The sequence below is a fragment of the Acomys russatus genome, chromosome 13 (assembly GCF_903995435.1).
Source record: "Acomys russatus chromosome 13, mAcoRus1.1, whole genome shotgun sequence".
Classification (NCBI taxonomy): Eukaryota; Metazoa; Chordata; class Mammalia; order Rodentia; family Muridae; genus Acomys; species Acomys russatus.
This window is the reverse complement of record NC_067149.1, coordinates 52,073,815-52,217,993: the sequence shown is the minus strand read 5'-3', so window position 1 is coordinate 52,217,993 and position 144,179 is coordinate 52,073,815. Positions and strand designations below refer to the sequence as shown.

Sequence of the window (144,179 nt, the reverse complement as noted above, 5' to 3'; positions counted from 1 at the left end):
ATTCCAGTCCTTGGCACTGTAGCTATCCCAGTGGGTAGGAAATGAAAGCTCTCTATGTTTTGGATTCACAGTCCCTAAAGGCTAAGTGGTGTTGAAAACTTTCTGTATGCTGTCAACATATATATCTTCTTTGGAGGAATGACAAGTCGGACCATGGGCCAATATTTTGATTGAGTTACTCAGCTCTTTATTCCCACTATCCCTTTGGAATCAAAATAAAGGGATATGACATTTTTAGGAAAGGGCTCGTTATAATGATGAGGTCACAGCTCCAAGCTCGAGGGTCATGAAGAGGATGGTCCTGGAGCAAACTGTGGCTTTACCGTGAGATGAAGGCAGCAGAGGTCACCAGATAAGAGTGACTCTGAAGAGTCAAGGATGTGTCCCTGGAGAGACAGTGCTGCAAGAATTGGAAAGCAAGGCCAAGGAAAGTTAGCCCTTGAGCCACATAGCACAGTACTCTCACCGAAGCCTCTTATGTGACCTCAGCATTTTAGATTGCACCCCAAATCCCATCCGGCAAACTGGACTGGAGAAGGAAGCATTCGCTATTCTAGATCCACTGCTACAAGAGGACGCCATGGCTTGTAGCTTGCAGCCTTCAGCGCCTCAATCAATGAGGTTTCCACTGCCTTCCTGAACTAAGGAAAGGCAACAACATTTTGTCTCTTCAGACTTCTAACACAGAAATGCAGGGTGGCCTGAGGATACCTCTAAGTGTCTTGAAGCCATTTGAGAGCTTGGCCTTTCCAGTGTGGCTAACCCTCAGCTGACGTAGAGGACAAGCTCTGCAGGTCAAGTTCTAGGCTAAGGCCTGGACACATGTGCTTGTGCTATAGCAGGCCACTGGGAAAGCCTGGTCTCTGTCCTCAGGCAAGTTTCCACATTAAATGGGTTACATATTTCAAAGTTTCCGATGCGCAAGCACATTCTGCTTCTCATTAGATACTGACCAACATGGAGCCATGGGTGCCAGGAAGGAGAGAAAGGGAACGTCGGGGGAGTTAAAAATAGCAATTATTATAATTAATATTGACTTGGCATTGGAGAATCTGTCTTGAGATGGAACAGGATCCTTCCTAGACAGTGTCTTAGGTGCAAAGGGAGAAAGATCCACAATGTATATGTAAGTTCTGATCAGTCTGTAGACTGCCCCCAACTCTAAGCCCTGTTGGGCATTAGCTCAGTATGCGTGTTTGAAGTGGGCTTGCAGTGGGAAATCTTTCTTTGTGGTTTTCCCTCTACAATTACAGTATTAGAGAAAGGGTTAGGATCCAAAGCTACAACATGTGCAGTTCAGGCAGCTAAGCTGAAGAGGGGCAGCCTTGAAGATGAGGAGAAGGAAGGGTTGCCTGGAGTCTGGATATTCATCAGTGCCATCAAATGCTGTGCCCACATCTGCTCAGGTGGGGAGCTCAGAAGCATTCTGAGGGGAGACAAAAGGAGGATAAAGTCAGATAATTAAGAGAACAATGCATTTGGGAACAAAAAGGCTAAGCCCTACATTCTTCTTTTAATGTAAACACTCAGGAGGCAGACAGAGGCAGATCCCTTATGAGTCTAAAGCCAGTCTGATCTACACAGCAAGTTTCAGGAAAGACAAGGCCACACAATGAGATCCTCTTCTCAAAAGAAGAGGAAAAATAGGATGAGGAGAGAGCGTGAAGAAGACGAAGAAGAAGGAGGAGGAGGAGGAGAGAATAAAAGAAATTTAAACTGTCAATAGCACACACTGTTTTTGGAAGTTTAAAATTCTTCCTGGGATAAACAAGGAAGGAGCCAAAGGGGGATAGGGAAGCAGTAAGAGGGAGAAACAATAAAGCACGAGGGTCATTAAAGCCAAGGTAAAGACATGAGCGTGAAAACCTTACATCAGGTTGGGGAAGTAGATGGGGGAAATGGGGTTACAAAAACTAAGGGTTCATGAAAAAGCTGTAAAGGAACCCAGCACTTTACAAATGAAAAGGAAAATGCAACATGAAACATCAAATTCAAAAAGGAAAATGCAACATGAAACATCAAATTCAAAAATAAGAATAAAAAGGTGCTAGAAATGAAGGAACTCTCCTTGTGGAGATGATGTTATTCCCAGAAGTCATGGGCTTTTCACGAACCCCAGCAATACGTGCAGAATGCCTCCCTGTGAGTCCCTGACTGGAGAGGCCTCAGAGGTCCCCAAAGTATACAGGCTATTGTCATTGCTTGTTGTTACCCACTAAAGCTGGTTGGTAAGACCCTACTACTGAAAACACCATATTGTTTGGTTATGGGATGGAGAGAAATCAATAGAGAACCAAGTGGATAAATCCCATCATCCTAGCAAGTGTCCATAGTCACAATGGGTGTTACCCAGGCATTTGAGAGAGAAAAATTACCAACAGCCTCACCATCCATAGATAACGTGTACTACACTACCAATTTTCAAGGCAAGGTATGCCCACTGGTGATAATCAATTGCTTTTGTGATTGGATTTGAGGTCGACTACATAGGAGAGAATACACACCTGATACTATATATCTGGTCAAAAGCCTACAGCCATCAGAGTGCATAGGTCCAATGGTGAAACACAACACCCTAAATAAACATGTTGTGAACCTGCCTTCTACATACTTACATTTATACCCACAAACTCCCTGGGCGTGCAACCTAGGGCTGAGAATGTCAGGCAATGTAGAGAAACATATCGTGCCAAAGTGCTGAGAATAAGTGGGTAAAGACTGCTCAGTATTAAGTGGGATAAATATATTACCTCTTCTACCTCAAGATTCAAGGAGGATGACAGAAGAAAATGGTGGAAAGTATTAAGAGCCAGAGAACTGGAGAATGTTGGTTTTCTTTTTTTTTTTTTTTTTAACTCGTTTTATTTGGGGGTATTTACTGCCTCTACCTCGCTTCTCCAACCGGCTAACTATGAGTGTGAGAAAGAAAGTTAGTGGGAAGAGGACACACAGAGCCCTTTACTTCTCCCAGCTGTTTATGGTCAATTGGGTTCTTTTGGGGGCAATACCAATCTCCCTCAACAACACGCACAGCAAGCAGTTTCCTCTGAGCTGCTGCGCTGAAGCATCTCTCTCCATCTATCTCAAATTTGTCAAACCATCTGCCTCTGGGCTCTCTAAACTGCTACATGCCACATGCCATGACTGCACACCACACCTTCTCTCGCTGGGCATTCTTATTTTATCTTCCTCAGAGTCCTAGACCGTGTTGCACGAGGCAGGCCATTACTAGCTGGCAAAGACCACGCCCCACACAAGGCAGTTATCAGCTGTAGACAAACTAAAGCCCAAACTAAAATCCCACACTTGGGATTAAACCAAAAACATATTTACATAACAGAACTGAATTTTACAAAGAAACTGAAACTTCCATTGCAGGAGTGTTGTGAAATGCTACCTTAATGTAACACGAACACAACCGTGAACAGCCGCCATGAACGGACAGAGGCTATGGGAATCAGTAGGAAGTTGGTCTTCAACTTTCCACTATAGATAGAAGATGTGTTCATGAGGAAAATGACTAAAGCTAAAGCCAAAGGAACAAAGATCCATCCTTGGGGATCAGGAGGAACAAGAGTAAGGACTGAAGACTTGTGGGTAGCACTGCTATCACACTGCCACTGTGAATAGAGCATCTTCCTATGTGGGATGGCAGGGGGAATAAGGGGGTGGAGGCTGAGTCCTAGACGCACATGCTTACCTTTCAGTTTCAGTCAAGTCTTTCCTCAGCCCCTGCCTTCAGCCATCTCTTCCTTGTCCTTTAACCCAACCCACACCAACTCCTCAACACCTCCCGCATCATGTTACTTTCATCCTTCCATCACTGCTCGCCCTTGCTTTATGTCTGAATTCCTCATTTTCATTGCTGCCCTTCCCAAACTGCACCTCCATGTACTTCCCAGTACCCGGAACCTGAAGACACTCTTCATGGGATGCTGGGCGTCAGGGGATGATCATGGAATCTACAGCCTAGACCATTCCCACTGCTGTGTTGTGTTCGGTTTTCACACATATCTGTTGATCATCTTCTCTGTGGCTTCTATCCATCCTCTGAGCATAAGCCTCGACTCTTCCTTCCAACCCTGTCTGGCCCACCCAACCCCTCTGGGCTCTCTGGCTTGCTTTCCCAAATACAACTCATCACAGTTTAGCCTTAAAGGTCTGTGAACTTGGCATAGATTCTAGTCTGATCTCTGTACCTGAACTGTCATGTAGTATTGGGTATGATATAACCCTAAAGAGAAAGAATACTTTGTGTATTTCAGCATAATTGGACTGTTTTTCTTCTGTGATGAAATTTTAGGACTCATTGAGGCAGGGGCATGCTGTCAGAGCAGGTGTGTATATAACTCCTGGGTTGCTACTGACAGTTTTGCGTACTTATACCCAGAAAGTATTCTGATGGCATTTTATGGGGATTCTAGCATAGTAGAGTTTCTCTCATGTGGCCAAGTATTTATTATAAGTAAGTCTACATCAGGAAAAGAAAGCCGATAGGGTACTCAATGGTCAGCATTGTCTGAAAGCTAATTTAAGCCCAAGCATTAATGTTAACTACCCGACTTCCTTCTGTACCACATAGAGACCATTATATATATATATATAAACAGTTGGTCAAGATGGATCAATCTACAAAACATCTCCTGCACTTAAGGCTCAAGGAACAACATGGAAGAAGTGATGGAAATATTGTAAGAGTCAGAGGACTAAGAGATCTTCTGTGAGATTGTATTCCATAGAAGTGACAGTGAGGCTTCATCCATGATACCTTAACAATATGCTGCTTAACAAGATTTCACAAAGACAGCATCATTATACATGCTAACATGAAAAGAGTAATCTCCTTGGGAACCCACCCCTAGACAAAGAACTACAGGCAGCAAAGGAATGCTGACAATAAAAGAAACCAGTCTCCCCGGGGATGAGTTCCCTTAGTGGTTATTCAATAGCCAGTGGTCATTCCTGAAATCATATACATGCAAGAAACACTAAGTGAACTCAGTAGGTATTTATATATTTGTGCATTCTCTCTATTCTCTTCCTAAGTATCTCTCTGCCTCTCAGTCTCTGTCTTTCTCTCTCTGTCACTCTCCATCTCTCTGTCTTTGTCACTGTCTCTCCATCTCTCCTCTCTGTCTCTCTCTCTTCTCTTCTCTTCTCTCTCTCTCTCTCTCTCTCTCTCTCTCTCTCTCTCTCTCTCTCTCTCTCTCTCTCTGTGTGTGTGTGTGTGTGTGTTTGTGTGTTAACAAAGAAGGAGGCATGAATTTGAGAGGGGTCAGGGACATGGAAGGCCTTGGAGGGAAGAAAGGGCATAGGGGCAATGGAAACTGTATTTCAAGCAAATGGACCCAAGAAGCAAGAAGGAGTAGCCATTCTACTATCTAATAAAATAGGCTTTCAATCAAAACTAATCAAAAGAGATGGGGAAGGACACTTCACACTCATCAAAGGAAAACTATACCAAGATGATGTCTCAGTTCTGAACATCTATGCCCCAAATGCAGTAGCACCCACATTCATAAAAGAAACATTACTAAAGCTTAAATCACACATTGAACCCTACACATTAATAGTGGGAGACTTCAACACCCCACTCTCCCCAATAGACAGATCATCAAGACCGAAAGTAAAAGGAGAAACAAGGAAACTAGTAGACATCATGAAGCAAATGGACCTAACTGATATCTACAGAACATTTCACCCAAACACAAAAGAATATACCTTTTTCTCAGCGCCTCACGGAGCCTTCTCCAAAATTGAACATATACTTGGTCACAAAGCAAGCCTCAACAGATACAAGAAAATCAAAATAATCCCTTCCATCTTATCAGACCACCATGGATTAAAGCTCAAACTCAACAACAACAGAAACAACAGAAAGCCTACAAACTCATGGAAGCCGAACAATTCCCTACTCAATGACCTCTGGATAAAAGATGAAATAAAAGAGAAATTAAAAACTCCCAAGCTCCTTAAAGTGTCATACTATAGACTTATAAGAAAAATGTCACCAAATTATGAACTAGAAGAATTATGAACTTGTGAATATAGAACTTAACATTGTCATCTGACTACCCCATACCATCTACTCCAGATCTTTGTTTCTTTGACTGTTAAAAGAGTCCAAGATAACACATACATACATACATACATACATACATACATACATACTCTCAAATATGAATACACACTCACAGACTTATACTTTACAATTGCATTTTAGTATTTTTGAACGTATTTTTTTTAATTTTTTTCTTTTTTTTATTAATTTATTCTTGTTACATCTCAATGTTTATCCCATCCCTTGTATCCTCCCATTCCTCGCCCCCCCCCCATTTTCCCATTTTTTCCCCTCCCCTATGTCTGTTCCTGAGGGGGATTACCTCCCCCTATATATTCTCATAGGGTATCAAGTCTCTTCTTGGCTACCTGCTGTCCTTCCTCTGAGTGCCACCAGGTCTCCCCCTCCAGGGGACATGGTCAAATGTGAGGCACCATAGTACGTGAGAAAGTCATATCACACTCTCCACTCAACTGTGGAGAATATTCTGACCATTGGCTAGATCTGGGAAGGGGTTTAAAGTTTACCTCCTGTATTGTCCTTGGCTGGTGCCTTAGTTTGAGCGGGACCCCTGGGCCCAAATCTGCCTATCATATTGTTCTACTTGTAGATTTCTAGGACCCTCTGTATCCTTTTATTTTGCTATTCTCCCATGCGTCTCTCATTTAGAGTCCCAATAGGATGCCTTCCCCTCTGTCCCAGTTTCCTGGTAAGTGAAGGCTTTCGTGGGACATGCCCCTTGGGCTAGTATGCAGATATAAGTGAGTATATACCATTTGATTCTTTCTGCTTCTGGGTTAACTCACTCATTATGATCATTTCTAGCTCAATCCATTTATCCACAAATTTCAGGAATTCTTTGTTTTTAATAGCTGAGTAGTATTCCATAGTGTATATGTACCACAGTTTCTTTATCCACTCTTCTACTGAGGGACACTTAGGCTGTTTCCATGTTCTGGCTATTATGAATAAGGCTGCTATGAACATGGTTGAGCAAATTTTCTTGTTGTGTGCTGGAGCATCTTCTGGGTATTGAACGTATTTTTTAAAGACTTGTTTTTATTATTTGTTTGTGTGTGCATGAGTGCATGTGCATGCATGTGTATGTGTGTATTTGTGTGGATGTATGCCTCATATATACAGGTGCCTGTGGAAGTCAGAAGAGAACATTTACTTCCTTGGAACTGTAGTTATAGGCAGTTGTAACTACACCCCACCCCCACCCCCACCCACTTTCTTTCCCCAGACCCACCCTCTCCCCTACCCACCCTCCCCCCACCCACCTTCTCCCTCACCAAGAGTAGGTGCTAGGAACCAATGCCCTGTCCTCTGGAAAAACAACAAGCACTCTTCAGTACTGAGCCACCTCTCCAGCCCCTATCTCTGAAGTTTCCATTTGCAGCATTTTTTAATGGTGAGTTCTAGGCAGTTTGGGGAGCTCTGTCCTACCTGCCTACCTTCTAAAATATGAATGTGAAAGTTCCTTGTAAGATGTGGGGAAAAAAAACTAATAAAATAGGAGTCACTACCAGCCTTACTCAATGTCCAGTCTCAATTTCTAGCCTCTGATAAACTCTTCCTGAAATCCCCTAGCAATCTTCGTGAGAGACAGGGAGAGGATTAAAAGGGCATTAACCAGGCCAAGCAGATACTGGCATCCCAGGGCCACCTGGGACAAACCTTTGCTATTGATTAAAGGAATTAGTGATGTTGGAATGTACAAGCAGACAAAAAGCAGAGAAATGCAATCCCTTTCCACAAGCCCAGGCACAGGCCAGACATTCACTGGCTTCCTCTTTCCTGCTGGTACACACCTGCTGGTTTCATGGGCTGAATTTCTAGAAGGAGCCCCCTTTACGCTGAGCCCTCTGTCTATAGGGAATGCACTCTCCAGCAGAGCACCCCAGTATACATGCCAGCCCACAGTCTTCAACCACTCCAATAGTCAATGGCCAGGCAGACAATGCACAGGGACCAGGAAGAGCACTGCCAGTCTCTGCCCTGAGTCTGCTGTGGACTATGGCTGAAGTCACTAAACCACCCAGATTGCCTATATTTGGCCTCCAGCACCCACAGTTGTGAAAAGCAAACAAATACAGTAAGCATTTGGGGAGTAGGCAGGAGGTGATGGAATGAGCACCAGGGCTGTAACCAGGGTGAGGCAAGTTGAGTGCCTCGTGAGCAACAGAAGTGAAATTAACAGAGGAATACATTCATTACAGAGCAAAGTGTAGCCTCATAACTTAAATTCACCAGTGGACCCTTAAAAACCTTTGATAGACCTTTAAATACCCCTGAGCTTCAACACCTCCACACATATACAGTAAGGTTGCCTGTTGGATGAGAAAGCTTCTTGCACACTTAACTATGAATCTCTTTCATACATAAGTTATCATATGGTCTTATTAGCACTTATAGATTTGTTATGATAATATACTGTAAACCAAAGCCATATACAGCTAGACAGGTAACCTGATACAGAACACGCACTGGAATCCAACAGGGGACTAGCACCCAGAAATAACTTGCTGAGAAAGTTCGGGCTTTGTTTAATGCTTATTACCCATTTTAGTACATGGCACAAGTGTTGTTTTACTGCCTGCAATGGCCATGCAAATGCTAATGAGTAGTCATATGTCTCCAACCTATGGGCTGTTGATCTAACAAGGCATGGTTTAGAGACGTTAGCAGGGGCCCTTGGTTTTCAAGAGCTTTTTCATGGGAGAGTAGAGTGCACCGTGATGCCCTTGTTACTGGATCAGACTCAAAGTGGAAATGGAGGGGGAAAGTACTGCATTCCATGGGAGAGTCCACACACAGCATCTGCAGAACAAGACCCATCTGACCCTTCTCCACAAAGAGGAGAAACACTCTAAGACAGTGCTATGAGGACTCTGAAAAGGTGGGTCTCTAACAGAAACGTGGGTACTTTCAGAATCATGAAAAACCAACTTCTTACTTTAGAATTCATTAAAGGCTTGCAGTACCCAAGGACCATTTATTGATGGGAAGTGATGTTGTTTTCATCTGCCTTTCTCTACCTCTGTAGTAGTCTTGAAAAATCAACAGCTCATTTTGCCTGTGAAAATAACATACTAACAACTGTTGTTAAAAAGAAATGATTGGTCTTCAGGCTCCCTGGAAGCCCCAGTCCTAGAAGGTGATCTCTACTGGATGCAGCAGACATCTTCCTGGAAAAACCTCATTCACCAGACGAGCTATCCAGTACATCTACCGAAGGCATTTATGTTTAAATAAAGGGAAAATAGAGCTAATCTTGGTAAATGAAAGAGCAAGTTCATTATTGATGCACTACAAGAAATATGAAAGGAGCCCTTCGAGGCTGAAATGAAAGGCATGAAGGAGCAGTTGAACTCTAGATAAAGACCCTAACAGGCCTGGTAATGGCAACTTCATAAGCAAAGATCAAAGGATGCATAAATGTAAGCTTATAATTCCTTAGATCTATGCAATGAAAAGCAACTGCATAAAGAATTATAATAACAGCATCAAGGATGTAATTATAAGGGAGAATAGTTTTGTGTATGATTAAAATTAAGTTGACACTGATATGCTCTAAATTGTTGTAAGTTAAGATGTTGATTACAGTCCCCAAGGCAACTGCTAAGAATATATAGAGACAGAGATATAGAAACCAGAAGTAGATTGAAACAGTACACTAGAAAATATCTACTCAATACAAAATCAGGCAGCAGTAAGCAAAAAAACAAGACATTATAAGCCAAATAAATAAGGCAAATAACAAGATGACCCATTTAATCCTACCTTACTTATAATTATATGAAATGTAAGAGGTTGAACTACTCCATTCAAAGATTGAAGCTGGTGAAATATTTGTAATAGTCAAAGTATATGTTACTTACAGAACCACTTTAGATACAAAGACCCTTAGAGAAACCCTTTAGATGCAAAGACCCAAATACTTGAAAAGCCAAAGGGTGGGCAAAAATATATCATAGCATCAGTGTACAAAAGGGAATTATGATGGCCATATTGCTATAATTTAAGTAGACTTTTTGACAAAATGTTAATAAGGACAATGAAAGATATTTTATAACAATAACATTGTAACTAATCTGGAAGATATAGCAGTTATAAACGCATACACACCTAACAACAAGGCCCAAAACACATAAAACAAAATCTGTAAGACTCAAATGGAGAAAATTTCAATTCAATGAGGGTTTAATACAACATATTCTTGCTGCTAAGCATAAGTCAACCAAGAAAATAGAACACTTAAATAACAGTGTAAACTAATTAGATCTGTGAAATAAACACCCTACCTAACAACACCCCAATACAGTTGCTTCTCAAGTGTATATGGAACATTCTTTACTATAAACTATATGCCAAGCCATAAAATAAGTCTTAATAGATTTAAAAGTGTTGAAATTATTTTAACAAAATTGGAAATCAATGGGGAAGGAAATTTTAGAAATTCATTAATATGAACAAATTAAACAATATATTCCTAAATAACGGGTGTGCTAATGGACTGAGCTGTGTGCCTGGAGTTTTCAATTTTGCTGTTAATTTAGAGAAAGCATATCAAAGAGATAATAAAACTTAATTGACAATGTAACAGCAGGACCTGTAATTTTTCTTCTTTTTTTGGATTGTTTGTTTTATGATTTATTGTTATTTTATGTGAACTGATGTTTTGCTTCAGGTATGTCAGATAAAGGGTTAGAAAAAAGAGATCTAAGACCTGTATTAATGTAAAATAAAAGAGAAAATACTATCATGTGAGGAAAACTATTATCTCTAGATTAGGGGATGCTAAGTATCAAAAGAGGGTTCTTTTCCTTGGTTGGATGAAGCATGTTTCAGAGCTGAGCAAGAAGGAGAAGTTAGATAGAGCTGCAATTACAGAACTGGGGACTCAGGTGAAAGAAGATGTGTAAGGAAGCTGCTGGGGAGCAGGCTCCTGGAGAATAGGAGCCACATGTGTGTAAACTGAAAAGATGGAGACCCGTGTCCTCAAGTCTAGAGAAAAGGTAGTCAGGGTAGCTATGGGTAGTAAGAGATTTTGACAAAGGTTAAAAGGATGGAGACAGGGACGTGTAAGGTGATCTCTATGACTATCTTCATGACACTAAAATTAGCATTTCTTGTGAGGCTGATGGGTCAGGAGTATGTAGGATGCTTGGAGGAAATGGTGATGCATGGGCTGCCATCACTGAAAGAGGGTGTGGCAGTGATCAGCTAATACAGGGTGACTTTGAAAATTGTGTCAATGAGCAGGCAAGCCCTGACTTTCTGATGGGTCCAATTTTTAACTTTAAGATTGCTCCAGAAAGGTGAGTGATGATCAGAGGAAGAAGCCAGAGCCCTGAAATAGGATTGGATTGGCACTTATCCTCGCCAGCCACAACTTCTCATCTTTGGGCTCCTACCATCTGGCACAGAGCAGAACTGTTTCTCCTGATATTGTTTAACATGCGTATGAGGTTTCTCCACACTTGGAAGCTATGAAGTTCTATGCCACTGAAATATTGTGCAGCGTGTTCTTCAGTTCTGGACATAATCAATAAACACAACAGACTGAGTTTAAAGAGCATCTACAACCCAAGAAACAGACTCATGTTTACATCCCTCTGTACTTAAAGATGATCATGTATTTTAACTTTAAAATAACATAAATTGAGTAAACTAAACTAAACCAAAATTTGCAGTCTTGACCCACACCCTCACTGAGGGACTTGGGCAGTTAATAAGTTCTTGGGAAGGAAGTGAGATTTTTGTCAGTGGCGCAACCAAGGGTAAGTTGCCCTTGTTTCAATAAATAACATCCATTCACATTTGTTCAGGCAGCACAGTAAACTGAGTCACACACACGCACACATTCAAAAACAGAAACCAAAACCTTGCACACTCATGCCTGCACGCACAAAGTCAGAGGGGATTTGCTAAGAAAACATTTCAGCAAGAGAAAATGATGAGCTGAGTTAATGGGAGTAAAAACTATGGAATTCGATACAAATATGTATGAAACTGTCAAAGAAAAAGAATAGTTTTATAAGTAAAAACACGGGCATCTGGAGAAATGACTTAGAAATAAAAGCACTTGCTGCTCTTGTAGAGGACCTTGGTCCAGTTTCCAGCACCCATCTCACCACCATCTGGGAAATCCTTTACCCTTTTTCTGTCTGTAGGTACTTTGCACATCTGTATTGCACATACATACACACAGAGAAAACATTCATATGTATAAAATAAAATATCTTTCTTTTTATTGACTAAATTATTTATTCACTTTACATCCAGATCCACAATTTCCCCTCCCTCCTCGCCTTCCAATCCCTCTTTCTCACCTCACTGCCTCCAAGATCCCTCCTCTTTTTCTTCTCAGAAAAGGGGAGTCCTGCCATGGATGTCAACCAGCCTTGGCATATCAAGTTGCAGTAATACTAGGCACATCTTCTACTGAGGCTAGACCAGGCAGCCCAGTCAGAGGAAAGGGGTCCAAAGGCAGGCAATGTAGTCAGAGACAGCCCCTGCTCCTGCTGTTAGAGGTCCCACATGAAGACCCAGATGCACAAATCCCATGCATGCTCTCCATTTGGCAGTTCAGTCTCTGTGAGCCCCTGTGGACCCCAGTCAGTTGACTGTAGGTTTTCTTGTGATGTCCTTGACCCCTCGGGCTCCTTCAAGCCATCCTCCCTCTCTTCCACATGATTCCCCAAGTTCTACTTTGTGTTTGGCTATGGGCCTCTACCTCAGATTCCATCATTTGCTGTTTGAGGCCTCTCTGATGACAGTTATGCTAGGCTCTTGTCTGCATGTTTAACAGAATATCATTAATAGTGTCAGATGTGGGTTCCCTCTCATGGCATGGGTCTCAAACTAGGATAGTCATTGGTTGGCCCTTCCCTCAAGTTCTGCTCCATCTTTTACCCCTCCACATCTTGTAGGCAGGACAAATTTTGGGTCTAAAGTTTTATGGATGGGTTTGCATCCCAATCCTTCCATTGGAAGTCTTGCCTGGTTACAGAAGATGGCCAGTTCAGGATCCATATCCCCGTTGCTAGGAGTCTTAGTAAGGGTCACCCTCAAAGACTCCTGGGAGTTTCCATTGTCTTTGGTTTCTTGATTGTCCCAGAGATGCACCCCCTAATCCATTTGTCTTTCCCATTACTCTTCCCATCCATCTTCCCTCCACCTCATCCAGCCTAGAACTCAGTGGCACAGGAGACAACTTCCCTGAACAGAACACCAACAGCTCAGGCACTAACACCAACAGTTAATACATGAGACCTCATGAAACTAAAAAGCTTCTGTAAAGCACAGGGCACTGCCAAAAAGACAAAACGGTAGCCTGCAGAAGGCAAAATATTTCCACCATCTCCACATCTGACAAAGAGCTGACAAGCAAAATATACAAAGAACTCAAGAAACTAAACATCAATAAACCAAAAGCAAATTAAAAATGGCGTACAAATCTAAAGAGAAGAGACTTGATACCCTATGAGCATATACAGGGGGAGGTAATCCCCCTCAGGAACAGTCATAGGGGAGAGGAATAAGGGGAAAAGGGGAGGGAGGGAAGAATGGGAGGACACAAGGGATGGGATAACCATTGAGATATAACAAAAATAAATTAATAATAAAAAATTTAAAAAAATAAATAAATAAAAATAAAAAATGCTCACCATCCTTAGTCTTTAGGGAAAGGCAAATAAAAAACAACTCGGAGATTCTTACACCTATCAGAATGGCTAAGATCAAAAACTCAAGTAACAGTTCATGCTGGTGGGAGTGAAAACTTGTACAACCACTTTAGAAATCAATTTGGTGGTTTCTCAGAAAAGTGGGAATAAATCTATCTCAAGACCCATTCCTGGGCATATATCCAAAGGAAATTCCACCATACCACAAGGACACTTGCTCAACTATGTTCATAGCAGCTTTATTCATAATAACCAGAGACTGGAAACAACTTAGATGTCCCTCAACCAAAGAATGGATAAAGAAAATGTACATTTATACAGTAGAATACTATGCATCCATTAAAAACAATGACATAAAGAAATTTGCAGACAAATGGATGGAACTAAAGAGGATCATCCTGAGTGATGTAAGCCAGACCCAGAAAGGCACACATGGGATGTACTCACTTATAAGTGAATATTAGCCATAAAGTACAGAAAGCAATGCTACAATCCACAGACCCAAGGAAGCTAAAGTAACAAGGAGGACACAAGGGAGGATGCTCGAATCTCACTGACAAGGAGAAATAGAATAGACATCGGGTGGACAGAAGGTGGAAAATGGGTGGGGAGGAGGTGAGGATGAGTACAGAAATGATTTTTTTTTTATTTTTTAGATTTTAATATAATTACATAATTTCTCCCCTCCCTTTCTGCTCTCCAAATCCTACAGTATGACCTTCCTCACTGTCTTTTACTCGTTACTATACGCATAGATATGTATTCCCAAATCTAAACAGCTCAGTCTGCACAATGTCATTTATATGCACTTGCTTGGGGCTGATCGTTTGGCACTGGGTAGCCAACTGGTGTGCTCTTCCCTGGGGAAGACTATTTCTCCCACTCTCAGCATCCCTTAGTTTGCCTGCAGGCTTTTGCGTATGGTTGAGGCCTCATGGGCTTTTCTCCATCCACTTTGACATGTCCATTTTTGTTGTCCTTGTTCAGCGCATGTTTAGGCAGCCAAGTTGCTGAAACTAGAAAAATACACATTCAAAATATTAAGAACTAAAAGAGGTGGAAGGCATGACATGACATTTAAGGACAGCAAGATGTTGAAATGGCTTCTGAAGTCCCAGGGAGGATGGGGATGGGAGCAAGCCTGTGTTGACCAATCATGAAGTATTCTTTCAAGTAAAGATGACACTGTTAATGGTCTTTTAAATTCTCATCTTAAAGAGCAAATTGAATCGGACTCAATTCCCCTGGCTAGTTTTCTTCCTAACAACCATATATAATACGATAATATTATGAAAAAGTAAAGAAACTAGCTTTGGGAATATTTGAAGATTTCAAAGTAAGTTTCTTTTTATTAAAAAAAGCAAAGCACAAAAATACTGTGTATTAACAATGTGTGATGGGGTAGTTGGTTCCAAGTAATGACAAGATTTGAATTAGGTCCAGACACTAGACAGAAGCAGCCTGAGAACTCAATTCTGAAGAAGCAAGACCCTGAGAACTGTGTGTCCGTGTGAGATAGATAGCAGGGCAGAGTTTTCTGCTTCATGTCTTTATAACGTCAATTAGGGGCACAAGCTTCAAGCCAGTCCTCCAGGGTTGAAACCCTATGTGTCTTAGGACATAGATTGATGCTCTTGGGACTATTACGCCTTGAGGCTTCATTTTCCTCTTCCATCAAGTGAACATGATTACGCATGTGTGATTCTGTATATCTAAGCCCTGGTTAGGTTTTGGGGGGGGTTGTTTGTGTTTGTTTGTTTGCGGAGTTGTTTGTATCTGTTTGTTTTTGCCACTAGAAACAACCTGAAGTTATCTAGGGAAAGGGACATCAGATAGAAATGTTTTTACCGCATTGGCCTGTGGGAAAGTCTGTGATGCATTTTCTTGAGTAATGTTTGATTCAGGAGGATAGTCCAATGCACTGTGGGCAGTTACTACTACACGGGTATAAGACAGCATGCTGAGCAAACCTTGAGGGGCAAGCTAATAAACAGTGTCCTTCCACGGTCTCTGCTTCCGTTACGGACTGCATATTCTGGCTCTGATTTTGCTTTCATGGTAGGTCGACTGAAAGTTGTAAGCTAAAATAAGCCTTTTCTTCCCCAAGCTCTTTGGGTCATAGTCTCCACCACAGTAACAGAAAGCAAGTGGGACAGTCCGGGAGTAGCTTGAATGCATGATTGTAATTCATTTGTAGGTTTTTATTCATGTCTGGTGTTATCACTGTGAAAATCTCAGCCAATATTATTTCCATTTTACAGATCAACATTTCAATCACCTGGAAGGGCTTGTAAGGACTTACTGATTAAATTACAGCAACTCCACATTAGGATGGTTAGAGAGCCTAGAGACCCTGAATGCAGCCTAATGTTACAGCTGAGCATCAATCACCCTCCCCCTCTCCTCACCCGGAAGTCCTGGCGACGCTCTGCCCATCTCAGCATGCCTGGTATTTTAGAATCAATTGAAAAAAAATGTTCCATGAAGCAGGGTTCCAGTATCCCAGATCAGCAACTCTTGGGTTCTGCTTGTACCTGCTCCTCTCACCCTTGGCATTCCCCGTCCAACAGCCCCTCCAAACGATCACCCTGAGGGCCAGGCTCCCATCCATGGAGAATTACTGCAATTCTCTGCAAACCTCTTCTCTGGAGCAGGGCAATTTTCATAAGCTAGAATAAATCCTTCCTGTGACAATGAGTAATTTTTATGGTCTTTCTGCAGCCATCTAACTAATTGCACATCTCACATTTCATAATTGTCCCTCCCCCACCAGCACAAGAGTGGTGGTTAAGCAGTGACCTTGGCCTCTTCTCCCTCAGAACCTGTCCAAAATCATTAATGGGGGGGGGGGCATGTATAGATGCGGGTCTATGCAGCAAGCATAATTGTTCTCTTACCTGCTTTTTCTTTTTAAATATATTTTATTAATTTATTCATATTACATCTCAATCGTTATCCCATCCTTTGTATCCTCCCATTCCTCCCTCCCTCCCATTTTCCCCTCATTCCACTCCCCTATGTCTGTGACTGAGGGGGACCTCCTCCCCCTGTTTATGCTCATAGGGTATCAAGTCTCTTCTTGGTAGCCTACTATCCTTCCTCTAAGTGCCACCAGGCCTCCACATCCAGGGGACATGGTCAAATATGGGGCACCAGAGTTCGTGTGAAAGTCAGACCCCACTCTCCACTCAACTGTGAAGAATGTCCTGTCCATTGGGTAGATCTGGGTAGGGATTCGAAGTTTACTGCGCGTATTGTCCTTGGATGGTGCCATAGTTTGAACAGGACCCCTGGGCCCAGATCCACCCGTCATAATGTTCTTCTTGTAAGTTTCTAGGATCCTCTTGATCCTTCTATTTCCCCATTCTCCCATGCTTCTCTCACCTAGAGTCCTAATAGGATGTCCTCCCCTCTGTCCCTTACCTGCTTTTTCTATATCTTTCCAGCCCATGTGTTTGAACAAGCCAGTGGTTGTGGAAAGCTTAGGTATGATAGGAATTTATTTCACTTTTTTTATGCACAGCTACTCTTTCCCTCACCAACTCCAGCCCTCCTATTAAAATAGTAATTCTGTAAACTTCTGAGTGGGCTACTGCTTGAAGGCACAGAAAGGCACAGCCACAGGAGCAAGAGGAGAGACAACCAATATACGAATATCCAGCAGTGAGATAAATACACACTTCAGCTAGATCTTTGGGCTCAATGGGGACCCTAAAAAGGAAACCTTATTCTTTAAGGGATCAGGAGAGGTGGTGTGGGCGTTAGATCTTGAAACTGGAGTCAGAATTCTCCAAATAAGTAAAACAACATGTGTGAAGGCTTAGGACAGCGTTGCATGTTTGGGAAACTGAAAACATTACAAACCCTGTGGCTGACCAAAAGTGACCCGGGGAGGGGTTGGGTGCACACCCAGGCTCCTGGAGACCTTGTGGCTATTGAGGAAAGGGTGGTAGACTTTGACCAGCCATAATAGGCAAGGCTTTTTACTACCTTTATTTTAAAATGCTGAACCCATGTAGAGTTTTGGGTGGCTGATGCCAATAGTATGGAAGAAAAGCAAAATAGAGGGAAGAAAACTGTAGGAAGAGTCTGTGTCAAAGACTGAGGCATCAAGAACAGAAGTCAGCATTCTTTCCGGCCCCTCTTTTTCAATGTTCCTGGTCATTGGAGGGAGGGATAGAAATGCCTTGTTTAGGAGTGGCGTGTGATTATATTTCATTTCTCCACAAGCCTAATAAACGCATAAAATATAAAGTCTAAGAAAAATTGAAACACAAAAAATAGACCTGGCTTTTACATATACTTTTCCAATCCTTGTCTGAATAAATGAAAGTTTAGGCCAGGAATTTAGCTTGTGGCAAGCTGTTAGCATGTAAAGAACTCTCTTTAGCACTGTAGGATGTGACCTCTGATCCTGCAAAGTTACATCGGAGAGGAAAAAGGAAGAGTCTCAGAACACTGGATGTGGCCAGTGAAGAGATTTGATACCAACTTCACCACTTTAATAGCAGACAAGCTGAACTCTAAAGAAAAGAGACATTCATAGTTGTCTATTTGTTAGGGACAGGTAACAGGTGAATGAGGAGCAGTGACAGCATGTCCAGTGCGCAGGACACGAGTAACAGAAAGTGACAAATGTAATGCAATGCTAGCACGAAGATGCACACTGCCACGGAGACAGCAATGCCAAATAAGGCTGGTCTCCACCATCAGATTCAGGCTGTGAGTGGACTCACAAGCCGCTTCTCTGCCGAAGGTAGAGAAGAGCAGAAGTTAGATGCCTCAGTATTCCCTTCTCTCCTTGGGAGTGTAAAAAGATGTCTAGGCCAACTCCTGGGAAGTATGTCAGAAAATAGACGGGACTATTTCAGAGTCTGAGGGTCGGTGGGAAAAATTACAACCAGGCAGGTTTTCTATGTGTCAAACTAGTGCCAAAGTACTATTATTTGCACTCAACAAATAAGAGCACATCCTACCTCATGTCTTGGGGTAGAAATCCTGTTATATCCAACTCATGGATGTAGGGGGGCTCCTTCAAATACTGCATGACTTCATTTATTTTACGTCCTCTCCATCATGCACTATGGAAATGGCTCCCCTAGCCTTACATCTTTTATGTCAACATAATGAAAGCCCCCCTGTCCCCTGCAACTTAACCTGCTTCATCTTCCCTGGCCTCAGTGACTTGAGCCTCACACATATTTCCACCCATCTTGAGAGAGAAAGAGGCTTTATACACTTTTCTACTTGGCTTAAAGGAGTCTTAAAAAATCAGATATCTTATATCAAATGACAAGTAACAACTAGAAACTTGAAACCCAGTTGAGGGGGGGATATCCTTTTGATGAAAAATCTCTTCCGTATGTTTGGAAACCAATCTGCTCTCATGTTAATTGAACATAACGAACATACATAAAGCAAAACAACTTCTTAAGATCTTCTTTTTATGGCCCTGGGTTCAAAAGTGTTGGATTGCAAAGTGTTTCTGCCGAGGCTCAGACTGTTTTGCAGACGGTTGTGTGCTCCTAGCTCAATCTGGCTCAATATATTGGGCCAAGCTGCTCAATTCTGTGAGTCATGTGATGTCCTTTGACATTTGAAATGTGCTCCACATTGCTGTGCCACAGAGAGGCAGCAGGATCACAGAAGGAACATGTTGTGTGACCGTGGTCTGGAAATGAGCATGGAACCAGAGTTAGAGAGCAGATGTTCAGTTTCAAAGTCAGAATTATTGGGTCATGAGTCTAGTCCCCACTCCTGGTCAATTTTGTGACTCTGAAAGACATAAAATACATCATTATCAGGATGATTCTTTTTTTTGCATCCACCACTCTGGACCTTCTTTGTCACTCTTTCTGAATATTCAGGAGCTAAAGCAAGTGCCCCATTTTCTGGACAAAATACCTGTGAAGGTCCTATGTGCTTTCTCGGATACCAAGCCCATCAGATAATTCTCAAGGCCTCAGGAGACTGTGCTGCTCTTCTTTCTACAGCGACTTCACAGACAGTAGCTGTGACAAATGACATGGTGTCAAGTCAGTTACCATAGACGCATACCTTCACAGGGCACAGCCACAACGAATATGACCTGAGATGGTCAAGGAACAACTTAATATTGAAGCAACTGGCAATGACTCTGCATATTCACTATCTTCTTCCTGCTTTCCCACATCTTCTTGGTTTTCACCCTCCCCACCATAGGCTCTATCTCCAACCACACCAAGCTCCCGAGGTTCCAGGAATATGTGCTCTTGTACAGGAGGGTTCCCATGGCTCAGTGATCTGTCCATTTCTGTCCGTTCAACACACACGTACACACACACACACACATCCCTATGCATTCAAGCAAGCATTCCTCTTTCTCTTTCTGAATTCAATTTTAAATGCTCTCTATGAGGCCTTTCTGGTTACCTGGACGTAATCGCTTCCTTACAGAGTAAGTCCTTATTATGTTACTCCTTGTTTCATTATAGCTCATGTTGGTTGCCATTATCTGATAGCGTCCCTGTGAGCTTGGATTATGAGGCCATGAGAACAGAATGGTGTCTCTCTGTTTATAAGATCCCACAGGATACCTCTTTCTTACCTATTTGCTAACTATTAAATCAGACAGAGGTGTGACAGTGACAACATGTGTCAGTTTAGGAGACTTGTTGACCTCTTAGAATTTTTGTCATTCAACGTTAGAAATTATATGTAGTCTTTACAAACAAATAATATATTTAAACTTGATACCCTATGAACATATACAGGGGGAGGAGGTCCTCCTCACTCACAGTCTTAGGGGAGGGGAGTAAGGGAGAATTGGGAAGGAGGGAGGAATGAGAGGATACAAGGGATGGAATAACAATTGAGATATAATATGAATAAATTAATAAAATATATTAAAAAAAATAATATATTGAAAACAAAGCTAAATTTCCAAAACCTATCACTTTTTAATAGAGCTTCTTTTATTTGTTAGCTGTGCATTTGGATCATGTATGACCACTGTTGCCGCTGTCGGCCCTGTGACCTTGCAATCACACCTCTCTGCCCAACTCCTACCATAAGTAATATCACATCAATAGCTTGAAATTCATAGCTAAGGCAAGACTATTATACACAACCTGGCAAACGATGTAAGCCAGAGCTTGCTTTATTATTCTGTTGACTGTTTACACTTAAAACAACAAAAAGATTTACAGCATCTATAATCAATGTATTTTGAATAACACATTCACCTTTGAGTATTTGGAAAGTACCATTGCACTCAGCACTCTCTCATATGTCACTGAAAACAGACAGAAACATGACATACATCTTTGTAGTTTCTCTTGATTTTCATTGTTAGAATATCAATCGACCCTTATGTCAGAAAACAGGTTTTTTTTTTTTTTCATTTACCATTTACATATAGATATAAGAGCTGGTCAAAAACAATGGAAACATCTGACAAAAATCAATTGGCTTTGAGGAGCTCAGAATGAAAAGCACCAGGGCTGGGGAGGTGGCTCAGTTGATAAAGCTAGGTGGGCATGGCAGCTCACTTGTATGTAACCCCATGTCTCAGAAGGTAGAGACAGGGGCATGCTGCGTGACTTGACTAACCCCATTGGCTAGCTCTAGGTTTATCTAGAGACTCTATCTCCATAAATAAAGTGGAGGAGTGATGGTAAAGGACTCTCCATGATAATTGCTGATTTATACATGCAAACATGCATATGCACAACCACACATACACATGTTGATTTTATTAGTATTTATAAACTATGTACTACCTATCTTTTATGCCAATAAAATTTATAACGAATGTATGTATGCATATAGAATATATACTTTCTATCTTAGTAAGCCAATTATTTATCTTTAAAAAATCTACCACTGAGACAGTGGGTTCAGAAAAGAGAGACCTAGAGTGGACTTGAGTAGTCAGGAAGGGTCTGATGAGATTTGAATGTAAGCCCTAACACTCGAGAGTGGGAAACTTAAATCTTTAATGCAACAGTATTGAGAGGTGAGATTTTTACAGGAGATGATTATATCATGAGGACTCTGCCCTCATGTACAGACCAAAGCAGTTATCTCAGGAGTGTGTTCCTGATGGAAGGATGCATCCACTCCCTTCCCTCGTATGTGTACACATGCCTTCCCACCTTTCTGTTTCCCTCTATGAGCTGATGTAGCTAGAAGGCCCTCACAGAGTCAGCCCTCTTCACTATAAACCTTCCAGTCCCCAGAACTTTAAGAACTGTCTTTATCTGTTCCTATAAATTAGCCATTGTCGAATATTCTATTATAATAACATAAAACACACAAAGATGGGATTACATGTACAGAGAAGGTAAGAATTGATCTCGGCCTCATGGGTCAAGAAGGAGAGTTGATGGGTGAATGTGGGTACCAATACTCCATTGGGCAGAACAGCACCAAGGATGTAGAGATGGGAGAAGCTCAACCTGTGTTGAAAGAAGTAAGGCATCTGGAGTGCAGGCTATATAGGATGACACAGAATAAGCCAGGAAGGGCTGGATTTCAGAAGTCAATGCCAGTGAAAAGGAGGAGATTTTGGTTGAGCAGGTAACAAGGAGCCATCTTTGGCTCCTGAAAGCAGGAGGAATAATAGAGTAACAGTGATTTTTGGAGGACTAATGGGGCCACTGAGGTGCTTAAGGTAGATTGAAAGGAGAGATTCACCCCAGTCTCTACAAAAAGCGGAGGCCTGGAGCAGTTCTGGTGAGGCAGTGAGGTAACACGGCCCCCACCTGCATCTTCTATTCATCATCTTTTCTCCGTCAGCTTAGCCACATCCCCACCCTCAGTCATCACTACAGTAGCCCTTTTCTCTGGCACCTATGATTAATTTTGCCTTAAAAGTATGTGCTGATAGACCAGGGAGTGTTTCATAGATTCAGGATCGTTATGGTTTTAAATTTCCTTTTGTCTCAATCAATTATGTACTGATAAAATCTGACCTGAGCCAGATCACACATCTTCTCTTCATCTGAGATTCAGCCACGATCAGAAAAATCTAAAAATGATTCGATTCTGAATTCTAGGAGCCCAGACATAAGACGCTAACTCAGCATTAGCAAGCGCACATCAAAATTGACAGCATAAAATTTTCTCTGTTCATTTTATTATTTGTGAATCTCTCTCTCTTTCTCTCTCTCTCTCTCTCTTTCTCTCTCTCTCTCTCTCTCTCTCTCTCTCTCTCTCTCTCTCACTCTGACACACACACACACACACACACACACACACACACACACAGAGAGAGAGAGAGAGAGAGAGAGAGAGAGAGAGAGAGAGAGAGAGAGAGAGAGATGATGGGGGGTGGTGGTTCCTACTTATCCCAGGCTCCCAGTACACGACAGTATATCAGCTAGTTATCTCCAGCTTGACATGTCTACTTGCCTGAACTACTGACAAAGAAGAATACTCCTAAAGTAGTTGGTTTGGGTTTTGAAAAATCGTCTTTCAAGGATTCCAGTTGCTTTGAGGTCCACTGCTGCCACCCAAATAGTAGTCTGACATGAGAATTATGTTTACTTCATCACATTTAAATCATCTAATTCAGCCATTGCACCACTCCAGGTGCAAAGAATATTTCTAATTCCACAGTCGCCTGACCTTTCTGGTCAGGCATTAACTGAACGGCCTTTGGGTCACAGATGACTTGTCAGATCACACCCTGGTGGACTTGTAATGCAAGACATACCTGGTGACTTCAACTTGATTGTCTCCTGCTTCTATGATGACTGGTTCTTGGTTGCCCAGGCTCTTGGTGGATCACTGTATTAGTCAGTTTCTCATCACTGCAATGAGATACCAGAAATGGTCTACTGATGGGGTAAGAAAGTTTTGCTTGACCTCCAGGGATTGTGGCACATCATGATAGGAGTGAGTAGTGAGCAAGCCACTTACATCTTGAAGCAAGATGGGAGAAACAGAGATCAGCTTCTACAATCCCCTGTGAAGATACACCCTGTCCCCAATGACCTAAAGACCTCCCACAATCCTCTGTGAAGATATGCCCTGTCCCCAATGACCTAAAGACCCCCCACTGGCCTCTACTGTCTAAAGGTCTGCAGCCCTTCCCAACACTGCCATCCTAGGAACTGAGCTCTTATACAGAGAGTTGGAGGGGGAACAATTCATCATGTGTATGTATACAGATGTACACATGTGTGTGCACACATACATGTGTGTATATGCACACATAGTGTGGAAAATGAAATGATTCTTGGAAGAGGAAAAAAACAGTTGTTTTTGCTTCTTCAGAAATATGATACTATGACAAAACAAAGTATACAATCAGGCCTTTTCTTCTTCCCAAATTTAGTCATTTTTCTAGAAGCTACCAGGTCAGACCCTTGAACACATTCTCACATACACATTCACGAGCACGCATGGGGGCATTTCTATTCTGCCTTGGAAATGCCAAGCCTACCAACACGTCTTCCCAAATTGCTCAGACACTTTAACTGCTGCTTTCCTCCTAACGCCCTGTTGACAACCCACATGGACTTGGCTCCCTAATTTTTCTCCCTTCCAAGTATAAAAATAAAAGTACATAATAAATTCCAGAAATTTTTAGGGGCCTAGTCAGCTCCTTTTGATGGGTGATGTCTGTGCTGGGCTCTGTCAGCATTCTGTCAAACCTCTGGTACTCAGTTCTATCAAAGTCAAGGCAGGTTGGTGTCACCCATCAGAGTCAAAAAATACCTGTCCATCTATGGCATCAGTGGGGTCCTTTTCTTCTTTTCTTTGTCTTTTACATTGAATGTTGTGATTGAGACATTCAGGAATGAGATGTACCTTCTGCTTTCAAAGAGAAAGAAGCTAACATGTGCACAGCTATTTGAGAATAACTCAGCTCTAAATTGGGCAGCACCAACCCATGGGAGGCAGTGAAGTTGTCAGCAAGTGCTGCATTTCAAGTCAGAAGCGTGAGCGTGTCTACCCATTCCCTGACCCTTCACAGCACACAGACTGGCAGGCAGAATCTTTCACAGCACTCGGCCGTTTCCATGTCTAACCCAGTTCACCCCCATCCAGTTCCTGAATAAGATATGGGGCTCCCCTCTTCTGAGGACAAAGGAGGGGGGAGGGGGAAAGAGAGTAGGAAGGAAGGACCAGGAGGAAAGGTGAGAGGGGGGCTACAATCAGGATGTAATGTGAATATATAAATTTTGTAAGAAGATATTCCATTCCATTAGGGTCTCTGGAGATGGGGACATAGGTGCTACTTCGAGGGTATGAGGAAACGTAGTGCGAGATGTTTAGATGCAGTTCTGCTTGTCAGGACTTTGTTTCCTCTTACCAGTGAGTAAACTGAACACACACAGTAACTGACCTCCAGCAGGCACCCAAAGCTGGAGCCCAGGCTTGTCACTGGAACCGAACTAAGGCTGCGTTTGTTTTAATCAAGCCTCAGACTCTTAGTTTACTTCCATGAGAACATCCATCAACCTGTAGTTCTCCAGTGTTGAGGAGTCTTGTTGAATTTTAAGAATCTGGCAACATGAGGTTAGAAAGCTATTTATGTCTTTGCCCTGCTCGTCCTAGTTTTGTTCTATACAAGGAAAAAAGAGCGTGCTCTGTGGGTCCATCTCATCTGCAGTCTGCCATTGCTGGGTAACTGAAGGTCCTTTTGCTAGAGTGTCATCTTACTTTCTTCTAAGATACTTACAAAAGTATCATTCATTTTCGTCTGCCTAGCAAATACCTTATGAATGTTAACTCCACACTAGCACTGCAGAGCATAATCCTGCCCAGGCCCATGTCACCCACTGGGCTAAATCCCTTCCCGAGCCCAGAGAAGGGAGATAGGGTGAGGATAAGGAAACAACTCCTAGCTTCTCTTAAACAAGAACCATGATTCTTGCACAAAGGAATGATAATAAAGTGTTGTGGTAGGAATTGTATACATGTGTATGAGCATGTGCATGCACACACTCACACACACACACACACACACACACACACACACACACACACACACACACCATACCACATCACATCACATCACATGAGCTCTGCCTATTAACTCATAAATTAACTGTAGGGATAAACAGATTTCACTTACCAAATCCTTACTTGGTTTAGGCACCAATTATCCTAACAGCAAAACCATGAGGCAAGTGCTATATTATTTCCAATTTCCTGACAGGAAAACTAATGCTTTGAGGGGCTCAAGACAGGTCTGGTGACACCACACTCCTCCTCACTTATGTCCCTTGTGCTTCCACCTGCTGTCTTCCAGCAGTGACTATGGCAGGCCTAAAACATTGGCTGCCTCAACCCTTTGACAGCTGTGGTTTTCACATTCAATACGAATAAGATCACACATACTCTTTGCCTAGGCCTTTGATTTTCACACCCATGGAGGCCCCTGACAGTGATCTCTTGCTTCCATCATCCTACAAATGCGTTGTGTGATTTGGGAGTTGTCTGAAAGAAAGCCTGAAGGTGAATCAGGACAAAACAAGGACATCCCACCCACAGCCAGGTTTGGATGACCCATTAGGAAGAGCTCCTTACCTAGAAAGTCTTGCTACCTTCTGCAACATAGGGTGGAGAGGAATGGGGGTGGGTCTTGACAGCCAGTAGGCATTGTCCTGCCTATCCCTTGGCCTATGGCTGCAGGTGATCCTCGTGGGATTTGTAGGAAAGAAATACAGTGAACCAAAGAAACTTCCTGATGGAGTCCTGAAATTGTAAGAGAGACCCTTAAAGAGTCTATATAGATTGCAAGGCCAGGCTGATGTGAGCTCCAGATCACATTCTGTTCCTGACTAGTCACAGCTGCCCATTTATCAAGGAATTTTACGAATAATATAAGAAGTACACAATGGGCACCCTCACTTTCCATGACCTCCATTCAAGATTGTCCACCCTACATAGCCTAACACCTATACTACAATACCTGTAAATCACAGGAAAGTTCTTCAAGTATGTAAGACTGTAGCCATGACCATAGGATCAAGTAATTGTCTGAAGCTCTCTGAGCCACCATGTGAGTTCTGGGAACCAAACCCAGGGCATCTTCAAGAGCAATAAGTGCCCTTAATGACTGAGCCATCTCTCCAGCCCCACATCTTAATTAAAAAAAATATATAGCTTCAAAGCCCATGGGCAAAGCCACAAAGCAAAGTGTTTTCTTATTTAAAAGGAAATTTTTGAGTAGAAATAGTACTATCAGAGCGAGAAAAAAAGAAAGAAGAAATGGAGGGAGGAAGGGAAGGAAACAGGAAGGAAAGAAAGAGCTCTTGTACTTGAAAATCAAAGCAGCAATACTGATGCTAAGATTTGAATAGCAATGTTTCCCTCAGGTTAGATCCATGGTGCTTGGTCCCCAACTGGTGGTACTCTGTTGGAGGCTATGCGAATATGTATGGAGGTCTTCAGTCCTTCAGAGAGAGCCAACAATATAGCTGATTCTTAGTTTTTTCCCCATTTTTCTGCCTGTTGTCTGTCATGAGGTAAGCACTTCTGCCATAGATTCCCACTACCGTGATGCTCCACCTCACTACAGGCCCTGAAGGGATGCCTATAAGGACCTCTGAAACCATGAGGCCAAATCAATCTTTTTTCCCTTAACTTACGTCAGGTATTTCATCTGATGTAAACTATCCAAAGTCTTTTAACACCATATGACATGGGTGAAGTCCCAAGAACATCCCATCAAATACAGGAGAAAAAATGCAGTGCTAGGCAATGAACACATATACAGACATACACTCACACACATGCACACACACACATACACACATGCACACATACAGATACACACACACATAAATGCATGCACATAGACACACACAAGCAAACATATATAGACACACACACTCACAGATGCACATAAATGCACACATAGTCACACACAGATGCATACACACATAGACATAGACACACAAAGACATGCAGATGCACGCGTACACACACACACACAGGTTCACACACACATAGAAACACACACTCTCACACACAGAGACACACATGTGCACACACTCACAGATACACACAATCACAGACACACGCTCATAATTACACACTTTCTCGCTCACAAAACATACCACAAACCCATGACCTTAAGATAAAGAATGAGAAAAGGAGCCATCACTCAAATGGGAACGATTCTAACAGCTTAAGGATCCATATGTGTACCACTAGCACTGACACTGTCATTATGAATAAAACATCTTTTGTCACAGGTGCGCTGCAGCCAGCACCATCCTAGTACAACAACTAAAGATAGTTTTGTTTCTGCCTAAAAGTTCACTTTAAAATAGGCCCGGTATGGGGAGGATTGGATGCAAAGAAATGGAGGGCACACACCAAAAAAATGCCTGGGCTAATCTGAGAACAGACAGATAACACAGAACAGCAATCCATGCATTCTGCATGTGTGCAGGTGTCCCCCGGGTGTGAGACAACACCATCTGCTCTACAGATATACCTCTTACCCTTAGAGAGCTAGAGGGCAATTTTGTGGAAGCCATGTCTTACAGAGGAAGATACCAAGCCAGAACCAATGAGTAACATAAGGCCGTGGTGCTAATCAATGGTTAGAACTGGAATGGGTGTCATTCAAGCATCCACATTCCAGGACTGGGAAAATAACATGAACTCAAACAGCAACATAACATACCTGGGCTCCAGACTTGACTGTCACAAACTAGATGTGAAGAGACCATCGGCCTCCACCCTCCCAAGATCAAGTGCTATATGCAGTGAATCAGGTGAACAGGGCTGCCTTTGCCTGCAGACATCTGCTTCGTGAGCTCAGAAGTATTTCACAGCGATGTTGCCCCAGACAGGTTTATAGCTGGTCTTGGCTCAGTGCCTTGGAAACACTCACCACGTGATGAAGCAAGAATGTCATCCGGCACACCATCAATAAACCACCCTGGCCTCCCCACCACACCATCACTCCGCTCTCACAATTTCCCCTGCTTACAGCCAGCTCCCTCCCCACATCCCAAAGACAAACTCACCATCTCATTAGAAAGCAGCCTCCGACAGGATTTGCTGCTGAGGATGAGAAGCGGCCAGTGTCTGTCTGCAGCTTTCAGACACTTTACTGTACGGTGTTGAAAGCTGGATGACGAGCGCGTACAGTGCCAAAGCAAAGCAAGTCTGAGTTAGAAAAGCCGTGAAGCATCCATTAGAGGGCTATGCCAGATCCCAGAACAAGCCTTCAGTTCTTGCCTGCAGTGACATACTACAGACTTGAAAAGGGCTTGCCCTTTGGACTCCATCCCAGACTGAGCATCCCGGGCTTTCCCCGCCTGGGGCAAGAGTGGGTTTTCCTGAAGAAATGGCACCTTGGCTTGAGATCTCAGAGTGCAAGGGTGAAATGGATGCCACTATGCTAAAGCCTATCCATTCATAATCCTGGAGAGATGCTGGAGGGAACTAAAAGGTTCAGCAAAGACTCCAAGGAAGGTACCACAGGGCTTTCCCAGACTCTTAAAAAAAAACCGGCCTTGCCTGCAAACTTGTTGACCATTCACCTTGTCAAGGATGCGAGAGTTATTGGTAGCCTATGTCTAGAGAAGGAATTTTTGGGTTCTTAGAATCTTGTTCAAAGGATTGAAGACGCACACACAAAGAGTAAATCAGAAACAAAATGCACTTACAGGTGAGTGAGATGTCCTGCAAAGGTTCAGTGAGCTCCCAGCAGGAATGCCGCTGAGGAGCACCTCTCGTTGCCTAGGTTGTAGTCCTGTTGTAGTCCTGGAGGGGAAGATTGTTCATCGGCAGCAGTAAACAGTGATCTTTTGTTTGAGTGGCAAGCCTGTGCTATGCAGGCGTTGGTTCTCTGTATATGTCCTTTCCAAAGATGCCCCTGATTTTAATCATATGCACGCCCAATTATACATAGGCATAAGACAGTAAATGGGAGTTTTCCCCAACAAGCTCATTTTGAGGACACAATTTGTCTGTGCGTGCATCCAAAACTAGTCCAGGCTGGACTGGCGCAATACCCCTGGTTCCAGGATATGCTACAGAATGAGTTTGCTCTCAAAGTGAGAGTTACCAAGGACTACTTGGAAGCAGTGTGTAAGACTATCATGTTTGGGGAGTGGTGTGTGCAGCTCAATGCATGTAGTGGTCCCAGGTTGCTAAGAGGTGTAGCTTCGGATAGGAGCATGGTTCAAGCAAAGCAAGGCCCTGGCATGCTTAGCTTTCCCTGTGCCACCTGGCTCATAGGCCCTGGTATGTGTGTCTAGGTCACTCCCAAGGCATAGAGAGAGAGCTACCTTTCCCAAAGAAGTAGGAAGAGTCATAAGAAATCAAAGCTCATGGATAAACTATGTACCTTTAAATTAGGACAGACTATGAAAGTGCAGTGAGTAACAGGCTCAAAGAACAACCCAGCAAGGATACACCGACACCACTAAGCAACCAATACCATTTGGAAGTAAGACTCAATTAACCCACATTTTCTTTCAGCCCACCCAAAGAGAAGCACAACCTCCATAGACCACCCTAAATCCACTGGTGTCATGGCCAAGTATGAACTCGCTATTTCTCTGGAAAAAGGGCAACTGCTTCGCATGATGGCTCTGGGGTGGGGTGGGTAACTATGCCACTTCTTGGGATTCCTGGTGAAACAAATACAATGATCGTTATCGAGATGCAAAATCCTCACGGATTTAAGGCGTTTGAAATGGAGTTGAGTGGGCTTCTTTAGCCTGGCCTCAGACACTCTTACAGACCAGCGTCAGAAATGGATTATAGATGTATCCTTCATCCATGCAGGAAGACCTTCATACTGGACCAAATAGAGCTCCCTGAAACATTGTGTGCTGTCCTCTGATGACCAGTTCAGCAGACTCCTTCCACCAAACCACCCACAGACAATGACCACACCCAACCCCTTTACAAGGCACCGTTTTGTCAGCAGCCATCATAATTCCTGGCTAACAGGTGATACAACCTCCAACTTCCCTTGCTCTTCGTGACTATAAATACACCTGCCATTTTGTCAAACCTGAGAGCATATTTTCAGGACTGCATGAATCTGTGGTTCCCAGATTGCAATCCTAATTAGCCCCAAATACATGTAACTTTGCTTGTGTTCAATTAGATTGATTTTATTCTGACAAGATAGATTTAACAGAATCTTGAATAACTGCAAAGAACTGCCAGGATTTCAACAATTGATATTTATCTCCTATTTGTCACCTATCTGTTTATATCAGGATGATAAAACTAACCATTTAGGGTCTGTTCTCCATTTAGATTGTACGCTTTTTGATGCATGGACTCAAATTTACTTTTGTGCAACTTGTGCTCTATGGAGCTTTTAGAATATATTTACTTTTGTGAGGGAGGGGGTGCCATGGCAGCTATGTGCAAGTCAGAGGAATAGGTTCTTTTCCTTGGCCACCTGTGTCCAGGTGGAACTCAGGTGGCCAGACTTAGCAGCGAGCACCATGAGCCGCTGAGCCACCTCTCTGTTTCCCTTCATAGTGCTGTTGAAGACTGAGTAGGGAAGGGATGGACAGCTACACTTCACAGTCTTCTCTCTGCTGTACCAAGGGCATTGCTCTGTGTCTGTATCAACTCACACCTGGCTGCCCTGGGCCAGCTCTAAGATACCAATTGCACAGGGCTACACTGGGCTGGAGTCCAGCAGCCTCTCTGTTGCTCTGGCTGCCCATCTGTTCGGTGACCAAAGCCAGCACTAAACTTAGCTATAGTGACTCATGGACACAGGGCTGCCCCCAGGCCTCACAAGCCGCTCAGCAAGCCACCTGGATGTGGTCGGCACCCTCTCTCCCTTCTTCCCTTTGTTTCTCCCTGCCCCCATGTTCTTAGGGAAATGGTGCCACTTACCTTTCCCAAGCTTACTGGGCCAGTCAGGGCTGATACTAAGGGCCTGAAAGATCAAGCTCATGGAGATGCCCTCTTCTTCCATTTCACTGCACCTCAAGCTGTTGTGCAAAGAATAAGGTGCTGAGGAGCTATGGAGAGATGATAATGGTGGCCAGCATCTGGATTGTGGTGGGAACACTTACCGGGCATCTTTCTTATGCTTAGCCCACTTTTGAATTCTGCCCTCGGTGGCGTAACTGAGACTTCTCAGTGCTTCGCGGAGCCTGCAGAGTATTGGAGCGACTCCTCAAGGAGAAACCATTATTCCTTCATTTTTGTCAATCAGACACATGTGATGTAGCCCAGGTTCACTCACCACAAGGTGAACTGAGAAGGTACCGCATGCTACATTTCTACATGTTGCAGAAAAAAGGAGAGAGGAAGAAGTGCTCTCTCTGCAAATGGTGGGAAAATGCAGCAGAACCAGAGCAATTGGAAATTGGGATAAAACAGATTAGAAGTCAGTCTGGCTGTTATCACAGCTATGAACTACAAATTCTAGAAATGGAGAGCTGGGGGGTGGCGTGGCTCAACATCCCCTGAGCCCTTGCTTAAAAAAAAAAAAAAACCTCTCAGTGTGACAGTGACGGCCTGTGCTCCTAAAGCTGGGGAAGCAGAGACCGGGGGATGCCTGAGGGTTGCTGGCCAGCTAGTCTGGCAGAGTCAGTGAGCTACAGGTTCAGAGAGAGATGCTGTCTCCAAAAATAAAGTGGCTAGCAATTGAAGAAGACACCCAACATCCACCTCTGGACTCCACACATAGACACGTGAGTACCTACACGCATCTGTAAACACGTGAATATGTATGCATGTGTAAACACACATACACAAGAAATGAGTGAATTCGTCCCCAGTTCTTTATTCAATTTTGACATAATCCCGGACCACATGTTCCATTCACCCATTCATTCCTGAACTCAGCCAGCGAACACTTCTGCAGCATCTCTTAGGAGACAGACGTCAGTTGGACCTTGCTCTTCATGTTTCGCGCTGAGTTCCCCAAGTCACAACACACTGAACTGTTGCTACACCTCCATGAGGATGGGAAGAACAGAAGAGGATTACAACCCAGAAAAAGGTAACATCACTGTCAACAACCATAGCTGCTTTAGCACACTCTCCCTATTCTCCCTCCCCATACCCTGCAGAACACTCCTCCTCCGTGCTGCCATGGTTGGGCCACAATAGACCATGGGATAACTCCCACCTTTCCAGACACCTGTGCTGAGAAGCTCAGCTCCACATTCATAACTGACTCAATGTCCATCTTTTTGTGTTCATATAAAAAAATAAAACAAACATAACAACTGAAAGTATTTAGGCACACTCGGCTTTTGGTGGCATTTGTCGCACACTCATTCATGCTGTAGCAAGACAAGTGAAAGAGAGGCAGAGGAACTTTGTAAAGATTATAACCGAGGGGTTCCACAGCCATCTGGCATCTGCTTTATGTTGCATCTACACAGAAATGAACATAGATGGAACTCCAGACATCTTCCAGACCCTTTGTTTAAGGTCACAGTCAACTGCAGCCACAAGGTAACAGCATGCTGGGTTACTGATCCACATAGGTCCCTCTATGTGCTCAGCATAGATCCCTGAGAAATCCATGGAGCTGTTCAATACTTCTCAACTTCAGCACCTTACAGTGAGCTACCCAGGGAAGCTTGGCAAGATGGCAGCCCATCATTGTCTCTCAAAGAACAGCTGGGTTTGCTAGAAAAGTGATAAAGGTGGTATCAGGCAGGACGTGGGACGTGGGCTCTGCTGGCGTTATACTAGAAGAACGAGTAGGAAGGATGCTGGGGACTTCTCTCTCCTTCAGTACACGGGGCCAGTGCTTTCTTTCCCTTCACCCTCCGTTTCTGCTTTTCCTTGAGCTTCTTGCTTCTGAAACTAAGCATTGGCTTCATGCTCACACCCTTTCTCGTTTCTTTTGCTTCCCTATGTGCCTGCTACAGAATGTTTCTTCTAGATTCATCCACAGTGTGACATTTACTTTTAAAAATGAAAGAAAGGAAGGAAGGAAGAAGAAAGAAAGAGAGAGAGAGAGAGAGAGAGAGAGAGAGAGAGAGAGAGAAGAATTAATGTTGCATTAAGGGTTTATCTAAACATAATTAAAGTCTTTCCAGGGTTTTTCCCAGATATGGTTTTGAGAGCATTGGTGTACCCCAAGATTTGAGGTTCTCTTTTCTACCTGTATTTTTAAAAATTCTTCTCTCATACATTACATCCAAATGACAGTTTCCCCTCCCTCCCCTTCTCCCAGATCCACTGCCCCATGTTTCCCTTCAGAGAAGAGCAGGCCTTCCCAGAGACAGCAACTGAACAAGGCATAACAAGTTACAATAAGACTAGCCACAAACCCTCAAAACCCCATTACCACAGTAGACCACTGTCGCAGCCTGGTGAGGTCTATGAACAGAGCAGTCATCTCAAATGCATAAAATAAAATACACGGGGTTAAAAGCTAGTTTTATTGATATGCATTTGTGAATATAATAATAAAATAAATTAGTGATTCACTGACAGCTATGCTTTTTTTTTTTTTTTACAACATGTGAAATAGCTTGAGTTGCAGTAAGATTGAATTTCTTTAATTCTGAAGCAGTGACTGGAATACAGAACATTTCTTATCTTCAAAATGCATAGTACGTATAAAAATGTCTTACTGATGTCAATGTCAGTTACTGCTAATAGATTGTTGCCTATTAAATAATTGAAAGAAATGATGGCTTTGGCTTGGAGATTAATGAAAACAAGTGTGCCACTTTCACAAAATGAAGTTCACTGGTCTCCTGCATTAGCTGAGAGAATTTTACAGATTTTCCCTCACCGCACCAGGCACTGAATGCAGATAGCTTTTAGGATGACACTTGCTACAGTGTGAATGTGTTTCTGAGGCTTGCATGTTGGACACTCAATCCCCAGTGTGATCGTGTTAAGAGGTGGGACCTTTCTGTCTAAAGTGCTGAAAATAAGTGACAGTTGAGGGTTTAGCCCAACAATACAATTATGCAACTCCCTCTAAGGCTCAAGGGGCATCTCGTAAGAGGAAAAGATAAGCATGTAATTGTCCGAAGACCAGAAAGACTAAGAGATTCTATCTTCTGGGAATGAGGCAGCCATTATGATTAGGATCTCACAGCAGACATGGCTGCTAGACTGAGCCTGTCCAAGACTGGGCCTGTCAAAAGTCAAACAAGGATCAGGCAGGGCTCTCCGGGCCTCCCTCACCACTTCCAGATGAACTATTAGCTACTGATAAATTTTGAGGGAGGGGCAGTCATGGTTGTAACGGTACCCCATCTGGTTCCAATGAATAGTTGTAAACCCATGGTCACACAGAAAGGCCCAGTTAAACCCAATGGGTCAAAGCAACAAACAAAAAGTCATGAAGATGAAGAGAGTGTTATGAAAGGGAGGAAGGGAATAAGAGAAGGCTGGCAGTAGAGTAATCAATATGCATTATACTTAGATGAAATTGTCAAAGAACAAATTTAATTAACAAAAAAAGTTTGACCTTGAATAGGGGAGTAGCAAGTAATGGATGGATTATTGTAGTCACCTCTGGAGCCAGTCAATTATAAAAGTGGGTTCAGGGATAACAAGATGGCTCAGCAGGTAAAGGAGCTTGTCACTCAGGCCTGATGAACTGAGGATGATCCCAGGAGATCAGGTGACAGTAGAAGGAGAGAAAAGGCTCCAAAAAGCTGTCCACTGACCTCCACAACAAAACCTTAGCATGTGAGAGCCCCCTGCCACATATATCAGACACACACATGCATACACACGAACAATAGTGGATAAATATTAGTGATAATAAATCTATACTAAAAGTAAATTCAGTCTTCTCTTGGTCTCCTGCTCCCTGGCATAGATGCTATAGGAGGAAGACCCTAAGCAAACATGGGATCCTCAATCTTGGTGTTCTCCATCTCCAGAAATTTAGGAAGTAAGTCTCCTTTCTCTGTAAATGATCTATCTTTGAGCATTGTGTTCATAGAGGTACAAAGCAGACTAAGGTAGACTTCTTTGTTAGAAGCTGCTACTAGAAGCTCAGTAATGGAGGCAACATAAGGTGGTAGGTGCACCAACAGCCTCTGCTCCCTCCAGATCACTTCCTGACCTTTCAACCCCACAACAACCAGCCTCAAGTGTCATTTTCTTCCTGTCTGTTGGCCCCTGCCAGTGAAGGTCCTTGAGTATTCCTTGTCCAACAGTTGAGTGTCTCCAGGGCTGGGTGATTCTCAACAGACTGTGAGAACACCACCCACTAGAATTGACTAATGGATTTAGAGTGAGAAGGCTCAGGTGGAATTCCAGCCATGAAACATAGTCACTGTGAGCTTGAGAGATGAGCTCTGCACTAAGTCTCAAGTTCCTTGTCTGTTAAATGTTGATAACAACCACTGCTCTACCTGTGTGTAGGGCATTGTGAGGAGCCAACTATATTGCATAAATCTGCTCAAATGCAAATGGTAGTAGAAAGAAACTTGGCAAGTTAGTGGCAGTGGAGAGCCCTAGCCCTTGTTAACAGATGAGCCAGAGAGGGGAGAGAGAGAGAGAGAGAGAGAGAGAGAGAGAGAGAGAGAGAGAGAGAGAGAGAGAGAGAGAGAGAGAGAGAGACTGAGACAGAGAGAACAGCATCCTCAGACCAGCCCTTCTGCCTTCCCTGTGGTCTCCCATGGGGCTGCTTTACAGATGATAAGTTGAATAAGAAATCAAGCTGCAGGTCCTCCTTCAGCCCACTTCTGCACTCCACTGGCTCTGAGAACCAGAGGCAGAGAGGACCAAGGCTAAGCCCTCTCAGACTCAGTCTAGAGCCCTCAAAAGGAGAAGGACCCATTGAACCTCTAAGGAGACTAGGGAAAGGTGACACTGGTAAACCACTGTCACCAATGACTCTGAGCAGTTGGGAGAGGACAACAGTGAAGGGGGCAGGGAGCCAGTTCAGGGCCACGGGAATCAGGCAGGAAGGGGAGACCAGCTTTCTGAAATTACTTCCTGGGTAATTTCCTGATGCAATATTTGCTCAATATGAGGCATTCTACCAACTTTGATACGTAACTACCTTTCTATTGCCACTGAACTGGTCTGTTGGGTGTGACCTGTCCCAAGAGGCTTCACTTCATTCATTGAGAAGAGAAGAAACTGAGGTTTAGAGACGGGACTTGACGTATCTCCAGTCATGTGAGTGCTTAGGACAAAGAAGTCAGACTTTAGTTTAAGGTCAAGGTCCTTCAGCTGTTTCTGTCTTCCCTGCCCACTTAGCTCCACCCCTCCTAGACTCTAATTCCAGCTCTGCCATACTCTTTCCTGTCCCCCTCTTGACAATCTCACAGTTCTAACTGAAACTTCTACTCTGAGAACTCCTAGTTCAGGTCACTGTTCTTCCAGGCTGCACTAGCTTTTAGTCTGCTCTTCCTGTCTCTCACCCTTCACTTTATGCATTTGTGTGAGCACGAAGGAAATATTGTTCCGTCCCTATGCAGACTCGGTAACCCAGCAAACACAGTCCTCCCATTGATGCCAACACAGCCTCCCAAGCATAAAGTCCACTGCTCTCCATCACCTGCATTATTTAAACTTCATCCAACCTGTATGATTTGCCACCTGTACCATTCAGCTGCCAACAGTCCCTGCTGCTGCCCAAAGAATGTCATATCAAGACTCTCCAAGTTCTTCTAAGGGCTATCAGCCTGAAACTCTGCATCTTTTGAGGTCACTCCTCTCTGCATGTGCATTTCATCTGGTGACTCAGTTCCATCTTCATCATTGTGTGTGTCCGTAAGAGTGTCAAACAGGCTGAGTGAACAGACAACGTCTTTAGCTGTTGATTGAAGAACAAATACCCACACGTTAACCATTTGACTGTCATCTGTGTTAACTGCTATTTTCATTATGTAACAGAATACCCAACAGAAGCAACTAAGAGAAGACAGGCTCACTTTGTCTCATGGTTTAAGGGGATACAGTCTAGCCTGGTGGGGAAAGCGAGATGGTGGGAGTATGTGGCATCGCTTGTTCACATCACAGCCGTGGAAAAGGAAGCAGAGCTCTCAAGCTGTCCCAGCTGTAATGCTCTGTCCTTGATACATGATATTGTGCCTGCTTTCCAGATCCCAACCTCCCCAAACAGGCCATCACCTTGAGACCCATTGTTCAAACACCTGGGGCAAAGTGGCGGTAGAGTTCAAGTTCAAACCACAGTCCATTTTGTCTATTCTACTTTCACCTCTCCACACCTTCCACTGCTCAGACAAATGTTATATATTTTTAAAAATCAGGAGACAAATAAATGAACAGTTATTTTTTTTAAGCAGAAAAACCAAACCAGTAAAGAAAAGAAGGAAAGGTTGCCTATAAACAGCAATAAAAGGCAAGAAAGAATGGATTATATACATTGTCTTTTACTATTGGAAAGCTGTTTGCTTCTTTTAAAATAATTAAGTCTGTCCCTGAAAGGGGTCAAGTGCACCTTGACCCACACATCTCAGGGAACAGGAACCTCACACTCATAGCACGCGTCACACATGCTCTGTGCCAGCCTCGCCCACTTCTGTGAAATAGGGTCCTGCTGAAACAATCAGTGTTTTCAGAGACTCCTACACCCTTTCTGAAAGCAGTGTTCCTCCGGTTTTATTGACGACAGAGGGAAGGTTGTAAGTGACATGAATTGTACCTTGGGATGCATTGACACTGTGGGTATCTCAGTGTGGGGCGTTGCACCTGGGTCCCATGGACCATGGACCCAGATCTCTGCCCTTTGTCTTCATCTCCCAGACACTACAATCGCCAGTGTTGATGGTCATGTCATTTCCCGAGGACCAGCTTCATATTTGTGGTCAGCCTTGGAGCAGGGCGCTCCTTTGCACTGAGGCTCTATTCTCCCATGCCTGAGACAGCTACACACCTAAAGCAAGACTAGCACTTGGATAGTGAGAATGAATGAATAAGCTTCTTTTTCTTTCTTTTTTAAAAGCTTCTTTTTCTTAAAAATACCATTTTTGCTGTCTTTGTTCTGTTTTTTGGTTTCGTTTTGGTTCCTTATTTGTTTGTTTTTGAGACAAGATCATTCTGTGTAGAACTGAGATGCTTCAAATTTGCTATGCAACCAAGAACAGTGTCAAACTCCTGGCAACGCCCCTGCCTTAGGCCCAGAAATGTCAGGAATCCATGCATGAGCCTCCATGAGGACTCTGCTGCCCCCACAGCCTTGTCACACTATGCTGTTAAATCATGAATGAAGATGTACAATACGGCTTGATGAAGAGACTCAAAATCCCAAACATAAATAAGAACGTTGATGCATTATCAAATGTTGAAATGATGGAGATGATGATGGAGATGATGATGGAGATGAGGATGGAGATGAGGATGGAGATGGGTGGTACAGATGGGTGGCTGTACAAAGAGAGATAGGAGAGTCTTCTGTGATCACACTCAGCCACTCTGCCTTCCAGATACTCAAATTAGGTCTTTTGGGCAGCCTCTCCCACCCCCTGATCTTCCCCTATTGCCGGGATTATAGCCTGATTTTGAGATTCGATTGTCACTGGGTCTTATCTCCAGACTCCTTTTCTCTTTCCCTTATCATCCTTTCACTTCTATTTTTTTCCTGCTATTTCATGGTCTAATTGTTCTCTGGGGGAACCATCCATCTTGTTCACTAGCTATTCAATTAGAGCAAAAGTCAGCAGCCCATCTTCCTTCCCCCCAACTCCCACCCCCGCACATGTTACTGTTCAGGAAGCAATATATAACACCTTCTATCCACAGCAGCTTACTGGCCACCCGCCATTCCCACCCCAAGTCCCCATTAGCTTCACGGAGGCAACTGAACAAATAAATCTCTCAGAAGGAAAGGAGGAGGAGGAAGAGCTGGTTCAGAACTAATGAAGGTCACTTCCCAGCCAGACTTCCCACTCCCACTTCTATGAAATGGAGCCCGGGACTAAGGAGGCAACTTCCTCCTCATAGGAGCATCCGGCATGCATCCATCTGAGCATGTATGCCCTGGGCCTCTTCCAGGATTACAGCTTCCTACCATAGCTCTGCTCTGAAGGGCTTGGCTGAATTTGCCCTTCACCCACACGGAGAGCTTAGCAGTTGAAAGAAAGGCACACTGACTCAAATGCCTGCTCAGAGGATGCACCCACTGATGTGGCAGAAAGCAGTCAGCGCCAGCACGCCACTGTGGCCTGGGAGCTTAAATGGTACTATCATCATGACGGGGGTGGGGGGGAAGGAGAGGCATGTTCCCACTATGGCTGGAGATGATGAAAGCCAGATCGACTTACTTAGACTTATACACTGACATTTCTTAGAAAGGGAGCACACAGCTCTATGCATGTCTGGTTTTCTGCCAGAGCTAGGGGAGAGAACAGTGTTAATAAGACAGTGCTTGCATTGCCAGTTTTCTTTGATATAAATGCTGTGAGACAATTTGTTACTAATGATGTCAATATTCCTATATTATAGCTACATGTTTTGCAATAGGTCATAGATACATATAAAATAAGAAAAGTGGAGCTAGGGGGATGGCTCAGCAGTTGACAGTTCTGGCTTACTCTTCCAGAAGACCTGAGTTCTGTTCCTGGCACCCACACGGCAACCCACAATTGTCTGTAATCCAGTTCCAGAGCATTGAATGCCCTATTCAGGCCTCTTCAAGTACCAAGTGAATTTACATAGACATAAGCAGACACTCATACACATTAAGATACATACAACTTTAAAAGTAGGAAAATATTCATATCTATTTTTAGGATAAAAAAATAAGAGCATTTGCTAGCTGTTTCCTTTCTCTACAAAAGGATACAGCACAGATTTTCAGGGGATCCCTGGTCACTCTCCCAGGACTTACTGAGAGCAATCAGTCCTGAGCTGATGCAATGAAGTGAGTCAAAGCCAGGATCGTTCATTAGCAAATGAGCAGTGGTGTGTCTGTGAAGTGCTCTCCAGGAGCCTAATTCCTTTCCTTGGTCATCTTCAACCATGATAAGTCTTCACTAAGCCTATTTTGAGCATCACCTTTACTCACCCCCTTCCTCTGGTCCCTATCCCAAGCCTAAACCTCTAAACCACATCGCTTCTTGTCTGCATGATTACAACGACTACAACCAATTCCTAATTTTCCTCCTGAATCATGTTTGTTTCTTTCATCAATTCCTTTTCTTTAAAGTTTTAGTTGATATGTGTGTGTGTGTGTGTGTGTGTGTGTGTGTGTGTGTGTGTGTTTGCCTGCATCCGTATGTGCACCATGTGTGTGCCTGATTCCCACGGTGGTTGGAAGAGAGCATCAAATACCCTGGAGCTGGAGTCATGTGTGGTTGTGAGCTGCTACATGGGTTCTGGGAGTTGAACTCTGGTCTCCTCATTTGCACATGTGCAGTTGTTGTTATTGTTGTTTGGTTGTCCCACTGACAATATTTATCTCTCTTTGTACTGTAGAGGGTCCTTAAGGACACAGACTACATCTGTTTAGCTCAGCATTGAATATACTGCCTATAGTTAAGGCCCTGCCACTTAAAAGGTGTTCAGTGTTATTTTTTATGCATGAGGAATGAATGAATGAATGAATTGCCTGTGATTGCCATCTTGACTGTAGGGGTTTCATCAAGTAAAGTCATAATCCCAACACCTTTTAAACATGAAGTAGAAGTAGAAGCTGAGGAACAGCAGGGTGGTGGCCTAACTCATCTTCCTCAAAAGGAATAGTCAGTCTTTATTTCAAAATTTAAAGAAACTGATATGCCATAGGCCTTTGAGTCAGCTAGATTTGAGCACTAGTCCTATATTTGTCATCTAGCAATCCAAGCCTCAGTAAAAAATCAATCAAGTACCTAAGATGTGAGGTAATTATAACCATTAAATATTATAATACCCATAAAATACTCAGGCAAGTCTTTGGCTTTCAACATATAAACATATAACCTTCCTTATAAGGCTCAAAATAATAGTTTTTCAACTACTATGCTAGCATATGCCAACTTCCCAGCCACTTATTTTATTGTTTGTTTTAATAATAGAATCACCAGTACAACTTCCCCCCCACAATCTCACACACACACACACACACACACACACACACACACACACACACACACACACACTGAATACATAGATAGCCTTTCTGCACATAAGAAGACTAGCCAGTGACTCAAGTTCTTGCAAATGAAATGTGAGAAAGTGACCTCTGTGTTTCCATGCCACTTGACTAAAGGTATTTCTGGACTTTACTGACTTTCTGGAAAAGAGTTACAGCCAAGACTGGATCCCAGTTCCTAGCATGCAGGGGAGGAGTTTACCTTGGGGAACAACAGACCCCCAGCGGGAAAAGAATCTGGGTCCTTCTACTCCTGGAAGTCAAAGCCGCCCTCATCAACTGCTCAACACTGGGCTTTTGAGAGCAGGGAAGACACTTCTAGCTCATTGAAGAGATATCTCACTATGGCAAATAGGCTGACTTTATTGGGCTTCTCATTTTGAAAATGGCTGAGAACCAAGAACATTCATATTGAGAGACTCCCAAGTCTCTCAGTCTAACTCTGTCTCTCACACTGGGCTGTCAAGGTATGGGAGGTGTTAGTCATTCTCTTGATACAAACCCTGGACATTGAGTATGTGCCATTTGTTCTAATATCCACCCTGAGGCCACCAACAAGACTGACCCTCACTCTACCATAGAGCCATAAGACCTTGGTCGGGTCTCAGTAACTACTGCGCCTTAGCTGACACATTCACAAGAGTGAGTCAATTGTCCTTTCCAATCTGGAGGATCCATGAGTAGTCGCCTACAAGGGGACAGGGAGCAGGAAAGTGCCATGCACTGAGGCGTGTCAATGATGCCTTTCCATCCCATCCCTGGTCCCAATCCTCTGAAACCTCCGGGGAGGTGGACCCAACGGTTGGAGGGGAAGAAGGCATTTCTTTCAATACAAACAATTATCTGAGCTGTGCTCACTTGCCATTCTTCCAGCTATGTTAGTTCTTTCTAATGAGGATGCCACCCTGGAGCAGATCACAGGGGCTCCCGGAAGAGCATAGTTTCCAAGTTGGGAGCCAAGGTGAAAGACGTTCCCTGGGGGACACACCAGAATGGGAGGGTGACCAAAAAACACTTAGCCTCTGAAATCCCAGAACGCCACTGGGATGTTCTCCTGTGAATTTGTCCCATTTATGCTGTCTCCGAACTCTATTCTGGAAAGACACATAGATGAATCTGGTCATTTGGGAGGTTCTTTCCTAACTCTACAACTCTGTGTGGTTCTGGGGGCCACCGTGGAGGAAAGAATCTAGTGGGAAGCAGGCAGATGGGGAGGCATTCATTCATATGCTTGTTTACTCTTTCTCTAGCAGGATCTCACTGGACCCTACTGAATGGGGAGCATCAGGTGGGTGAGGAGGAAGGGACTAATGGATTCCTAGGGATCGAGGAGGAGTGGCCACTGGCAACCTGACACTAAAAGAAACACGAAAACTAAAGGTTTGTCACGGTGTAGTTAATTATATGCATGCAGGTAGCCAGACAGCACACTGGATGGCTGAGTCAACAGCTCCATTCATTCTTCTGTTTTCCAACATGACCCTGAAGCAATGATGGCTGAAATCAGAGAAATCACCAATGTTTAAAAATAAATAATGCCCACAAACCTCAGCACGCTGAATTGCAAAGGCCAGAGAATTTCCACGTAAGAGCCCAAACGATAAGGCGGCAACATGTGCGCGATGGAGTTTGAACTAGACGCCTGGGTTGCTGCCCACGATCTGTCACTAGTTCTGAGATCTATGTAACTCCGGCCAGAGCACTTTCCACCTCTGAGCCTCGGTTTCCTGTTCTTTAAAGTTTGGGTTGAACTCTATGGTCTCCAAGGATGCTTCAGGGTCTGATGTTACACGAGGCTTCCCCCGATGTTCTCCCAGAAGGCACTGCTCCCTTCTAATAACAGCAAAATGGAAGCTCCCTAAAGCCAAGTGCAACACTTGGGTTTCCTATGCATGCCTGATTAAATTAGTAAAAGCCAAGCGGGTCCTCGCTGGGGAGTCTAGGAAGTTGCTGGCTCTCCTGGGGAGATTTCTGAGGCTAATGTGCAGTTGCCCTTGGCTCACATGCGCAGCCCTCCAGCGTTTCCTTGCCATTGTGATAAAGTGTGATGAAGTGCAGCAATGCAGAAACGAGCCTGAGCTTTTTCCTCTGGCTAAGGAGCCCTTTACCGTGTGAAGCAAGGTAAGTGGGTTTATTCTGTGCGCCGGTTTCTTTTTTTCACTGTAGTCATATTTGTGTGTGTGTGTGTGTGTGTGTGTGTGTGTGTGTGTGTGTGTGTGTAGCCATTTACAAGCAAACCTGAAAAAATGTTTTGAATTTCATCTGACAGTTGTAGATTATTCATGTTGTACAGGAGACTACCTGAGAGCATCTGGCAATGGTGCCTGTATGTGTGTGTGTTCACGAGTGTGTGTGTGTGTGTGTGTGTGTGTGTGTGTGTGTGTGTGTGTGTGTGTACAGACATGCTCATGCGCTCATGCATTCTTGTTAAGAGAAGGACTGGCATGTGGGAATCTTTTTCTCTGAAATCCTCTGAGATGATGAGACACAGTGTAAGTGTGTCACAGGTTCACTCCCAGTATTTGGCTTTAACTGACCTGCAAGTCTACATAGAAGCCAGATAAAGCCAGGATGCCAGTCATAATACCAAGAAGGAAATGTGGAGTTGGTTCATTCACACTCAGGACTAAAATTGGGAGGATACATCAGCCATAGTCATAAGAAGCCTATTTATCCTCTACCTGCTGAAATAAGAACTTCTTAGGTCTTTTCTTTTCCTTCAGATTTAGTCTTATGATTTTTAACTAGGCTCCTGTGTTTGTGTCTGAGTGGGGGAATGCACACATGACTACAGCTGCCCTCAGAGACCAGAGGCGTTTTGCAGAACTGACCCAGTCACTAACACAAATGGCTTAGGGAAGGAAAGCTTTATTTTGCTCATATGCTCCATCTTTGCTTGGTCTCACGTGTTGTGCAGAACATCGTGGCTGTGATATGGAAGGTTTTTATTCACAACAAACAAAACACAGAGATAAAAAAGGAAAGGGCCACGGAGGAGATGCCCCATGGATCCACCCCCCAGTGATCTACTACCTCCATTTAAATGTCACCTTCTAAGGGTTCCAGCAGGCCCAAGCAGAGTCACCAAACAAAGACCAAGTCTTTCATACAGAAGGTTTTTGAAGGTATGCTTCCTGTGTAAATCATAACATCACATTTACACATATACTTGTTTATAGCTCCTCAAGTTAGGCATGATTACACCAATTTTATAGATAAGGAAAACAGAGCTAAGAGATATGAGTTAAAACTTGTTTTAAAAAAATGGAACTCATGCCTTACTGATTTGTAAGCCTGAGCTTTTCCACTAAATCAATTCATTATATAATGAATGTATGGGACAGAAATTTGAAGAAGCCATGGACATCACTGTATTGACACTGTAAAAGAATATCTGAGCTGTCTGAGACCATTAGAAAAACTAGAGAGAAAAGAAGACAAAAGTAGTATACTTTACTGCACGTGGCAGGCCCTCACCTAGAAAGGCTTCAGTTAAGAGGCCCATTTTTAATCTTGTCGCTCCAGTCTTATTTCTAAGCCCAGCAGACTTTGACTTCTCTATATTTCAAGGCTATGTCAGGGTCTTCTTGAGAAAATCAAAACAAAGGCGCTCGGTGAGTAAATAGACAGTGAACGAATGAATTACCATAAGCCATTCATTCTAGGGTCATTAATTAATGTCACCTCATTCATCAGCTGCGTTGCCTAATTTACTTTAGAGGGTCAGCTGTCATCAACTCCAGAGAGCTTGGATTCAGATAATTAGTCCCCGAGTCTGGGGGAATGTGGAGGCAATCTTGCTCCCTTAAGGAATTGCACCCTACAAAACTGGAAGGCAGCACCACAATGAGCTATTGCTTGAATATGGGTTGAGGGACTGATCCTTTATACAATTTAGAACTGTACAAATCTAAAAGAGGATATGTTTTGGAAGGACTTGAGATGAGATGTTCCCTTCACCATGCTGAAGAAGCAAATCTGTTCAGTCTTCTCTCCAAAGGCAGAAGAAAATTTGCAACAGGCTATCCACAGCCCAATATGTTAAACCCAGGCATGCCTAATATACAAGAAATGCCCCCAGTATAATCTAAGGAAACCCCTTCCCATTAAAATGCAATCCTTCCATTTGCCTGTGACAGTGGTTGGCTTGCCAGCGGTCAATTTATTTGAGCTAGAACAGGCACAGTGGATAGGATCCATTGAAATGAAATGGGGCTGATACAGATTTGCAGTTGAGAACATAAAGGCCTGTTTGAAGGGGTGTGTTGCAGAGACTCTACCAGCTCTCATGGGCAGCTGGATAGGAAGCTTCTCAGACTGCGCACATATTCTCTTTTCTCTCTGTGTCTCTCTCTGTCTCTGCCTCTCTCTCCCCCCCTCTCCCTCCCTCCACACAGAAGCATGCACACAAATAGTTATTCGTTCTCTAGTCTTCATGGGCTCACACATCACACTCTCACTTGCCTGGCAGAGCCTCTACAACATGTTCCCCAGCTGTATGTATGTGGAATCACATGAAAGCACATTACCCAGACCTCAGGAATTGGGGAAGCTAGCAAACCAGCCCTCCAAAACCAGGTAGGCATTAATGACTGGCAGGCAGAGCCCAGAACAGAACTGGAAGTTATGAGGTTTCTGCCTGGCTTTTTAAAATGGTAGTAAAGGGTCCATGCTCTCTGGCAGTATGTGGTGGCTGTTGGGGTTAGGTTCTTTTGGGGTTTTGTTTCGTTTTTTCATCTTGGCACAAGATAGGGTCATCTGAGAAGAGGAAACGTCAACTGAGAAAATACCTCTATCAGCCTGGGCTGTAAGCAGTCTGTGGGAAGTTCCTTGATTAATTGTTGGTGTGGGAGAGCCCACAGCCCTGTGGGCAGTTTCATCCCTGGGCAGGTGGTCTTAGGCTGTGTAAGGAAGCAAGTTGAATGGTTTCTGCTTCAGTTCCTGTGCCCAGGTTCCTGCCTTAAGCTCCTACTGTGACTTTCCTCAGTGACAGATGAATATAATGGAGAAGTCTAAACCAAATAAACCCTTTCCTTCCCAGGTTCCCTTGTGTCAGAATGTTTATCACGGCACCAGAACTATGACTGCCCTAGGAGTATCTCTGTTCAGTAGTTTCCATGGTGTCTTGAGGATACACATTGAACCAAGTAAAGCACTGAACTAGTGTGTACGCTGAACTAGGTTGTGTGTGTGTGTGTGTGTTTGTGTGTGTGTGTGTGTGTGTGTGTGTATACACAGACACAAATGCATAGTGTAGGTATATAAAAGAAAAGCGTAACAATTTCATTCTTTCATCCACACTCTTCACCTGTGGCCATTGGATACTATACTAAAGTGTCAACTTAAAAAAGTATCTGTAAGGTTGTTTTGAACATACTAATCTGTATAACTGGAGGAAGCTAGGAGGCTGCACAAGTGAACTCAGGGTTAAGGACATATATAAAAGAACATTATAGTAGGCAGGGTGAAATGGGAACCGCAATCCCAGAGCACATTCTGGACATGTTGTAGTTTGAGGAGGAAGAGAGGGAAAGGTCACTCTGGGCATAATTTGGCTTCAGCATCAATTTTTCTTCTAGTAGAAGTTGGCCAAGTGAAAAACAGAGTCCTCACTCTTCTCCTATAAATGGGCTGGGATCTTTCCCCCAAAGCACCATTATGCCTTCAAACATTCTTTTACTATATTTATGTGGGAAAGAAAGAAAATGATTCACAGCCTCCCCAGTTCTTTTTCTCGCTGCTCTCCATTTGTCTGTGTTGCTGGCATGTTATTTCACTGGAGAGGAATGTCCTATTTTAAGGGGTGGAAGGCAGTATGTGGGGTGGAGGTTATGCTAATAAATTTTGACATGGAAAGAAAAGAGTCCTTCTCTTGTTTCCTTATGATAAAGGGAAATGAAACCAAGAATCTTGAAATCCACTGTCATCACGAAATGATGTGTGAACCTTCTGGAAGGAGGACATGCGTCAGAGGGCAGGAGGGGACAGCAGTGCCTGGAGGTCCCCCATCATTTCATGAATGCCCCAGGCCCCCGGGGCTCTTCTAGAACTCCTCTGATATTTCCTTCTCCCCAGAATGTGATGCCCATATGCCATTCTCTGTGTCATTGCAATGGTGCCTTGATTGTGTCCAGTGTTCTAGGAAGCTTGAAGTATTCAAAGACTAACTAAGAGAAGTTTTCAGTTGTTTCAATGGATTGTGCTAGGTTACTGTAGAAAACCACAGAGCAGATGACTTAGGTAACAGCTTATATCCAACAACTCTGAAGGATGAGAATTAAAGATGAAAGTGTCAGCAGGTGTGATTCCATTGAGACTCCCCTCCTGGTCCTGCAGAAGACCCCCTTCTCTCTTCACACTCATGTCATCTTTCTTATAAGTGCATGCATCCCTGGTGTCCTCTATATACAAATCTCCTTGTCTTCTTATATGCTCCTGTATGTGTGCATGTGTGTGTGTGTGTGTGTGTGTGTGTGTGTGTGTGCGCGCGCGCGCGCGCATGCGTGTGTGCGTGTGTCTGTGTGGCTTAGTAGAGAACCAGGGCCTTGTGGGTCAGACAAGCAGAAAAGCACCGTACCACTGAGCTACATCTCTCCCTATTTTTAGAGTTATTACTGCTTTTCTTGAGACAATGACTTCTTACTTTTCCCAGGCTGGCTTTGAGTGGGCTGTAGAGCATTGCATATCCCTGATCTCACAGCTACTCATCCAGGAGCCTGATCATGAGGGATGTTCTGTTTGCCTAGCCCATATTTCCTCTTCTTATGAAGACCCAAGGCAGATTAGATAACGGCCATTCTAAGTCTCTCGTTTTAACTCAGCCATCCCTTTCAAATTGTCTTCTGCCAAACATGTCACATTCTGAACTCTAACATCAGGACTCCAGTATACAGGTTGAGAAAGGGCACTATTCTGCACAGTGACATCGAGGAAGCTCCCTACACTTGGAAAAAGTGGGCATCTTCAGCCACCTAACACAGAAAGGGAAACAAAAGCCAAAAGCCTCAATTCTGTGTGAAGAGGCAACACATGGAATGGATCTACTGGGCAGAAGTGGGTGCTTTGCACAAATTTGGGGACTTGGTATCTCCACAGGTCCAGACAGTTTCTAGATTTTTATTAGATGTTTAATGTGCAAAGACAATTCTGTTACAAGTCCTCAAACCAGACTTTGATGAGCACTTGTCTAAGATGTGGTCAGAATAGTCCTTACCTGCTAGATCAAAGAAGAGCCCTCTACTACTAGAAATAGACCCTGTCTTACAGGAATTTCTATGCTCCAAAACTGCCACATATTTCAGGGTTTTGCTTTGTTTTGTTTTGGATTGTTTCTCTTATTCCTTCACTTGACCTTTGTCAGGCATCTTGTATGTGTCAACAGCAATAGAACAATGATGACTCTATGACTTTTGGGGCCCTGACTTTGTGGTAGGAATCAGGCAGGTATTAATGGATGATATGTGTCTTGTAAAGAATGTCCTGCTGAACCTACCTACCAAAGGACCCAGAGGAAGAACCACATCTCTGAACAGTGACTGTCTTAAGGCAAAGGATGCCACCATGTCTGTGGAGGAGGTACCTGCCAAGATGCAAAGGCCAAAGAACTGTTGATTGACCTGGAACTTTAGTTCACCCATTTAAACAAACCATGTACCAAGAGTATATTGTGATGGCTATCCAACTTGATTACATCAGGAATCAGAAAACCCCCAAGTTGTAGGGTGCATCTGTGAGGGACCTTCTTGACTGGATTACTTGAGGTGGGCCATATTGCAGTCTGCATAACACGGGGAAGAAGGGAGCTTCTGCTTTTTGCCTGCTTGCCCTCACTCTTGATGGCAAGTTTATCTAGCCTGTTGCTGAATCGAGTAATATGTGCAATTTCTTCAGAATCCTAACATAGCCTGAAAATAGAAGCTCTTCAGGATTACTCCCAGACTCCAGTACCAGGTCAGGACTGAAGAGAAAGCCAGGCTGGAAGACTAAACTGGATTTGGCCTTCCTGTTGTGCAGCATCTACTGGACTAGCCAGACCATAACCTGTAAGTCAGTTGAACAAATCCCCTGTATATACTCTATTCTATTTATTCTATCAGTTGTTTCTTTAGAGAACCATAATAAAGGTATGAAAAGACAGAGTTGACAGGCAACCCATTTACCACTCAAACACACTGACTATTATGTGAAATGAACTTGAATTTAGCACTATGGAGGATACAGGCAGAGCCAAAATCAGAGGAGAAAGGAGAAAGGTCAAGGAGTTGGCTCTTAGACACTACATTGAGTATTTGACATACACACTATTTGCTTCTGAAAGGGAGGCATTGTTTTCCACACCACACAGGCACTGTTCACACAGGCATCAAAAGGTAAGGCCTTGCCATCAAGGCTACGTTTACTGTATCACTTCTGGTATTCCATAGCAGTTCTGTAGGTAGGACAAACCACCCTTACCTTACATCTGACAGAGCAAACTCGGGGCAGGTACATGACTAACTTATTTCTAAGCACTTCAGCAGATGGCCTCATCGGGACAACTCATAGGAAGCATCTACTATTACCACTCTCCTTCTCTGGGTCATTTCCCCCAGACCACACATCTGGTAAGGCCTAGAGCTGGAATTTAACCCAATGCTTGCCAACCTCATCTCTGAAGTCTCTTGCCAAACTGAAAAGTCAATATTCTCCTTCCTCAGACTCCAGATGACTTCCTGCCAGAGCCTGCCTTCTTTCTGAAGATGTTAGAAGACATCCTACACACCCCCGAATCAGAAAACACCTTGCTTCCGAAAGCTCATCTGAGTTGCTTCCAGCATGCTTCCAGGAGTCATTCAGGAAACAAGGCCACTTTCTGTATGGTTTATTTACTGTTCTAATGGGCTCACGCACTGTATATGTTTATACATGACATAACCTAGGCAGTAGATAGAAGATGAAATTCTTTGTCCTTGAACTCAAAAGATATCAAGATAGAACCCTGAATTCTTAGAGACTCTTTACTGACTAATTGCGAGAGATCTGGGGACCCAAATATTAGCAGTTCGTTTCAATATGTCATATCAGCTCACGGTTCCCAGAGATCAGCTCCCATTCACAGGACTTTCAGCCTGCCCCTTCTACCATACGCTCCTTCCCAGCATACTCACCATCCATGCATCCTGCTACATGCCCGGCCTGGCACAGAGGCCTTTTAAACCTAAGGCTACATTTGGAAGTTGTATCTTTTTTCCTTCTCTTTTAGTTTGATGTTGCTAGTTTTATGCCCAGTGTTACAAATCTTAAAATTCCTTTTAATGTTATGCCTATAATTAGCCATATTCTTTTTTTTTTTCTTTTCTTTCTTTCTTTCTTTCTTTTTTTTTTTTTTTTTTTTTTTTTTTTTTTTTTTTTTTTTTTGAGAACTGGGTTATCTACAAGCTTAGAAATCAGGAACTCCATCCATTCTTCTTCCAAGACTCTGTTGAAATGTAAGAAACAAACATGTCTACAGGCTTTTGTAGATGATGCTTGGCACCTGACACAGGCTGTCCCCAGCCTTCGAGGCAGCCCAGCCTCAAGCCAATCTGTCATCTGGTCTGTGGTGCGATGTCCAACAGACTCTCTAGAACTTGAAGACAAGACAACACCTTCTAGTCTGAGAATGGAGAACTGTTGATTTAACCACCCTGTTCAGAATAGATCTACAAAGTCTGTCTCCTGTTCTCATCAGGAACAGACTCAGATGATTTAATAATAGTCTAGGCTATTTGCCAACACGTAATATCATATTTAGCCATTTAATTTACTCTGTGATTATCTTTCTCTCCATTTGCCCATTTCCCAAGATCCATCCAATTTTGCATGATACTTCAAAGTTTATAAGATGCTAACCCCTGATTCACTCAGTATGTTGATATGGACTTTATCAAATCTGAATTTAAATTGTGGCTGTTTGTTCTTGTGGCTGTTTGCCTATTCCTGCATGGAGGGCTCATTTGGAGTTTATTAATTGGACTCTGTCTCACATACAACGCACATGGAAACTTCCCTGCTGCCTTAATCTGTTTCTGGAGGGGAACACAAAGTTGTTCTCCTCTTGAGACCACCCAGTGAGGTCAGCAGGCAGCATCCTCTTGTCAAGCCATGTCCCTCACACCTTCGTTAGCCTAGACCCTGAAACCAATTAGCACATTTTAAAAGGCTGTACAATGTTAAAAGTGGGAGGGCATTCAGAGATTGTCTAGTGCAGTCCTCGTCTTGGGTCTTTCACAGAGGGAACACGGCCTAATGGGTTTTATATGGTGCGCCCATGACGAAGACAAGTACTGGCCTCTTTCTCGTGACCCCTGGCAGGTGCTCTTTCACCACACATGAGCAGTTTCCTAAACCTTCAGTAGTTGGCCTGTTGGATACAGTTCAGTGAGAGAGGGCTTTGCTGCACAAGTCTGTGTTTGATGCCCATACACTAGCAAAAAGAGATAATCAGTTCCCAGAAGCTGTCCTCTGACCTCCACGAGCTCAACCATGGCATATGTACACTGGCAGGGGCATGTCTGTACCCACAGACACACACATCATTCACAGACACAAAGATCTATTAAATAGAATAGAAATTAGAACCTCCATAGTATATTAGAAGCCATTATCAATGAGACATCATCAATTGCTTTCGGCTGAGAAATAATAGCATTTTCAGTAAATCTGCCTTGAAGTCGCTCTAAGTAAAGAAGGGGTCAAAAACAGAAGCAAGCACAGATTTTAAAGATTCTGCTGTGCCCTGGGCTCCTCCTCCTTTTTGTTCATCCAATCAGTGCTAAATGGATTCCTACCCAAAAGGCATGGCTCCTCACCATTGTGATTTAACTGTTAGGGAAAGCATTCCTTTCTCTTCACAGAGGCCTTGGAAGGACGTCCTTAACAAGGGTCTACCCCTTCCCAACATAAGATGCCCTTTTTAGATGATGCAGTTGAGCTGATAAGGGGCTGAGTTATAAGGACGAAAAAATGAGCCACCCCTCCCCCTCCCCCCACCCTGAGAGAATGTCTTTTAACAAGGGGCATTGGAGAGGAGCTCTGTACATAAACTTCTCAGTCAGTATTGCTCATGTACAGATGCCATGAGGGCCATAGTAAAGACTGTCTCAGGAGGGATCACCTTGCCTCTTGTTCACATAATGGTGCCACATGCCCAGTGCTCAGTGAATAACAGGACCCTGTACCTGAGACGACCTGAAGATCATGTCTTTCATCTTCTTTTTTATCAATTTATTCACTTTACATCCCAATCACAGCCCCCTCCTTCAACTCCTCCCAGTTCCACCACCCTTCCCTCTTCCCCCTCATCCCTGTGCCCTAGTCCTCAGAAACGGAAGCCCTCCTCCCTTACCAACTGATCCCAAACTAACTATCTTCTTCAGGACATCATGTATCATCTTCCTCTGTGGCCTGGGAAGGCCGCCTTGCCCAGAGGAAGTGATCAAAGTGCAGGCAACAGAGTTCATGTTGGAGACAACCACTGGTCCCCTTACTAGGTGACCTACATGGAGACTGAGCTGCCTATTGGGTACATCTGATCAGGAGGCCCTGAGCCCTCTACACGTCTGGTCCTTGTTTGGTGCATCAGTCTCTGCCAGCCCCCTTGGTCCCAAATTTGTTGGCTCTGTTGGTCTTCTTGTGGAGCTTCTGTCCCCTCTGGGTCCTTCTATCTCCCATCTCTTCCAAAAGACTCCGAGCCATGCACTGTGCCCAAACTTTGGCTGTGAAACTCAGCATCTGCTTTGATATCCTGCCAAGCAAGTCAAAGACCTATCCATTGAAGTCCACTCCAGGGAACCAATGAGTTTGGTGTTGGTGGGCTTCCTTACAGAGCCTAGGTGAAGGGTTACTTAAGGGGTGTGGGTGCTTCTCCCCACCCCCAAACAGGCTGCTCCTGAAAAGCTTTACCCAGCAGGGATGAGGGCTTTCCCATAGCTCCATAGATGGAGCCCTGACTTGGGTCTTCCCTGGCCTGCCTGCTCTATCCCCCAACCCCACCCCCAGGTCATGTGCAATTAAGACAGTGTTGAGACCAACTGGATACTCAAGTAAAGATTTCCTGGCCCTCTCTGGCCCTCTGTACAATGGGAGTGGGAGTGGGTCAACCTATGTGCAAGCTCATTCAAAATCGTCGTTTTCAAGGAGAGCACAGCTGAATGCTCCAAGGTGGCATAAACTAGATTACTTATGGTAATAGGAATAAAGTTTTCCCTTAATTGGAATTAAGGGTCTAGAATTCCATTGTTAGGTTCTGTCAAAGGTTCACCTCCTGGTTGCCAGTGGCCTTCTCCTTGTATGTTCACAGGGCACTGAGAGAGAAAGTGCCTCTTCCCCAGAACAACAGCTAACTCCTCAAATGTCTCTCTACACTGACCCCTAGGACTTCCTTATAGGAAGTTGAGCTAGGACTGGCTTACTTCCGTTCCACACACAGCAGTTGCAGTATTTCTAAAATGTGTTGCCAATAAGTCAATCGGATTTGCTGTATTGTGAAAATCTTTCATAACTTTATTGGGGGTGGTTTTTGTTGTTTATTCGATCTATAAATTTTGGGGAAATGCATATTAAAGTTTTACCTAATGTGATTTTTGTTGTTGTTGTTGTTGTTGCCTTGTTTGATTGGGTTTTTTATTTGGCTTTAGTTTGGTTTTTGGTTTTGTTTGTTTGTTTTTGTCTTTCTTCTTTTTGCCTGTGTTTTGTTCTCTCTGTTCCATTCCCTGTCAATATACACGTAGTACCAGGTATATGAGGGTTTGGATTTTAGGTAGATCAGACTTTGTTCTGCATTCTTCCTCCTTATTTCTAGGCTTTGGTTTTGAGGGGTTTTTTTTTGGGGGGGGGGTGTTTGTTTTTTGTTTTTTTGTTTGTTTTGAGACAGGGTTTTTCTGTGTAGCTTTGGCTGTTCTGGAGTCGCTTTGTAGACCAGGCTGGCCTCGAACTCACAGCGATCCACCTGCCTCTGCCTCTGCCTCTCTAGTCTTGCTTGGGTTTTGCATCTTGTCTCGGTATAAGAGCATCATCTTTCTTTGGATTAATGTTCTGATGTTATAAATAGTATTTTATGCAATTGCTATATAACACTTTTTTGGTCAGTCTTGAGTTATCTAGACTCATTTATTTCATTGTATTCATTTAAATATTAACAAATATATTGATGACTAATGAATGTGTTTAGACTTGTCTCATCTGTACTAGGTTCTCCTTTTTCTCTTTTCTGGCTTTCTTTAAAACTGATCGATATTTTTCCATTCTCTGGGTTAGCACCTTAAGCATTCTATTAGTGAATCTGTGGTTGTCATAGAGACAAGATAATAACCTCATTTTTAAAAGTTTATTTATTTGTATTTTATTTTATGTGTACAGTGTTTTGTCTTCAGTGTTTAAGTGTACCAAGGCCACAAGAGTTCTCAAATATCTTCTGAAACTGGAGTTACAGTGAGCCTTGCAGTGAGTGCTGGGACCTGAACCTGGGTCCTCTGCAAGAGCAGCCAGTGTTCCTGACCACTGAGCCTTCTCTTCACCCCTAAACGTCAATGCTTAAACTCTAATGTGTGCAAGAATTTTATCACCTCCCAAAGAATGCAAGGCTGTCTGGCTCCTTCACCCATTCGCAGCCCACTTGTCTTTTGTGCTGTTCCAGGTATTTAAGTCTACAAGACATGGCATAGCTCCATTGTTAATTCACGGTCGTATTCCTCTCAGACTTAAGTTTTATGGTGCCATCTGTCACTTTCTTTCCCATCTCCACCTTTCATACAAAGTCATTTTCCCCATGCCAGGACAACAGCCATTAACATTCCATTTCTGCACATTCTTCAATAATGAACTACTCAAATTTCAATAGTCTGAAAGTAACTTTATTTCAGCTATTTTGAAGAATATTTTTCCTAGATAAAAGATTTGAGATTGCCAACTATTTCCTGCTGTTCTTTCCAGCCCCCTCTGTTGCCTGAGCACCATATCGTCTGGCTGTAGGTGAATAGAAGGTGTGTTTTACCTTCGGTGACTTTTTCTTTCTATTTTTGTTTTCAAGGGACTTGCTACAATTTACCAGGAAAAAAAAATGTGCTTTTCTTTTTATTTATACAAACCCAGTTTTTCTTAATTTCTTGGGTATGTGAATTGGTGCCTTTCACTGATTTTATTACACTTTGATATTTTTCTCTTCTGATTCATGTCTCCTCTCCTGGTAGGACTCCACTTACACATATGCTAGCTCTTTGCTCAGTGTATAATGTTTTATGTTCTCTTTTGTACTTACCATTATTTTTATGTCCTGCATTGGCCTGGATAGTTTCTTATATTTTTGCTTGTGAGTCTAGCCTTTAATGGCTGAGCCATCTCTCCAGCTGCCTGAATATTTTCTGCTGCTCTTTCTGCTACCGACTAATACTTATGTTCTGTTAAAATCTCTGGATGCTTAACTTCTGTTGGCATTTTCAGCACTAATATTTATATTTTTGTTATTGTTTAGATAAACATTTTCTCCAAAGATATATATATGTGTATATATATACATACATACACACATATATATATTAAAGGATGGGTCCTAAAGATGGTGGTAGTGGAAGGTGGTAACACCCTTAGGAAGTGAAGACTACTGGGAGAGCTTAGGTCACTGGAGAACATAACGCTCATCTTCAGCCACTCTTCACTGTTCCTTGAAGTAAGCAGTTTGTTCCACACACACTTCTCATGTAATCTGCTATCTGGCCATAACCCAAAAGCTACTGAGATAGAAAGCTGAATAACACGCATCTGATTCTATCTTTTTACACATTTCATTGTTTTAAATATTTTCCTATTCTTGTGAAACTCATTCTCTTGCTCTACATCTATTTTCAACATGATGATACATTATTTTAAATTCTGTATGTAATGAGTTCAATGTGTGACTATCCTGAGTATATTTATATGATTTTTCCCAATGGGTCCTAAATGACTTGGATCTATTTCTTCATAATTCATAACTGAAGGATAGAGATTGCATAGAGAGAGTTATGCAAATCATTTGATGCATTCTTTTTTATAATAAAGATTTCCTTTTGTCTTTACAATGCAATCAGACTGAAGAAAATTCATCTTTCGTCTGAGATAATTAACACCTGGCCTTTCTTCATTGTAAAGGTGCCTTGGCTTTGTTTCCCTCTGGGCCCTAAGGGGAGACGTCTCAACACTTAGTATCACCAGCAATTCTTCTTCATTGACTCTTAACTCCTGTCGTCTCTGCGCCTGGGAAGACTGTTCAAGCTCATGTCAGTCATGTGTTCTCAGCCACCACGTACAAATCCGCCTGTGCCTCAAGGAGGAAGTGCAGTGATGCTGAGCGCCCCTCTTCCTGCACCTCCCATTTGCAGAGCTCCTTCCCCTCACAGCCACGCTGCTTTGGCTGCTGTCCAGTTATTTCCAAATGCTCTCATCTTCATTCAGCTCTTAATTATGGGGATCCCAGACGTAAGGAAAAGGTTACATTATAGTGAACGGCCAGACCCACAGACCAGACTCTACCCGCTTAATTTTACAACACTGGTTTTTAAAAAGAATGGAATTGGATAGAATACTTTCTTTAAAGTGTCTTTAACTGAGCATGACACCTTTCAAATTCACTCTCACTGCTCTGGCGTTCAAGACTTCCTCATTATTGTTGAAAGTCTTCTAGTCCTCATTACCTGACAGCTTGCTTCCCTTTCCTCCTCTTATGGGTTTCCAGCCTAATTCTATAATCACTCTTTGAACTGATCAGGATATGATCTGTGCCCAGTACACAGGCCACACGTCCTTGACCAGAATGTATGTCTTGCACATATCAGTGTAGTGTTTTGCCAATGACAACTAGGCCGGAGTTGCATATGGGACCACCTGTCTCTTTATTGACATTTTTTTGTTCCCGTTTCCTAAAAAGAACTGTTGACATCTCAAGTATTACATCAAATTTTCTTTTTCTTCATCATCTGTGTTTACTGCTTCACATCCTGACCATGGCCTACTCTTAAAGTAGAAACCCAATACCCTTAACCACAAAACAAAGACGAAGGCAAAAGACACTTTCACCCTGTGCCCAGCTTCTTTGAAATGTCAGCCCCTTTGCAGAGTCCATTTATCTTCACTTTCAAGTCCAGGGACACAGTTCTTAGCTGTTGGAGAAGTGATGTCCCAGAGCTTCCTCAGCCAGGCCATAAGTGGAACCTTTACAGGCTTTTTAAAGTATTTTCCCAGCCTTTAAAGATATTCTTGATGGAAGGCTTTGCATATTACAGATTGGTCTGCATAGCCAGAAGTTACTTTCCCCAATAAATGTATTTAAGGAAAGTTTTATATCTCCATAAATAGATTTAATGCATTAACACAATGTAAATATCACTATTAAATTTAAAAATGTTTATCCACTCACAGCCCAAGATAATTTTACATTATATCAATGGCACAGACTTTGAGAAAGCACCCACAGAATGAAGGGACTGGGTTACTAGCATGTGTGTCTCACATTAAGAAGGCATCTTGACTTATCGGGCACCCAACCAACCTTCAGCCCCTTACACAGCATCACACCAAGGCCGTTTTATCCCCAAGACCACCTAGTGACAGAACAACTCAAGAACTGTGGAGGTAAGTGGGTCTGTTTGGGGAAATTCTGTGTGTCAGAAACTCCACCTCTGACTTCACTTGACAGAAGCACCCTAGGGCTCCCGCCCACCCACATCAGCCCTTTCCTGGAGTTCTTGTAGATCAGCCAGCTTTTGTTAGAAGATGAAACTAGAAGATCTACCAACTCTCCCTTCAGTAAAATGGATCTTCTTGTCACTCTTTAATATAGAGAAAAGAAGATGGAGAAACAAATAGATGGTGGAAGAAGGTTTTTAGGTGGGAGCCTACTAAGGTCATCTGCAGTAACTAGCCACAATTAGACAGAGGTCATGGAAGGGGAGAGAGCCCCACCCACTTAAGGTTCTGCTTCTCTCAGTTCTAATTACCCAAGGTCAACAAGAATATGAATATCTTAGATGGAAAATTCCAGAATTATAAGACTCATAAACTTTAAATAGCTTTTACAATAGTACTGCAATCATTCTGTTTTGTTACTGGTTGTTGGTCTTACTATATTTTATTCACATGTTAAATTTTATCATAGACACACACACACACACACAGAGGCACACACACACACACACACACACACACACACACACACACACACACACTTTGAGGTTTCAAGCATCCACTAGGGGTCTTAAAAATCCCTGAGAATAAGGAAGGAGCACTGTAAAGCTCTCTCTTCAGAAAGATCCAAACTTACGTCTGTGATCATAAGACAGGACCATCTTTGATTAAAACCCATCCAGCCAGTCCCCCACTTTAAACTTGCCATCTCCATGCTAAGTTACTTTTTCATGTTTGGCCAGTATCACAATGGGAATAATATAAAGGAAGTGAAATATTAAAATAAGTTGATAAGTAAAGAAAGGAGTTAAAAGAAATGTCAGGAAATCAAGAGTGGTGGACAGAATGCGCCATGGAGGAAACATCCATGCGTGTCTGGGAGTTGTATGGGCAGAACAAGGAGCATGCTGGGAGTCAGGAGTGAGGGCACCACACACTTACCAGTAAGTCTGATTTTCTGTGTGCTCTCAGGCAAGTCTCTTCATGTCTCTGTATCACAATGATGTCTGTCCTCTACGAAATGAAGGGCATGACTAGGGAGCTCTCAGGCACCTTCCAACTCTAAAAGAATGCAAGCCATTCATGTGCTGGTTTCACGTGGCAGCCAGTCTCTGTTTCCAACTTGAGATAAGGGGTGTGGGCCAGTGTGTCATGCTGTGATCCCCTGCCAGGCCTGAGTCCATTGTCATTAACCACAGACCCCCTGCTAACTCTGGACAAAACTCACTGCTTTTGCTTTATAAATGTCTGTGTGTAGAATGCCTGGTACTTCCAAGTCCGCTGTTTGCCTCTCTTGTTTGCTTTATCTTAAAGGTAGCTCGAGGGTCAGATGGGAAGGTGATGTGTGGGAGGAGACAACTACTGATATAGTTTGTAAGGTAAGTCTCTCCACTTCAAAGGATCTAATTTCTTTCTTTTCTCTTTTATTATTATTATTTTTTTATACTTTTTATTCCAAATTACTTATGTGAGACCTCTTTCAGAGTGAGAAAAGAACCAGTAGAAGTTTCTCATTCTTTTTTAGAGGCAGAGTGAGGAGGCAAGGAAGCAATGACATACAAACCGAGCGCTTTGTGGTTATTTTCAGAAAGCAGCTTGGCCACAGGCAGACTTTGAATGCTGACATTTAAGTCCGTGTCTGTGCTAGGCAGACAAATATTTGTATGAGTGACCTGTTGGTGTGTCTTTTAATCTATTTTATTTTTTTTAATCTACCACTTTTCTCCACCCCAATCCTTTCCAACACCTCAACACCGGGTAGGAGAGAAAAAGCTAGAGGAGAAAGGGATGTTTAGTTCTTTTTAGATGTCTTCCTGCTGATTGGGATGTGGAGTTCCTTGGGACAAGTCCAATCTTCATCTCGCCAGGATATGTCCAGTTTCTTCTTATCATCTCTTTTCTCAGGAGCACTAGACAAACCAGCAAGAGCAGCAGCAGGAGGAAGTACCAACAGGAGGAGCAGCCACACCTCCTCTCTTGGGGCTCTGGTCTTTTTATGCCCTCACTAGAATCCCCGGTATCAAACTATCTTTTTTAATTTTTTAAAATTTTTTAAATTTTTTATTAATTTATTCTTGTTACAGCTCAATGGTTATGCCATCCCTTGTATCCTCCCATTCTTACCTCCCTCCCATTTTCCCCTTATTCCCCTCCCCTATGACTGTTCCTGAGAGGGATTTCTTCCCCCTGTATATGTCATAGGGTATCAAGTCTCTTCTTGGTAACCTGCTAGCTGGCAGAATCACACGCTTGCCAGAGCACGCCCAAGGCAAACAGTCTGCTGCGGTAGACAATCTGAAGCAGCCCCATATCCCACAATTGGGACTGAAACAAAACCATGTTCATATGACATACCTGGGTTCTTAAGTACACAATTCTCACTACAGTGACAAGTTGCTACTGGATGGGATTCCGATGAAACGCATGTAACTAAACATCCGTTGTCCACAGGTTCAGGTTCAAATCCAAAATTTCTGGGTAGATATTCACTTGTGAGTTATTTCAGTCTTGAGGCTCAACTGTTTTCTAGCCCCCCCCCCCCATATCTCGATTCGGCAAGTGCAAGTAGTTCTGATTGAAATGTCTTTTCAACCACTGGAGTAAAGGCAATCAATAGTCATTAACCCCTTAGATAAATGCCTTAGAACCCTGGGACAAAGACTTTTCTCACATTCCTGTGAGAGCTCTCTTAGCTAAGCTGTCATGAACAGTTGCATAGGTGTGTTCTACACAAGGAGACCAATGAGGAGGACGGATCGATGCTTAAACCATTCTTCTGTATGCCACGCCAGTGCCCTGGAGTAAGACACATTTATCTACATGATGGTCCAGAGACAGGCTGGATCAAATCTGCCTCACAGACAAACTTGATCCCTGACAAACTACTGCTAGGGGTACTACACTCTTCTGGCCTTCAGGGGTACTTGCTCATGTGTGGCATACGCACATAGAGACACACACATACACACAAATACAAATAAATCTAAACTAAAGTCTTTTTTCAAAGAAACTCTACATGGACAGTCTGGTAATTACGTTTCTTGTTGCTGTGACAAAACAAACAAACAAACAAACAAAACCAGCTTTAAAAAGAATGGGTTTGCTTTGGCTTCTGGCTATGAAATGCCAGTCCTTCATGGCAGGGCACTCATCTTAGCAAGATGAGTGAGGTACTATTTATATCGTGTCTGTGGTCAAGAAGTCCAAGTTAATGAACGCTGGTGTCCACTCATTGTTGTCAACCCTTTATTGTTTAGTGTGTGACCTTAGCCTATGGAACGGTGCTTCCTACAGCCAAGGCCGATCCTTGCCCCTCCCCCAACACCTCCAGTTAAACCTCCCTGGAATCACTCTCAAAGACACACCCAGGAGGTGATTCCTAGGTCATCTAAACCAGTCAGGTGAACAGTGAGGATGACTGTCACAGACCGCACAAAAGCTTGGACAGGATGCATCAAATTCCCTAATGAGTCTCCACCGTAGATATAGTCACCGAAGGCCTGGGGGGTCTTTATCTCTCACAAATTGCTATTCTCAAAAAGGCTATCACTTCCTGTATGAGGGAAGTGTTGCTGCTTCTGTGACGGTTGCGCCAGGGTTCTTAGAGTCTGAGTCCATGGTCGGCTCAGAGCGGATACAGCTCAGCAGTTGAATAGAAAGGTCCAGGTTTCTCGGTTTGCATAACTGAATCTACAAAAAGAAACGCTGGCATATGTGATAAAAGAACAGTCTATGGGGTATTTTATTGCCCAGAGATGGAATTAATGGCAATGCCACATCTATGTCAAACACACACAGTAAAACTTTATGGTTCCTTCCCGAGAAATATTCTGTTTATGTCACATGGGTCTAATATAATGCTTTTTTTTTAAAACTTTTTTTCTTTTCTTCCCCTCCCCCACCCTTTTCCCTGTCCTCTTTGTCTCCTGAGACCTATTCCCTTTGGAAATGCATTAGTTACCTAGGAAACCTTAATGTCATTTTTTTATGAGTGGAGTTTGGTACAGCATAAAGCTAATTTATAGGGTGGTTAGGAATTCATGTCATGACTGGCAAAACAGGAGACTCCTAGATCCACCTGTGTGGCAGGGACACATGCCTTCACGCTATCATTACGGGTAATTTTTGAAGCCTAATGACAAATACGCGTTCTGTTTCACAAAATGAGTTGATTCATTGTTGTTCTGTGTAATGCATTATATTGTTCAGCATAAACCCTAGCACATAATTAGCGATAACAACAGGGCAGTAACACACCAGGCAATTTGTTAACAGTGGAAGGATGTGCTGGAATTTCCTCTTGAATGGGGAGGTGACTCCGCCCAGAGGCGGGAAATGAATAAGATGAGATTTGTAAACCCTTCGTCTATGTATTTCACTGGATCTACATTAGGAAATTAAATAAATTCTAAGTATGTCCACTACTTCATTTTGCTCATTTCTTACTGTCTGAGAACACACACACACACACACACACACACACACACACACACACACACACACACACACACTTATATTAATGGAATATGGAATGGAACCCAAATAATAAATGTTTTTCTTTCTAAAGACCAGTATCAATTGAGTGCCAAAAGTGCCATTGTAAGGACTACAGGATTTGGATCAGAGAATTGCCCTGCACCAGACACTGGGCTGTGAGTTTTAAATTACTGGATTTATTTGCTTTTCATAGTGCACCTGTGAGATTGGCACTATTTCTCCAGTTCTGGATGGGTTGTGATCAGCTAGGAAACCTGTTCAAAAGCACATCTCATTGGTTGAGAGAACAGCATGAATGCGGGTTTGTGGGGCTACAAAACTAATCCTTTCACTGATGTCTACTTCCTGCTCTGTGGCCTGTTGTCTGCGTTTGTCTCCTTTTCTGTCCCCCTAAATACATCACTGAAAAACTGAAGGACTCAGTTTCTTTGGTTACTATATGTCAGGTGGAGTCTGAGGAGATGTTAGACCATCACCTCTATATTATTTATTTGCTTATTTGTTTGTTTGCTTGCTTGCTTGTTTTGTGTGCATTGGTGTTTTGCCTGCATGTATGCTTATAGGAGGATGTCAAATTCTCTGGAACTGGAGTTACAGATGGTTATGAGCTGCCATGTGGTTGCTGAGAATTGAACCTGGATCCTCTGGAAGAACAGCTAGTGAGTGCTCTTAACCTCTGAGCCATCTGTCTAGCAGGGTAACACCTCTAATATCTCTATCAGATCCGAGCTGGTTCTTGGAGCAAAGATGTCTTTTCCTGGGATGTCAGACATCTTAGAGCTAAGCTTTCCTGACTAAGCATGGACCCATCGCTCCGCTTCCAGGCACAACCGATATTATTTGAGGGCAAAGAAAATAATCCTCCCAAATAATGTCCCACATGTGCTCCAGGGCATTTTGCAATCCCTGCTAGCTGGCAGGTTAGTCTGTGTGCTTAACAGAGGTGTAGCTAGGTGTGTTTCATGAAAGCCAAGATAACATGATGCATAGAACTCCCCTGACCCTAAGTTCACATTTCTAACGCAAACACCTTTTGCATTAACCTTGTTTTAGAAATGTAGACTTCTTGGCTCCATCACCATCCTCTGCATGAGTGGAGGTAGGAAGAGAGACCAAAATCAAGCCATAATACCCTGCAGCAACAGAGGTAACTTGCAGACATTTTGGGCTCAGCTAAGCTATGCTATTTATACAAAGACAAGTTAAAAGAAATGCATGAAGGCTAGCTAGGATATGAGCCAAGGCTAGCCGGATAATGAAGCTTATCTTTGTCCTATATAGTCAAACAGGACCAACTTTCTCATTTCATGGCTCAGTATTCACTATGAATTAACCATACACCGTTGCTGCAAGAGAGACCTTCTCCACCCCCACATAAGCGTGTGGCGGTGATTTATTGAACTCAAACAGAAGAAAATGCAGTTTTCCAGGAAACTTATTTCCACCTTTTCATTTTGTTTCTGTTTAGCGTTTCAACCACACCGTGGCGCTATTACAAAAGATAAGGGTAGGCCAAGAGCGAGCACTAGAAATCAGCCTTTGGAGAGAGTTTACTGGTGGGCTGCTCTCGGGAACCAGAGCCTCAGATACAATTGGGAGAAAGAGCAAGTTCATTGGCCCCAGGGTGCTGTCAACAGATTGGCGGCCAGAGTTTGCTTAAGGAGATCACTAGCTAGCTAACCAAAGACAGGGATTTTTTTTTAATGGCGTGTACACACTCCACTGCTTCTAGCTCCTTTTGCTCCTAACTCTAGCTGTCTATACCGCCCTTAGCTCTGGTCTGTCTACAAAAACTAAAACTCTCTATTTAGAAACTTCGGTTTGCCTACAAGTCACTCTAACTCTGACAGCCCTTTATATGTCTGTAAACAAGTGCACCTTGCCTCTTTTTCTGCTCAGCATCCTCTTTTGGACATCCAAGAGCCGAGAAAAGTCCATGATGGCTTTAGAGTCTACTGAAGGAAGGGAGGCTCTTTAGCTGTTCAGTGGAAATAAACAAGGAAGAAGAAGATAGACTGTCTGCTGGAAGAAGAAAATCCTCAGATAGGTCTTACTTAAAGAAAAGGACAACCGTTTTCCACGGGATGGGGGTGGGGGAGTGGATGGTGAATCTGTGCCCTCTGCTCTTGCCTGGATCTCTCCCTGGTCCCCTCTCCTTTCCCCATTCTCCACCCTGCCCTCCCCTGCCCCCAAGACACCGCACATATTTGGCAAGATTAAGGTGTCACCTCTCATATTACAAGGCCTGTTGATTGCAGGCAGAGACAGACCCTCCTGCACCCTTGAGTTGGAAACAATGCACTCTTCCTGCCGTCGCCCAGGTCTGGCAAAGGGAGGCAGCCAGCCAGTGCACCGCATCTGCAGAACAAATCGGAGTCTTGAACTCTGCAGCCTTTTCTTCTGACTGTTCATATTTAAGCTTGCCCCCCTCTTAGACCCCTCCTCCCTCCAGGCCGCCAGTGACCGGGGAGCAGCCGGCGGAGCAGCCCACACGTGTATTTAACCCGTTCCTTCCTTCCCAGGGAATCAAGCACCTCTTTGGCTGCAGTCTGTAGAGCCCCAGGACTAAGAGCTTGAGAAATGAGCCCCTAGAAGTCGGCCCGCAGAGAGACCGGCGGGAAGGGAGGGGGAAAGCAGGGGGAGAGAGGCAAGTGCGGGAAGTGGGGGAGGGCAGGGGCGGGCCAGAAGACCGCGAGAAAACCAGAACGCCACAGAGCACGCCCAAGCCAAACCTCCAAAGTGCTGTGTGGCAGGGTGAAGGGGGCAACTCTGCAGCCGGATCGGATCCAGAGGAAGGAGGAGATATTTTGGCAGAAGGGAAGCCTTTGAAGGAGGACCAAGCCTTTCTGAGGGACCGTTGGAGGTGACATCTTTGGGCCTCTGTGGGTGCTGCCGGCCATTTTCGATGTGGCAGCCCCCGTCAGCCAGGATAATGATGAGGCAGGTACAATCTATCTAGTACGCAGCCCCCCACCCTCACCCTGAACTCTCCATCCTCTCTGGCCTCCCTTCGCCCCCCAGCTTCTCTCTCGTCCTCAACCGGTGGGTGCAATTCTGGGACTGCTGGGTGTGGACCAAACGCATACAACTCCGAGGAATTTTCAGATTTCGAACCTGGAACCTTGCCGAACTACACTTCGGGTTGCTTATCAGACATTTTAATAGGAGACAAGGAAGAGGTGGACTTTTAAATTGCCTTTCCTAGTGCGCGCGAGTCCAGTCAAATGTCCTGAAAAGAGGCAACTTGGAGAGTGGCTGAGGTGGTAGGGGTTGAGGGTGGGTGGCGCTCAAACTGGAGTTCCACCTTGCAAGAATCAGGAAAGGAGTGAAGGAGCAATACTCTACTCTCAGGCTTTTTCCATTTCCCCTTTACACTAGGATATCCCTCCCTGCATTTCTCTTGGACCGCGATTGAGCAAAATCTAGATGCACTAACCATTGTCAATTCTAAGAGAACCAATTCTGAGCAAGTGGGGTCTAATAGATAGCTAAAATTATCTCCAAATAAGACCTCTGCCTCCACCCTAGGCTCTTTTCCTCGAATGACTCTAGTGGTTACAGAATGGAGCGTCGCTACTTTCGGGGAGTCAGGAAGAGGTGTATTGCTTGCCTTTTCTTTGGGGCAAATTGTTTTTGTGCAGAGCGGTGAGTGGTGGGCGAGTGCTCAGCTCCAGGGCGGCGTCCCACCTTGGAAGGAAGGGGTAGAGAAGTTGGAGGGTGAGTAAAATGCGTGGTTTGGACTCATACCTCCAGTTTTGTTTCACGCACGCGCCGCGCACGCAAACCACACTCCCTTGGTTGCTCACGACTCCCACCCCCACCTTACCTCGGTGACTTAACCTCCCTAGATAGCCTGCACTGCGCCTCGAGAGCTGGTACCCAGGACTGGAGAGTTCGAGGGAAGGCAACTGTTCTTGGGCGGATTCCTGTTGTTGAGTGTGTGGGGGAGGGGAGGTTGATAAGAGATGGAGAGAGATCCAAATCTAGAAGGCTCTGAGGTTTGGCGGTAGAGTTTAAGGTTGAGACCCAAGCTTTCCTTAGCTAAGGGGCAAGAAAGGCCTTCTGCCTGCTTAAATAAAAAAGAAAAGAATCTTAAAAGAAAATAAAAATCAAAAAGAAAAATGCAAGAATAAGACAGATCGAAGATATTAGCATGTAAGAAATAATGATACACCGAATGTTTTCGTCGACTCCTCCTCCCCATCTCTAAGAGAGGGTAAAAAAATAGGAGGTACTGAAGAATAGGCTATTTTGAAAAGGGTTATTTGTTTGTTTGTCCGTTAGTTTGTTTTCCTTGAAAGGAGACTAGGAGAAATGACCAGGTTTCCTTGTTGGTCTCAAGAGCAAACTCCAAAGTGATAGGGCACGGGCCTGTGAGTCTTTGCGGGCGGGGCTCGGGGGCGAGTGGCTTGGCGCAGAAGGGGTTAAGGCGCTGAGCGCGGAGCCATCTGGCCGGGTTGGCTGGTTATAACCGCGCAGATTATGTTCACGGGACTCAGAGTTGAAGGCTCCGCTCTTTACCCAGCAGCTCCGCGCCCCACCGCCCCGCGAGAGAGCCCGGCGCAACTTTCTTCCCTCTTTCTTTCTCTCTCTCTCTCTCTCTCTCTCGTTTTCCCCACCGCTGGGTAGTGGCTGCCGCAGGGGTGGGAAAGACTGAATGACCGAACTTGAGTCCACCTTTCTCTTCATGTCGACGTCTCTGGAAATAGTCACACGGATGCCATGGTTACTTCTGCCACGGTAAGGGGAGGTGGCGGGCACGTTGGGTGGGCAGGTCCCGGAGGGGGTGGGGGAACAACGCTTGGGGGAGATTGTCCTGGGTTTGCACCCAGCCCCACCCCCATCGTGCAACAAGCTCTTAACTTTCCGGTTCTTACGCTTTCCCCAAAGTTTGAGCTAGGATCTGCCCAGGCCTAGGCGCAATCACTACCACACTCTTTCCACATGCATTGCACACATGCGCGAGCGCGAATACCGCGCTCCCCACCTCCTCCTCCCTCTGGTCCCCTGGCTGCCCAAGAAACCGCCCTCGGTCTGGGAAAGTGATCAGGTTTAAGAAACCTGCTTTGGAAAGGGAAGGAGGTGGAGGCGAGGGAAAACGGGGACCACGAAAAGGCAGGAAAGGGATTCTGCAACCCCCCTCCACCTCATGCATGCACACCTCCAACCCTCTTTTCTGGTTCTTCCAAAAGACTCTCGCTCATCCTATAAGAAAAAGGAGGTGGCAGACAAAACCTGGGCTTGGAAGAGGCCAGGATCCCGGCTTGTGCCTTGCAACCCCCTGACCACCGGGCACGGCTGGTTCGACAGCTCCACGGCAAAGCCAGGCAGGGCGTGGGCTGGGGGAGGGGCCGCCAAGCTCAGGACCCTCACAGTTTGCTTCCCAGGTTGGGGAAGTTGGGGGCTCCTCGCCTAACAATGCGTGTGCCAGCGTTGGTGTCCCACATAAGCCTTTTTCTCTGAGAGGGTCTCTAGCCCCAGACTACTCTGGCCAGCGCCTACCCACCCAATGGCTCCCCACCCTGGGTCTTTTGCGCAGAGGTTGGGACCTGGCCAGAGAACGGTGGGCACAGGGTCGGGGCAATCGGTAGGGATTTGGTAGCAATTTCTCGGAGCCCATTTTAGGACCCCCCCGCCGCCCCGCCCCACGCCCGTCTCCCAAGAAGTGGGACCTTCAGAGCTAGGTCGGAATTAAAAGACCCCATAGCGGACTGAACCGTTTTCATTGCCACGGGGCTCTGCACAGTGGTGGATACTTCTAATGAAATTTGGCTGGCTTGGGAACTGAAGGTGCAGAACGGAGGGGAAGGCCGCCGGTGTAGGGTGCCTGCCGGGAGGATAGCTCTGCCGGTCGTTTTCGGGTGTGAGTGGGTGTGCGGTGCTGCTCGCTTTGCGCAATTTTGGCGTTCTTCTGCAGCGCTCAGATGCGCCTCCGTGGGACCACAGCACCGGAATAGCGTGGACACAGTTGACGGGTCGCAAGTAGAAATTGGAGTCGAGGCTCTTGTTTTCATGCTGGGGAAGCACCCACCAGATTGGCTCAGACCTCCTGGAGGCCGGCGGGTGGCAGGTTGAGACTCAGAGTGAGGGCTGCTGTAGGACGCTATCCCAGCCTGCGCTGGCAGCTAGCTAGAAAGCTGGAGTCCCGGAACCCGGACTTGTTTATGAGTGTGAAGAGGTTGGGGGCGGGGACCTGTTGGGGGAGGGGAAGGGAGACTGAAAAGGGTGGGTGTTACTCGCTGAGTCTGAAGTTGGAAATTCTGCGCCTTACGGATTGTGCTGGCAAACCTGCCTTTCAGTAAAGGAATGCCTTTCCGTTACAAACCAGGGGCAAAGAACTACCTAAGCATGCTGCCCTAAACGTCAGGATGAGAGAAGAGTGGGCCAGAGGAGTGGGTTTTACCGGAGAGCTTTACGATCGGTTCTGTTTTCTAAATAGCTCGAACTTTACCAGTTTACTTGGCCTTCGCTGATCCTGACATGTAGCTCAAAGAAATTGTAGAGGTGAATCCAGAAGATAAAACCCAACTATCTCCGCTTTAAGCTCAAACTGACCTGAGTAGCTTTGGGAGACAGTGGAGAGAGAAAAAGAAAGCCGGCTGCTGTGTCTGGTGGTATATATGGTGGACAGAAGAAAGTTTACCAATTCGCCTCAGGGAGAGCGAGTAGGATTGCCATTTGGTGAGGACTGTGCTGAGGCCGGCCTTGAGAAGAATGAATCTGTATGAATCAGGGTCTGATTTCCCAAAACGGGAGACTGATCCTTGGGTGGCCAGAGAAAGGCTGGGAGGGTTTCCCCCATCTCAGTGAGAGAGGGGGATGAACGGAGTTGTGGGTGGGAGAGCAGAGCTGGAGGTGGAGCTCACTCCAGCTTCCTCTAGCTTGGCCAGACCTGGAGGGGTGGGGAGCCTGTGTGATGGGCATCTGTGTGCATAGCAGGAGAGGAGAGCTTGTGGGAACCTAGGTGTAGCTAATGAGAAATCTGTGCCTATGAAGGGTGTCAGAGCTGGAGAAGTGCGGTGTGGTGTGCTGAAGACAGATGGCTTGTGCGTGCCTGCACAGACACATGGGGTGGGTGTGGTGTGGTGTGAGAGGGCGGCTGGGCTGTGTGTGTGTGTGTGTGTGTGTGTGTGTGTGTGTGTGTGTGTGTGTGTGTTAAAGGTGGACATGTGTGAGGGCTGGACGACTGAAGATTACCAAAGGGATGTGAAAGGGAGATTATCTGAGAAGAGTGGAATGTTAACTTTATGGGCATATGCAGCCCTGGGATTTGACTGGGACACATAGAAGATAAAGAGGCATGAACATTCTTGCAGAGAGCAACTCAAGGAAGGATGGCTTTTTGCCTCTCCCTCTTCCTTGCCTTCCAGTGAAGGGACTAGGGAAGGCTTGGATGAGGCTTTGCACCACATATAAGGGGCAAGTTCTTGTGTTAGCACAGGGTCCAGTGACAGGAAGTGCCATGTGCACAAGACTCCTGAGTAAAGAGATGCATTTGCATGCCAAGTGGTAAGGATGCACACTGTATGATATTGTTTAATGGGCTCTCTCACTTAGGAGAAGGACACACTACCACCAGTTAATGTTGATGATTATTATTACAAATTGATGGGATGCCCACTGGATGCTCAGCTCATTGGTGAGTGCTGGGACATGGCACACTGCCTTGGAAAAATTCCTTCTCCATGCTCAGCTGACAGTTGCAGCGCTGCCAGCATTGGGGGGTACAGTGCCTGTGGAGGGCTCTTCTAGACTTGTTCATGGACCATGGGAGCCAAAGGGAAGCTGACTTGAAATATATCTGTGGCTTTGTAAAAAAGAGGATGATAGGTACTTCTGTGGGTGGCAAGGGAGCTGGTGTTGCTGCTGCTCACCTGGACTACAGCCTAGGCTGGGAATTGGAAGGTTAGTGCTGCCTTCTAGGTGGAAAATGGTCTATTTCAAGATGGAGTGTGTGATGTTTCCTTACTAGCCAGAATGAATCTTGAAATATGGGCCTCGGGGAAGGTACAATGATGCCCATGATAGGCTGGGCTCCATAGTGTTTTCCTGTCTTTGAGGATTCTGTGCTATGAATCGAAAGCTAAGCTGAGTATGTGCTAATGCCCTTGTCTATGGGCTAGCTGGTGGCTAAAGCAGCTATGAGAAAACTAGCCAAGGGGATGCAGGAAATCTGCATAACATCATGTGCCCCATGAAGGACTATGCTGTGTGTTTTTGCAGGAACTGTGGGTCTGGGGAAGTGGGAAGTTGGCCTTGGATGCTTAGACCTGTGACTTAAGGAAACAAAGGTATGCATAAAGGAAGAGCTGTAGGCTTCAGGGAGTGAGAGCAAGAAGCAACTCCCTGGCTTCACTGAGGTATGAAATAACTTGGCCAAAGCAGGAAGAAGGCTATATGTTTAGGGGCAAACATATCTGTTCACCTGGGCCAGGTGACAAGGAGCCTGTTTTGATCCTGTGACGGCGTCTGGATGGAACACTATATGGTTAATGGCAGTCTTCATTCGTGAAATTGAAGCTGTACTATTTTGAGGTTCTCCCTCAGTGTTTCAGGGAAGTTCATCTCTTTGAGAAATAGCCATTGTTAGGCAGAGCTAAGGCCGCTATTTTCTGAGAGCACAATGCTGAGGCAGAAGACTCCCAGCTGGAAACGCCTGCATTTAGTCTGCCACTTTGGAGCAGTAGTTTTCTGATGTCTAGGACTCTCCATGCCCCTCTCTATAGAGAGTGACTGTGTTGATGGGGACTGGGTAAGAAGAGAGAGGCATTCCTCTTTACCAGGAAAAGCTCAAAGGGACCAGATACAAAGGCTGTGATCTATAGAGATACAGTCTACTTGGGCTTAGGTTGGGCATCTGTCAGTCACTGAGAAAATGGGACCTTTTGTCTCTTCTAGATAGCATCATATCTCAACGGCTTACCCACTGTGTAAAAATAAAATAAAACAAAGCTTTCCTATGGCTTGCCTCAGTTTACTACTTATCCATAACCTGGAGGCAGGTAAAGTTAGATTTTAGTTCATGGGAATCTGATAGGTCTCTGGATTATTTAGGGCGAGAGGCAATAAAGGAATCAGTTATTAATTGTCAGACAGACTTTGTTTTAGCATCAGATATGCAAGCTACAATTCCAAAACAAATGTGACTTTGAAGACACAGAGCATAGTAATTGTCTTTGGCATAGCCACGGTTTGTGTAAGAGAGAAGCAAAGTCCAGCCACCCTGCATTGCTGTCAAGGTCTATGTTTTTTCTAGATGATAAGTCCTTGCAGGCCCCAGCCTGCCTCGAGAGAAGAACCCTGGGGCTTGGAGTTGTGAAATGCTGCGTGCCCAGTGCAGCAAGTTGGGCAAAGCCACTTTGCAATGAGACAAGGATGGAGGCCCAAAAGCCCTGAAACGTCTCAGTCCTCCCAGAAGTTAGCACACGCTGTCAAGTCCTGGCTCAGAGTCAAGGCTCCCATCCTTTGAGTTCAGTGGCCATAAATAGTCAGGAGCTAAGTTATTTCCATGAGGCACTAAACCAATTCTTTTGCTTTTTTTGGCGAGATTGGGCCAATTAAGTTGATTGGAAGAGGTCACTGCTGATGGGTCTCGCATTCCCCAAGCAGGACAGGCCAGCAGAGTTTAATTACATAACATTTCCCATCTCTGCCTCTGCAATCCCAGAGGTATCAGATGCTCAGGCCTTTCCTCTTCCCCTCCATTCAGGATGCCTAATTGAGCAAGCTGCTTCTGCTGCAGGCTCTTCCAGACCTTTTCCTGAGTAATTCCAAGGCCTCCACCCTAAGCAGAGGGGCTGCAAATCCAGGTGCCGGCTGGAAGTGAGAGGAAGGGGTTTGGGGCTGACTTGGAAGATCTTTTCAACCCACCACTCTGTTTCAAGACCTCAGCAGCTGCTGTTCTACTCATTAATGACGCAGGCAGTTCTGACTTTGGGAATACTGAACTAATGACAGTTGGACTGAGTTTTATATAAGACTGACTTCATTGGAAAAGGACCAAATCTTTTGCTGGAGAAAAGCCTAAGGCCTGTGTGGGGTTGCTGATAAGACCAGTGGATACACTTTTGTGCATGAGCAAGCACATGCTGTTGAGATCTCGTGAGTGTGTGTGTGTGTGTGTGTGTGTGTGTGTGTGTGTGTGTGTGTGTGTGTGAAGACACATGAACACAGGAGCTATCCTGGATGGCAGATCAGGAAGCATTTGCAGAGCCTATGTTATTGGTGGACAGGTATGTGGATACTGGCTCAGATTTTGTTGTCATTAAATCGCATCTCATTGTGAGCCAGCCATTTGTTTATTAGACAAAATAAGAGCAGTTTTTCTCAGATCATTTGCATATGGGGGTTGTGAGATCTGAAGTGTGCGACCAATGTCAATACTAGCCCATTCTTGCCTGGAAAGAGTTCTAAGATCAAGAAAACAGGACAGAAATAAAGAATGAAAGAACAAAAGAAAGGAAGAAACATATTTTCCAGAATTCTCACTTTCAGACTGTGAGCACATATCTAGATAGTCCAAGAGTTTCTGTCACTTTTCTTTGAAGCCACCTTTGATTTTTCCCTACAAATATTAAGGAGCTAGAGAAAGATAGTATTTTTATGTGATCGATCAGAATGCATGTGCAGTTTGTTCATGTTCTTATCTGTCATAGTGCTCCTCTGACAAATACTGATTATGAACTACTGCGGTCTCTAGGACTCTCGGCATCCTCATAGGATAAACCTCTGACTAGGAGTGGCTAACAGAATTTGACGCAACATTTGGTATGGTCTGTTATGGTTGCTCATTATCTAGCGACGTCACCAAAGAAGACATTTCAGCCAGTGATTTTCACGTGAGGCAAAGAACTAAAGAGTTTACTGATCTCAAAAGACTTCAGTACACAGCGATCTTAAGCAGCATGAGGCAGCAGATGGCTTGCTGACATGGAGATGGGGATCAGGCTTTTAACTGAGTTCTGTCACTAATTAGCTGTTGCTATGTGATCCTGAACATTCTCCTCAGGCTGTGATTTCCCTGACTATGCAGGAAGGGCTTGAATTAGAAGGTCTCAAAGCCCCATTCCAGCTCCACCACCCTAAAATTCTACATTAATCCTGTCCTACTTAATCTTTGCTAATATGCCTTACTTGGAGCGTGCCTTGGCACATTCTAAAGAGCTCCTGTTTTTATCTTTGGAGAAAGCCAGAAAAGCATCCAAAGAATTTACCAGAATGTTTTGTTTTGGCCAAGAATGCTCAAGATGTTGGCTTGGTCTCTACAGTACGAGGTGTACAGAGCTGGTAGTAGTTGGGTTTGGCTTTCTTGTGGATTTGGTACTGATCATTCAGCATTTTCCTTTCAAACACCTTTCACTGTCGACATTTCTAAGAAAGGTCACTACCCACCTTTAAGACAATGAGAGTTTATGAGTAGTTAGTAGGTCCCAGGCAAATATTAAATAACATTATCTCAATATCTCCAGATAACTCCATGAATAATTGGAGATAGTGACATGAAGCTAAAGGGTAGCTCCATAACTGCACAGCAAAATGCTGAGATGCTTTCCTTCCTGAAGCCAACAGCACTCCAATGCCCACCAGATTGTGGTTTTTTTCCTATGATGTTATCCAGATGGGCACTGTTTCTATCCTGCTTTGCAGAAGTTTGTCACCCTACAGGATAGCCAGCTCTACCCTGGAGCTTCCTTTGCATATGCAAGACAAATGCTTACGTTTTTCTAGCCACCTGCTGGCAAGCATGTGTCAGATCTATCATAGCTTCCATGGGCTCTCCTCATTTACTTGCCTGTACTGTTGACAAGGGAATTTGCCCTTCCAGCACTCGGGTATTGATTTAAGCCACAATTGCCTCCTTGTAAACTCTATAAGAGCAGAGATGGACATCTGGTTTTGATCCACACGCCCATAAGAGGTGGTGGGTCCCAGCATTCCTGAGTCCTGAGATGAGGATCGCACAAAATGGAAACTTAAATGGAGATCAGGAGATCTCTTCATAGTTTAGAAGGTGGCTTGATAGGCCAGGGAACCCAACCATTTAGACTTGGGCTTTGACTAGGTGGATTTCTTGCTGGAGGGTCAGCAGACATGGATTGCTACAAAGGACTGAGTCCCCAAGCTGTGCTTGAGACAGAATAAAACAGCCATCACATCCTCTAGCCCTGGTATTAACCTCTGAATATCACTCTCTGGGCAAAAGTTCTTCCAAGAAGGCAAACAAAAGGATTTCTTGTAGGCAACTCTTACTCTCTTCAAAGGGTGTAACTGAATGAATGTCCTTGATTTTTTTCTCTCTTTATCTCCCCATTATGACTAACACACATACATTCTCTCTCTCTCTCTCTCTCTCTCTCTCTCTCTCTCTCTCTCTCTCTCTCTCTCTCTCTCTCTCTCTCAACCAATAATGAGTGGTGCTTGAAGATATTTTCACTATGCAGCAGAAAACACTGACCAAATGCCTATTTGATTGTGTTACAATATTTATGATCCAAATATATGCATTTACATTTCACATACAGGGTGTTGCATCTCTTCTTTACATAAAAGATGTTCTCTCTCTCTCTCTCTCTTTTGTGATTGCCAAGAACATGAAACTTACCTCCCACAATTTACTATTCTCTTCTGTTTCTAGACCTAAGCCTCCATCATTTAAAAATATCTTCCCTCCCCCTCTGTGTCCCCTTTGTCCCTTGAGGAATATATTTCAAGCCCTTAGTCTGGAATTAGTTTCATCCTATGTCTAGCAGACCTGTTCCTGTTGGTTTATAAGGGACTTCCACTAGGCTCAAGGGGGAGACGTAGCTGTAAAACTCACCTGATTTCCCAACAGGTATGTCCCAGCACTGAGAAGAAGGTTGGCTCTGCTGACACCCAGCTGCTTATGTAGAAAAGCTTGTAGCTTTTCTCCTGGCATAGAACTCAGACTAATGGTGAATTTTAATCAGAACTTTTTTCTTCCATGGGCCTCTACTTCTTGGTCTGGAAAAGAAGGGAGTTGGACTCACTGGCTGATCAAATGTGACTGTTCATAAATGCTGGTGGTGTTCTGTAGCTCTGCTGTTCCCTGTGCTCTATGCCTGGGATTTCCAGGTACTCCTCCTTCTGGCCTGGAGTCCTTATGTACAGAAATGTGGAGGGGGTGGTGGAGGAAATTAAGTTATGTGATGCCAGATAAGTTATTGAACATATGGATGAGTGAATGTTTATAGAGTGCTGAAGAAACAAGCTTGCCAGATTTGTGGCGGATCTTGGATTGCTAGCTGGGAGCATGGGGGAGCGGTTCATGTGGGATGAAATTGTCTGTGGGTAGCTGAATTCAGTAAGCTAAATCCGAAAGATCCCAAACTATGCTCTATGAGCCCAATCCTGCCTCTGACACTACCAGAGACGGCACCTTGGATATCCTTGAGCAATCCCAGGTCTTGTTTTCCTTGCCTATTAAATGTCAGAGTTAAGAGCTTCAATTACTGCTGAAGTCTTTCCTGCCTTCTCACTAGATTGTGGGAATTTAAGGCTAGAACAAAACCATGGATGGATGGATGGATGGATGGATGGATGGATGGATGGATGGAGAAAATGACACTCTCAAATTGTTTACATGTGATGGTAAATACCCTGATGGAAAACAGATAGGGGTGGTCAAAACATGCATCTGTTCTTGAATTGGGGTGGCAACAGAACATGTGGTATGTATGTTTATGCTGTAGTTTGAATGCTCGCCTCCACATCTTCACCAGTAATATTAAAATCATCGTAGACATGTTTGTTTCTCCATAACCTTCCTTGGGAAGCCTTCCTGCATTGCCCCAGAGTGCCCAGGGGGCTTCCTTCCCAGCCTCCTATATGTTATAGCACTTAGCAGCCTGTCCTGCATTTGCATTCCTGTCTTCTTACTAGAGGACAGAATCCTTGACAAGGAGTCTGTGCTTGTCATTTTTCTGTTCACCAGCACCCGAACTAGCATCGGGCATGGGAATGTGTCCAGTGAAGGTATGAACACACGAGAGAACCATCGGCGAGCTCAGTAGTAGATGGCACTGGGAACTGGGTTCAGAGATGTGATGTACCTCGCTAAAGGTTCAAAACTGTGTCCTCTTTGTTTCCATTCTCTCTGTCCCAAAGGTTAGTTCATAAATGCTCACTGCTAACTTGCCAGGAAAACTTGTTTTGCTTCTCCTTAGACCCTTTCCTTCATGTCCTAACCTACCTAGTTCTGCATATTTGGGCTCTTGGTCTGGGGTCATTGGGTACCACTGAGAGACTCTGGAAGCAGATCTGGATGCACATGTAAGGATGATTCCATTTGGGTCCTGTTGGTGGCTCTGCGCTAGATGTTAGAGAAGATGTAGAGATGGACGAGGCTCTTGCCTGAAGGGCTAGAAGTAGGTAGAGACAAGTTATATTATAACTGGGCTCCAAGAGAGAGAAAGGTAAATATTGAAAATGAAAGGTAGGCTCCCTGAGTGTGGCTTTTTAGTGTTGACAGGACAGGGTTGAGAGGAGGATGCTCAGAGCCTTCAGTTCTTTGTGGCAGTAGTTTGGGAAACACTATGGATAGTTCAAGAGGTGTTGCTCAGAGCAACGTATGAGCTCACAAGTTTACTTTGAGAAGTGTCCCCAGTGCAGGCAGAAATTGGCATAATAATGAGAAGAAAGTGGGAGGGAGGTGAATGTTCTCTAAGAATTGTGTTTCCTGCTCCTTCGCTGACTTCTGTATCATCTCTGTGGCCACTTCTCACACAGGGACAGACTGCCATCTACTGTCCACTTCTGTCCTCTGAGTCCCTCCTTCACAGCCAGCTCCTTGTCATCCCCCCTCCCCCATATTGTTTTTAATGATTGCAGATACCAAGGAGAAAAAGACAGTAGGTGCTGTTTGATAGTTTCTGCAGAATTTAGAAGTAAGCCTTAAAAAAAATAAGATGTTCAGTGGTTTTCCTCTCTGCTTCATGATAGTGTTCTTTGAAGGGGACTTCCTCGCATCTCCTGAGTCTTCCTAGGACTGGGTAGCAGGACTATCAGGTGGAAAGCAGGATCTCACCATCAGTGACCTTAAAGTCTCCTTGGGAGACAGGAGAGCTTCCCAGTAGGAAGAAGCACCGTGGATCTGAAACATGCAAATGACAGCAAAGACAGCAGTGGGTTCGGAGGAAAGTTCTTGCAGGGAAAAGGTGCTTGTAGATAGCTTGTCCTGCATCTCCATCCAGTAACTCTCCTGTTGGGAAAGAGGGTCATGAAAGCTCGTGGTGCCATACGATAGTCCCTGAGCCAGTTGCTCTTTGAGTGTCCTGGTGTACAGGGGAATATAGGCATTAAGGATGTTCAAGGGCTGCTCCTGCGATCCTCTTCGCATATCTCTCCTGGACTCTCTTCCAAAAGTACACCTGCCCAGTGCCGGAGTCAGAGCCTCTCTTAAAGAAACTACATGGGGGGGGGGCCCTGACTCAAGTCTAAGATTCCTTCCTGTTAGAATTCATATTCCTCAATAAATACCTGAGAGTTTGCTGTTGTTTCCTTTAGGCTTTTGTTTGTTTGATTGACGGTTTTTGTTTATTTGTTGGAGACAGGACTTCTCTCTAGACCAGAGTGACAAGGGACTCACTCTATAGCTGAGGATGGCCTCGAATTCAGAGCAATCCTCCTGCCTCTGCCTCCCAAGCACTGGAATTATAGGTATGTACCACTGTGCCTGGTTTGTATCTTTTTTAAAAAAATAGTGGAGATACTATTTTTTCAGTAATTCTTTGTCTTTTGTCTTTTGCTTTTTTCTTAGTGTTTAAATCATCACCAAAGAAATTTCCAGAGTGTTTATTTCATGTTCTTGTCCTTAGATATGGATGTGTATGGATGACAGAGGGTGGGGAAGGGCAGGACAGGAATAGAAAGCATATACTATCAGGGTACAGGAAATCCACTGAAGTTGAGGACCAGGTAACCACTTAAGAGATCTCAGCTCCTCACTGCAATCCTCTCACGGTTTTCTCTTTCTTGTCGGCTACTCCAGTGCCCTGTTTTGGTTTTCTTAAATTTATTTTATGTAAATGAGTGCTCTATTTGCCTGTACACCTGCATGCCAGAAGAGGGCACTAGATCACATTACAGATGGTTGTGAGCCACCATGTGGTTGCCGGGAATTGAACTCAGGACCTCTGGAAGAGCAGGCAGTACTTTTAATGGCTGAGCTATCACTCCAGCTCTGTTAATGTCACTATCCCCTTTGATCCTGCTATGAAGTCACTTCTCCATCTCACAGATGCCTTGGATTTTGAGGGGACAATTTGACAGAGATAAACTTAGCCATGGACCATTGGAAAAGACCAAGTTTTTTAATTTATTTATTTTTGTGTGTATGGGTGTTTTGCCTGAATGTATATCTGTGCACCATATGCTTGCAGGGCCCAGAGAGGCCAGAAGAGGGTGTTGGATCCTTCCAGGATGGGAGTTACAGACAATTGAAAACTGCCATGTGGGGGCTAGAACTAGAACCCAGGTCCTCTGGAAGAACAGCCAGAACTGCTGAGCCATCTCTCGAACCCCAAAGATTAAGGTTTTGACCAAGTGGGGGCTGGAAATGAAGGGGTTGGAGCAGGATTTCAGGTATTTATCATGTAGTGTGATGGTTATCTGTGATTACCCAGGAGGGATAGTGAGTCAGGCTTGGGTTAGAGAGTAACATGAAAGTCTCTCAAACCAAGTAATGTAGAAAGAGATTATCAGTTCTCAGCAAGTTGCTTGGTGCCAACGATACCAATAAATGGTGGTAATTTTCTGCTGGCCTGTGGTGTAACTTGTAATATTTCATAATAGCAGGAGATGAGGGGCATAACTCTAGAGAGAGGAAGCAAACAGTGAGCCGTCTGAGTTAGTGGTACCCAAGCACAGAGCAGCATGTATAATAGTGTGGAGAGGAGGGACGAGAACAGTGTGAGCTAGGAAAGATTTGCAGTCAACTCAGGGAGGACACCAGAGCACCATGGAACTAAAAAGCTCTGTCTAGCTATAATGTGGAAGGCAAGCTTATTAAATGGTATTCAATGAATGGAAGAGTGGCTAACGGTTGGGAGGACAAAAATAATAAATGAGCGAGTGAACAAATGAATGGAGTACAGAGGGAGAACAGCAAGATGGATTGGTCTTGAGTCATCCCTGCCAGTACTTTGCCAGTTCTTGCTCTGAGGAGATTATGCCAGCCTGGGACGACAGTGTGATACAAATGGTTAGGGTGTGCTTGACTACAAGGTGATGGAATTAGGAGAGTAACTCTAGTGCCGGCTTTATAGAGCTGACGGAGGGGGTCTCCCACCCAGTCATTGGCCTTATATGTTTTTCCACCCTAATTGGTTTCATTCAAGATCAGAGGGGAAAAAATTGGCTTTGGGGATTACAACCAGAACACTGGAAACTGTGTCAGGGACTTGTTTCAGAGAAGGCCATTTGTAATGTGGGTCTTTTTTCTAGGCTCCTGGTGGAATACGGCCAAGTGCTGGGGCTTTTGGAACCCTTAGAAAACTTCCAGGTTCTTAGATGTCAGATTCCTCCATGGGGGATTCCTATTCCTAAGTATTGAAACTTTAGCAAGGCTGGGGGTTGGGGAGGGGAGAGAAGTCCTAAATCCTGAAGAACATCTTTTTCAAATAGTAGCTCACATGGAAACGTCTTTGCAAGCTCACACTCTCTAGTGTCTAAGAGACGAGTACTGTGACAGTCACGCAGACTGCAAGCCACTTCAGAGGTGGGAGTACTACACCTCTCCTTGGCGAAGCCAGTGAGAGCCAAAGATACATTTTGCACATCCAGTGTCATCTTCAGGCATTTTGCCCAACAGGGACTCCCCATATTCCACCTAGCCAGTTCTTGCCGTACACTCCAGGACCTGTGAACTGTGGATGACAGCGCTTGCTTGGCACATCATCCAGTCTAGTTAAGTCGGCGGTTGGAAAGATCATCAAGTGACCCTACTGTGCAGCCCAGATTGGGAGCCACCCGCTTATAGAACTAAGCAACTGTTCATCACCTGACCTCCCTGCAGCTTTGTCACGCGTCTGACCTCTTCCCACCTGTGGTGTGTATTTCAGAACTCATTTTGTTTAAGGATGTCAAGCTCATTTGACCCGAGCCCTGTGCCTTCCTTCTTATCCAGTGTTGGCCACAGAAGTTGGAAGATGGACAGGTTCTCAGCATATTCTCAAGCGCTGCCCTTCCCCATCTACCAGAAGGGATATGGATGGTGAAAAGAAGGGATATGGATGGTGAAAAGGTGGGTTGGGGGGGTGGAATAGAGGGGCATTATTCGTGGTGTGAGCAATTTTATCTCGGTCCTCCCAGCAGCCTCCAGGGCAGTCAGCTTGCATAATGTGTTTGTGCTGCAAGTAGTTTATGATCATCTTTCCTAATAGCTCTTCCCGGGAACGGCAGTCAGATGCCCTTAACCATGGATGAAGTCAGCCTATTATAACACTGGTGGCTCAACCCAAACATCCTTCTTGGGATGGTCCTTCCCAGAGACACGCCTGACCCCATGTCTTCAAGGAAGTCTTCCCAGGGAAGGAAGTACTGGGCCTGTTTCTTGTCTTTGAATTTCCTGGGGCTTTCCGGAGGCATGGAGAGCAGAGGTTTGGGGAAAGAGTCTCAAAAACAGAGCCTGAAACATTTTGTTTCCAACCATATATTCCCGATTTGTGAAGTGAACCATATGGAGCTATTTGCAATCCCTGGGTTTCTCACTTACAACTGTTGTGGATGCCATGAGGCGTGCTGGTGCTGTGTGTGGGGCACCGACTGCCGCCTGTGTGCTTCTGAGACTTGGAATTCTCAGGCCTGCTGAGAGACCCAAAAGCAGTGTAGGAATTGCTGCGCTATGGAACAAGTCATGCTAACCAAAGGGATGGCGGCTCAAGAGAGCAGAAAAGGGGATGCCACCACGACCTGCACGGTGGCCAGAGAGGCTGCGACACTCTTGTTCTGCAGAAGGGACAGGTATAAACTGCATATGAGAGAGACAAGAGGGATGACAAGTTCTACAAAGAGTCAAGGAGTCAGGAGAGGCCAGGACTATCGTGTGTGTGTGTGTGTGTGTGTGTGCGCGCGCGCGTGCGCGCGCTTCCAGGACCATATGAGAGGTGAGCAGAAGCAGCCACTGTCAACACTAGATCACTAGATGATTTACTTTGTTTTCTAGAGTCTGATCTGGGTCATGTTGACAAGGACCATGAGCTAATAGCAAGTTGACACGGTGTTGAAAAACAGTAAGTGCAGTGACCACAATAATACTGATTCTCTGATAACTCACCCACAGGACGGCTTCTAGATATTTAAGCACAAGTGTTTTTTGGGCTGTTTGTGCCTTAAGCGAATGGTGAAAGAGCCTAAGCCATAAGAGGGATCCTGAAATCTAAGAGTCAAGCAAGGGAGCTCAGACTCTTCCTCTGTGTTGCTCATTAATAACCACAACTTCACACGTGTGAAAAAATATAATATATATATATACATATATACATATATATACATATATACATATATATATATATAATAAAATGAACCCTATCTACCCAACATTAAGTGGAGCTTCAGATGAGATCATACACAGGAAAGAGCTTTACAAGCTTCAAGTTGTAAATACATATCACAGTTTAACCTGGCGCATTTTTGTGTGCCTGTGGCTACCCTAGGTTGCTTCCTACTGCTGGGATAGACACTGATGCACCAAACAAGGAGCATGCATGGAGAGAAACTAGACCCCCTGCTCAAATGTAGCCAATAGGCAGCTCAGTCTCCATAGGGGTCCACTAGTAAAGGGAGCAGGGGCTATCTCTGCCATGGACTCTGTTGCCTGCTCTTTGATCACTTCCCCCTGGCAGGGTGCCTTACCAGGCCACAGAGGAAGTCTTGGAAGTCCTTGGTGTTAGTTGGTAGGGGAGCAGGGCTCCCCCTTTCTGAGGACTAAGGAAGGGGAAGAGGGGAAAGAAGGAGGGAAGGTGGGGCCAGGAGGAGATGGGGAGGGGCCTAGGATCTGGATGTAAAGTGAATAATTTTTTTAAAAAATTAATTTAAAATAAAAAGAAAGACTGTGACCAAAACTAATGTGAGTAGGAAAGGCTTTGTTTTATCTTATACTTTATAGTCTGTTGTTAGGGAAGCTAAGGAACTCAAGGCAAGAGCATGGTGACAGGAACTGACTGTAAGGCTGTGGAGGAGGATGCTTACTGGCTTGTCCCCCATTCCTTGCTCCTCATTGCTTACTCAGTTTGCTTTCTTATAGTACCCAGCCAGGACCACTTGACCAGAAGTGGTACCACCCACTGTGGACTGGACCCTCTCACATTAACCATTAATCAAGAAAATGCCCCATCTGCATACTAGCCCAAGGGGCATGTCCCAAGAAAGTCTTCACTAACCAGGAAACTGGGACAGAGGGGAGGACATCCTATTGGGATTCTAGATGAGAGAAGCATGGGAGAATGGCAAAGTTGAAGGATCCAGAGGGTCCTAGAAACCTATAAGAAGAAAATTATGATAGGCAGATTTGGGCCCAGGGGTCCTGCTCAAACTATGGCACTAGCCGAGGACAATACAGGCTGTAAACTTCAAATCCCTACCCAGATCTAGCCAATGGACAGGACATTCTTCACAGTTGAGTGGGGAGTGGGGTCTGACTTTCACACGGACTCTGGTGCCTCATATTTGACCACGTCCCCTGAATGGGAGACCTAGTGGCACTCAGAGGAAGGATAGCAGGCTACCAAGAAGAGACTTGATACCCTATGAGCATAAACAGGGGGAGGAGGTCCCCCTCAGTCACAGTCATAGGGGAGGGGAGTAAGGAGAAAATGGGAGGGAGGGAGGAATGGGAGGATACAAGGGAGGGGATAACCATTGAGATGTAATATGAATAAATTAATAAAATAAAATAATTAAAATAAAAAAAAAAAAAAAAGAAAATGCCCCATAGGTTTGCCTACAGGCTAATCTGATGGTGGGGGTGCTTCCTCAGTTGACATCCCCTCATCTCAGACGGCCCTAGCTTATATCAAGTTAGAGGAGAAGAAAAGCTAACTAGTATGAAAGGCAGGACTTTGTGCATGCTAGACAAAAACTCTACCACTGAGCTACAACCCCAGTCCGACCTGGTACTGTCTTATACTAACAGCACACTGATGATTTTTCCCCTAAAGCAGGCTAAGGCAACATTGCCTGAGGAGACAGTGCAGTTCCTAGGTCTGCCTGACACACTTCTAGGAGGCATCATACGCAGTGGGAGGAACTCTTGCTGCTATCCTGAAAGATAACGGGTCAGATTGCTTCTTTCTGACAGTGTCACCGGGAGTTAAGACTTGGGATTCTGCCCTCTGTGAGGAGCCACACGTGGGCAAGATTTGGAGAGGGGCCTGTGCTGGGTGGGAAATGTGCCACTCAGCAAAGCTGGATATATTGCAACAAATACCAACCATCAGTCTGCAAAGCTAGTCCAGGGCTTTGCCTCCAGCTACATTTTCATTGCCAGAAGTGTGTGCCTGTAGGTCAGAATGTGCTTTCATCACGAAAGCACATCTGATGGTAAATCTAACAGGGCCCCTGACCACCTCTTCTGATGAACTTCTTTATCTTATTGGTGTATATGCAGAGCTACAGTGTCTTTGAGATGACTGAGAATTCAAGTTCCTTCTTGGTGGCTCTCCTAATGTCTTTGTTAGGGGTCAAGGTTTGGGGAGGAGGGTTTCCTATGTATTTGTGAGGCTGGCTTTCTTGGATGGACAGCTGCCTATTCTGATTTTGGCTGGTCGTCTGTGGCATGCATTCTGTCATATACCTGCGTATGGCCTCAGTGCTTGCTGCCAGCTTATTCATGAATGTTATCTTCTTGTAGGGATTACTCAGGCAATGAAAATCCCTCTTCTTGTTTCTAGCTTAGGCAGTTAGGCACTTATTTTTTTTGTATGTTCGTGTGTGTGTGTGTGTGTGTGTGTGTGTGTGTGTGTGTGTGTGTGTGTGTCCACACAGGAATGGATAAGCTGTAGTGAGGATTCAGCATGCTTTGTTGACACTATGAAGCTCTTCATAGTTTTTAAGAATCCTCTATCACATAAGAAATGTCTTTCATAGCAGGAGGAGAGTGGCAAGAACTGGACCCTTAGCACAATGCCTGCCCCATTTAAGAGAGATGAAACTATGATTAGATATACATTGTTCTAATTTTCAAATACTTATTTTTATTTTTGCATATATATATACCTGTATAAATTTATGTGCACCATGTGCTTGCAGACTCCCAAAAGGCCAGAAGGCATTGAGGTGGTTGTGAGCCTTCTGATGTGAGTGCTATGGACCAAACCTGGGCCCTCTGCCAAAGCAGTTAGCACTCCTAACTGGCCAACCACACATTGTTGTATTTTAAGACAGAAGTTCCACTGAGCACCAGCATGAGTTTAAAGCCCACTTTGACCACTTCTTAGAGGAAGAACACAGACAACAGCACCAGGATTTAGTCTGTGTTTTTAAGTATAAAGTGATGCTGAGGACAGATAATAGGTGTGCTTGTCCCAGCTTATTGGTTTTTATTTCATCAAATATTTTTATTTTTAATGTTAAGGAATATGAATTGTTGTTAAGAGCCCTCAACAAGACAATCACGGTGGCTTCTGGGTCTGGAATGTGGTTGGGGTTCAAGGCGTGTTAACCAACACTGTACTGAGATGTTTGTTTAGAATATTGTTAGTAAACCTAATGAGAAAGTAAAATACCTGGTGCCATCCTAAGAAACACAAGACAGGAACTCTAAAGACTTAGTAAGAGACTAAATCAGGAACCAGGACACCATTGTCCACCTACATAATAACGTGTGCTCCGGGCGAGTTCTGCACCCATCAGCCTGCCCGGTTCTAGCTTTTCTGACTGATTCTCCCAGAGCTCTGAATTCAAAATCTCTTACAGAGAGTTTCTGATTGGCCCAGCTTGTGTCAGAGGCTCACACTAGTTCATCAAGCTAGTGGCCCAGTTAGCCACGTCACGTCATCAAAATAGATGTCCGTGCCAGGGATCTACCTTTCTACCATGTAGTGGTTCTTCGTGCATATCTGCTAGACTGAGAATACCCTACAATGTTTCATGTCAAAATGATGTTATACCCAGAAGCAGCTACGGGCGGTGGGAAGGTTCGCAGGTGAAGGCAAATAGAGGCAGTCTGAAGGAGGCCAGTCTTTTTTGGACTGCATACAGTGCCCACGTTGAACTACAAGACAGGGCCTCTGCTCTTAGCAGATAGGATAGACAGGGGTCCTGACCAAGACACAGAACAATATGGGTGACTAGAGCCTTAGAACAAAGCAAGACCATCCCTGTCCTTCACCTCTGGATAATGGACGACCTTGTCCATCAGGACTTTCATGGGGTAAATCAGGAAAGAGTTCTACAGAGTAGCTTAGGAAGGAGAGGCTGCCCCGCGAGACTCTATAAGGATGACAGATCCAGAACTCAGGACATCCTGGCCCAAGACATCTCCTCTCCTATTATGCTCCTTCATTTTCATATGCACATCTTATGCTCTTCCTTAGAAAATGCTCTCAGCCCTGCTGCTTAAGTTCAAAAGGCACTGTCATCCTCCTCACTGTAAGCATCCCATTGCTGAGCTGTGTGAGCCTTCCACTGCTCAGTTCCTCTAGTTTCCAGGCTAAACACTAGCTTAAACAATGAACACCTTGTAGAGATCCCGAACATAAAGATCTTAAACCCTAGGCAGTTAGATACTCAGTCTGATCCAGTATGGTGGTTTTAAATACGATAATATTTTTTTAAATCTGTTCAGGATTTACTGGCTTGTTTATTTGCATATGAGGCCCTGAGTCCTGGATATTGCACTGATAATGTCTTATGTGCCTAAGTTCAGTCCTGCAGCTCCTCTGCGAGACAGGCTTCATCTCCTTAAGCTGGGGAGTACAAAGGAAGACATGGAGACCCCGAGTTACAGTATGGTAGGAAACTGAAGTCCCGACTGCACTGCTAAGGTGCCCCATGTGCCCCATTGTGGGGTAGATTTTTCTAGCAGGCATCTAGCATCTTCTCTTAAACAGTCTACTTATCTAGTTCAACTGGGAAGACTCTCCCAAGTGTATAGCCTTTCAGTTAATTATGCAGGCAGTTCTTTAGTTAACTTGCAAGTTATTGTGTTGTCATTCCCTCATCTCTTTGTCTCCTTCCTTAGTTGAGATTTTTTGTTAATGAAGAGTTCACTGGCTGTGAAAGAAAAGAGGGATTAATTAGATCTCACAAAACAGAACATTTGCGTAGTCGAATAAGTAAGGGATGAAGCTGAGTGTGGGGGCTTCTTGTCTGTAATCTCAGCACTAGGGAGGCTGAGGCAGGAGGATGAGGAGTACAAGGCCAGCTTGGACTTTATAGACGATATTGGCTTAAGAAATAAATGTTTAGGGAGGGAGGGAGGGAGGGTCTGTGATTGGGATGTAAAGTGAATGAATGAATGAATAAATAAATAAATAAAGTAAACGTTTAAAACAAATAAGGCTGTAAATATGGCTCAGAAGTTAAGCGTGCTTCTTGCACTTGCAGAATTCCCAGGTTTGGCCACTAGCATCCTCATGACAGCTCCCAGCCTCCTCTGTATGTCCAGTTCTGAAGGATCTGACACCTTTTTCTGACCTCCATGGGTACCTTCACACATGAAGCACATAAAACATACATACACTGAAATGCGCGTGCGTGCACGCGCACACACACACATACACACACACACACACACAAACTAAATAATGTTTTAAAAAGTAAGTAAATGCATATATATGCAGAATATAAATATATCCATTCATAAATAAAATAAATACAGTGTGAAGAAGTACTCTCTCTTCCCTCTATATGCACAGTCCCAGCTTTCGAACGCCGCCCACTGCTCTCTGGTAACGTATGTTCAGACTCAGGTTGCCTGGCTCCTGGAGAGCCTGAGTGTATAATTACTCCCACTGTTGAGGACCCTTTTCCTGCCTGCCTGGTACAGCTCTGTAGCCTCATCAGGAAATTTCCCCAAAGCCAGAAAAGCCTTTGGCTTATCATTCCCCATAATGTATGTGCTCATGTCTGTCTCCCCTGCGCGGTACACTCTTTGAGAGGGAAGGTCCTATTCTAGTCACCTTTATATCTGTCAAGGAATGTTGATCACACTAGACTGAACCCCAAGCAAACTTCCGACAGGACACGGGGTGAAGACACTGACAAGATTCTTTTCAGCTCTGGTCTATTTGGGGTATGAGTATATTACTTTGTTATCCCTTTCTTCTTTCATGTATGTGTGTATGTGTGTGTGTGTTCATATTTATATGTATGTGGGTGCAGATCTGTGTGCCCATGCATGTGCATGAGTGCACCCACACATGTGGAGGCCTGAGGCTTATATCAAGAATGTGCTCCCCACCTTGTTGATTGAAGCAAAGACTCTCAATTAAACCAGAGCACAAAGATAAGGTAACTAGTCTCGCTAATGAGTTTGTTCCTGGGGATCCCACGTGTCCACCTTTGCAAGCTGACATAACAGGCTAGCTGCCATGTCCACCAGGCACTTATGTGAGCTCTGAGGATCAAAACTCCTGTCCTTTTGCAAGTGTGGCAAGCATTTTAACCAAGGAGCCATCTCCCCAGGCTGAGCTTATCTTATCGGCAGAGTTTGAGATTGTCTTTCAAACCCGTCTGATTTCCGTGGCAATCTAGAGCCAGAAGATCCTAAAGATTAGGTCAAGATTAAGTAGAAAATCTTGGCTTTAACTTCTGATTGATACTAACATTAGAGTCCCCCACTGACAGGTAATTCTTATATTAGAATTTATAAAGGTTCTTTCTTTATATAGAAATATTTAGTAGGCTGGGGTGTGGCTCAGTGGTAGAAGATTTGTTTAGTATATAGGATACATTGGACCTGATCCTTAGTCCTTAAATTCAAGTGAATCAATAAAGACTGTGAAGACATGGAAGGAAGAGAGGGAGAGAAGGAGGGAGGGAGGGAAGGAGGGAGGGAGGGAGGGAGGGACTTGGATACTAGTAAATTTAGTTATGCCTTAGGCACTGCTGTAAATGCAATGGACAAAGTAGCAAACACGAGTCACCCTCTCATCTTACAGTTAAGCAGTATTCATAAATACAGGAATATAAATGGATGCACGGCAATTTTTATTGTAGGCATTGGCACTGTGCTGAGAAATCAAACAATGGAAGAAAGGCTGGGACACAAGAGAAGGCATGTGTGACTGACACAGAGAGGAAGAGGGGTTGGCTAGGTGCTCGAGCCTTACTGACAAAGTGCAAGAAGTGTGCTTTGCTGAGTTGTACTGAGTATGTGGTGGACTGAGGCATATGGTAGGGAGCTGGCCACCGCCACCCAATTGTCTCCCTTCAACAGACCTGGAAGCCAGCCTCCTCTTAAGTGTGATGTGAAGCAACTGTCGAGGGGAATAAAACTGAGAATAATGTCATTTGATTAACATTTTTTTGAAGGTCACTCAGTTTACTTTGCCAGGGATGGCCGTGGAAAGAGTTAGATCAGTTTATGCCAGTACAGTGGTTAAGATAGAACAGTGGTTTTGACTTGGGTGGTCAGGACGGAGGAATCAGGAAGCCAGGAGACTAAGGGACTATTTGGATGTCGAGCTGGAAGGACTTGCTAATAGATGGCCATTGGACTATGGGAGGAAGAATACACACTTGAAGAAGCAGCAAGCAAAGCTTCAGAGATGAGATGGGGCGTTGTTCTCCATAGGCCCCCAAAAACCTTACTTTGCATGCCTGACAACTGTGAGCTGCTACCAGGAGCCCAACAAAAAGAAAAACAGAATGTTCAGTATGCCTCATTTATCTAATCTGAAAAATGAACTCTGCCCACTGACCTAATGGACATAAACTCTGCTGTTAAAAACGCCACTCATTTAGTGACTAGTCTCTGAGGGCCTGATATGGTAAGGTATTGTGTTCTGTGCAGTGAGGAATTTTTTTATGCATGTTCCCTTACATCCTGGGACTTAGAGTGCACGTAGAGAACCCACTCAACTGAGTAATACTCGAGATAAAAGTGGTTGGGCCATGGGAATGGAGCCTGAGAATGGCAGTGGGAGTTCCAGAAACTTCTGATGGGTGACGAATAAGAGGTGGATTAGGTGAGAACACTGCAGGGCTGAGGATAGCACAGGTAGGAGCTCAGAGATGCAGAGGGGCACGAGGTGGCCAGAGCTCCACAAGGAGCCCCAAGGAAAACTGACTGGAACTGTGTTTGGATTTGTTTCATCTACTCCTCGCAGCACTATTTGCTAGTGAAGAGCCCATGGCATTCTTTTGGGTTCCTGTTATTTCTTCCCTCAGAGAGAGAGAGAGAGAGAGAGAGAGAGAGAGAGAGAGAGAGAGAGACAGAGACAGAGAGAGACAGAGAGAGAGAGAGAGAGAGAGAGAGAGGCTAGCATGCTCAAACGTTGGGGAAACCTCCCTTGGAACTTCATCCTTTGTTTAACATCGTTCGTTTCATCTTGTGGGATTCTGCTGTGGAGGCTGCAGTGTTTGAAGTTCAGTCTCCCTGGGGTTTTCTTCAGACTTTAGTATCCCATGTTTTCTGTTTTTCTGCCATCTCAGCCCTGGGAGAGCCTACCTGGATCGCAGGCAGGGCTTCAGAGAAAACCCAACCGTTCCTGATGACCATTGAATCTTCCCAACCTTAGCTAAACTAGGACCTGCAAGGAAGAAGACCCCTCCCAAGTCTTGCTCTTTGGTATCAAGTCCACCACCCATCAGCTACTGTCTGCGTCACTCCCTGTATTTTCTCAGATGAAATCTCCTAGAGCCTGGGTTTGCTACTTTGTGCACATGCTGATACAAAGTGTCCTTGCCTCTCATTGTCCTCTCCCAGCCTTCCTCTCTGAGAGACTGGGATCCAACACATTTATATATGACGTCGAGACAGTTTGTCCTTCTGTCCGGTCACAGTGTCATTCCTTCCCTTTCCTGGAGAACCTCTTACTTGTGTTCCAGAGGGCTGGCCCTGGAGCCTAGATGCGCATCTACATGTTGGCCTTCTGTTTGCTGCAGACTTTGGAAGAACTATGTCAATCTCCCAGTTCCCACATGTGCCCCGGAACGTTTAGTCTCAGAGGTCCTACAGACTCATTTTTTTCCTAGGTAATCTGGGGAGCTCAGTTTGGTGTGGAGCTACTGTTAGGGACCTGGTAAATGAGGGACCTGGTCAAATAGGGTCTTTGTAGATGACACCCAAACCCCTTCTGTGGAGTGAGAGACATCGAAGGAGCAGACTGAGTCTTTTTTATCACGTGACAAAGGGATCAGCTTCCTCTGACTTCTTGCAAAATTGGATACATCTCAAAGTGAAGGAAACATTGCTCTTAGCGTCAGCCACTAGAAACCCCCAAATCCTGCTTCTGTGCTCTTGGCTTAATTTCTCTCACCACTTTGCCTCTGTCATTTCTGAATGGCTGCTCCCATTTCTTAGACTACAGGCAAGAACTGTAAATTTGGCTTTATTACTGTCTCAAGAATGGTGACAGTTATTCACTGTTGAGTGAGAAACTGTGGACTCTTAACCCGGGTAAGAATCCATGAAATACTTTATTTCGTTATCCCATTCCACCTTGCAGATGAGACAGCTGATGCTTCTTTTGAGTCCCCAAAGTCACACCTAAGAGCTCTGTCGAACAGCGCGTTATTCATTTTTCTGATGCATGCCCTGTTCTGTTCTCTCTGATAGAATGTGCGTTCCAAGAAGGCAGAGCATGCCCATCCGTGTTCCACAGCTGTCTCCAGCACCAAGAATGCTCAGTAATTTGTGGAATGACAAAGCAACCCTCCTGGAGTTAAACAGTTAGGAAGGGGTAGCAGGAAGCCTGGGGTTACTATTCTATGCTCTTAGGCTCTCACACCCCTTGCCTCTTTACTTGGGAGCAATTCTTCTTCACCTCCCACATCACTCTCTCACCGACCCTTTGTCTTCCTTTCTGGCATTTGTCGCATAACAGCAAGCCATCTACTCTCTGTGGGCGACCTCACCTACTCTACCCTTCAGCAAGGTCCTTAAGATGCAGTTAGTGTGTTTCATTTGTTCTTTTATCTGCTGAGAAGTATAAAGTATTGGCTTCCTTAGTTCATCAATTTCGGCTTTTTCTGGGTTGATAATAAGGGTGAAGGAAGGCTCACAGAGCACTCTGTCACTGCTAGGGTTTCTTGCACTTCAGGAACAACTGAAAATAGACACAGCTGTAGCACTGGGGTATGTGTTGGTCGGTCTTTGTCGATTTTACACAAACTTAGACGCTTGGGAAGAAGGAACCTCAATTGAAGATTAGCTCCCATGAGACTGGCTGTTGGGTATATATGGGGGAGGGCATTTTCTGGAAGGCTAATTGATGAAGAAAGACCTAGCCCACAAGGTCGGTGGTCCTAAGTTGTCTAAGAAAGGCAGGAAGCCAAGAAGCTTCATCTCCATCATCTCTGCTGCCTCCAGGTTCTTGCAGTGGTTTCTCTCACTGATGGACTGTGTCCTGAAACCCTAATAACCCCTTTCCTCTCATAAGTTGTTTTGGTCAAATTTTCATCACAGCACAAGAAAGATGAACTGGGACAGGAGTCTAGAAGACACTGTAACTAGCAACATTGATTTTTTTTTTATTATGCAGCAGATGTCTTTTCTCACATGTTTTCAGTATAGAGAATTAGAAAAATGTTTTAAAAGAACAACAAAAAACCTGTACAGGACACACCAGCCAGGTGGGCACTCTTCACAGCTCTTTTCCTCTTCTCTCTGTGGCCATATGTGCATAAGTTTTTGGAGTCAGGGTCACACATGACCCAGGCTAACACTCTATAGATCTAATGATGACCACAACTTGCTGTTCCTTTGTCTCCACCACCTGGGTGCTGGAATTACAGGTGTGTGTCCCCATGTCTTTTTTTTTTTTTTTTTTTTTAATGCAGCATCAAATATCAAAATAAAGGTCTTTTGCATGCTAGGCATTCTAGAAATTGAGCCGCAATCCCAATTCCTCACATTCTTTTAAAATTTATTTTTATTTTATATGCATTGGTGTTTTGCCTGCAGGCATTTCTGTGAGGGTGTCAGAACTTGGAGTTACAGACAGTTGTGAGCTGCCATGTGGGTGCTGGGAATTGAACCCGGGTCTTCTGGAAGAACAGTTAGTGTTCTTAATTGCTGAGCCATCTCTTCAGCCCCATTCCTCATGGGAGAAGCCCATCATATTTTATATAAGATTTTTGCCTGGATTCTTCTACTTAGTATTGCACTGCGTGTGTTTTCTCCTGCCTTCGAGTAATATACACAGGCCTTGGTTATCACTAAACAACAATTCACCGTGTACAGCGTTTACCCATCCCATGATTGGTGCGCACATTTATTCTTGTCACCATCTCTGTACTACAGTTGCCATATTTTTACATTACTTGTCTAGGCATATCTGCTCATTCATTTAGAGTCAACTTCTAGAAGTTTTATCCCTCTGGGCTTAGGGACATCAACATTTTAGAGAAAGGTGGTAATTCTTGAAAGCTGGGGCACTGCTGAGTGGGGATCCTGGCATGGTGTTCATCACAGGACAGCAGAGAGGCCCTGGCTAGCTCACAGAGAGGCCTCCCCGTGCACAGCTTTATGGGAAAAGGACAGTCCCTTCCCCTTTGCTCCTGTAGCTTGATCGCCTAGATTTATGTGCTTTCTCTATCTAATCTTTGCATGCTTATCTTTCAGTCTCCTGGCCTCCAAGGACCTCCAGAATGTCAGCTAAGCACACAGCTTCCCTTATGCTTTTGGAAAAGAACTTGGTGTCAGGAGCCAGATTGCCTTGGCCTTGAACCCAGCTCTATCACTTAGATGCAGCAGTATTTAAAGATGCTGGATGCCTGTACTGTCGTCACTTTCCTCTCTTGTAAGGGGAGGGTACTAATAGGAGTGCCTCTGGTTTGTATCAGGGTTCAATGATTAATACACCGAGAACAGGGCTTAGAACAGTGCCCACAAAAGAGACAGGTATAAAACAATAACTACAGATAAACATTCTTAGATAAACATGGTGTTATTTAGCACCATGGCATATGTGGGTGACTTACAGAGGAGACCTCACCCCTGATCCTGCCTCTCTTCCTCTGTATCGCAGTTTTCAATTCCTCTCTCTCCCCTCTCCTGCAGGGCCTTGCTGCTTTGCCAAGTGTGGGCTTTCCTGGCTTCCAGATCTGCCCACATGTGCATGTTTCTCTTTCCCATCCCTCTTGGAACCTTCTTTCCTTACCAGCTTATTTGTTCCACTTAGGAAGAGCTAGAGCCTGGCTGGCAGCTCTTGCAGTTGGCTTTACCTCTGCACCACCGCATCGTAAAACCATTCCCTCTGTTGCTTAGAAATCTCTTTGATCCGCGTTTTAGCGTATCTTTTCCCCCAGCAGATGTTTCTGAGGAGTGAGAGGATTTTCCTTCTCCCGGTTGCCCGGCCTCACGCCACTCCAAGCTTGTGATCATTTGGGATCGGTTCCCTAGCTGACCGCAGAGGTTTCCCAGGTCCAACAACACCAGAACAGCCTGGCATCCAGGACTTTCTATAACGTTGACTTCAAGGGAGGCAGGCGCAGGGAAGATGCTAGAGATCCCTGCAGGGTGCAGATGGAGTTTCCGAGACACATTCCAGGAGCGCTTTGATCCAGGCTAGACATGATATAGCTTGTACCCTATGGCGTGTTAGCAGAAATGTAAGCTTACCTGGCCTGTTATAGACCATCACAGAAGCAATAAGCTTGAGCAGACAACTGAGAGTCGGGGCATGCATATGTTGACTGGGGTTGCCATGGCAAAGCCTCTAAAGGTAACAAAAAACTTGTTTTGTTTTTTAAAAAACAGTTCTAGAGGCCAGATACACAAAGTCATGGTGTGAGGAGGACCATGCTCCATGTGAAGGCACCAAGGAAGCTGTTGTCCTTGCCTCTTTCTTGCACCTGGTAGCCAGGAGCATTTCCTAGTTTATCAACTCATCCCTGAAATCCATCGTAGGTGCTGTCTTTACACCCCCCTCCCTCCATACATACTTGCCTCCGTGTTTATAAAGACCCCAGTCTTACAAGCTTTGGGTCTATGTTCCTGACTTAACTAACTAGATTGCTTCTGCAAAGATTTCTTTTTTTTTTTTTTTTTTTTTCTTGTGCACGAGGGAGCATCCCAAGGTTCTGAGTTGGGCTACATGGAGTCAGTCACACAGCCAGTTATTTTTAGGATAAAGCCTAACAGGGGCAAGCCCCACCAACCCTCAACACCCCAAGGATCTGGGTCTTTTAATCAGCCCAAGAGCTGCAATGCCAAAGAGGAAGGCGCTTTCTCCATCCCAGATTCCATTCAGCTCTTTCCATTTCCAATGCCTCTTTTGCCTTTCACTGTCAGCCATGGTGAGTCTGAGACTTGTGAGGGAAAGCAAGTAGGTAGGCCACTGTGGGGGAACAGGCGGTGTTGCGAAGCAGAGGGAGGGAGTAGAGGTGGGGTTGAAGTGCAGAGCAGAAGCATTCAGGGAGCTGAGCAAAAGTTTGGGGAGGGCACACAGGTTTAAGGTGATTGTGAGTTCTCATCCCAGCCCTGCCTCTAGGCTTCCGGAACTCAGCCTTGAAGTATCAAGGACAACAGCTTCTGTGGGGAAGACTGAGGCAGATGGTATCTTTGGGAATCCCTTCTGGGCCAAAACAGAATTCTCAGCTGGAGAACATGAGGAGCAAATGGGAGCTCTGGGCCAGCCCCCTGCCGTGAGCACAGCCTGTCTTCCTGTGGAAACATCTTGGAGTGGGATTTGGGAGCAAGGCTGCCCTGCCCACAGGGTCATGCAGCACACATCTGGCGCCTGCCTGAGTGTCTTTAAACTGCCCCCACCACTCCCCTCCCAGCTCCTGGCTCTCTCCACATGGAAGCCTGCTACTCCTCTTTATGAATCGCATTACTCCCCGGCTGCACACATCTGTCTTCGATCGCTGTCAGCTAGGGGAGACTACGCCAAGCTTCACAAGCGCAGGCTGGGTTAAAACTGTGAAGCAACCGCGAGGTGAGAGGAAGATGCTTGTGACTTGGGGCTGTGATGTAGCAGTGCCAGGGCGTGGCTTTCCCTCGGACTCCAGGAGGAAGAGGGAAGCTACCATGGAAAAATGGATCTTTGGACCATGTTTGCATGTCTACCCCATTACAGTATTTATGCCCATACACAGAGACATGCATGCAAAAAAAAAAAAAAAAAAGTCCCCACAGAGGCACACAAACACACACCACGTAGTTTGAATGCCCGCTAAGCCCTATTCATGCCATCCTAGTTGACATGCATTCTTTCTTAAGAATAGCCGAAACTTGAACCTCGTTCATATGGGCGATGGAGAAAAGGAGCTGGGTGTGATTCACAAAAATTGAGGTCTTGCTCAGAGCACTCAGTAGCTAAACCGAGATGTGTCGCTGACTCGAGAGTGAAGATTTTAAGAAGGTGACCTCTCTCCGTCCTTCCTCCAAAGCCACTGGAGTATTTGGCGGGGATGGTGGAGGAGAAGCATCAGGAAGGAGGATGGTAGTCAGAGAGGGCAGTTCAGGGACCTTAGGAGAACAGTAGTAACCCTAGAAGGCTGAGGGCGATGAAGGCCACCCCAACCTGGTAGACATAACCACTGTAGGAGCAGAAGGGTAAAGGAGGGGTGTGGTCCCACAGCAAGGGAGGCATGCTGCTCTGGATTGGTGTTGGGAATTGTACATCTGCTGCTAAGCCATCGGAGGTCAAATGGAGCTGCATTGTATACAGAGACATTTAGGTCTCTTGGGATGAGTTGGCTCTTAGTGGGATAAGGTACCCTGCCTGGCCAATGTCAAGTAGCATCAGCTTCCTCAGTCACCATGACAACCAGAAACACCTGTGTTTCCAAATGTCTTCTAATGGGCCAATCCTGGCCTCTCAAGGATCTCATAGGTCAACATGATTTGCTAAGTGAAATGGAAATGAGCAGCATTCCACTTCCATGACTTTTTGCAACTTTTTACCCTCAAAATTTGTGGAAAGGCGGGATCTGGCAGCTCTTATGTCCCATGTAGAACTTCAATGGTGGTCTTTAATTCATCTCCTGCTTAGGACCAAGGCAGAGCAGAAGGGGTCTCCTTGAGACAGGTGTATAGGATCAATGCTCCATACCTTCTGTTTTTATCTGTGGCTGTGAGCTCTGGCCCCACCTCTATCTCCCCCAGCCTCATTGGCTCAGCTCCTGAGGTCAAAGCTCTGACATGAATCTGTCAAGTGTCTGGCTGCTAGAGAGGAGGTTTGTAGAAGATCCCCTTCCTGTAGCTCAGCTCTCATGGGTGTCTGCATGCTGGTATTTGCCAAGACTCTTCCCAGGCTTCCTGGAATAGACACGGAAAGAGAGCAAGCTTCATTGGGACAAATGACTTGGGCCCAAGTTGACCCCTTGTTTCTACATGACTGTTCAGTGACTAGGGAGTATGTTGCTAACTCACCCAGGAGAACTAGCTGCAGGAAGAGTGACCTGCTGTTGCCAGACCCCATGCCCAGTTGGCTGCAGGGTTGAGATAGTCTCTGCCTGGGTCCACATACCTGTAAGGGCCACAAAGTCACCATCTATCTGTCGTCACTACAGAGTCTAGAGTAAGAACAAAGAAGAAATCTTTGGTGTCTTCTGGAATTCAGAATGGACACTATAGAGTTGCTGGTGAGTCCGCAGGTGAGATGCGCATGGCCAGGTGCTGGGCATTAACCAAGTGCGCCCAATGCCAGGAAGTTCTGGGAACCTGTGATCTGATGGGTACTGGTGTCCTCTTCGCTGCCTGGGCTCTCTCCAGGTCTGACCACAATGCTTCTCATCCTCATGGAGAATCTCCTTTATCTCCGTTTCCACAGTCCTGTCTGGTGTTGAGACCCACAGCACCCTCGCTCCCGCCCGTGGAAATTGTGCCCTGCGTGGCCTTCGAGGATGTCATCTTTCTCAGAATCTCTCTTCTCTCTGGCAGGAGCCTACTGTCATGGCTTTCATCCTTCCACTTTTCCCTGAAGACTCTCCTCTTCCTTCCCTGGGCTCATTCCTCTTTCTACAGAGCACCCCTCCCCCCATCATCAAGGATTCCAAGGATCTAAACCTGCATGAGGAGGCCTCTCAAATACTCAAAGATTTTTCCACAAAGCAACACATCCACATACCCAACTGATCCACAGGTGCTCCCCCAAGTGGCTAATAGGTCCCTTAAATTCAGTGCTCCCCAAACTAAGCTGGGGAATGCCCCCACGCCTTTCCACCTCCAGTGACTCTTCTTCATTGTTTTCCATTTTACTAAAGGGACCGCCTGCTCCTACACCTGGTCAAGTCGGGACCATGGGAGACATCTGCAGGTGATCTCTCTCTCTGTCGTCAGATAAGCCCAAGCCCTCATAACCCTAATCTCCAAGATTACTCTTTAATTTCTCCTGTCTCTTTCCAAGTGTCAGGACCCCAATTTAAAAAAAAAAAACACTACCTTAAAAATATCTCTCACCATTCTCTACATTTGAAAAAGGCCACTGGCTCATTTTCCCACTTGAAACTATACAGCGTTGCTTCAGTGTCGCCACTATCACCCCCTCCTCTTCCTCTACCTTTTCCTCCCTCTCCACCTCTTTACTTCTGAGCCTCAGCACCTAGGCATTTGTTCCTATTCCTAGGATACACACCCCTCTGTACCTGTATCCATACTGTACCCAATTTTAGTCATCCTTGAGATGGCAATTTAATCAGCACTCTCCCAAAGACTTCTCTAGCCCTCCGTCTTAGATCCAGCTCCTTGCTATGTGCTCCAATAAACACCAGAGTTTTTTTTCCTAACTCCCAATATTCCTTATTGTAACTCCAGGCTCAACACCCCTGTCACTGGCTTCTTGAAGGTAGGAAACGTTTCTACTCTTTGTAGCAGTGTATGCCACTGTGAAAGTGTTACCAGCCATAACTAGTGCCTGGTGTATCCCAGATAGTCAACAAAAAATTGTTGAATGAACGGATGAGTGAATGAAAGGTGCTTTCCTAGCAAAGACCTGGAAGACGATGAAAGGCCAGGGCTAGATTAAGGAAACACTTCCTCAGGGTAACATTATGAATTCCCAGCACAGGTGACTAACCTTCATTCACTCTGGAAAACATGTATTCCATGCTCTGTAGCCAAGCAAAAAACTGAATAAGGATTAATCCCTTCTCACAAAGAGCTTAGACTTCCTCTGAAACTCCTTTAAAGTTCTGGAATGATTTTGGCAGGTCGATAAGTTGGTCTTTGTTTCTCTGTGGCCAGTGGTGTACATGCACGCGTGCATGCACACACACACACACACACACACACACACACACACACACCAAGGGACATCCCCTGCGCATCAATGGGCATGCCCTAACCTTTCTTCTGTTTCACAAGATGGAAATCCGTACTACAGCCTGGATACATTGGCATGTTGTGGAGATTCTTATTAGCTGTAGCTCTCAGGGACAACAGGGCAAGTCTGTCTCCTTTCATACCAGGTTTGGCTCTTCAGAAAATGCTCCTTTTGTGCTTAGGACTCTTTTTTTTTTTTTTTTTTTTTTTTTTTTTTTCTGACTTTTCAGTGGGATGAGGTTAGAAATGTGAAAGGTGACCACACCCTTCTCCTTGACCCCAAGAAGGCTTCTTTGATACCTTATACCCAGAGGCAGCCAGGTCTGTGGGTAAAATGGTGTGCCTGGGGGAAGGCTTTGGGGAAATTTAAGTCTCCCAGGCAGGACAAATGTCTCTTACACGCAAGGATGTTGCTTTCTTTTCTAAGGTGACATGTTGCTCTAATCTAGGCTTGCTTTCCCTCCCTCCCTTCTTTCCTCCCTCTCCCCCCTCCCTCCCTCCCTCTCTCTCTCTCTCTCTCTCTCTCTCTCTCTCTCTCTCTCTCTCTCTCCCTCCCTCCTTCCCTCTCTCCCTCCCTCCTTCCCTCTCTCTCTCCCTCTCCCTCCCTCTCTCTCTCTCTCTCTCTCTCTCTCTCTCTCTCTCTCTCTCTCTCTCTCACATACACACACACCTCACAGCAAGGGGCTGTTTCCTGGAGGTCCTTGAAGCCATTCCATCATCGCCTGAACTGTTTCTGTTTCACTTGTCTTCAGGGAGGAATGGTGCCTGTTGGACTGCTGCCTGGCCGTGAAATTTCATTTCCATTTCTTACACCTGCGCCTGCAATCAGAGAGACACAAGACCAGAGCTCATAGACATTGTCTTATCAAGGTGCTAAGGCTGTCGTTTCCCAACAGGGCTGTGGCCCTGAGCAGGTTGCGTCAGCAGAGAATTGAAGGGGGCTGCATCTCTTTAGCCGCCTTCACTCTTCCTCATTTTTGCTTGAGAAGTCCTTGTACTTGGTGCAATGCTTTGAGGTCTGACATCGGACATACATTTCATAAGTCCTTGCAGATGATGCCTGGGATTTGCAACGTGCTCAGAAACACCAGCTTATCCTCTTGCCAGTTCCTTTGTCCTGAGCGCACCTGATCACTCTAACTCACCGGGACAGACCTCACCTGGGCCACGCTCTTCGCCACACAAGGCTGGTTGCACAGGAGACCTTTTCTCTTTCCGAGGTCTCTGCACCATTGCTCGGCACATATTAGATGCTCGTTTATTGATCCCTCTCTTGTAAGAGCCAGGGCTGCTTCCCAAGGACAACTCTTTCTGGCAGAGCCTCCCATCCTACACTCAAGCCTGTGTTCCCTTCTGTCCACAGCACACTGGATCAGAACCAGCAGCTCGGCTGGAGTGTGTTTCTTTGCTTCGATACCAGGCCCCAGAGAGCATTTGATTCCTTGGCACAGTGGTGCAGTCTTAATTAATTCTTCTCTTTTCTTCTTTGAACTTTGTAGAATATATACATACGTGTGTCCTTGAACAGTTGTGTGCACAAGAATTTTAGGGGCAGGTGGTGTTAATCCTTTGCTTCTTCATACAGGCCAGGGGTTTTTTCCATCTGGACTTCTTTAGCAAGACCTAGGAATATTGACTTCCTAACCATTTGGATTTGGGTGGCGTAAGCAGAATAGGAATGGGGGAAGAAGGGTCGAGGGGGAAATATACTCCTGTATAAATCACACGTGAAGGGGGTTTTGAAGTCATTCTTGCCTCAGGGTGTGCGAACTGTAATTATTTTTTAGGATCATGATTTGCCCGGTGAGCATTTCTCACTCTGAGCATGGAGCATGATGTCTTTGCTGCTGGGGGTGGGGGCTGTCCAGCTTGGTCTGACACACGTTAAATCATTTAAAGGGGGGCCTAGGGTAGGATCTGGTTTCTCCACGCGCTCAGCCGCAGTCAGTTCTGCGTGCGGCATGTAAATGGCGCAGATGATTAAGACAACAGAAGCTAAAATGAAGGAGCAGCATGGCTCCTCACTGTTCCTAGGCTTTTCTCTAATGGTTGCTTCATAGGCCAGTATATCACTTAAAGACTGATGGGGATGTTGGTTGTTAGAACATGCTCTTTTCCCTCCCTCCGTAGCTCTCTGTTCGAAACAAGCAGCATAGTCTGGCCCAAACTCAAAGTTCCTTCTTAGCTTCCTTCTTCTACTTTGTGACCCTTAAACTGGACCCCGCCCATCTCTACCACCCTCCTTCCATGCGTTTATTCACTATACTCTTCCTGATTCAGTTCTTCGTGCTCCATCAACTGCAGCCTTCAGTCAATAATGAACATGCCAGAGACTGGTTTCCAGGGGTCACATGAAACATGCCCCTGCTGTGTCCTGAGAATATTTTCCATCCCCAAAGGGCCTTTCTCAATAATGAGGAAGGTCAAACTGGGGCAGCCTACAGGAAGAAGTCCTTAGAAAGGAAATCTATGGCAGTAAGCCATCCTGATCCGGGATTTTTTTTTCAGCCTAGTTATTTAAAGAGAACTGTGAAAAACTTGAAAGACAATGAAAATGCTTGATTTTTTTTTATGAACATGCTGAAAATATTTGCAGAGTATATGTGTGGGGAGATTTTAAAATGGCATGGTAGAGAATCGAATTTTCAGTAAAATTTTGCAACGTAGAGACCTGACCTTTCACAATATTAACAAATGAATGCAATACATGTGCTGCCATAGCAGACATCACTAATCAATCATCACATTATTTCCTCTCCTGCCTCTTTGCCAGTAGCAGACATCACTAATCATAGTATTCTTTTCCCACTGAGCTCCAAAAGGCCATTTAATCCTCACAGCTATCTAGGTAGCTATACACTAATCAAATATTATTGGAACTTGGATCAGATCCCATTTCCCATACCTACTTCAAAGGAAAGACCATTCAGTTTAGCATTAGCACAGCAGAATTTGAATCACAAATCTAAAAAAAAAAAAAAAAAGACTCTTCAACCTCAGTTTGCATTTCCATAAATTAAAAAAAAATGCTTATCACAGAGACCCAAGGTAATGATTAAATAAAGTAATACTTATGATATAAGAAATCAGATGTGGAAGTACCCAGATGGTGCCTGGAACATTGTCTGTACTCAGCAAATGATAGCCACATATGAATTTGAGGTAGCACAGGCCCATTGTGTTACCACCATCACTTCATCACTATCGGAAGAACAATAAGGTGTTCGTCTTTCAGTCTCATCCTTGCTTGTCTTACTGGAGGCAGACAGAAAACAGTTGGCCATCCCACTCTTTCTTAGAGCTCATAAAATCTCTTAATGCATCCATATTGCTCTGGAAGAGCAGAAATAATGCATCATGCAGTGATGTGAACAGTGTTCTGAAATACACACTGCAGAGGTTCTCCCAGCTCTGTGCTCACACCAGGCATCCACTGTGGCCAAGAAGGGCAATAGCTAGCTCATGACACCACCCACTTTTGTGATGCTTCCATCAGGAGAAAACCCAAAATCTTGTGAGATACTCGAGCAGGAAGACAGGCTTCTCTCGGAGAGGTTTCACTGCCATTGACCATGGTCCAAGGTCAGAAGAGTAAGAAGTGGTCTGTTGGGTCCCAAACATGCTTCCCTAAGGTGATACAACTGGCACTGGTCCTGCCTTCCCAAACAAAACAGTCATTTCCATAGCAACAGATGCAGAGAACAGACAGTAAACAATGCAAAGCCTCACACCCATAAACCCTCACATCCTGAGGCTGAATGACTTCCTAGCGCCAGCCTCAGTAGATGACTTCCAGCATTTCACCCTGTCAGTCAGTGTCTTAGCTAGGGTTCTATTGCTGTGAAGAGACAGCATGACTGACCACGACAACTCTTATAAAGGAAAACATTTAATTGGGGCTGGCTCACAGTCTTAGAGGCTTAGTCCATTAACATCACATCAGGACATGGCTGTGGACAGGCTGACATGGTGCTGGGGAAGGAGCTGAGGGCTCTACATCTTGATCCACAGGCAGCAGGAGACTAGGTGCCACACTGGGCATAGATTGAACATAGGAGACCCCAAAGCCTTCCTCCACAGTGACATACTTCCTCCAACAAGGCCACACCTACTCCAACAAGGCCACACCTCCTAATACTGCCACTCCCTATGGGCCAAGCATTCAAACACAGGTGTCTATAGAGGCCAGACCTATTCAAACCACCACAGACAGCCATTTTCACCCTCTTCCCATCCTTCTGACTCACATCAAAAGCAGGGAACTGAGAGGATCTCTTCCGGTTGGTTTCAGGTTCTGCCAAGTTTTACTCTGTTCATCTTTCTATTCCACACACTTTCCAAAGGTCATCTAAGGGACTTGTTGTCTTCCCTCTGGCATGAATGAGGTGGAACTCAGACATTTGCATGAGGTCAAAATTCAATTTAATTAAACAGATGGTATCAATTGCCTAAGTGTACGCCACCTGATGCTGGAGATATGGATAAATATAAGCAGTCTCTACCATTATGTAGCTTAGGAATACTCATGAGGAATAAACAATACACCAAAGAAGAGCAAGACAGAAATAGGAGAATTGACAAAGTGGACAGGGCTTTGGGTTGTAACTCAGTTGGTAGCATGCAGGAAGCCCTGGGTTCAATCAACAGTACTGGATAAAAGAGACAGGATCCAGAGTTCAAGGTCATCCTTGGCCACCTAGTTAAGGACAGCCTGGACTATATGTGACTATATCTTTAAATCTAAAAAAAAAAAAAAAAGAAAAGAAAAGAAAAGAAATAAATATCTGCCCAGCTCTAGTGTTTAAGGCTTATTATCAATCTTAAACGTTTCTGTGTCTTTTATTTATAAAATAGCGGATTAAGGAATACTGCTACTGTATTAATAACCAACATTAATTAATATTAATAGAATCATCAACTCCATCTACAATTAAGGTGACATCACCTTGCTCTGTGACTTTATTTGTGTGCCTGCTTGTTTCTGGGCCTCCAGTTTCATGCCTAGAAAGATTAAGAAGTTGTATGAGCCCATTCTAGGTCTAGGATTTTGTGATAGTGATGAAAAGCTGACAGAAGAAATTGTCATAGAAAATATAGTTATTTAAATATTTCTCTGAAACTAAAAATGTGAAAAATAGTATATGCCACCAGTGAAAGTCAGGGGCCTGATTCTGGACTCTGCTGGAGTGGACATTCGTCTGTTTTCTGTACCGGCTCAGTGCTCTCACTTTACCAAAGTGTAGGCCTCAGCAGAGGGATGTGAGGCTGCTGCTTCCCTTGTGGAGGATGGCAGATGATTGTGTATTGCACCAACTTAAAGCCTGAGCCCAGAAGGGATTTTTGCTGGCTCCTGTGCTGGGCTGTTAAAGAATAGGGGAGGGGGAAACTCAAGGCATGAGATGGGGTCCATGGCTCAGACTTGATGATTTTTAAGACCACCATAGGACAAGGTTGCTTTAGCAAACAGGTTCCCTAGCCCCATCCTTGTTGATGGTAGGCCAGTGAGTAAGCCAAGGAGACCTCGAGAATCTGTTCCATTAACTGCTCCAGAAAACTGTGGTTCACCGCCAAGTTTAGAAATGCCTGATCTAAAGGAAATTCTCATGTTCCAGCTTGCTTGCATCTTAACGAATTTATATGCATCCATATAATATAATACTGTGAAGTAACTACTGCTGCATGAATTTACTAAGTACACTGCCTGCCTGCTGCTGCTGCTGTATACATCTGGGTAGGAAGTCGATATGGAAACACAAGCCAGGCCATGTGGGGAAACCCACTTTTGAGCACCCGGACCACCCACTGACTTATGAGGAAGGGAAGATTTCCACATATGAATTGAAAGCATCAGCTCAGCATTTACTTACAATTCACAGTTTATAGTTGAGATGGAGATGAATCCCTGAAATGGGAACTTAGACTGAGAGAGAGAGAGAGAGAGAGAGAGAGAGAGAGAGAGAGAGAGAGAGAGAGAGAGAGAGAGAGAGAGAGAGATATGCATCCTCGTGTTCCATGGCAAGTGAAGAGAAGCCCCTCCCTCTCCGGAGTGCTGAAGTCTGACTCTGGGAGGGTCCCCTATAGGCTGGGGTCCTTGGGGACAGTTTTTGGGAGAGCAAGGTTCAGCAAGATAGAGTACTATGGCTGGGGCCATAGCCGGGAACAAGGCAGGTGGCACTGTTATGACCCACACTGACTCTTGCTGCCTTGGACAGCTTCCATATCTGTCTTCTGAGGTAGCCCCATCTGGAAGCATGGGTTTGTTATTTCATCTGTTTCATTATACAAACAGAAGGCAAACTGCTTCCTCAGAAATACGCCAGTGGGAAACTGAGGCCTGCTAACTGAAAAGGATAGACTGCTGCGTCTTGACAGCACACTGCACCAGGCAGTAGGCACACTGGGCATGTGCTTATTCTTTGTAACTGCTGCTGACTTTATGGTTGTAAACTCTGAGGGTTATAGAGACCATGACCTACTTGTGGCCTCAAGGAAGCCCCAGCAGCTGCTGCTGCAGCTGGGAGTTGGCATGGATCACACACCAGCATCTGTCCATCCAATAGGACCCATGCTGCAGGGGCATATGTTTAAGAAACATTCCCACCAGAAACCTCTCCTTTGAGCACCACTCCAAGTCTCAGAGACCTGGAAACCTTAGAATCCAAGCTCAAAGACACGTCTGGGCCCCTCAGCCATCCTCACACCTGGGCCCCTCAGAAGGGTTACGCCAAGGTAACCAAATGCAGGATCCATAGGGGTCTCAGGGTATTATGTGGTCCATAAGGGTCCCTGGGTATCATGAAACACCCTGAGGAAAAACATCTAGGTAACCTGCTTCAATGAACACAGAATGGAACCAGAGCAAAGGCCTGTCCTGTTTCTATAGTGTTGACTTTTTTCATTCATTCATTTTTTTAAATTTTTATTTAATGACTTTATAGCCTGATCCCAGCCCCCATCTTCTTCTCTTCTCACCTGCCCCCCAGTCTCATAGTCATACACCCCCCTATTCCCTTTTCTCCTTCTTAGAGAAGGGGAGGCTCCCAAGGGCTACCAATCCACCCTGGCACCTCAAGTTGCCAGGACTAAATGCATCCTCTTCCACTGAGGCATGATAAGGGAGATCAGCTAGGGAAAAGGGATTCAGAGGCAGGCAACAGAGTCAAAGACGGCTCCTACCCCCATTGCCCCATTGTTAGGGGATCCACATAATGACCAAGGAGCACATCTACATATGTGTAGAGGGTCTAGGTCCAGCCCATGCATGTTCTTTGCTTAGTGGTTCAGTCTCTGTGAGTCTCCATGTGCCCAGGTTAGTTGATTCTATAGGTCTTCTTGTGGTGTCCTTGACCCCTCTGGCTCCCTCAATTCTTCCTCCTACTCTTCCACAAAACTCCCCAAGCTCCACCTATTGCTTAGCTGTGGGTCTCTGCATCTGTTTCCATCAGCTGCTGGATGAAGCTTTTCGGAAGACGGTTATGCTAGGCTCCTATCTGCACACATCGCAGAATATCATTAGTAGTGTCAGGGGTTAGCTGTCTCCCATGGGGTGGGCTTCAAATTGGACCAGCCATTGGTTTGCTCTTCCCTCAATCTCTGCTCCATCTTTATCCCTACACTTCTTATAGATGAGAAAATATTTTGGGTAGAAAGTTTTATGGGTAGGTTGGTGTCCTTCTCCCTCCACTGGAAGTCCCATTTAGTTACAGGAGGTGGTAACTTCCATCTCCATAGTCCCTGTTGCTGAGTCTCAATGGGTCACCCCCATAGACAACCCAAGAGCCTCCTCTGTCCCAGAGATGTCCCCCACTAATTTTGGTTCTCTCTCCCAGTCCTCCCCTGATCCCACCCCACACTTGATCCCCACGCTCCCTACCCCCTCTTCCACCCAGTCCCCTCCTTCCAAAGGCTAGGCTCACAAACAAAAATATAAGAGGTAGTGTTGACTCTTCAGGCCAGCCTGCAAGCATAAGGACAGAAGAATGTCTCCTGAGCCCCAGGAGTGCCTTTATGACAGGTTCTTGTCCCCTCTGAACTCTTCTGACAAATTCTGCTCTTGATCTAGACTTCTCAGAGCATCCATTCATTCCAGAAGTGCCTGTGTGTGCACCACAGACACACACAGACACACACACACACAGACATACACACAGACACACACACACACACACACACACACCTTGCCAGCAGGGGTGGGGAGCAGGGATGGGTGGGCAATGGGAACCCAACTCCTCAAATGTCCGAAATCTCCAGAAAAAAATGTCTCCAGAAAGTAGTGCCCACTGACCCACCCAAATACTGTTTGGGAGGGGGAGTTGTTTTTGGTTTGTTTTGCTGGGGGAGGTGTTTGCTTGGTTTTTTTGTTTGTTTGTTTTGGTTTTTTTTGGGTGTTTTTGTTTGTTTGTTTGGTTGGTTGGTTTTTGTAGTCTTCCTTTGTGGGTAAAAGTTTCCTTGTTCAGACTTGAAAGTGAAAATGCCTCCACCTCAAAATGAACAGGCAAGAAATGCTGCTGGTTGGGTTTTCCCAGAGAAGCAGACTCACTGGGACTGACTGTAGACCCTGAGTTCCAGGTGCTAATGGGGAGAGCATCAGTGATCTGACACCATAGCTGTCCACTCCTGGGACATGTCACACTCTTTGGATCTCTGGAAAAGGAACAGTCCTAGGGTTGGGGTTTCTGTCACCCCTATGAGGCCTTTGGTGCTCTGCCTCGAACTTACGATGGAAAACACAAAACTGTATTTTAAAAAGGGATTTCCCCAAACTTCGACATCTCAGTGCCTGAGAGGAAGATGCATTTAGAGGACTGTTGGCTTCTTCTGGCTTTGACTTCCATGTTCTTAGGAGATGTTCCCTGGGGAGTCTTCTTTGAGCCCCTGCTTAGGATGTAGTTATCATAAAAAAAAGGACACAAACTTGGAAAGGAAAAGAAAGAAGACAGGTAGACATTTTTATTTAACTGGGGCCATAAAGCCCAGTTCTGCCTCCGCTGTTTACTGGCTGTGTGATCTCAAGCCGTTTCTCCCTAGTTTGTCAGGCCTTGGTTTCTCTAGTTTTAAAATGAAGAGTGAGGGGACTGATGGTACCCAAATGTCCCCTGAGTGCTAAGAGCCACAATATTTCAGAGCATGTATATGAGGAAGTCCATCAGAGGAGTAAGAGCTTGTGCTGCCCTGGAGGTCTGTCCTTCCATAAGGCTCTGGGCACCATAAGAGGAGCACATGGCTTTGAGTGGCTTAGAGGGGTAGAATTTCAAATTGGCTGTTTTGTTTTCCCAGGGGTTGGCCAAATGCCAGGTTTTGCTGTCTTCCTCCTCATATGATCTCTGAAGAGATTCTTTTGATTTGGTTGCTCCCTGCTAGACTTGTCTGTTACTCTTGCTTCCTTCAGACCTCCTTGTGATGAGCGTCTGTCCTTGAACTGTTAAGAACAAGGTGACTCCACAGCTCAGCTGGGGTTCCCAGAGTGAACAGTGCACTGGCAAAGGGACATATTCGACTTGCACCTTTTCCTGCCACTCCTCCCTTTTTCCCTAAATGTCATTTTGCCCCATCACTGTTCCCCACGTTCATCATGCTGTGCACCTCAAACACTCATGTAAGTGTCACCTTCACTCCCAGGCACTATCGAAAGTGATGAGACATCCCTTTTACACATTCCCAGTGTGCAAGACCCCAGATGTTTTTTTCTGAGGGAATAGTCTGGTCCTTTTTTCTACTCCTAAATAAACATACTTGTTTTCTTGAATCTGCCTTCAATTAATATCCATAATACCAACTATACCTTGACTTGACCATGTGACCCATGTGGTGTGTGCATATGTCTGCAACAGGACAAAAGAGAGACATTTTTGGTCATGTTTATAATTGTCATTTATAGCTCACTGAATCAATATTTTAAGGTATCTCACCAAAACTAGCTTCCATTTGGGACACCCAGGAGACCTTTTTTTTTTTTTAAAGTACACCTACTGAATCTCAAATTTAAAAACCTGGTGATATTCTGGTCATAGACTTCTATGCCCATCACAGTCCCCACCCAGGGAATGGACCTATGCTGGAAGAGGATTTGAATGTCTATTGATGCATTCCTTGTCAATGCCACATAGTGTGTTTCCCTCTGTCCTGTGGTAAATCCTTTGCATTTGTGGGGGGGGGGGGAAGAGAGGTGAGGTGTCTAAAGGATGTTTTATAATTAGAGGCCCGTTAGCAGCACCAGGGTTCTAAAGTCAAAAATGATAGCTTGGTGGTGTCTCTATGTGAGTAACCATCTATGAGGTCGGCTGGCCATGCTGGGATGCAGAGACCTAGGTGACTAAGAATTCCTCCAAAGTTAGCACTCACTTCATAGATGAGAATGGATATAACCTATAACAGAGAAGCCTGTGGAATGGGCCGCCCCCCTTTTTAAGCCTCTAACAGACAGTTCTGTGAAACGATGGCTTTTAACTACTGGAGCAAGGCACTAAAGAGGAAAATTATTTGTAACGTCAAATATTTTAACGTTGCTTGCTGGGAGCCAAAGTCTGGGGGAGATCACAGTATCATGACATGAGAGATATTCTTCCAACCAGCCCTCTGGAGACGGGGGTTGGACCCTGTGGCAGCAGAGAACGATCACATTCTATGTGAGGAACAGAAGTTGGGGTGCCATAGAGAACTGCACTTGAGGTTTCCTTAGGGACCTCAATCACCATGGAGGGGCAATATAATGAAGAAACTTGACACCTTCACTTAACTATAAGAGAACACAGGCTTTTATAATTAATCTAGAGTTAATCCTCAATTTTAGAAGGCTTTTTTAACGTCACAGGTCTGGCTGAATGTGTCTCTCGTGCACTTTTTGAGACAATATAAAAACAGCCATTGAATCGTGTGCTTTGTTATTACTTAAGCTTTATAAAAAGCTTGTAATTACACTTGCCTCCACCCTTGTCACCTTTCCCCTTTTCCCTTTCCCCACATTTCTATCCCTTTGCTTTGACTTGTGACCCACTAGGTTTAACCAAGGCCACTGTGTGACTCTCTGTTTAGAAATACCATGTGCCTTTTAATTATTTAAGCTGTGTATTTTGAGATTTTGGGCTCACAGCATCCATGTGTTTCTGGTGCCTTTGATTTAGTGAGGCTTGGTCTTACTAAAACAAGCAAACAACCCAACGAAACAGATCCCACTTCCTTCTTACTGCAATAGTTGTTTTCAGAGACTTCTGGTGTAGAGTTTTCCATGTGGAAGAATGACGGGCTCCTGATTCTTCTTCTGTAACATGAAGGTGGAGTTTGCTTTCTCCTCCCGACTGAGAGCGGGAGCCAGACTAGCTGCCACAAACCCCAAGGGGAATGTCTAGTGTCTCAAAGTTACACAACAAGAAAACAACTACTCAAAACAACTACTGGTAATATCCAGTCCCCAAATGTTGTGTCATGGTTCAGACTCCAAGGCAGAAGCAGGGGCATCTGGGTTCTTGAGCATTCTGTTGCTTGGTGCCCCCACCCCCACCCCCAGCCACCTCATCTTGGGTCTGAGGGGCCAGCCTGGCCTTAAAGAGCATTCAGTATTGTCTTTCAGGCCCTTCTGGCCTATACTTGTCAGAACTCTGAGCCCCTAAGACCTCGCTCCCCTCTGACAGCCAAGTACATCGTGAGCACGTGCCAGCCAGCCATGTGCTCCCTTTACAATGAGCCTGTCGTGGGATGAGTCTGCAACCCAGATGACTTCTGATAAAGTCTACTATTTTGAAATACAAAGTGCACGTCTTTCAACCACTGATTTTCACAGCAGCTGGGCACACTGTCAGCACCTGTGCTGGCGTCTTCCTTCCTCCACCTTTCCCTTTGGCAGCACAGGCTTCAATTCAAGTTCCTCAGCGGCTCAGCCTTATTTTCTGTGCCTTCTTACCAGATCTTGGGATAAATATTTAAATAGTCCAATTGTCCACAGTATCATTCATACTAACAAACTTGAACTCACTGGCTGTTGGGGTCCCCTAGCACCAGACATTCCTCTGGCTTTTATAGACTGTTTCATGGTCTATTAATGGGGAACAGACAGCTTTTGGAAGCGGCCGTGTGCAGGGGATGGGGAGACGTGGCTTCGGCTTCCTCTTTATGTCATCAACCTGTGAGCCTCGGACATGTCCCTTTTTTTGTTGGGCCTCAGTTTGCTCATCAGACACATAGAAACCCTGTGTGAATCTGGGAAACTCTGATGGAATAAAATAATCAAATGTATAACATATCACTAAAATATGGAAGTGAGTGGGTTGAAGCACCATCCTCTGAAAGCAATACAGAAACAGGAGGATGGGCTTGTCATCAAGAAACGTCTGTGTAGATTGTGAGGAGAAAGAACGATGCACCGGGCATGGACTGTCCTTTAGCAAGACGGCGCAGACGGGTCAGCCTCTACGTCTGCTGTATGTCACTCCATCTCTTTCCATGGCCCTGAGGAGCCCTTCCTTCGGGCACAAGGCATGAGCTGTGAGCGGAGGCAGTGAAAAGCAGCGAGTGACCTTGGAAAGGTGTGGACAGTGGCCTGACATGGCCCACAGCTTTGAGCGTCTGTAGAGTCTGTAGATTGAAATTTACATTTAAAGCAGAAAGTGGGCTTTGGGCATATAGAGGCCTGCCCTCTGGGCTGGGCTTGGGAGAGGGGAAAATCAGCTCACTGATGCCATGTGTAGCCTCTGCCAGTGTGATGCAGAGGTGCTGTGCACCAGGCAGAGAATAAGCCTGGAGGCCCTGAGATGTTTGTATATTGTCCTCATTCACCTGGTTTCACTCGATAAATATAACACCTGAGATCCTGGCCAAGAGAGTACCATCCGGCAGGAAGTGTGTATGGCCAGTGGGGGGTGGGGCTTACTATGTAAACATAGATGAACCTGGGAAAGGATTAGTCTTATATAATGTATTAGTGGCGCCAATGTGAAGCTCTTGTGTGCAGATAAATTGTTCGGGAGTAGCTAATAGCCCCCAGGGTTCTGCTGCATGGTGGGAAGGAGAAGGGTGAGCGAACCTGTAGTGAGGGTTTCGAAGCAACGTGGGTCAGAGGATGGCAAACTTGGTTCATTTAACCTACCTGAGACTTGCTTTCCTTAAAAGTGAAGGAAATATTCTTCTTTATATTTCTTGGGCTAGTATAATGATTGACTTGAAAATATACAGCAGTGGGGTCAGAAATGACCAGTGCAGTGTGACTCCTCCGTTGCTGTGATAAAACACCATGCCCAAGGCAATTTTTTTTTAAGTTCATATTTTGCCTATGATTCCAGAGAGATAAGATGCCACCGTGGTGGGGAAGCCTGGCAGCAGGTAGCAGGCCTGGTAGCAGGGCCGGAAGCTGAGTGCTTATAACCAGGAGTACTAAGCACTGAGGGTGAACTAAATGTGGGGTGAGACTATAAATACACTTACATAGTGGAGATGCACAAAGAAAAGTGTAGAGGAATGTTAACTCAGAACATGGCTGCTCTGGCAAGAGATCACATCCGAAGATCTTCTAGGTCTGTGTGATCCGGCTGGAATACAAACACTACTTTAATCCAGGAGACAGAGGCAAGCAGATCTGAGTTCAAAGCCAGCCTGGTATAAAGCAAGTATCAGTTAAAGAAAAGCTTAGGTCTAGGCATGGTGGCACATGCCTTTAATCCCAAACAATGAAGGTAGAGTTAGTCTGTAGAAGGAAGCACCTATGTTTGAAAGTGATGTCTAATTGAGTGGCAGAAAAAGTGTGGGAATCAGACAAAATAGGACACGCCCAACTCTCAGTATGAGAGGAAAGGGAAGCTACTTAAGAAGCAGTTTTACAGAGAGAGGAGACAGTTTTACCAGGACAGTAATAGAAAGTCAGGATGCAGAGAGAGGACTCAGGTGAAGACCAACCAGGCTAGAGAATGAGAAGGAGCCAGAGTGTCAGAAGAGATGGCTGGAGTTAGTTTGAAGCCAAGCAGAGCGATGCAAGGACCCAGAGAGAAACCAGATTGAGTAAGTCAGCTGGGAGAGGAGTTTGAGCCAGAACAGCTGAGGTGAGCCAGCCAGCCAAAAGCTCAGAAAGAAAGGGTGAGCTTATTAAGCAGTAAGTCTCAGAGGCTGAAAACATTCTAGGTTTATATTAGATTAAACAGAGGCTAGAAGCTTCCATAACTTGGCCTAGGTTAGCTGATGGAGACAGAAAGCTTCCCAGACAACTGAAACAGGAAAATAAAAGCTCCCTTTACAGAAAAGCATGAATATAAAGGTACAGGGAATGCTGGGAAGTTCTTCTTGGGGACGCCATGTATATGCAGGTCAGATGGACAAGATATGTTAGCCAGGGAAGATGGGGAAGGAAGGATGTTCCAGAAGTCAGAACAGTCAGACCTTTACAGAGGTGAGTAGGCACATGCTGTCACTGGAGAACTCAATGTCTCTCAGTGTAGCTGCTGTGGGCAGGATGAGACTGGGCCAGAGATAGACAAGGCTGGAGAGGGAGGCTTGGTGAAGTGCCTTGTGCCATATTGAGAAACATTGACTTAGTCTTAAAGGTTACAAAGAAGAAAAATTTTTTCCTAGCAGAAACATGATCTGATTTAGTTTATCTTTACAAAGATCATTCCATTCCAGTGTACAGAAAAAAAAAAAAATAGGGAATCTGGGAGAAAGCAGAGTAAGGTCCCGGAAGCCACTGAAGAGTGCTGATGGAATGCAGGTGAGAGAAAGCATGAGTCACGGAGAGAAAGAGGCTATGTTTGTAGGAAGAGGCAGAATAAACTAGAAATAAAAGCCAAGTTTATACAGGGAGGCCTCCACACTTCATCTCTGCTGAGCTTTCTGGAGAGAACACACGGGAACTGTGAGGAATGGGGTTTGGGGAGACTATGGCAACTTCAGCTTAGAAAGTGCTGTCCTAGAGCTGCTTCCAAAGCGTCAGGGAGGTCTTGTGCAGGCAGGTGCCTCTCCAGCCTTGCAGACTAGGCTGGATGTGGATGTGGACGTTATCCACATACACGCAGGGAAAGTGAGACTGTGTGTTCGTAACCACCAACGAGAGAGTGTTGGGAGTCAACGTGGAGCTAGGGTGAAGGTAAGCACTGATGGACTGACTTTGGCCAGCAGAAAAGCAAGAGGCAGGGAGAGCTGTGGGGATTTCCTGCAGGCTCCAGGCATCTTTGGTGGTACCCTGAAGAAATGCTTCACTGGGGACTCTGGTGCTGGTACCGATGAGGGAAGATGACGATGTGGCCTGTTTGCAAGTGGAGCTGGCAAGCAGGATGCTCTCCTGATGTACCAGGATCAGGTTCTCATCCACCAGAGGAATTGCTTTATTTTTATTTTCTAGGATTGACAGCACTGGAACATTATATGCTAAGAAAGGAGATCGTGCAGGGGGAGACGGGTTCCACTGCAGTTGGCATGCCAGTTCTGATCTGGGTGGTGATGATGCGTATGAGGGGACAGTAGAGCTTGGAGAGAGGAAAGAACCCCTCAGATGAGTCTGAGGTCATCTTCAGCATGACACACGTCCTTAGTGATCCAGAACAAAATTGCTAATTGCATCTCTTTTTGATATGTGAAAGAGCTCGCTTGCTGCAGGATGCACAGTCCCTTAGCCCTGTGTTTTAGGCTTTATTGAAGGGTGGCCTTTAGGGGAGATGATTGGGTAATAACCAAGGAAGAAAAATAACCCAGAGCAAAAAGAATTAGAGAACAGCTTAATTGTAACAGGAAAGAGTCCGCCCTAGGTGCTTGGTCAGTCTGGAACTCAGGATGCCTTCTAATGGGAGATTCTGGATTCTTTGTTATTCTGGCCCAACTGGGTCATCTAGTCCTCAACATTCTGTTCTTGTTCTTTGCACTCCAGAGGTCAGAGACTCTAGAGCTTGCCACCTCTCGAGGTCATCCATGGCCAGGTTGGAGGGTTCTGAACCTGCGACCCGACAAACAAGCTTGTGTGAAGGTTTTTGTGGAGCGAGACCATTGTCACTTCATGGCTTTGCTTCACTGCCTTTCAAGAGCGCACGGTGCTTGAAGCCACAGTATCCAGCTGCCTCAAGTTTACACATCCAAGTAGATGTTGTAGGTGGGATTAGAAAGTCAAGAGGGCTCAGCCCTTCAGAGATCGTGTGTTATTATTGGCTATGGGGGCAGTAAGAAGCAAGGTCTTCTCTCTGTATTCTATCATAAGAAAGTTGAAAAAAGAATGACCCAGTTTGAGAAGAGGAGTAACACACTCTTGACTCACCTAAAGCAACGTGCCACTGAACCTAAGTGCGGAATTTGTCTGGGGCCAACCATTACGTGTCTTATGCTCCAACCATTTCAGCAAGGCTAGGGGCAGCAATGGAGCTACGTGGCTGAACTGATGTGAAGAACCAAGTGTTCAGGCAGATGTGACTGCTGCTTAAGGGAATGGCCAGAGGGATTGGCCATGAGATGGGGCCCTCAGTGAACTGTGTTCAGGAAGATATTTATTGCTTCATTGTGTCTGAGTAGAGAATTCAAAATAATAAATGTTCAACAAGGGAATGCCCGCTGGTAAATCATGATGTCCTTTTATAAAATTAATTTTTTTAAGTTAGAATACGAAGTAATGGATTTCGCTATGGCATCTCCATACATATAAGTCATTACACTAGGTTCTTATCCATCTTCTTTTACGGCTGCTCTTCCATCCCTCATTCCCCGCTTGTTGGTTCTTTCCTCTCCCCAACTAGCTGTCTCTTCTGCCTCATGTCATATATATTCCATTGACATTTTAAAAATTGGTGTGTGTGTCTGTGTGTTTGCGTGTACACACATGCATGCGTGTTGGCGTGTATACATGTATATGTGTCTCTGTGTACCTGTGTGCGTGAGATGCAAGGTTGGTGTTGGATGCTTCCTTCTATCTCTGTCCACCTCATATTTTGATTCAGGATCTCTCACTAAGGCCGGAGCTTAGGAGAGCAAGGCTGACTGGCCAATTGGGGGAAAAATAACCAAGACAGGCCGCCAGGAGACCAAGGAGATAAAGCACTAAGATCATCTCCTTCAGACACTAAAATTATGTTGTACTCTCAGCACTCAGAAGACTGAGGCAAGAGAATTATGAGATCAAGGAAAGAGTAGGCTATACGGCAACAGCTTGTTCACTGAAGTTAAAAAAAAAAAAAAAAAAAAAATATATATATATATATATATATATATATATATATATATATATATATATATATATATATATATATATATACTGAAATCATAAAAATTGGCTCAGAGGTGAAGAGAATTGTAGGGAGAAAAGATTAGTGAGCCAGGAGCTAAAAAAAATGTCAGGAAGGGAAGGACAAAAAGAGGCAGAGTTAGAGGGGACTGAGGAATAGTGGGGGTCATGATTAAAAACTGGCAGGTGTATGGGAGAGATGGAGAGTTTACAAGTGGCAACAGCAAAGCAGAGGGGCATCTAGTGTAGTCAGCAGTTTGAATTGAAGGAGGGAAAGTCATTGCTTGGGAAGGATGCAGAAGGAGTGACATCCTAGCAGAGTGTCAAGTCTCTGTTATGTTGGAGTGGACCTCTACTGGAAGTTTCCAAAGCCCGAGGAGGTCAACAGTAAGTAGGCTGACAGCTAAGTCGTGCCTTTATCCCCACTTCCTTCAGTCAGAGTAGCTAAGCCTCACTTTGTTATTTTTATGCTGGATTTTATTTGTGGGGAATTTCTACATCTAAATATGTTAAATCTAAAACCCTATTCCTCATGGTGACAGACATCTCTTTAACCCCAGCTTTCCAGGAGGATGAGGCAAGTTTAGGGTCAGCTTGGCAAGCCAAGCCCTATCTCAAAGTTAGTGAATTAATGAGTTAATGCAATATCCTGTCTCTTAAATGGCCAAATGAAAGAGGTGTGTGGTCATGATGGATGGTGTTTCCTGATTGTCACCAAAAGTGTTGAGAAGACCCCAAAAAAGACATTTCATCCATTATTTATGACTACCTTAACAAGTGTGTGTGTGTGTGTGTTTAGAAAGACCTTAAATTGAAAGACTTTGTGATTGCTTGCTAAAATAAACAGTTATGCATAATATTTACAGAATAGAGATATCTTACCAAAATAAAAATATGGCAGGAGGGCACAAAGAAACTGACTGGCTAGCAGCTGCAGGGATCCTTTTACCTCTGCCGTCCCACTACTAGGATTCCAGGCATGTGCCACTATGTCTTTGTTCTTTTCATGGATGCAAGGGATTCGAACTCACGTCCTCATGCTTGCACAGCAAACACTCTACCATCTTTATCCCCAGCCATTACCCTTTTATTATCTGTCTCTAGCTTTGAATTTCTGTTATTGTAGGAGCTTGTAGAGACATGCATTTTTAAGTTCTTGAAGTTTTAAAACATGCTTATATTGATTTTACAATATAGCAAAATAAAGTGCAAGAAAAATTCTTTAAGTATAAAAAAGGGCTTATGCAGTTACCATTTAATTTGACCTGTTGAGACAACTATTCCCTCTGTCATTGTCTCTAGAGTGGAGAATGTCTGGATGGCATTAGGAGCTTGGGTTTCGGTGCCAGGAGTGCTTGGCTTTGGAACCCGACTCTGCTACTGATCATAGCTACAGCAGGGGCATGGGAACACCTTGGAGCTCGGTTTCTTCGTTTATGATGAAGGTGCATCTTGGGCTCTTCTTTACAGTTCTGAACCCCAGAATTCTGAGAACTCATCACATCTCAAGGTGAATCTACCATTACTTGGCCACAAAGTCTATGCCTTGACAATGTCGCCCTTTACTTAGAGGACTAGTAACACTTCATCATGGGACAGAATGAACTTACAGAGACTTGACTGTATAAACTGCATCCTAGGGATGCTGAGATAAATCAAACTGTGACTATAGAATTCCTAGCACAGATCCTGGCAGATGCTAGTGGTCCATGATGCTGGCCATCACCACCATGATGTCATCATCAAGTACAGATTGGTCGCCTTCCTTTCTCGTTTGTTGATGTTGGAGGCAAGACTGAGGTGCCCTTAGTGATGGATAGTAAGAGTAGCTCAGCAGACTGGAGTGGATAACCATGTCCAGCAAGGAATGGTCTTGCCTCTTTTCCTCTTCCAGGTTTATGGAATTCTTTGGAATAAGCCACATGAAGAAAAGCTCATTACTAGTTGCCTTACTTAGGTTTCTATCACTGTGATAAAACACCATGACCAAAAGCAACTTGGTCAGGAGAGAAAAGAGGTTATCTTACAACTCTCAGGTCACACCCCGTCACTGAGGGAAGTCAGAGTAGGAACTCTAAAGGTAAGAACTTGAAGGCAGGAACTGAAGCAGAGGCCACAGAGGGACACTGCTGATGGCCTTGCTTGCTGAGACTTGCACAGCGGGCTTTCTTATACAACTCAGGACTCCGTGCCCAGGGATGGCACCACCCACAATAGGCTGGGCCCTCCCACATCAGTCACTAATAAGGAAAATGTCCTGCAGATTTGCCTTGCAGACAATCTGGATGTAGACATTTTCTCAATTGAGGTTCCTCTCCTCAGACAACTCGAGTGTGTGACAAGTTGACAAAAAACAAACAAAAATCAGCAACCAGGACACCAGGGTACCTAAGCAGCTGAAGAATTAATTAAAAAAAAAAAGTCTCATTTCCTTAACAAAGATTTTAATCTCAAAGCCTTTTTACTCTTAAGGAAATTGTAATGTAATAGCATACTTGTTCTGCATTTTAAGTATTACTTTGCTTTGCACTAAAACTAGCTCAGGGTATAATTTGCATATGTGCATGATGTGTGTGTGTGTGTGTGTGTGTGTGTGTGTGTGTGTGTTTTATTTTGTACTTGTGTAAATACATGCTTGCGTGTATGGAGGCCTGAGGCTTACATCTGGTGTGATCAGCCTTTGCTCTCACCTGATATGCTGAGGCAAACCCTTTGCTAAAGCTGGCGCTAGACTGCCATTTCCTCTCGCTGGTCCCCCTCCCATGTACCTTGAAAGCAGGTGGATCGTCACTCTCACCTGGCTTTTACATGGGTTCTGGAATGTGAACTCTGGACCTCACACTTGCAGAGCAAATAAAGGTACCCACTGAGCCATCTCCCTAGTCCAGTATATAATTTTTTTATATATAAAAGAGTAGTTATGCACTTTCAGTAAAAACTCAGAGATTTTTTTTATTACAAAGTCTCTAATATCATTACTGCATAATTGAATTAGCAAAAACTGATGTCCTTTCAAGCTTTTCAGAAGCCTACATGAAGCGAAAGAGGAAGCCCACCTGCACAGCTGTGACTGCTGTTTCTTTTTCTTGGAAGAGTCCACAAGTCATAAATTCTGTTATTGTGGGCATCAGCCAACTCCGTTATTAACACCACCAAGGGGAATTTAAATGTATCGTGTTATAGGATCAAAAGTTCCACACTCTGAATCGGTGCCAGCAATACAAAGAATTTCCAGACCCTTTGGTCTGACCACAGGCAGCAGGGATTGCTTCCCACCAGCCCTATGACTCACTCCATGGTGGGGTGAAGGTCACTCAATGCTCTCCCAAGGCCATGGCCTCATCTGCCTCCTGTGGTGAAGGGTTTTGCATTCTCAGTGTGAACACAGAACCGCAGACCCTCACTAAGGTCTACAGGGAACATCTTTGCCATTTCTTCTAGTTAATTCAGTCATGTAGGCTGCATGCCTAGAAACCCACTGTAGTGTTCTTGAAAGAAAGCCAAAAACTGGATCTCCCTGAAATAGATGGCTTCGTCATTTTACTTATTGGTCCAATGGCCCAAGAGCTAGCCTATTAGCCAGAAATGACTGCCTCCAAGGAGGGTTCCAGCCTCCTTGAATATCAATATATCAAGCCCTTTTGACACCACATGGTGAATGCTCTTCACAGTCCCAGCGCACATTCCTACACATTCCTTATCCTCCTCCTTGTTAATCCACTCATTAGCACCAAATCGTTGGGCTTCCTGCCAAGCCCGTCGGCATAACCGGAACTTGTGAAGTCTGATCTCCCAGCCACAAGAGTTCAGTTGTCTCATTAGTTCCCCTGCGGTACCCAACCCCATCATCAAATGGGTTTTGTTTCATGTTGTTGCCATTTTCTCAATACAGGTATTGTTGGGTAGGATTGTTTTTAATACCCACTTTGGCTTAACTACCATCTGATCTTCATGATACAATAAATCTGTAGACAAAATAGAACTGAGATTGGGGGAGCGGGGGGGGGGGGGAGAGGAGGGAAGATGGCAGAGAAGCCAGGAAACATCTCTCTCCTTAGAACTGGAGATGAATGGAGGCAGAACTTGAGCAAAGACAGATCTAGTCTGCCTCTCTGGACAAGAGATCTATTCTGGCAGGCAGCAGTGGCCCAGCTTTGGAGAGAACCCACTTTGTATGAGTTGGTACATCAAATAATAGCATGAGAACAGAGAAAAGAGCAGACTGTGTTTTGCAGGCAGCGTGCCCTCCCCTGTGTTCACAGCTGGATGGAGGAGCGTTGCTTCTTTCCCAGGCATGGGTTTTGTTCTTCTGCATGGTAGGGCTTTGTTCATAATAAGGGATCTTTTGGGAAAGTATAGTCTCAGGACTAAGGAATCAGAGCTTCTAGAGTGTAGTTTACCTCAGCTGTGACATCTTGTAGCTCACCACTGCCCTACGCTATGCCCTGACTTTCTTGGCTTTAAAATAGCAGTGTCCTCTGTGTAGTTTTTTTTTTCCAATGCCATCTCTCTTCCAAAGCTAGAGATCCTGGGAAATAAGTGTTAAAATACAACACTCAGCCCATGGTAAGTGTTCCCTCTCATCTTTCATGAGAGTTGATGTCTCTGTCTAAGAACTGTCTCTCCATGTAGGCCATGAGTTTTTTGGAAGCCCTGGGTGTCCTCTGATCTAGTCCCTGCCATAGCAAGTTTGTCCCACTGCTCTGTCCCAACTCCTCCTCCCCCCCCTCCACCCCACCCTACCCCTGCTCCCCCTGTGAGACGGGGTTTTACTGTGTAGCCTTGGATGGCCTAGACTTGCTTCGTAGACCAGGATATCCTAGAACTCACAAAGGTCCACCTCCCTCTGCCTCCCCAAATGCTAGGATTACAGGTGTGCACCACCGCAGGTGGTCCGGCTTCTGCCCCATTTCTTAAGCTGACTAGAAGCCCCCTGTCAGCTTCAAGGTGGCAGTTACTTGGCCCTTAGAACATCCCCAGGTAACCAATACCTTTAAGGACCGCAGTGCTTCTAAGGAAGAGGAACTTCCAGGTGCACTTAGGCTGCCCTGAGTAACAGGAAGTTGTGCTCAGCCTTCCCACTGCAGGGAAGGGGCAAATACAAGTGTGAGGTCGGGCTTGATCCCAAGGCATCAAGGCCAATCAATAAAAATTGTACCACAACCAAGGTGTGAGGTGGTGGTGGGATTGAAGTGCTGCTGAGTGGGTCAGAGGTTGAGGCAAGAAAGGAAAGGGTGTCTGTTCATATTTACAAAGGGAGTGATGGAAGCTGTGCTGGGGGAAAAAAAACTTGTCTGTTTACCATGGTGGGTAGCGACGGGCAAGGGAGGGGGCGGGGCGGGGAAGGGAGACAATAGAATTCTGTGTTGCCTGCTATAAAAGCATGCTTTCCCCAATGATGTGGCAAGCTGCTCACAGCACTGCTCAATTAGCCCCAGTGCTTAAGAAGGGTCTCCCTGCAGCTGTTGGTGGTGGGCAGGAGCGGAGGCGGGCAGCCCTCCACAGCTCTGCCCTGGCTGTGGCAAGGCAAACCGGCAGGATTCCTGGCTGGGAGAGAGGCAAAGAGATGTAGGTCCCTGCTTCTTGGACTAAAAGCCTCAGAGGAGGCTGAGGAGCTGTTCTGGGGGGAGGCGTTGCCTGGCAGACCTCAGAAGAGGTCACTAGACAAGTGAGTGCACGTGTCTGATGCAGAGAGTGACCGACATATGGAACGTGTTATCCGGAAGGGTTACAGACTGAAGGAGTTCCTGGGGGTTTTCAGGGGGTGGGGTGGGGGAAGGGAGCCTCTGGAAACAAACTCAAGGAGCTTTCTAAACAAAAGGAATTTGAGAAGGCTCAGAGAAATAATGAGAAATGCAAACTTGACCTAGAGTTTTCCTCTATCTCACTGGCTTTCTCTCTGCCTGTTTTCTGGGTTCCAGTTCCTGGAAGCCAGTGCCTTGTACGGTGTGGACAGCATTCCTGGCCTGGGAGTAAGAAGGACCAGGGGACCATCTCACTCCTCTGTGCTCAAGGGAAAGATAGCTTGACCTGCCAGCTTTGAGGACAGGCAGATTGTCTGAACTGGATTGGCCTTACGAATGACATCCTTTCATACAAAAGCAAACTAATGTCCCCTGGGAGGTGGGAAAGCCTTGCCCAAGGACTCAGTGGTATAGTGAGGAATTCCAGGTAGGGACCTTGGGTTACGAATCCCTTCAGTCCTCTCAATGTCCTCTTCCAACCATATAACACACAAACACATACAGACCTGTAAGACACAGGTATACACACACACACACACACACATACATACACATGCTTATTCAGACACACACACTACGTGCACACATTCTCATGCATGCATCACACAGATGAGCAATTTTAGATACATACACCACACATACAGATTTAAATACTATATACATAGGCATGCAGACACCACACACGCAAATAAATGCACAGGACACTCACAGACTCACTCACATACACAAATATCTACATACAATAGTTACACATAGGCCATACACACATATGTACTCACATAGGAACATGTATATACCCACCCTCACACACACACATACACCACTCACCCAGAACCACATTGCCTGTCTGTGTCCTGGAGCTCATATGTCGTGTGAGGTGCTATTCTTTCCAGCCTTTGAATAGTGTCCTCTTATCTGCTCTTGAGATGAGGTCCAAATGGCCTATGCAGTGATAGCCTTTCCCGCTGGGCTTCTGTGGCACTGACAGGAAGCTCATTTTACCCATGTGTCCATGGTTCCTGGTCTGAGACCCCCCGCTGCCCTGTCTGAAGTACCAGTTTGCCGTGTCTCTGGAGGCAGGAGGAAAATGTCGGATAGTGCAGGGTTTGGATGAGATAGTTCTGATCAGTGGCGGCAGAATGGGACAGTTACACATTTGAACACGTCTCTGAAACTATGATGGTTGAGATTTTGTTAGTGTCGTCTCTCATCCCTCCCGCTCTCCCAAGTAATGTAGAGAAACACTTTGTCCAGGGGCCTTTGGGACAACTGAACAATTGAATGTCTTGTTTATTTAAAAAAAAAAGTCACCCTGTTGTTCATTCTCCAGATTTATGCCCCCCCAACCCTGCCAAACACATACACACGCTGATGATGTCTGTCTCTAGTTCATGTCAAATTCATCAAGATAGTCATAAGCTCACCCAGATATTGAAGGAGGGGGCATAGGTACCATCATGACAAGAGATGCCAAATAGCCACTGCTGTATTTTAAAATTAGCAGCATACATGTGCAAGCATCTGAACAGAATGTATTTTTTCTGTATAGAATTTATCTTTTTCTCTCTTTTGTTTAATTTTATGTAGATGTCTGGCCATCATGTGCTTTGCAGTGCCCACTGGACCCTCTGTAATAATTCAAGTGTTCTTAGCTCCTTGAACTTCTTGTAAAGACTTCGCTCCTTATGCTGCCTGCTATAGCCAGCGAGCCCTGGTCTATGCTAACGTCTCCTCTCTCAGGCTTTCCAGGGGTGTCTTCTGAGGGTAGCAGCCTGTGGCCACCCTGCATCATTTGTTTTTTCTTGAGAAGCTATGCATGCCAATAACAGTGTACTGGCATGAAAAGAGCTTCTTCCAAAACAGTGGCATCTTCAAACATCAGGAGAGATGCTTGCCTGAAGTGCATTGAGCAAGCAGAGATCAAAGGGATGAAAAAGCCATGGAGATGGAGAGGAAGCCATCCAAAGTAATGAAAGCAAAGAAAAACACACAGAACTTGTCCTCATGGCTACCTCTCGAGCTAGGTTACCTCGCCTTCTCACTGTAGAGCCAAGCATTAGAGGCTGTTCGCATTCACCTGTGGCCCAGTGCCCCCTCCTCAGGAAAACCCCACCAGCCAGCATGAGCAGTTTCCATTCACATGTCCTGTTTGTGGCCCCACATAATCAGAATAGTGCTGGTTCCATGGACTTTCCACTGATTATTTTGTTGTGTTGGCCAGGCACCCTCCTTCCACACCCAGCCTGTTATCCAAGACTATCAGATTAGGGTGTGAGTTCCTGCATCTATGTCTTCAAGGAGACAGAAAACTAAGGCCAGAAAGTGAGACTATCATCACCATCCTCTGGCTTCTATACATATAAGCACAGAAATGCATGTGTATCCATGCACTTACGAATGTATGTACACATGTTCATGCATACCACAAGCATTTATTTACAAAAATAGTAATTAAAAATCTAAGATCTGTCAGGCACTAAGGTGGGCTTAAGAGAGTCTATATACTACGTTGAAATTGTTTTGCAAAAGTTTTTCTTTATGTACATGTGTGTGCATGCTGCGTCTCACCTCTTTAGCTTTAATCACAGTCCTGAATCACCTCCACCTGCATCCTTAACCAAGGATGCTAAGGCCTCTCCAGATGATGTTTAGAAAATTGTGTATTGGTGGAGGTTGTTGCCAGTGTTGGGGGAAATGATAGGTAGTTAGCAGGTGGGAACCCAAGTTTCATGTGTGTGAAATACACCTGGCCTCCCTAAAATACAAGTAGCGTCCCTATTGGACGAACTGCCTGGAACAGAGACTTCCCTTATCATCAGTGTTCCTCTCACAGCCCCAAAGCTTGTTAGTGGCATAATTGGTTTTATTGATCAATCAAAGCAAGAGACATGCTAATGCACGCGTTATTCCAATCCTCATTTCTTACACATGTATGGCCATGTATGGGAACCGTGGGTCCACAGCATGCTATCTTGGAAGACCTAGCCCTTTTGTGTCCCAACGATGGATCCTATTACTTGGCATGTGGCGGGCAAGCACTCTATCCTTGGTTACATCTCTACTCCAGGTCATTTTTTTAAAGGAATTCCGAGACACTTGGTCTTCTTTCCCGTCGAATAAGGAAAGGAATGCTTTAACTTTGAGAAATGGAAGTGCAAACAGAGGAGACTGTGAGCTGCAAGCTGAATAGCTGATCTTTCCCAGCCACTCTGAGTAAGGGATACCATCCTCAGCCTGCGGAACGTCCTCCTGACACTTCAGGGGACCTGGCTAGAATGTCTCTTTTCTCTAAACATGGAAAGAAGCCTTGAAAACAACGTGGCGTTGCTGCCAGTCGGCTGTGAAGAAGTAACAGGTGCCTTGGATTCTGAGTTAAGTGGGAGGAATTAGGCAACATTAGCAGAATGTTAGGGCTGCAAGGTTATAGAGATGTGTCTCTAAATCCCAGTTCTGCATCCCAATTGATGTGTGAGGTTGGGGCAAAGTATTTAATCCTTCTGAGCCTCAGTTTCCTTGGCTGCAAAGTGGGGATAATAATCGTATCTAGAAGGATTAATTGAGCTAATCCGTGCAAAGTATCTCACACAGTCTGGCATATGGGAAGTCTCAGCAAAGGTTAGCAGTTATTACAAGTGATTATTGTGACTTGTGTCTGTGATTAAACACAGCTTTGAGTTCAGTGTGTTTGTGCCAAAATTGCTTTCAAAGGAGACGCTCTGGGTTGGTTTTCTGAGTCTTGCCCAGCTTGCCCAGAAAGTCACTAGGCTGTTTGGGATTGGAGTCATAATGTTTAGCAAGCGCCTGCCTCGCACTCCAGTTTGGATGAAAGATTGATTTTTCTCCCTGTGCATATATCCCAGCATCACTGCATGAGTGGGTGAGAACAGACCCATAAAAATCATCAAATAGACATCTCCTCTACTTCTGCCTCCTGGATTGTAAAAGTGTTCAAGTGAGTAATGGTGGCCACAGTGAGTGCAAAGAGAAACATTCGCCAAATGCAAGGAGAGATGCTAAGCCGTGTGAAAGACAGTCAGGGCTCGCATGGCCTTCAGACGGCAAAGTCTCCTGCAGAACGCATCAGAGCAAAGACAACCACAGCACCTCAGGGTGCCGTAGTCCCATCCTCGAGGAAGGAGGCTGGCTTTGTGGTAAAGGGTGTCCGTGAGGGGCTGACTATGGATGATACAAGCCAGGTCACCAAGCATACAGGAGGGAGCCTGCCATCTTGTCGCATTATCTTCAGCCAAGCCCTGTCAGGGCCAAACTGGGATGGTTTCTTGATCCTAGCCTTCTTTCTGCTGCCGTGGCTGTTGCAGAAATCGGGATGGGAATTACCAAGGCAGCTGTGGTCTTGGTTTCCAAGAGTGGACCGGGGTGTGCACTGAATAGAAACCATGCCTCTTCATTCTGTGGATTTGCTGGATAGACAAGATGGATACTTTAGCATTATCTTCATTATTACTCATTATAATTAATTATTACAGAGCAATTTCTCAGCAGCCACTGCCTCATGGTGGCATTCCTTTTAGTAGCCCGGCACTTGCCCACAACCAGAGGATTAACACAAACCCAACGCAAACACTAGGCATAAGTTTAAAACAAAAATGCTGATGTGGGAGAGCTATTTTCTAAAGCTAAAGTTAGTCTTCAAGTGCCAACTTTCAGCTGTTTCTGTGAGGCATCTTCCCCCATATGTATTTTTCCTTGGAAATTAACATGTAATAAAATACTAAATGACTTAAAAAAGCATAACCAGGGATGGGGACGTAGCATGTTGGTAGAGGACTTGCCTAGCTTGGGTGAAACTCCGAGAATGACTCCCCACCCCTAACACAATATAAACCAGGTATGGTGCCACGTGCCTATAATCCCTGCACTTAGGAGATAGAAACAGGGAGATCAGAAGTTCAAGGTCATCCTCCGGCATGAGGTGAGTTTGAGACCACTGTTTCAGAGAGAAGAAGGAAGGAAGGAAGGAAGGAAGGAAGGAAGGAAGGAAGGGAGAGAGAGAGAGAGTGGAGAGAGAGAGAGAGAGAGAGAGAGAGAGAGAGAGAGAGAGAGAGAGAGAATAATTGTAAAGCATCCATCCTTATGGAGGGGGCAGCACACACACATGCATGTATGCTTGCATGTATTTATGCATATGTATATATGTGTATGTTTTTGCCATCGATGTAACAAGTCTGTGCAAAAATGACAGTAAGAGAGACTGTCTAAATCAGAGCAAGCTTTACTAGACAGGGCCCAGTGTGACAGTAGCTGGGTAGACTCATTTCTCTGTAGTTTCCTCCTAGTCCACCCTCTGACCGTGAAATGAGACATGTAAGAGTACAGTAAACGCAAGCCTTCCTGGGCTCCCATGAGCCTACCCAGCACCCTTTAGATCTGCTGCCAAGATGGGGCAAAGCCAGAGAGCTCCTGTCCTGGTGCAGGCACACTACCTTCCTGTTCAGCACTGCCGTGTACCTTGTTTTGACATGCGCCATACCTTCCGTCTCATACAGCTTAAGGGCCCAAGGAAGGCGTGCTTTTGACAACAAGGAATTCCTAAGCATTCGCACCCAGCAAACCCCTGGCTTCCTACCTCCTCCTCCTCAATGTAATTAACTTTCCCTGGGGGCAGTGACAAAGGTATAGTTCCTAGTTCACAAAAGGGTCCTGTTTCTCTCACGGCCTGCTCTTGGGCCAGACCAATTTGGTACTTTTGGAGATGGGGTAGCTTTCAGAGGGTCTGGGTTTTGTTTCGTTTCAGCCGAGCATGTGCGACCTCACTCCACTTGGCTGTGATCTTGGTTGCCGCTGAGATATTAGCATCTCATGAACCTAGAGGTTATCTCAGACCTCGTGCTCCGAAATAATCGCCAGCCCGCTGCGAACCAGTTTCCAAATTCCACATTTGAAGTGTTGAGGCTTCTTGTCATCACTTTGGTTTGGTTTGTTCATTTGTTTGTTTGACACAGGTCCACCTATGTATCTCAGGCTGATCTCAAACTCATCCTCCTCCTCCCTTGGCCTTCAGAGTACTGGGAATGCAGGCATGAGCCACCACACCGGGCTATTGAAAGACTGAACAGGAAGCAGCCATGCAGAGCCTGATCTTGAAGAACGGGCTAAGAATCCTCTTCCCTGCCCTGGGCCAGCCTACCTTAGCCTGCTGATGCTGAGCTGCTCAGCTCTTTGGGGGTCCCCAGAGGACTTCCCACCAAATGCAGGCAGAGAGTGTGCAGCCAATTCTTGTCTCAATTGCCAATGCCTCTTGGTTTTCTGTGAATGTCTAAAGCACTCCTCTGCATCTCCCCAGGGTAGCCCCTGGCCTGTTCTTTGCTCATAGGTCTGTTCTTTAGCCTCTTGAGTTCTCTGGTAAGTTTTTCTTCATGCCACTACAGTTTCAGACAACCAAACAAGACCAGGTATCAGAGCATGCCTCTATCGACCAGTGAGGGGTGTCATTTCATTATACCATCTCCGGGATCCTGATCGTTTTGAAAGACTCATAAGCATGTAAGATGGCCACATCAAATCATTTCTATTTTTTCCCTCACTGGGTTGTGGAGCTCATGGACCATGCTTCTAGGGGAAGTGGCATGAGACACTAGGGAGACAGAGCATGTTCAAGTCCCGGAAATCTCAAATTTGAGATTAAAATCTCATCCGGAGAACAGAAAATGTAGGGCAAACTCTCTCCTGTGTCCATGACGACCTCTGGAGCACATGAGATAACCCCCAGGTGGCTATAGGTCTTGAGTCACAGATGCCTGTTACCTGTTATCTCTCCCCCCATGCAAATCTAGCATCACCAGCATCCTAGCCCCAGCCAATCACATGCATTCATCCTCAGAGCCCAAGGTATATAAGTCCCAGTTTTACAGGAACTAAACCAGCAGTGGGAGACCGGAACCACAGCTGGTGCCACAACATGGAGCAGCGAAAAAGTGTGAGTACTCCCGGCTCAATGGCCTAAGCCTCTACACTATGAGGAAGGCAATGAGAGAGTAGATACAGTTTGCAGAGTGTGTGTGTGTGTGTATGTGTGTGTGTGTGTGTGTGTGTGTGTACATATAATCAGTAACAATTATACAACTCACTATTAATAGACCTATAAGTTGTATCAGTAATGTGTGTCAGGGGGACGTCATCCAGCTGTGTCATTCAGGAAGAGTTGCTTTTCCTTATTGTACATTGTAAGACAGAGTGCCATGGTGCTCAGCTCCCCTGCAGGGCTGTGCTGAGAGGAGTAAGGGCAGCAGCAGTGTAGAGCTGGGCGGGAACGCAGAAGGTGTTGTGGACGCTCACACAGCGTTCATTTCTCAGTCACTCTTATACCAATTCCATGTTCCCTTCCTTCCCCTTCTACAAGCATGTCACTCCCTTCTTGGCTCTGGGTTGTTCCTCTTCACCTCCAGAGAGCTGGCCAGTGTGTTTTCAGCCTTAGTTTAACTGTACACTTTCCGGGTTGCCGCCGGTCTCCGTGGATGCTAGGGCCTGCTTGGCCCTCTCTCACCAGCATCCTCAGAACCTCCCTAGTGGGTGTCGTCCGTGCATGTGAATTAATCTGACCATCTTTCCTCGCCCCTGCTTTCCTTTCTCTAGGAAGATTGACACCTTCCTCTGGAGGCTCCATCAGAGTCTCACCCTGGTCAACCTCCCGGCCTTGCCAGAGGTCAGAACCTCTGTGTGTCACACTCTGTTGACTCACCCTGAAGCCTCAGGTCCTGTGGCTAGAACAAAGCCAGGGTGAACTAACCTGCGGTTAAGAGCTAGAGAATAAGCTGAGCCAGTCTCAGCTATGGTCCTAGTTTAATATTTCCACCACATTCCTTTTCTTCATGCCATTTAGCTTTAAATCGATCACTTTCCCACCTTTCCTTCTTTCCACTGCCCTCCAAAAGATATGAAGGCTATCTGGTAGAACGTAGTTCTAGAAGCCCGCAGCCTTGGTGAGGGGCCATGTCACAGGGACAGAAATCCTCTGGAGAATTAGACCCATTTTGGTATAGTTGGACAGTTTCTTCTCTAACCCCAGCCAGTATGATGCATTTGCCTCCAGAGGACCATAAATGTAACGAAATCTCTTGGGTTTTCATATTAAAATGTTGGCAAATGAAAAGCTGATGTCAGAATGATCTCCTCTCTGAGGAAAGCCTACATTGCCTCTCTACTGTCTCTGAAGTCACACGGCTTTCCAGACATGGCTGCAATCTCAGGACATGGGGTTGGATTCCCAGTGCTCTGTCCCTTGTAAGAGTTGACCTCTGCAAGAATTTGGTGACCTCTAGAAGGACTGTCCTGCAGAACCCCAAGTCCGGAGGCGACAGTGGCCAAATGATTTATTTACTCTTATGAGTAATGGTTTCATAAGAAATACAGAGAAGGAGAAACAGAAGTGGTGGCCTTGAGTCCTTAGAAACTCGTTTTACGACTGAATCATCTTTGGGAGGCACTACTAGCCTACTGGCCAGAAGCCTCCCTGGCCCTGCACTTAGCTCTGAGTAAGAGCAAGGAAGACAAAGGGGTCACAGATGCAATCTCTGGGAACGTGAGCCCTAATGTCAAACTGAACTCAAAACCTCCTGCTTATTATTTATTTAACCTCATTCCTCAGATTCCTCAGTGGAGTGGTTCTCAGGACTAACAATATCATATATAAATATGTGGCTCCTGCCGTTTTTATTGTTGAGGATCTCACTATAACTGGGCTAAATATGTGCTCCATACACTCAAAGTCACCATGTTAAGCAGAAGAAGCCAGACTTGGAAAAACAAATATTGCATGGCTTCTGTCATACCAAAATATGTCAGAGCAGAATGGTTGACTACTCGGGAGGGGACAAATAAGGGTGATGAGAGGTGAATATGCTCAGAGTAATGGCGTTGATGGATGAGAGTGTCATAATGAAACCTATCATGTTTCTGTAATGACTGGCTGTAAGCTAGTTCAAACAAACAAACAAGTATTCCATGCATGTTCGACATGAATGATGTGCATAGGTTTAGTTAGGAGTCAGCTGGTCCTAGGAAGGCAAATTGGCCCCTCCTCAAGTTCCAGCATCACGGGCTGCTGTGGTCTCCAGTGCACTGCCACCTTGTTGTCCCAGCTCCCTTTTTCATTCCAGCCCTTTGCTGAGGACCCAGAAGCCCTCAGTATATGTTGCAAACTGAGCCAAAAAGGAGGACTCAGAAATTGCTCTCTTTTGAGTATTTTGAGGGATGGTGAAACCTTGTTAGGAATGTCGCTCCAGGGACTGAGAAAACACCATATGTGGGAAAACACTGCTAAATGAGGGAAATAACGCTGGTCGGGATCTTGGAAAAGTCTAAGCAGGGAAATGGGCACTCGGGAGAGGATAGGAAGGGGGTTTACTGAGGTCTTTAACAGGTCTTTTTCTAATTATAGCCAAGAAGAGCCTGGGGACTATGGCCTGCTTCAGAGCCAAGGCCTATATTTTCTTTGGGAAAAGAAGGCAGAGCTGATTGGCTTCCAATCCAGGCTTGGCAGAAGCCCATGCAGGGTTTCAGACCAGTGAGCAGTGCTTTGGGTAGGCCTTGATTGGTGCCAATGCCCATTCCCTCGGCGGACAGTGCACCTCTGCGGTGTGTTGAGGCACAGGCTGGGCTTGCATGAGGTGTGCATTAAAAAGCTCGGTTCTCTATCATGGAAAAGGGACCTGTGCTTAAAAAAAAAAAAAAAACAGCAGTAGGACAGCTGCCGAAGTTAAACTGTCTACAGATAACTGTGTGTGAGCACTAGAAAACTCTCCATAAGCAAAAGTAATTCACTGTAGTGCATGGCCTAGGATGAGCTGACACTGCCTTCCTGTTTCCACTCCCCACCCCCAGGGAAATAGTCCCCTAGGGGAAAATCCTACCCCAAGAGGCATGGTGGGAAGTGAAGGGACCTCTGACCAAAAAGGGACCGGAGACCTCACTCTGCCCTCCCCATGGCCAGCATAGTCACAAACCTCTCTTCCCACTTCCACAGTTGCTCCCCTAACTTCCCACCCTTGTGCATCCAAGTAATGGTGTTCCTTCTTTTCCACAACCAGCGTGGCTGGTCTGAGCTCTAAGCACGTGTGAGCAACGGCAAGTGGAAGCAACCATGCTGGTACAGACTGCTGGGAGCCAGATGTAGCAAGAGGAATTTTCCAGATGCTTGGTTTTCTGTATGTGCGTGCGGCAGGGGCTGGCATGGAGCCCGCATGTTGCCATGGACAGCTCAAGTTCATGTTCAACTGCCATGTCTAGTACACTCACTGTGGGTCTGATTGCGTCTTTTCAGTTACCTGATTATGAACAAAATCTTGTTGAGCTGAAGAACCAAGCGTCCTCTGTTCTTCCTCTGTAGTTAACCAGCAGTCCACTTAAGGCCCCAGTCTCCTGATCTGTAACAATGAATTTCCTAGGGTCTTCTGTAGCCTTGAATTTGTGTGTTTTGGGAATTTCTTTTTCCAACATTCTTGAGCTTGCCTTCTCTAAAACCAAAGGAAGGAAGCAAAGAAGAAATGAAAGGAGGACGGAAGGGAGGGAGAGATGGGGAGGGAGGGAGGGAGGGAGGAGGAGGGAAGGAAGGGTGGGGAGGGAGGGAGGGGGAGGGAGGGAGGGGTGTGGGGGGAGGGAGGGATGTGGGGGGAGGGAGGAATGTGGGGGGAGGGAGGAATGTGGAGGGAGGGAGGGATGGGGAGGGAGGGAAGGGTGGGGAGAGAGGGAGGGAGGGAGTGAAGGAGGGAGAGATGGGGAGGGAGGGAGGAATGTGGAGGGAGGGAGGACAGGCTATAAATGGATTTTCAAAATGGAGTCTAAAGGATGCCTGCTGGGATTTGAGAGAGCCTCTCAGACATTTTAGAAACACCAGGCTACATGTGGCATTGTCTCATGACTCACTCCCAAGTGGATTCATGGTAATCAGGAGAATGGGTGAGACCCACACTAACTGCCACAGGTCTAGGAAAGATGTAAGAGCTGCTTGCTCGCGCCATTCGGAGGATAGGCTGGCAGAAGTCAAAGGAAGCATGGTTGCAGATACTGAGGGTAACTGGAGAGCGTCAGAGTAAGGCCAGCTTGTGAAGCCAGCGGTGAGGAGCAAGAACAACGTCCACAGAAGTGACCATAAGTAATGGAAAGGACAGAGTCCGTTGTGACCCGTGAGTCACAAAGTTTGCTCAAGTAGCAGAGAAATAATCAATCAGGCTGGAGTGTGGGGCATGGGAGTCCAACACAACTGCGATGGACAGTCAGGGCAAAAGGACAAAGACACCCCATCTCCTCTCCCTGTTAGGTTCCCTGTGTAAAGTAGCTGTAGGTTATACCTGGGATTTCTCTCAAAGGCCACTGTGTTCAGGATTGGTTCTGACTCAGCAGGTGCTGAAAGTTTGTGAGAAATCCCTGGAGGCACACCCTGAGGTACTGCTCTCTCCTCTTCCTGCTCTTTCCACTCCCCTCACCCACATTTTTTTCCTCCAGATCATGATTGTTTTTGTTCTTTTTTTTTCATTCAAGCACATTTTTTGGCCATATCACTAAAACCAAAGCAACAAGGCCAATTCACCATGAACTAAAGCCTCAAAAGCCATGAGCTAAGGAAAACTCTCTCTTTTTCTTTATAAACTGATGCTCTTTGGCATTTGTTATAGTAGCTGAAAGCTGGCTGGAAATTAAGAGAAGGCAAGGGGTTAAATGTGCTTTTATTTTTAAAAGATTTGCCTTTGTGTGTGTGTGCTCGCGCATCTGGTGCCTATGATGTGTGTGCTGCTGCCTGCGGAGTCCAGCAGAGGCCATCAGATCCCCTAGAATTCGAGTTACATATAGTTGCAAACCACCCAACATTTGCATTGGCACTGAACATGGGTCCTCCAAAAGAGCAGCATTCTTCCCACAGAGCCAGCTTTCCAGCCCTTGAGAGGGCTTTCCTAGTGGTAACTTTTGCCACTAGAATTTGCCACTCAAAATTCAAGCTACCACCACAAAGAGGTTTTTCTTATCCCAAGTCCATCTAATATCCATCTGGTCACACCGTCCTTGTAACTGCCTTCCCAACCTCTGTCTGGTCTCTTACTTTATCTGGGACCCCTGCACATATACACACATCATTACCACCACCACCACCACCATCATCATCATCATCATCATCCCTGGTTTTTGCTCTGAGAGCAAGTAGCCTTGTGTGTTGGTACATATAGAGCCCAGGCAATAGACTTGTAGCTTCAAATGATTTTATTGCAGCTGTACTGGGGTAGGGTGGAGGTTCAAGCTGTGCGCATGCCGTTTATTTTGTGTTCTTGAAGTTTCATTTTTGTTCGGTTTGCAAGCTTGACGGAAATGTCACTTCTCTGTAGACTGGGAGAGAGATTAATTACCCTGTGGGAACCATTTTCCCGGGGTAACACAATTCCTGCAGCAGTCTCTAGGGTAGGCAGCCATATTAGACTCCTTCCCTTAGCTTTGACCTTGAAGGAGTCAATTATCCTGAGAGTGGTTCCCAAGGAAGGAAGATAGTCCCCTTATCACAGAGGCAGGCCAGGATCCAGCAGTGTCTGAAACACTGTCAGCCTTTAGGATGAACAGCAAGCTGCTGCACATCAGAAGAGATGGAAAGGATGATGTGTTGTGAATTCTGGGGACAGGCTCCTCAATGAATATTCAGAGTCAGGACCTTCTTTTCTACAGCTGGTGCCACCTTTGTTTGTTTCCTTTGTTTTCCCCCTGGATTCTGTAAGATCTTTCTGAAAATACCAACACTGAACCAAGGGAAGGGATTTTATTTTCCATGGTAAGACAGAACTCTGAAGAGAAAATCCCCACGGGGCTGTTGAGGTGGCAGCCGCTGGTGATTAAAGAGTGAATGCTCTCCGTAGGGCCAAGGGAATTATAAGGTCAGGGTCACCAGCTCAGCTCTCTTTCCACCTGAGAATCTCTCTCCCCTCCTGGGCTAACCTTCCGGAACCATGGACTTGGCCCTAGTGCAGGAGAGATGAGTGAGGGAGCTCTCCAATCTCCACAATTCCACAAGGACTCCTCGCCAGGAGCCCTATGCGGAGCTTCTGTTATGGCAACAGAAGACTGCGGTGGGTTAAAGTGCCGTCTAAAAAGGGAGATGGTGGAATCACATGTGGCACTACAGAAAGAAACAGTATAATGGAAACGTAAAATCCCTAAGAGGAAAAAGACACCGATGTCAACCCTTGCTCCTCAGTGCTGGTGGAGGCATCATTTGAGTTGGGTTTTGTTGTGTCTGGCTTCTGCAAGGAGTGTTTCACAGAACTGTAGGATTTTAGGTTTGGTAGCTTCTCCACGGGGTCTGGAGTATCCTGGTGACACATGCCCTTCTGAGAGTCAGGAGCACTTTGACACTTAGACCCTTTCAGCAGGTAGCCAGTGGTCTTGTGTTTGCTTACAAGGACATCAGGGGACAGGAAGGATCCTCTTTCTAATGCCACACTATTAACAACAGACCCAATTCCCAGCATCAGTGTGTCCCTCTGGAAGTGCCCATGGGCTGGAATTGGCGATGGATGGATACAATTACATGTCTTGAGAAAGTTGCAAGGGTCTGAGCCGATCAAGCAGTACATTGATGCAGTCCTCATAGTCGCCCTTGGTAGAGAGGGCCACATACCCAGGCTCAAGGGATATGTCAGGACGGCATCCATGCACAGCAGGAGGCTGGGGGAACAATGCAGACATCTAATGTAAAAACAACTGGTGCTGTCAGTCTAGGAAGCAAGCGGGTCAGAAGGCCATGGTGCATTCCCCAGTCTTTCTCAGGGGCTGGAGGAGGAAACGGCCCCTTCTAAATAGCGGGGAGGAGTTCTGTTTAGAATGGTGTTCTAGGAGTTCACTTTAGAATGGTGGTACCCACTCTCATCACTCGCGGAGATTGCCAGCCTCAGGTGGCTGATGTCAGAGTGACCCAGACTCACCCAGCCAGCTGTTAACACCTGTGTTTCCTTTCTCAGATCTTACAGGTGAACAAGGTGATGTCCATCTTGTTTTATGTGATATTTCTCGCTTATCTCCGTGGCATCCAAGGCAACAACATGGATCAAAGGAGTTTGCCAGAAGACTCGCTCAACTCCCTCATCATAAAGCTGATCCAGGCAGACATTTTGAAAAACAAGCTCTCCAAGCAGATGGTGGATGTTAAGGAAAGTTACCAGAGCACCCTGCCCAAAGCAGAAGCACCCAGAGAGCCAGAGCAGGGAGAGTCCACCAGGTCGGAATTCCAGCCAATGATTGCAACGGACACAGAACTACTGCGGCAACAGAGACGCTACAATTCTCCCCGGGTCCTGCTGAGCGACAGCACCCCTTTGGAGCCCCCTCCCTTGTATCTAATGGAAGATTATGTGGGCAACCCAGCGGTGGCCAATAGAACATCTTCACGGCAGAAACGTTATGCAGAGCATAAGAGTCACCGGGGCGAGTACTCAGTGTGTGACAGTGAGAGTCTATGGGTGACCGACAAGTCTTCAGCCATTGACATTAGGGGACACCAGGTCACGGTGCTGGGGGAGATCAAAACCGGCAACTCTCCTGTCAAACAATACTTTTATGAAACCAGATGTAAAGAAGCCAGGCCAGTCAAAAATGGTTGCAGGGGGATCGATGACAAACACTGGAACTCTCAGTGCAAAACGTCCCAAACCTACGTCCGAGCTCTGACTTCAGAAAACAACAAACTCATAGGCTGGCGCTGGATACGAATAGACACTTCCTGTGTGTGTGCCTTGTCGAGAAAAATCGGAAGAACATGAATTGGCATCTGTCCTCACATATAAATTATTACCTTAAATTATATGATATGCATGTAGCATATAAATGTTTATATTGTTTTTATATATTATAAGTTGACCTTTATTTATTAAACTTCAGCAACCCTTACAGTATATAAGCTTTTTTTTCTCAATAAAATTCGTGTGCTTGCCCTCCCTCAGGCCTCTCCCATCTGTTAACCTCGTTCTGTGATTGGGCTCTCGGGAATCCTTCTGTAAAACCTGTGTGCACCAGTATTTCACATTGACTGTGGTTTTAGTAAACTTCTTAAAATCGGATGATGTCAGAGTTGTGTATAAACAGAGTTCTGTCCCCCTCCTGATATATTCCACATTGGATTAATGAAGTAAACAAACCACTATGGCTTCCGTTGAAATTGGTATACCTTGTAGCTTGCAGCTCAGAGTTCTCTTCTGGGCAACGAGCTCACAGTCGGGTCCTCACTGGCTCTTCCAGCTCTGGGGCTTGCCAATTAGAATTGTGCTTTGCGCCAGTAATAACGAACCTGGCAATTTTACTTTTCAGCACATTTGTTGTTTTGGGGTTGTGTAAGGGATGGGATTTTTTTCCCCTTTTGGCTTTGGTTTTGTTTTTGCTTTTGGTGAGTAGTTTTCATCCTTTTAGACAGAGAAGGAAAAGTTTTCTAACTACTCCTAACAGATTTTGTGTGTATGTGTGTGTGTGGTGCTGGGGTTCAAACTGTAACTGAAAAATTAAATGTCTACCCAGGAGCAAACTGAAATGGCTCATGAATAATCCATATACAGAAGATAAATGTACTCATTACAGATTTTCTTGGCCCTGGGCCTTTCCCACTGATCCTGTGGCCTGCCTCCAGCTCATGAGCAGTTACAAAGTGGTAGTCTTGGGAGAAAGACCTGGATCAAACTCCAGCCCCTCCCCTGTGACCTTGTGAAGGGTTTGAAGACTACCAGAGCTTAGGTTTCTTGGGGATGCTGTCACATGGAGACTCCTAGGACAGCTGAGGCATCAATGGCAGCATGCTCATCATGAACTTTGGAGCCAGAGGCAGGCCTCCGAGAGTGCTAGAGCCCTCCCATTGCTCACTTCTTCCCAGGCTGCTGTGGTCAACCTGATATCACTGTTAATTGATGCAACTGTGAGATGCAAACAGTCCAAATGAAAAGGACCCTCTTGATGCCTGCTGAGTCCTGGCAAGGGACCACTGTGGTGACTGTCTCTGGTGCTCAGGAAAGTATGGATATTAGTTATGCCCCACTCCAGGACATTTCTTAATGTCCTATTCCCACTGGGACACAGCTCATCCTCCTGGAGGCGCAGCATGAGTACCCTGGTCTCTTCTCTTGCTAGAGGCACAGAGGCTAACCACTCCAACATGGAAGCATCTGTGACCACCCTAAACCCTGCTGGATGCGTGCTCTGACCTGCATTGCTCTGTCTTAGTTTAAGACCTATGTGTACTCTCTCCCCAAGGAAGGTCTCTAATACACCCCCCCACACCCCCCCCCCCACACACAGAGAGCACAGAGAGAGAGAGAGAGCGAGCGAGAGAGAGAGAGAGAGAGAGAGAGAGAGAGAGAGAGAGAGAGAGAGAGAGAGAAGAACATATGTCCTTTGTATGACATGAGCTTTGAAACACATGTAGCAGCAAATAGCAGCAACCATGGTTCAAAATGTCATTGTATATTCAATTCTGCATCCTAAACTATTAGTGCAGAAAACAGGCCATCTACTATATCCCCACAATGCACTGAACATTTTCAAAGATGGCTACTGTTATCTGTCAAAAACAAAGCAAAATGAACCTTGAAGGAGGGACTGCCACCTTCTGCAGGTGAAGAAACTAAATTAGGTTTGAATGACTGTAGTCATTTTGCTGGGGATTGGCAAAGTGAAGAGTTAGGTTCATATATAGATGATGTCAGATGTCCGTGTTCTTTCTTTTCCCCCCTGTCTGTCTTCTAACTGCCCAGCATTGTGTTTCCCATGGATGCTGCCATGCTGGGACACGAGAGGCATCGTTCTCTCATGGCGACTCACTGTAACCTGTGTTTCACTGCCTGTGTTACCAGCAGATAGGCTAATGGGAGTCTGATGGTCTGTAGTGCTCAGGTGTCAGGATCTCCTCGCTGCAGGGACCCCATGAGGGAAATGTAGCACCCAGAGGCTGGAAGTCACCACACTGGAGACACCTAAAGAGCTGAGGTCTGGATGTTACGGCTGCTGGTGAGGGTGATGAGAGGGTGGGCACCAGAACTCTCATCCTGACGTTCTGGGGGAAGTTCCATGGTAGAGGAACACTTACTAGAACATTCCCACCTCCTATGGAAGGGGAAGGGGACATTAAAATAGCATCTGCTAATTCCCCTTTTCAGGTCTCTCACTAAGTGTCCTTTTCTATGGACGTACTGAAGGAAGTATTTCTTAGACTACGTGCAGTGAAACAATACTTTGCTAGCAGTTGTGCCTGCGGCTTTTCTGCAGGTTTATGTTGCATCCTCTCAGCTCTGATGCTCCTTCTAGAATGCTATTTACTCCTGAGTTTGGAACCTGTTCAGTTTCTCCGCTCGCTGCTCCCTTTCTCTGAGGGGCTGCACGTGTGCCTATGTGCACTCGTGTGAATGCCCTCCTCTGAGGCTGGGGAGACCATCAGCATGTATTCTTGCCACATCTGAGCATGCATTCAAGAACGATGAGCTCACAGCCTTCCGGAAACTGACATCACTGGGAAGACTCCTCTCCAGTCCTCAAGCTCTGGTGGCCTTGGGAAGGCAAAGCCAGTGCTGAGGGTCTTTTCACTTAGGTCCTGTTCTCCTTCACAAGCTCCGGCTTTGCCCAAGCACACCATAGGTTCTGCCTCAACCAGAGTACCCTGAGACCCAGGAAAAGCCTGTCTACAGCCACAGCCCTCCTCACTCTGTGACCCTGGCTCCCAGGCTAAAATCTGAACCCTCTGACGTCTCATACATCTGAAAGCTCCTGCCGCTGGAAGCTTCTTCCTCAAGCTCCCCATCCTCAAGTCTTCTCCTGGTACATCCTCATAACTTCCTCATGTTGCAGTGGCTAGTGGCTTACTCGATGCGCACATGCACTCCACCGCACCTTGAAGCCCTTGGCTTTTGATTTGGTTTTGGATGGAGATTGGCCCAGCCTGGAAGAGCAGAGAACTCTGGAATAGGAGGTCAGAGTACTCTGAAGGACTACAGGTTCATTTGCTTCATAGCTCAGCCTCATGGAGTGAGTCATGGGATGTAGAGGGGCCTTATCACTCCACAGATATGCTTATGCTGGGTCCGCAAATAAGGAGGATCAAGGAGGCAAGAAAGGGGTATTCCAAATGACCTTCCTTCCTTCCTTCTTTTTTTTTTTTTTTTAATCGTGTGTATGGGTGGTTTGCATGCCACGGGTATATGTCTGTGTACTACATGTGTGCTTGGTGCCAGGTCAGAAGAAGGCATTAGGTCCTGGAGAACAGTGGTCACAGAAAGGCATGGGTGCTAGGAATCCCTGACCTCTTTCGGAAGAGCAGCCAGGGCTCTTATCTGCTGAGTCATCTCTCCAAATGCCCTTTCTTGGAGGAAATGTCACTTCAGAGTTTGGCTGAGTTGAACTGTTGTGCAGGCCACTGACATTTCAGGTTAAATTACGGAATGCTCTGTAGCAGAAACACATTAAAGTTTATTGGGAAGTTGTGAAACACAGCCTAATGAATTAGACAGATACTCACAGGGAAATGGATGAGTAACTAGGTATGCATGCCCCATTGGGGAGTGCATGCTTCTGCCTTCCCCCTCTCGTGTGTGTGTGTGTGTGTGTGTGTGTGTGTGTGTGTGTGTGTGTGTGTGTGACTATTTTGATATTCTAACCACTAATATATTGCATTTAAAAAAATAAAGTAATGCTTGAAACAGAATGTTATTGAACACAAATCACAGATGTAACCTTGAGGAGACTGAACTGCCAGCCATTGGGGGAGAATAAGAAACAGACTAAGAAAAGGTGGATAGGGTGGAAAATTTTCAAACAGGAAAAATAGCAGGAAGAACCTATGGTTTCTGCAAGGAGTCTAGATGAAAGGATTTAGAACTGTGGCTCCTCCAGTTTAGATTGGAAGGTGATAGAAGCCACTACTGGGCACTGCAGATGGAAACTGAGACAGAACAAAAGCCAAGGCGGGAAAATTAAGATGATGTTACGTCCTGGCTGCTTGATAGATCCTCAAACCACCCTGGGTTGTTCAGGCCTCTGCCCACTGCCTGCTACCTGTTGCCCTCTGCCATACAGTTGAGAGTTTTTGCTGACATAAGCAACCTTCCTGAGGTCACTCAGTTAATCAGAGGAAAAGGCCAGACAGGAACCCAAAGGGTCTTCATGGCTGAGAAACAGAAGCTTCTAACCAGGTAAGACAGCAGCAGTGAAGCCGATGCTAAGTGCCCGAGAGGCCCCAGCCTCTGGATTTCAGTGGAGTAGTGTGAGGAGGTTGGCACAGCCAGGGAGGTGATAGGGTCAATACAGCTGAATTCCAAAGGTTGCTCTACCACTGGGGACTGGCAGCCTCATGGACAGACTCCCAGCACCAGAGCTTGTTTGTATGGTAGAAAGCACGTGGGGCTCTTGTGCTATAACAACTTAAGCAGCGTCCCTGGCCTAGGTGCAAGATGTCTGTTGCTTCCATCTGAAGAGGCAGATCTACAGTATTTTGTAGGTATTTTGCAGATAGAAGGCAGGATTTCTATTTGGACACGAACTTTGCAATCCAGCAATCCATGTTCCCTTATAAGGCAGAAATCTATTTTTATTCATTTGATAGTTTTAAAAAAATAGTGGCATGCCTACTAGGTGGTGGGCACTCTGCCCAGCTGTATGCTCTATGCTCATAAGAGGTATCTTTGCCCCTGGAAGAGTAGTGAGTAGAAGGGATGGGGCCTCAGGGAAGGCAACGTGAAGTCGCCTTGACAATTCCCACGCCTCACGATGAGAGCGTCTCAGCCGGCAGCTTGCTCTATTTTAAAATAGCCCTGATTATCTGATAGAAAGTCTCTCCCTCAGCTGAAGCCAAACCGAGAGACAAAAATAGTTGTAACTAGGTTGTCAACAAATGGGCTGCAGGAGACCAGAATGTAGGCAACTACATGCTGCTCAGGACACTCAAGGAAGGCTTCACTGACACGTGTGACCTCGGAGATGACTCTTAAGGAATGGGTTGGAGTTCCACATGGGAAGGAAGAGGAGAAAATGCCAGAAAAGCAACCCACAGAGGTGTAAGTGGGCAAGAATCTAAGATATAGTGAGAACTGAGTGGTTTGGTGTAACAATATCAAAGATCCGGAAAGTAGGAGAAAATGGTGGCAATAGGCTACTTCAAGGCCAGGAGGGAAGGGTCTAAAACTTGGATATGCTTGCTTGGGTGCTGGAGCCCATGCCAGAATGAGTGAAGGGCTTGTTAAAACAGATCCTCATGGCTTGGGCCCCATCTTCGAGTTTCTGCTTCATTAGGTCACGGGTGGGGTTGGTGGATTTTGCACTTCTAGAATGTTCTGCACTGACTGATTCATTAGGCAATGAGGAGTGCATGAGAGATTCTTCAGTATGTCTTTGGGAAGACAACTTTGGTGGCAGCATAGTTAGTAGATAGACAGGAGATGCTATCCTGGACGGAGCTCTGGGTGGTTGCCACAAATGACACTGGGAAAGCCTACAGTGAAAAAGAGATCATGGGAAGGGGAGTAAAGCAGATTAGAGAAACAGTTTTCAGATGCAGTTGGCATGATTTGTAGCTAGATAGATATGGGAGGTGAAACACGGAGGCATTGAAAAGATCATGCCATTTCCAGATCTGGTTCTGAATCTAATTTGAGAAGATAGCAACATGAAGGAAACATAAGCAATGAGTTCAAGGAGCCCACAGGGCACCAAGATAAAGCTATCCAATGGAAAATGGGTTGTTGACATCCTTGAAAAGAAAAATAACAAACAAGTAAACAAAAATAATATCTAAAACCAGCTCTTGTCGGTTTGGCAAGAGTCCAGCACCTCTGGACGTCCTCATTTACTTGGGAGTCCAGTTGAAGCTGAGTGAAAGCCAAGGTTATTGACTCATCAGCAACCAGCAACCAGACAGTAGGACGCACAAGCCCCTCAACAGACCCATGGTTCAGACGTCCATTTCAGAATGGCCAGCTTTGTATAGCTTTGGAAGTTGCAAAGGCTGCTGGAGGGTGACTGAGGAAAGGAAATGATTAAGTTTGAGACCTGGGGTAACTGCACTCTTGTACTCTCGAGTAAATGTCATGACATGGGCATAGGCCTTAGGTATGAGTTTGTGTACCCATGAGTTCACTGTGTGTGTGTGTGTGTGTGTGTGTGTGTGTGTGTGTGTGTGTGTGTGTGTGTGTATGAGTGCTCATGGAGACTGGAGCTCAACCCCAGGTGTCATTCTCCAGAAATCATCCACTGTCTTAGTTAGGGTTTCTGTTGCTATGAAGAGACACCGTGACTATGGCAAGTCTTACAAAGAAAAACTTTTAGTTGGGCCTGGCTTAGAGTCCAGAGGTTTAGTCTGTTATCATCAGGGAGGACATGTGCTAGAAAGGAAGCTGAGAGTTCTACCTCCAGATTGTCAGGCAGCAGGAAGAGAGAGTGAACCACGGAGCCTGGCTTGAGTTTCTGAAATCCCAGGGCCCAGCCTCCAATGACACAATTCTTCCAGCAAGGCCACCCCAATCTAGCAAGGCCAGCTGTGCTAATTCTTTCAAATAATGCCACTCCCTATGAACCCATTGGGCTATTTTCAGTCAAACCACCACATTCACCTTGTTTTCTGAGACAACATTTCTCACTAGGTCCTGGGGTTTACCTCTTAGGTTAAGCTGAAGGGCTAGGGAGCCCCAGGGACCCACTTGTTCCTACCTCCCCGGCAGTGAGATTACTAGTGTGTAACACAGCATGTTTTATATGGGTGCTAAGAATCACACTCAGGCCTCATATGTGCACGGCCAACACATTCATGACTGAACTATGTCCCAGCACCCAGGTTACAGTTAAAAACAATGACAAAAACCTCCTTTTCCTTAGGGGGCCTCTCCTGCCATATCTTAAAGTTATTTATGGCCAACTCTCTCCCCCTCCCATTTTATACTCTCATAGGAACCAGAATTATATTTCAACTCACAGAGCACAAATGAAATTATAGATGTGAAGCTATTTGTGTAA

General features: G+C 45.1%; 1 protein-coding gene across 2 annotated transcripts; it reads left to right on the top strand.

The window, feature by feature from the left end:
- Positions 1 to 65,611: 65,611 nt before the first annotated feature.
- Ntf3 (neurotrophin 3) lies at positions 65,612 to 137,211 on the top strand. 2 transcript variants are annotated; one of them, XM_051155406.1, is made up of 2 exons: positions 65,612 to 65,849; positions 136,169 to 137,211. In XM_051155406.1, the coding sequence occupies exons 1-2, from the start codon at positions 65,811 to 65,813 to the stop codon at positions 136,964 to 136,966; spliced, it is 837 nt and encodes a 278-aa protein (XP_051011363.1). In that variant the 5' UTR covers positions 65,612 to 65,810; the 3' UTR covers positions 136,967 to 137,211. The 2 variants fall into 2 exon arrangements, with proteins under 2 accessions (XP_051011363.1, XP_051011364.1); XM_051155407.1 differs by lacking the exon at positions 65,612 to 65,849 and adding an exon at positions 67,431 to 67,645.
- The last annotated feature ends 6,968 nt before the right edge of the window (positions 137,212 to 144,179 follow it).

Coding starts and splice junctions, on each gene's coding strand:
- Ntf3 (XM_051155406.1), top strand. CDS start 65,811: ATGTGGCAGCCCCCGTCAGCCAGGATAATGATGAGGCAG. Junction 65,850..136,168: donor CCAGGATAATGATGAGGCAG/GTACAATCTATC, acceptor TTCCTTTCTCAG/ATCTTACAGGTGAACAAGGT.